The 144,179-nt window shown below is 40.1% G+C and overlaps 4 protein-coding genes across 8 annotated transcripts; 2 read left to right on the plus strand and 2 right to left on the minus strand.

The window, feature by feature from the left end:
- Window positions 1-28,388: 28,388 nt before the first annotated feature.
- LOC121505442 (DENN domain-containing protein 2A-like) lies at window positions 28,389-57,125 on the minus strand. 3 transcript variants are annotated; one of them, XM_041780791.1, is made up of 20 exons: window positions 53,687-53,831; window positions 52,876-52,941; window positions 47,817-48,926; window positions 47,590-47,678; window positions 42,314-42,408; window positions 42,018-42,227; window positions 40,587-40,680; window positions 40,451-40,501; window positions 40,172-40,374; window positions 39,102-39,211; window positions 38,927-38,996; window positions 38,420-38,497; window positions 38,196-38,336; window positions 36,105-36,253; window positions 31,721-31,898; window positions 31,590-31,631; window positions 31,397-31,505; window positions 31,041-31,310; window positions 30,885-30,971; window positions 28,389-30,778 (listed from the first exon to the last, which is right to left on the minus strand). In XM_041780791.1, the coding sequence occupies exons 2-20, from the start codon at window positions 52,929-52,931 to the stop codon at window positions 30,747-30,749; spliced, it is 3,174 nt and encodes a 1,057-aa protein (XP_041636725.1). In that variant the 5' UTR covers window positions 52,932-52,941; window positions 53,687-53,831; the 3' UTR covers window positions 28,389-30,746. The 3 variants fall into 3 exon arrangements, with proteins under 3 accessions (XP_041636725.1, XP_041636723.1, XP_041636724.1); XM_041780789.1 differs by lacking the exon at window positions 53,687-53,831 and adding an exon at window positions 57,058-57,125 and having other exon boundaries at window positions 28,390-30,778; XM_041780790.1 differs by having other exon boundaries at window positions 28,390-30,778; window positions 40,451-40,495; window positions 53,687-53,936.
- Window positions 57,126-57,327: 202 nt separating this feature from the next.
- slc37a3 (solute carrier family 37 member 3) lies at window positions 57,328-73,500 on the plus strand. Of its 2 annotated transcripts, XM_041781172.1 has the most exons (15): window positions 57,343-57,429; window positions 60,831-60,901; window positions 61,431-61,676; window positions 63,573-63,687; window positions 64,219-64,311; window positions 64,543-64,626; window positions 66,072-66,217; window positions 66,607-66,703; window positions 66,785-66,869; window positions 68,311-68,522; window positions 68,628-68,769; window positions 69,308-69,409; window positions 69,556-69,755; window positions 70,146-70,211; window positions 71,795-73,500. In XM_041781172.1, the coding sequence occupies exons 3-15, from the start codon at window positions 61,600-61,602 to the stop codon at window positions 71,885-71,887; spliced, it is 1,512 nt and encodes a 503-aa protein (XP_041637106.1). In that variant the 5' UTR covers window positions 57,343-57,429; window positions 60,831-60,901; window positions 61,431-61,599; the 3' UTR covers window positions 71,888-73,500. The 2 variants fall into 2 exon arrangements, with proteins under 2 accessions (XP_041637107.1, XP_041637106.1); XM_041781173.1 differs by lacking the exon at window positions 60,831-60,901 and having other exon boundaries at window positions 57,328-57,429.
- An 8,027-nt stretch (window positions 73,501-81,527) lies between these two features.
- cdkn1d (cyclin-dependent kinase inhibitor 1D) lies at window positions 81,528-92,486 on the minus strand. 2 transcript variants are annotated; one of them, XM_041780712.1, is made up of 3 exons: window positions 92,350-92,486; window positions 88,109-88,590; window positions 81,528-85,483 (listed from the first exon to the last, which is right to left on the minus strand). In XM_041780712.1, exons 1-3 carry the CDS (start codon window positions 92,358-92,360, stop codon window positions 85,425-85,427), a joined length of 552 nt encoding a protein of 183 aa, XP_041636646.1. In that variant the 5' UTR covers window positions 92,361-92,486; the 3' UTR covers window positions 81,528-85,424. The 2 variants fall into 2 exon arrangements, with proteins under 2 accessions (XP_041636646.1, XP_041636647.1); XM_041780713.1 differs by lacking the exon at window positions 92,350-92,486 and adding an exon at window positions 91,895-92,088.
- A 30,032-nt stretch (window positions 92,487-122,518) lies between these two features.
- sapcd1 (suppressor APC domain containing 1) lies at window positions 122,519-136,861 on the plus strand. The gene is made up of 4 exons (XM_041780283.1): window positions 122,519-122,656; window positions 131,088-131,258; window positions 131,347-131,502; window positions 136,745-136,861. Exons 1-4 carry the CDS (start codon window positions 122,558-122,560, stop codon window positions 136,832-136,834), a joined length of 516 nt encoding a protein of 171 aa, XP_041636217.1. The 5' UTR covers window positions 122,519-122,557; the 3' UTR covers window positions 136,835-136,861.
- Window positions 136,862-144,179: the final 7,318 nt, after the last annotated feature.

Raw genomic sequence — 144,179 nt, forward strand, 5'->3', positions numbered from 1 at the left:
TCATATTAAATATTTGAGCGTTTCTTCCATTAAATGTGAGCTCCTTGTTTCCAGATTAACCAGCGCAGCAGATGACAGTGATTTGAGGCTTTATTACTGTTCATTTTCTGTTGCCTTTGTAATGAGTTGGTTCTGGGCCCAAACCCTTTGGGAGCAGTATAATCACAGTTTAATGAGCTGTATGAGGACCAGAGTTGAAAGCTCAGGGATTTAGGATGCTATGATGAAGCTTTAGGCCCTTCAGTACCTGTAACCCTGAATGTGCCTGTAGCTCAACATCTGGGTTTAATGGCAATAAAAAAAAGCTTGTGTGACTGTTGCATACCGTGCATTCAGAGTGCAGTGCAATGATTTCTGATTTTGTTATGTTGCAGCACTCAGTACCCCAACATGACAAAGTGAAAACAGAATTTTAGAACTGTTTGCACATTAGTTGAAAATTTAAAAACTGAAATATTACATTGGAACAATTATTCAGACTCATTACAACGCTTGATATTTAGCTTAGGCTCCTCCCATTCTCTGGATCTTTGTTGAGATGTTTCTACACCTTAATTGGAGTTCACCTGTGGTCATTTAAACTGACTGGACATGATTAGGAAAGGTACACACCTCTCTATACAAGCCATCACAGCTGACAATGATACAAATACAAGCCATGAGGTCAAAGGATGACCTGCAGAGCTCAGAGACAAGGTAAAGATCAGGGGAAGGCTACAAAAAAAAACTTCTGCTCTGAGGGTTCCCAAAAGCACAGTGGCTGCTAGAAGTTTGGACAAACCAGGACTCCTCAAAGAGCTGGTCACCCAGCCAAACAGAGCAATCAGGGGAGAAGGGCCTTAGTAAGAGAGATGACCAAGAACCTGATGGTCACTTTGAGCTCCAGAGATCCTGTGTGGAGATGGGGCAAAGTTCAAGAAGGACAGCCATCACTAGCTGCATTCCATTACCCGTAGAAATGTGCAAAATCCAAATAGCGTAATAAAACACTGGCAATGGAAACACCTGAATTTCAAAAAGCCTCTCAAATATCACTAAAAAGTTTTTTACGCTCTCATGAGGAGGTTTTTCAGACGTTTCAATATAAAAATATGTCGCAAAAGTGCAATGGAAACACTTTCTCCACATTTACAAGTCACAGGACGTAACATACTGTGTCACATGACCAGTTCACTCTGAGACAACATGGAGTGGTGCGTGTGGACAGAAGAGGAGAAAAAACTTTTCTTAACATCATACTTCTACCCTTAAACATGGCTTTTGCCGCACATGTGGACTTTGCCTCTGAACTATCATCTGTTGCCTTTGTTTTTTGTCCAAAAAAGGCAACCGCTGTAGATGATATCATAGCCATACATTCACACAACAGGTTTGAGGGTCCAGCTTCCTTGCAGCAGAATCTCGCGAGTTGAGATTTTACAAGAACTTCACGGCTCATGCCCCCAACTCCCCTCCACACGCAATTGTACGCAATTGTCGAAATTTAAGAAATATCGCTTTTATTTCGCAAAAGCTGTCATGGAAACGCAGCTTCTGCAGTCCTCCACTGATCTGGGCTTTATGGCAGAGTGGAAGCTTGCAAAAACACGAGAGCCTTCTTGGTGTTTGCTGAAATAACACCTGAACTCTGAGACTGTGAGAAACAAGATTCTCTGGTCTGATGAGAGCAAGATTGAACTGTTTGGCCTCAGTTCTAAACTTTATGTCTGGAGGAAACCAGTCAACACTCATCACCTGCCCAACACCATCCCAGCAGTGAAGCATGGTGGTGGCAGCATCACGCTGTGGGGGTGTTTTTAAGCAGCAGGGACTAGGTACAGAGATATCCTCAATGAAAACTTGTTCCAAAGCACTCAGGGCCTCAGACTGGGCGGAAGGTTCACCTTCAAACATGACAATGACCCTAAGAACACAGGAGCGGCCCCAGCCAGAGCCCTGACTTTTACTTTTTCTGTTTTTTCGACCGAAGCATCAGACTGCAGCATAATGAAACTGAAAACATGAAGGAGGTCTGAATGCTTTCAGAATGGCCTGCATATCGCCTATCAGAGGACATAGATCACAGTAAAATGAGGGTGCACATATAAATGGCTTCATCCATTCATTTGGTGCACTAATAAGATAAGTTTGCATAATTTTTGAGACTTGATTCTTAGTCTTCTGTTTCATTCTAGTGGCTGAGGATCTACTCATGTAAAGCTTAGCCTGGGGTTACTGAGTTTGAGGAAACTTGAGTTTGATGATCTAGTATGTCAAACTGTGGCAGCCTTGTATAATGGATTTGTTCCTTATGATAATGCTGTAGTTGAAGATTGAATCAGAGCATGCCTCTTCCTCCTGGAAAACTAGTAACTGGAAATTTAGGAACAGCAATTTGCCTATTAGAGACCTGTGATTTGACGAGCATGAGAACGGGTAGGACAAGAACTGTGTTCGACCAGAAGAATGTTTTAGTCACATCAATCCTGGAAACTATCCACTTCTTTCGACCATCGGTTTGCCTCTGGGCTCGATAGCCTGCATTTCATGGCTTCCAGTTGGGTCGGCAGCCAGAAATAATTGACTTCTTTTTTCTGTGCAATGGGTTGTTTACAGTTTGACTAGCACCTTGATAAGCTAGCGGGAGTTGGAGCTGAGAGGGGACTCAAAGATCCGATGGTGGTTAACTTAATTTGCATGAAAAAATCTTTTTCTGGATATCATTTGAAGCCAGATGGCCATCAGATGGGCGCCATTAGGATATGAAGCATCGCTGTGGATGCATTCCACCTCTTTTGCTCTCCACAAAAACAGTTTTCCTGCACACAATCAAAGCTCATTGGAATACTGTTGTAAAATTAAACTTGGACTAGACATTGTTAAACACAGACTCTCGTTTCGTTGTGCTCACTAACGCATTTCATGGTTTAAAGACAGCCATGTTGTGAAGCACTAAGGTTAGGTTAGTTCAACTGTTTTCAGTTTTCAACACATTTGACTTAAATCAAACTAATAAGTCTGGCATGTTCCTCTTCATACACCTTCTGAAATGACAAGTCCTCCAGGTTTCCCGCCAGCTCAGGATGTATTTCAGTTCCTTCTGAATGGAAACTGACTGGAAGAGAACCGACCCTGGAGACAACTCTGAGGCACCGACAGCCAGGACGTTAAAAAGGACTGAGTCAATGTTTGTACAAGTGTTTCACAGAAGACCAAACCTGGATTATTTTTCTCCTGCAATAGGACGAAGTGACGGATGATTTTCTGAATCACACTCATCTTTCCGTCAATCATCTTTCAGGTTTTAAGGTTGCTGTTTCATGTTTCAGAGATCCAGCCCCACACACATCCTAAGATTACATCCCACTTGTCTTGCCAGGATGTTTTGTAAGCAGGCATTCTTGCATAAACAGTTGAGGACGAAAGTATTGGCCCCCCTGGAATTTAAAAAAAAATACACCATTTCACCCAGAAATTGTTGCAATTACTAATGTTTTTGGTACATACATGTTCATTTCATTTATGTGCATTGGAACAACACAAAACAAACTGAAAAAAGCCAAAATTGACATCAGTTTACACAAAACTAAAAAATGGGCAGCACAAAATGACTGTCACCCTTTTAAAACTGTGGGTAAATCATTTTATTTCAAGCATGTGATGCTCATTTAAACTCACCTGTGGCAGTAACAGGTGCTGGCAATCTAGAAATCACACCTGAAGCCAGTTAGAATGTCTAAAAGTTGACTCAACCTTTGTGTTGTGTGCCTGTGTGTGTCACATCAAGCATGGAGAAGAGAAAGAAGAGCCCAGAATTGTCTGAGACCTTAAGAAGCAAAATTGTGGAAAAATATGAACAATCTCAAGGTTATAAGACCATCTCCAGAGATCTTGAAAGTCCTTTGTCCACTGTGTGTAATTTAATCAAGAAGTTTATAACCCATGGCACTGTGGCTAATCTCCCTGGACAAACTGACAAAAGAATGCAATGCAGGATAGTTGGAATGGTGGATAAACATCCTCAGTCAACCTTCACACAAATTCAGGCTGTCCTGCAGACTCAGGGTGCAAAAGTGTCAGCTGGGACCATACGTGGTCATCTAAATGAGATGAAGCGCTATGGCAGGAGACCGAGGAGAACCCCACTGCTGACAAAAAGACATAAAAAAGCCAGACTGGAGTTTGCAAAAATGTACCTGAGTAAGCCTCAATCCTTCTGGGAGAACATTTTAAGGACAGATGAGAGTAAGGTAGAGCTTTTTGGAAAAGCACGTCATTCTACTGTTCACAGAAAACAGAATGAGGCCTACAAAGAAAAGAACACAGTACCTACAGTCAAACATGGTGGAGGTTCAAAGATGTTTTGGGGTTGTTTTGCTGCCTCTGGCACTGGGTGCTTTGACTGTGTGCAAGGAATCATGAAATCTGGAGACTATCAAAAGATTTTGGGCTGCAATGTAGGCCCTAGTGTCAGAAAGCTGGGTCTGCGTCAGAGGTCATGGGTGTTCCAGCAGGACAATGACCCCAAACATACCTCAAAAAGCACCAAGAAATGGTTGGAGACAAAGCTGAAGAGTTCTGAGGTGGCCAGCAATGAGTCCAGATCTAAATCCCATTGAACACCTATGGAGAGATCTCAAAACTGCTGTTGCAAGAAGCACCCTTCAAATCTGAGAGACCTGGAGCAGTTTGCTAATGAAGAGTGGTCCAAAAATCCAGCTGAGAGGTGTAAGAAGCTTGTTAATGGTCACAGGAAGAGACTGGTTTCAGTTATTTTTTTCCAAGGGTGTGCAACCAAATATTAAGTTGAGGGTGCCAATAATTTTGTCAGGCCCATTTTTTGAGTTTTGTGTAAGATTATGTCAATTTTGTCATTTTTCTTCTGTTTTTTTTTTTTTTGTGTTGCTCCAACATTACATTAAGGCAATAAACATGCGTATACCAAAAACATTGTAATTGCAACAATTTCTGGGAGAAATGGTGTATTTTCTGGAAAAATTCCAGGGGTGCCAATACTTTTGTCCATGACTGTTGACACAAATAAGTCATGGGCATCTCTGATGGCCCCAGTGAGGCCTAGAGTGTCCAGTCAGAAGAACACAGAAGAGTCCCAGTGGGTCACACTGGTTTGTTCACTGTACAGCGAATTGATCATGCAAGCTTGAATGGGTATGAGTAATCATTCCTTGAGCTGTGTTTCACCATAGTAATGTTCTCTGACAACTACTGTCTGACTAACACAAGTTAATTTGTTCCATAGTTGTTCTTTTGTCAACAATTGTTGATCCCTCTGCAGCACCAAAGTGGAGAGGATAATAAAGAGATGAATTTGTGTGAGAAAAAGAGAGAAGTGATACTCGCCTTGTGGCTCTTGAGACACATGTGGCTCTTTTGTGATGATGTGTGGCTCTTTTATGTCTTCATTTGAAATATTTTCCCCCCACAAAACCTTAAAAAAGGTCAACTTTAACCTCAGACATTATCGATTGCAACTTACATTAATCCGTGTTTTGTTTTTGTTTTTTTTTCACCGCTCTTGGCTTTAATTGTAAATCTTTTTGTTTTTGTCTGTATATTTCCATTGCCCTTATTTGCACCCCCCCCCCCCCCCCCCACACACACACACACACACACTTTTTTCCTTTATTTTTTGCCACTTTTAATCCATTTGTGCTGCTTTTTAAGCCTAAGTTTACCACTTCTTTTTGTCCCTTTTCACCAGTTTTTGCTTCTTTTATCCTGTTTTTTTGTTTGCTATTTGCATTTTTTTTCCATTTTCCACTTTTTCAAATTTTAGTCTCTTTTTTTAATCTCTTTTCACTCATTTTTTGCCAAGTTTTTTTAATTGTTTTTTTTTTTTTTTACCATTTTTGCCAACTGTAACTCATTTTGGCATCCATTTTTAGCACTTCTTCCTTCCCATTTTTGCCATTGTTCTCCCAGTTTTTTGTTAATTTATGCCTATTTTGTCACTTAAAGTTATTTTTAGCCACTTCTTTGCTGCTTTTTGACCATTTTTGCCACTTTGACTTAGTTTAATTGCCACTTTAACCCAGTTTCGGCACTTTTCACCTCTTAGATTGTGGCTCTTGCGAAGGCATTTTTCAACAGTTACGCTCTTTAGAGCAGGGTTGAGTAACACTGCTGTATAGAGTCTGCCATTTCAAATCTCGCGGGGATGTGTGGGAAGTTCCCCATCATGCCCTTAGGCAGACTGAATGTGTTGAGATGTGTTTGGGTGTTTTTGACATGCTTCTGGTGGATTGTTGTTGTTTTTTAACATGAGACAAATTTGCACCCTGAATGAAATTATCAACCGGGTTAGAGTTCTCGCTCATGACTTTAGTTGTTCCTTCAGTGCATAATCTTCGTCAGTATGCAGTGAAAGTTAAGTTTTTCTTTCTAATGAAAACAGTCTAGCATCATGACTAAAATATGCTGGAGATTCCAGATGTGAAACACAAAACACCACATTTAACACGCAGTCCTGCCCTAAAAGGATCCAGTGAATGGACCCTCGCTAAATAGTTTTTGTTTTCATTTTAATGCATGCGTTTGATCTTTGGAAATGCTCTCTTCCTACATTAAAACATAAAAGGCAGGCACAAACACACCTCACATGCCAGGACTTCTTTTTTATGCATAGCTAGTCTTGTAGTTGAGGTCATGTGTTCAATGCAGTTCTTACATTCTGGAGCATAAATACTGTACAAAAGACAGGACCCTTTCTAAAGAGGTGGATTTGTTTTATTTTAAAAATGGATACATTTAGCTCAAGAAATATCAACAGTATGAAAATCTGTTGAAACTTCAGATGATTTAGAGTCCTAACAAGCATCTCTTTGTTGGTGGGAGAACGCTGGAGTGCCTGGAGAGAACATGCAAACTTTGCATAGAAAGGCCTGATTTACCAGTTAAGCCCCCTCTATATCTCCAGTGAAGGCCGATCTTATTGCTTCAGCATACCCATCCATTCTGGACAATACTATGCTTCCAACTGTGTGGCAACAGTTTGGGGAAGGCTCTTTACTATTCTGGCATGACTGTACCTTTGTGCACAAAGAAGGACTAGAAAAACATGATTTGATGAGTTCACAGAGTCCTGACCTCAACCTCATAGAGCGTCTTTGGGATGAGTGGAGATTGAGAGCCAGGCTTTCTCATCCAAGATCAGTGTCTGACCTCATAAATGCTCTACAGCACTGATCATCAACTGGCAGCCCGAGAGCCATATCAGGCCCCCCAAAGCTTCCTATCCGGCCCCCAGAAGATAATTTAATTCAGCAAAAGGAGGAAAAGAAGATGTTGTTTTAAGAGTATCTTTTGGCTTTAAAAGTCTGCAGCTGTTAAATCCACCCAAAAAAAACATTAATATTGAAATAGTTCTAGAATGACTTAACATTTGATCTATTTTTACAAAAATTCACTTGTCTGCCATTATTAGTAAAAAAAAAAAAAAAAAAAAAAAAAAAAAAATGGGTTAAGACTGGAAGAAATGTTGCAAAATGCCAAAATGGGTTGTGGAGTGGAACAAAGGACAAGAATTGACAGGAAAAGTGGTGAAAAGAGGTTGTAATAAGGCAAAATAGGTAAAAGAGAAAAAAAGGGGCAAAAAGTATCAATAATAGGTTAAAGGTGGCAAAAATGATGCTAAAAAAGTAATAAAAAGGGGTTATAAAGTGGCAAAATGGATTTAAGAGTGGCATATAGGGGATAAAACATGCAGAAAAGTGGTAAAAAGAGGTTAAAGGTCACATATTTTGCCCCTTTAAGACAAGTTTATATTGGTCTCAGAAGTCCCCAAAACATGCCTGTGAAGTTTGTTGATGAAAAAACACTCCAGTATTGGGTTTTTGAATGTCTAAAAACTCCTGTTTCAGCCCTGCTCAGAACTAGCTGTTTCTGTGTCTGTAGCTTTAAATGTTGCAGAGGCATCTGACTCCGCCCCCTGACCACGCCGCTACCAGGAGATGGATGTGGCTCTCCTGGAGAGCAAGGCTTTCTTCCAAGCAGGGAGGGCCAACCGAACCTGGGGGCGGGGCTAACTCCCCACATGACATCATGAGGGGAAAATCTGAGAAGCTGTGTTTCAGCACACATTTCCTGAACGGATTTTTCTGATTCTTGGGGGGATCGTTGACAAGCCCGGGGCACATGTTTTTGCTAGAAAAGCCTGAAAAAGTGTATACTGCGTAACATGTGACCTTTAAAATGAGGCAAAAAGGGGTAAAAGAGGGGAAAAAGGCCCAGAAGGTGATAATAATGGGTTAAAGTGGCAAAATGGATATAAGAGTGGCAGGGAAAATGGTCAAAAAAGGGTTAAAGGATAGCTAAAATTGGGTTAAAGAGGATTAAATTGGCAAAAATATAGCAAAAATAGCCTGGCAAAGTTGTGAAAGGGGTTTAGAGAGTGGCATACAGGGGCAATAACTGGAGAAAAGTAGCAAAAGTTGGCTAAAGAGTGGCAAAACAAGTAAGGAGTGGCAAAAAGGGGTTTAAAAGTGGAAAAAAAATGTTCAAAAATAGGTTAAGAGTGGCAACAAATGTTGCAGAAATTGCCGAATGAAGTAGTGAAAAGAGGTTAAAAATGTCAAAAATGAGTTAATATTGGTGGTAAATCACAACTGGGACGGCCCCTTCTCTGGGTTTTCCAAGGGCCCAGCCTATTCTGTGGGCGGACCAGCTGCATTATAATTTAGATCTGCTGCTAATGCCTAAAAATGTTCTGCGTCTTGAAAGAAAGTACAAATACTAATACAATAATATGTTAAAAAGGCCAAAATATTTATCTAATTTCGTTCTTTTTTTTTGAGTGCCGAGCCCTCAGAGTCTGCCCTACAGAATGAAAGGGCATTAATTCCCACACAAACATTCCAAAATTGCGGAAAGCCTTCCAAGAAGAATGGAAGACGTTCCAGCAGCAGAAAGGGGGCCAAAGACAATGCCATTCCAGTCCTATACCACTGAGGTATACAGTTTTCTTTACAGTTACTTAGAAATGTTTTGATGCATCAAAGGAAGCTCCAACAACATGACAACTAAAACTTCTGCAGTTCTGTGTCTTGTTGTTTACCACCATTCTTTCTTCATTTTGGTTTGGAAGAGGAAGCAGAAAGCTATGAGCACTGTGCTCCACCACATTGAGGATCTATACTAATTGATAACATGTGTATAAGGAGGTAATTTGATCCTTAGCCAGTGTACGGCCCAAACACAGGCCACCTGCTGCGGTTTTTCCACAGAACTGGGTTGATCTGCAACCACAGCCGAGGCTTTTCTGATTCACGCGGTTCAAGCGAGGACACCTTGGCGAGAATCCACGAATCAATCAATCAGCTCGTTCAATCCAAGGGTCAAAGTTTACAAGGTTCAGAGAAAGTGAGAATGTTGGCCGTGCAGAGGTAGAACATGGCGACTCCATGACACTGATCCTGGACGAGTTTTTGGACAGCGTCATTAATCACTGTTTCTTCGATAAAGAGAATCTGCATGTTGAAGTGTTTTGTCAATGGAAGCTTTTTAAAGTTTCATTCTGGGCTGTTTGGCCAGGCTGTGTGCACTTTTTTCCCCTAAAGGATATCTCTGTTGGAACAAAATGTGCAAGGCTTATCTCAGCCAAATTGACCCATTTGTCATTTTAAGGATTTCATTAAATCTCTCAGGCCTGGTGTTGTTAAATGTCTTTGGTTTGCTACTCAGCCAAATGTGAGATTAGAAGCTGAGTGCAATTACACTCCACTTTCCTTTACAGCATTTTTTCTCTCCCCAGACAGTTTTGTACATATCGACATATAGTCCCTTGGAACATCCAGGGGAAAAGTTGGCTCAGACTTCTGCGCCGTATCTTGGACTCACTCTGTTGTATAGGGAGACGGGCCCGGAGCGGCTGCCAGCTACAACACACCCAACTGTGCTTGTCACTCCCAGGACGCGGCCCATTCAGTGGCTTGGACAGTACACAGATAAGATAACACAGAGCCCAGACACTTCCCCTTTTCCCACATTTATCAAACCAAGGTCCAGCTACCTCATGTGAACTGTACATTCAGTACAGTATGTCAGACATGATGTTCCATACCATGAATGAGCTACTAGAACATGATAACCACTGGAGAGTCAGGGCACAAATCAATTCTGGAGTTATTTCCATGCTGCTTTAGGTGATTCAAATCAATGATTTACATCAACATTTTGACAAAGTACCATCTGTTGAGGTACTGGGAAAGACTAAAGCAACACTGAATATTCAAACACACTTTCAGATGCATTTATTAAATAAGAAAAGTATTTTTTTTAGAGCCATAAAAGCTTTTGACTCCAGGAATGGAACCAGATAAACAGACCAAAGGTGTATTTAGGCATTCTAGGCCTGAAAAGGTTCCGTTTACATGAAAATTTTGCAAAAACTTGCCTTCTTCTCTCAACCTGCAGAAAAGAACAGAATGGATCCCATCCCTCTCTAGGTACATTAACGTGCAGTAAGAAAAAGTCAAACTATTGTGTTAGCTAAATCCATTTTCTTGACGTCAGACTACTGTACCTTTAATTTCCACATACTCCACCTGCACCACAACCCACTAAGGAAGTGGAATGCAGGGAACATTACCCCCCTTTCCACCCAGTCTTTGCAATTCTATCCCAGAAACTTAACCAAGAGCTTTGTGTATTCAGCAAATGAAGCTCAGTGTTAGATCATGAAGGACACGGTAGTCATACAGCCAGCTGATCTCAGTTATCGCCCCCCAGCTCCCACAGCCAATCACAGCTCTTTCAATCAACACAGCTGTGTATTTAGATGTAACGTACTTCTCACTAATCCCTGCTTGCATCAATGCTGATGCACCACACTGCTGCTGCTGGTGAAGCTTCACCTCCTCCACCCCAGCCTCCTCCTTTATAGCATAAAGCTTGTTTCACCCTGGTATTCAGATTCAGAAATGGGCGATAAGTGTCAAATGGGTTATGGAGTGGTTCAAAGGGACAAGAATTGGCAGGAAAAGTGGTGAAAGAAGTTGGAATTAGGCAACATTGATAAAAGATGAAAAAAGGGGCAAAAAGTATCAATAATGGGTTTAAAGTGGCTAAAATGGTGCAAAAGGGTTATGAAAAGTGGTTAAAAAGGGACCATTCTATGGATTTTCAGGGGCCCACTCTAATGTACTGTAATGTACTTCTCACTAATCCCTGCTTGCATTAATGCTGCTGGACCATGCTGCTGCTGCTGCCGGTGAAGCTTAACCTCCTCCACCCCAGCCTCCTCCTTTATAGCATAAAGCTTGTTGCACCCTGGTATTCAGATTCACGCTACTATGGATGAACTGATTTGAACTACTTTTATTGTATTTAGTACACATTGTCATATATGTATCTATCTATACGGGGGGGTGGGGGGGGGGGGGTCTAGCCTTGTGCTCCCTGGAAAGTCAAAGCAGCTGCTTGACTAAGCATCTTTTGAGCAGAGTCTTCTCCGCCAAATTAAACTGTAGATCCATTTTGCAATAAAATAGTAAAATTATGACGAGAGTGTTCCTGACTGAGATGCATCTACTGAAAAGACCTGGGGAGAACTATAACTGTGTCACAAATCAGGGGTTACATACCTTAGAAGGACCCACATTATGAAGAACCTGGCCTTCATAGCCTGCATAGAGCTCTCAGTCTGATCTGAGATAAGACAATTTGGTCTGCTAAAGATTTCCTGTAAATGCCACCAGCTGTCTCCACCTTTGCCTCCAGTTTCCACATACAGCAGCAGCACAGTGATCCACTCACGATGCACACTGCAGAGCAGATTTCTCCTTCTTGAGCCAATCGGAGCAGTTCTACCAAGCATGCTTCGTTCCCGCTCTGACACCTCCCAGAAGCTACCACTCCACTTCGCTTTGTTGTAGATACACACCAGGTCTAGTTTTTTATATGCCATGTGGAGCTGATCTAAACAGCTGGGAAAATATGCAAATATTTGGTCAACTTCAAAATACAACACCCAAAAGGAACTCATCACTATATCAACATTACACCCCATTCTGTGGCCCAGGCTACTAGTCATCGGGAGGTCAGTGGGTCAGAGAGTGACTACAGCACCATTAATGAGGAAAAGTTCACTTCTTAGGTGGAAAAACACAGAACCCATATGATGGAAGCAATAAAATTATGGAATCATGTTGAAATGAACAGAAAATTCACCACAGAAAAGCAAACTAATCTGCAGTTTGCATGTTTGCTTTTAAAACACTGTACATCTAGATGTGGTGCAGGCAGAGTATGTGGAAATAGGGGGTGATAGTATGGCCTGACTGAGTCCATCCAAACTCATGTGGTGACAGACCAGCATGCTCTACTTCTGTTGCTCCAAAAACTGCTCGCTTTCATGCAGATTTACCGCTCAGCACACCAGGGCATTTGTGTCATGGAGGGATTTCACACATGTGGGGAGAAATTTGTTTGTAAGTGATGATTTTTTAACAGCTTTTCTCCCTCATTATGAAATTATAACGCACCTAGATAACGTGGTTAGAGACTGGTTTACTCTTGCATATAAACACCTCAATATGACCAAATTGCACTAGGCAAGGCATGCACCACTGATTTCACGCTAGTCTTTGGCCCCAACTTTTGATATGAATGCTAGCTATAGCAGAAGTCATGTTGTTGTCTGCCTTCAGATATTACTTAAAGCTAGAGGGATAACGTGCATGGTTCTGTGTCAAACATAAAGATTAGACAATATCCAAAAATAACAGAGCTGTAAATGTTTCCATGTTTTATCATTCCACATACAGTTTACTGCTTGTCGTCCTCTTTGGAAGGTCAGCAGAAATAAGGTCCACAGTGACTAGTTAAAGGGAGCATACTGCCATCTACTGTAGTGGAGGTCAGGACAAGGTCAGCAGCCTAACAGAGCAATTACTGTAGCTGAAATAAGGTAGTGCATGTACTGTAAATGTAGCGACTGTGTTCTTAGCAGAAAGGCTGATCAAGGTTCCGTTGTTTCAGGTTTCTGAGGTTTTTCTTAACACAGAGATCACTGATCATCAACTGGTGGCCCGAGTGCCATATCAGGCCCTCCAAAGCTTCCTATCCAGTCACCAGAAGATCATTGTATTTAGAAAAAGAGGAGAAGAAGATATGGTTGCAAGAGTATCTTTTGGCTTTGAATGTCTGCAGCTGTTAAATCCACCCCAAAAACAGATTAATATTGAAATAGTTTTAGAATGACTTAATATTTGATCTGTTTCAACAAAAATTCACTCGTCAGCCGTTATTAGTTAAAAAAAAGGGTTAAGACTGGTACATATGTTGCAAAAATGGCCAGACAAAGTGTTGAAAATGGGTGATAAGTGTGAAAATGGGTTGTGGAGTGGTCCAAGGGGACAAGAATTGGCAGGGAAAGCGGTGAAAAGAGGTTTGAATTGGGCAAAATTGATAAAAGAGGAAGAAAGAGGCATAAAGTATTAATAATGGGTTTAAAGTGGCAAAAATGATGCAAAAAGGTAATAAAAGTTGTTTAAAGGGGCCATTCTCTGGATTTTCAGGGGCCATTCTCTGGGTTCATCAGGGGCCATTCTCTGGGTTTATCAGGGGCCATTCTCTGGGTTTATCAGGGGCCATTCTCTGGGTTTATCAGGGTCTATAATCTGGGTTTATCAGGGGCCCATTCTCTGGGTTTATCAGGGTCTATAATCTGAGTTTATCAGGGGCCCATTCTCTGGGTTCATCAGGGGCCATTCTCTGGATTTTCAGGGGCCATTCTCTGGGTTTATCAGGGGCCATTCTCTGGGTTTTCAGGGGCCATTCTCTGGGTTTTATTAGGGGCCCATTCTCTGGGTTTATCAGGGGCCATTCTCTGGATTTTCAGGGGCCATTCCCTGGGTTTATCAGGGGCCATTCCCTGGGTTTATCAGGGGCCATTCTCTGGGTTTATCAGGGGCCATTCTCTGGGTTTTCAGGGGCCATTCTCTGGATTCTCAGGGGCCATTCTCTGGGTTTATCGGGACATTCTCTGGATTTTCAGGGGCCATTCTCTGGGTTTATCAGGGGCCATTCTCTGGGTTTTCAGGGGCCATTCTCTGGGTTTTATTAGGGGCCCATTCTCTGGGTTTATCAGGGGCCATTCTCTGGATTTTCAGGGGCCATTCCCTGGGTTTATCAGGGGCCATTCCCTGGGTTTATCAGGGGCCATTCTCTGGGTTTATCAGGGGCCATTCTCTGGGTTTTCAGGGGCCATTCTCTGGATTCTCAGGGGCCATTCTCTGGGTTTATCGGGACATTCTCTGGGTTTATCAGGCGCCCATTCTCTGGGTTCATCAGGGGCCATTCTCTGGGTTTATCAGGGGCCATTCTCTGGGTTTATCAGGGGTCCATTCTCTGGGTCTATCAGGGGCCATTCTCTGGGTTTATCAGGGGCCATTCTCTGGGTTTATCAGGGGCCATTCTCTGGGTTTATCGGGACATTCTCTGGGTTTATCAGGCGCCCATTCTCTGGGTTCATCAGGGGCCATTCTCTGGGTTTATCAGGGGCCATTCTCTGGGTTTATCAGGGGTCCATTCTCTGGGTCTATCAGGGGCCATTCTCTGGGTTTATCAGGGGCCATTCTCTGGGTCTATCAGGGGCCATTCTCTGGGTTTGTCAGGGGCCATTCTCTGGGTTTATCAGGGGCCCACTCTCTGGGTTTATCAGGAGTCCAGCCTATTCTGTGGTCAGGCCTGTATCCTTGTGTTCTGCTGCATTATACATAATAGGGATAGAGCTGCTAATGCCTAAAAATGTTCTGCGTTTTGAAGGAAACTATAAATACTAACTAGACAAGCAATCAGACCTCTGCCATTATCCCTACCTCCCAATAGTGAAGAATCCTTTAAAAAATTCCTGGATCTGTCCCCATGTGCCCCCCACCACAACATCTGCCGATTTCTCCCCCCCCAGTGGGGTGGAAACACGCCGAGGCAAAGCATTGGTTTCGCTGCGGGTGCCAACAGATGCACCTATGGTCTTACTGGACGACTGGATGTCATGGCAGAGGGTAAATATTCCTCTATTCCTCCCAGCATTGTGAGTATTCTCGCTACAGTTCGCTCTTTCTCTCTGTTACGCTCCGACTCGTCTCCTCGACCGGGCGTGCATCTTTCAAACTCTATAAACTCCAAAACTTTAAATAGAAAAACAACCAAAATGCTGCTGGGATTGAAGTTACTCATGTCCGCCATCTCCTGGTGTAAAGTGGTAACAGCGCAGACCTCCGCCATTAGCCCTATCTCCCAATAGTACAGAGTCCTTTAAAAAATATTCCTGGATCCAGACGCTGATCTGGATCACTCCCAAAATCTAATCAGTTCTTCCTTATGCCATTTCTGACATTTCCTGAAAATTTCATCAAAATCCATCCCCAACTTTTTAAATTATGTTGCTAACAAACAAACTAACAAACAACCCCCCCCCCCCCCCATCACATAACCTCCTTGGTGAAGGTAATAAATGATATGTGAATTAGGCCACAGTGTGGATTTCATATTGGTCTGTGTGAAAGTCCGGCATTCAGTCTCTAAGACTAGACTAAATTTGGCCTGTGTGTAAATGTCCTTGATGACCCCTGATATAGGGGGTTCCAGGGAAATTTTAAAGGAGGAATGTGCATAAATGTTACAATCAAAAATAACAATTTACAGCATTGGGTGTAAAATTCTCATCTGGATTGTTTTCTTTGTGCTTATTAGGCCACCAGGGTCTGCGTGACAAAATAACATTTCAAAGTTCTTAACCATGGAGGCTGCCAGGACAATGCATGCATCACGTCTGTGCTAACTAACGTGTGAACATGCTGTCCCATGCAGACACTCAACCTATATGATCACAGTGCCTTTATTTTTTTACAGCACCTTATCTCACACTCTGTCAACACAGAAGGTGTAGCATGAGCTACAGGAACAGCAGCCCCTGTGCTTTATCTGTGTTCACCCCTCAGACACAGTTTTCAGAGTAGGTTTCTGTTTTACAGAGAATTATTCTCCCACTGGAAGTTTGACCCTTTTTAATTTTATAAATCAATCATGGTCCAAGACCAAAGAACTTTCTCCCACTTGACCACAGAGTCTCCTACATGTCTTTTGGTGAACTCTAGTCCAGATTGAATGAGCCGTGACCTGTCAGGAAGCTCCTTGAAGAACTTTTAGGTCTAAATTTGTCAGCTTTTCCAGAACTTTCCAGATGTACAGAATGCCAGTGAACAACCTGTAGAAGCACAAATCACTTCTAAGTCTGGCTGAAGTGAAAAGTAAAAAAAGAACTTAAATAAAAAAACAGGCTTTCCTCCATTGAAGCATGCTCTCCATCCTTGACATTTTTAGTGCAGAGCAACAAGAGTCAACAAATTACGGTAAAGACACAACATTTAGAGCCGATAATGTATTGCACGTCTTGAAAAGTTGATCGTATCTTGGCAGGCTGGATGAGAAAAGTGTGGAAAGTTTCAGGGTTGCATGGACAGCGTGTACAGGAGTGTCTGGCTCCAGATACATGTCATATTTAGCTAAATTGTGACTTTTTCCAAGTTATCTTTATCATTTAAAATCTGATAAGGGGAAATGTACAAAGAAGCCTCCAGAGGTGAAGTGCAGATCATCCTGGGTGCACTCGTACAGCAGCTAAAGCACTCCTGTGACAGCTCAAGGAGGAAATAAGCACGGCCACCAACAGATAAGTATTTCTAATCCTTAGGGGTTAATGCACACGCTGATGAATGGCTGAGTGACAGCTTAAAGACGGAGGTGATTTGTATGGGCGTACTTCCTCATGGCAGCGCATACAGTTGTTCCTCCCAGCGAGTAGCAGCCCTCTCTCACCACTCCTCACATGCTCTGCATAGCTGTGGATTAGTTCTGTTTTTAAAACGCCTTTATTTACTGCTGCTGACATCAGCCTTAAAGATGAAACATGCATGCACTCAGGTATAAGCTTGATGCTAATGTGCAAACCACACTTTATATTCTCCCTCGTCAGTCATAAAACTACAAGGGGCAGATCCACTGAAGAATAGCATGGCTTTTTGAGTGTTATTGTGGCACCAAAAATTGCAAAAAAGATTTCACATCCAAAGGGGAAATCCACGCGAACTGCGCACAAAATGCTGGTAAACTGCTCAGCCAAGCAAACAGCACCCTGTTCTATTTACATGTATGAAAATAAGAGAGAGGAGGAGGAGTATAGAAAAATCTGCTTCATTACAAATAGCACCTAATCCACCAAGGCCAGCGCTGACTGCAACAGGCACTGAAAGTGGTGCAATTTAACACCAAATGACAGCAGGTATTAAATCAGTGTTGCTGATTACTGTTACTTATTCTAAGTGTCACTTTAGAATAAAACATGTTCAAGAAGGAAATCAGACATCAGTGAAATATATATCTAAATTATATCAAGGCCATCAAGCTTGGCCTTGGCTGCTGTGAATGGCACTAACCTTGCAAAGCAGATGGATTTGCCAGACTCTGTCCCTGTCATCAGGCGAATCCATCTTGAAAAGCTTCAATCCACAACATTTGTGCTGAAGTGAACACGTGTCAGCCATGTGTCGATCTTTCAAAACGCAGAACATTTTTAGGCATTAACAGAGAGATCTATCCGTGTTATCTATAATGCAGCAGGCCACAAGGAGACAGGCCTGACCACAGAGTAGGCCTGGCCCCTGAAAACCCAGAGAACCAACCCCTGAAAACCCCAGAGATTGGGCCCCCCTAGTTTAACCTGCCTGCGAAGCAAATTTCCCTCACGGTACAATAAAGTTGAAGTTGAAGATGAAAAACCCAGAGAATGGGCCGTCCCCAGTTGTGATTTAGCACCAATATTAACACATTTTTGTCACTTTTAACCTCTTTTCACTACTTCATTCAACCATCTCTGTAACATTTTTTTGCCCCTCTTAACCCATTTTTGAAAATTTTTGACAATTTTAAACCAAATTTTTGCCCCTTTTTTACTAATTTTCCACTCTTTAGCCCATTTTTTGCCAGCTCCTGCCAATTATTGCCCCTGTGTGCCGCTCTTTAACCCCCTTTCACTACTTTGCCAGGCTATTTATACTACATTTTTGCCACTTTAAACTCATTTTTGATACTTTAAGCCTCTTTAACCCAATTTTTGCCATTCTTTAAACTGATAAAAATCTGCATTTTATGGCTTTTAATTTGCTCAAATGGACGTCTACCTTGAAAAAACTTTTCTTAAAAGGCAGAGCTTATGGCAGTACTACCTCCTCTCAGCACTAAACTGCTCCCTTTCTGTGCGTTTTTTGAAATCCTGAAGTGGGCGGAGTTAGCTTTGAACTGAGGGTTCACTTACACTTCAACCACTTTTGAACCCCTTTTCATACATTTTTGCATCATTTTTGCCACTTTTAACCCATATTTTAAATATTGTTGCCACTTTTAACCCATATTTAAAACATTTTTGCCACTTTTAATACATTTTTAAACATTTTTGCAACTTTTAAACCCGTTTTTGCCACTGCTTGCCCTTTTTACCCACTCTTTAGTCCCTTTTAGCCAGTTTCCTGCCAATAATTGCCCCTGTGTGCCACTCTTTAACCCACTTTTAGTACTTTGCCAGGCTATTTTTACTATAATTTTGACACTTTTAACCCATTTTTGATACTTTAAGCCCCTTTAACCCAATTTTTGCCATCTTTAACCACCTTTATAACCACTTTTCCTGCTAGTTTTATCTCCTATGTGCCACTTCTATCAATTTTTGCCACTTTTTAACACCTCTTTATTACATTTTTGCACTGTTTTGGCCACTTTTAACCCATTTTTAATACTCTTTGCCCCTTTTTTATTTTTTACCTATTTTTGCCACATTTGAATCTTTTTACCACTTTTCCTACCAATTCTTGTCCCTTTGTGCTACTCCACAACCCATTTTGACACTTATTACCCATTTTTGCCACTCTTTAACCCCTTTTCAACACTTTATCTGGCCATTTCTGCAACACATATGCCAATCATTATGTTTTTTAAATATATTTTTAGAAATAATTATTCATAATGGCAGACAAATGAATTTTTGTAAAACAGATAAAGTTTTTAAAACTATTTCAATATTAATTATTTTGAGGATAGATTTAGCAGCTGCAGACATTTAAAGCCAAAAGATGCTCTTAAAACCACAACATCTTCTTTTCCTCCTTTTCTGAATTCAAACATCTTCTGGGGGCCGGATAGGAGGCTTTTGGGGGCCTGATATGGCTCTCGGGCCGCCAGTTGATGATCACTTCCTCAGTTCATCATGTCACCACGTTAAAGAACTCTCTTTCTCGTCTGTATAAATGTTGAATTCATCACTTCCTGCTCTGTTCATGAGTATTAATCTAATGACATAACAAGAGCTCCAGGACACACACAAAGTTAGTTGAGTCCACACATAGAAACCACATGAAGAGAGATGAGTCTACATACCAAAACTTACAGACCAGACCACCCTGTAACTAGTCTGACAAAGAAACCCCTGCAACCTTCTGTCTATGTGTGCATGAGAGTCTGACTGTGTGTGTCCACTCCCCAGGCTCCAGACGGACTCCTCAAACACAGACGCAGAGTCAGACGATGTAAGGTGAGATAATCAAAATTGGAGGTATGGCCCTTTTGGAGCCAGCGAGGAAGAAAGACGGAGGATTTTAACCCGTCATCAGATGCCATGACTAATGGTGCCGTGGATAAACTTGGACACATACAGCAGACCACATGCAGACAGGCTTGACTGATGCACCCTCCAGCATAAAAATCTCTGTGTGTGGCCTGAGTCCCCCACACCCATTCTCCCTCTCTCTCACCCCTTTCTCTTTCTTTCAAAATTTGAGATTAAAGGGTGAGAAACCAAGTGCAAGAAGAAAGGGTCAAACTCGGAAGCCACAATGGTTTTTGCTCTCCTCACACTAACCTTCCTTTTCACGTCAAGCACCCTCCACTGCTCTCCCTCCCTCCTTCTTTTCCCCCCTTACTTCCTCCACTCTTTTTCCTAGCTTCTGCTCAAGGCTTTACTGTAACACAGCTTAGCAGGAGGGAAATGGAAATCCTGCACTTTTCATGTTTTTTTCCTCTTCTTTTCACGCTGCACCACTTCACTTCTTCTGCTCTCGTCAAATTTCACCTCTCCTTTCCACTTTTGCCCTTTTTCCAGCGCTCTCTCTCCCTGCTGTTATGCTCCCCATATGCTTTGATGGCTCCTCCTTAAAAAGGGGAAATGATTCAGTCCCCCTGGCATGCATGGCAGGCCTGCAGCTGGATACTGCACCTGCAGCTCCAAAAAAACAAGCTGACGGGTGCATGTTCAGTAACCTTTGAATGCATGTGTACGTGCATGCGTTTGGCATGTGCACAGTCAGGCAATTTTCTCATCATAAATCAAGTTTCTTCCTACTTTTTTTCTCCTTTACACTCCTGCTCTCACTCAGGCAAATTAAAATCAGTGTGAAATGGTGTATGTAGAGCTCAATCATGCCTTCTAGGCTCCCAAGTTTCCACCCTACACATAATGGGAACATGTAGAATCCATATTTGTGTTATGATGACAAAAATACCCCAGGCACACTTGAAAAATCTGTGCAAAATTACATAAGGCACCCGGGATTTGCAGCCATTCAGCCTTGCCAAAACAGTCGTTTTGATTGAGGGTTGCAGGAGTTGAGGTGTAAAAGAAAAATGATACTGAATGATAGAAAATTACATTACACTTTTTCATTTAGATTTATTGCAAGCTCTGGTTAGTTGCCACAGCCCCCCTGCCCTCATAAATTACACCATAAATCATGTAATTATCAGAGGCAGCCTCCAGAGAGTACAAATGCAAGTTTGCAAGCCTTGAAATGAGGTCAATAAATCTCAGGAGAGCTTTAATAATTGTACTGGAGTTGGTTCTAATGGACCATAATGTTTGTATGATGTCATTTCTGCCTAGAATAACAGGCATAATATGCTGCATGTTCTTTCTTGCAAGATAACATTGTCTATTACCATCATTCTCACTGGGTAGCATCTCTTAAAGGTGAAATCCACTCAGACAAAAGGCTCTTGCAGGTCAGATTTAAGGTGTTAAAGTGGCACCAAATGAAAACTGAAGCATTTGTGTTCACAGTGATGAAAGATATTCCACAACAAAGTCCGCACTGCAGGCCCTGTGGGATACATGGTGCTAGCAGTCTCACAGTTAGTGAAATGAGGATCACTTGAGTGCTTGTAGTATAAAAACACCTGCGTCTGGAAGGTCCAGTCACTGGTTAATCAGTATTCCTGGCCACCATTACACCATGAAGACAAAGGAACACTCCAAGAACTTAGAGAAAGGATTATTGACAAGTTTAAGTCAGGGGATGGATACAAAAATTTTCCAAGGCTCCGAAGGAATATGTCACATGTGTAAATCTGCCTAGATCAGACCGTCCTCACAAACTGAGTGAGCGTGCAAGAAGGAGACTAGTGAGAGTCCACCAAGACACCTATGACTACTCTGAAGGAGCTCCAAGCTTCAGCAGCTGAGATGGGAGAGACTCTGCAGACAACAACTGTTGGCCGAGGTCTTCACCAGTCAGAGCTTTATGGGAGAGTGGCAAAAGAGAAAACTCAGATTAAATCTGGACTAGAGTTCACCTAAAGGCATGTAGTAGACTCCATGGTCAAGTGGGTCTGATGAGACCAAAATGGTGATTTTTTTAGACATCAGAGAAGATGCCAAAGACACCATCCCCAATGTAAGGCATGGTGGTGGCAGCATCATGCTGTGGGGATGCTTCTTGGCCCTGTGGGGATGCTTCTTGGCCCTGTGGGGATGCTTCTTGGCCCTGTGGGGATGCTTCTTGGCCCTGGTTTAAAGACAAGAAGGGGAATGTTCTGGAGTAGCTGAGTCAAAGCCAAGATGTCAATCCAACAGAGATTTTGTGGATTGACTTGAAAAGGGCTGGGAGTCCAGATGTTTGAGCCTGATTGAGACCTGTCCACACAGACTCAGAGCTGTGTGGATAAACTTGACTCTACTAAATACTGACTTACAGAGGGTGATTATTTACTGTATGCAGTCACGTATTCTACATTACATATTTCTATATAATTTAAATAATTTGTAAAAATCTGTTTTCTCGTTTTGCTTTAGAGGTCAACCTCTGCTGTATGGATGAAAGTTTCCATTCCTCTGCACTAATGAGCCCGTTGTCCCAGTCCGTGGTCAGGTGTGAAGCAGGAAACAGTAAGTGACAGTGTAGATTTGGTGTTCAACCACAGGTGCACATGAACAAACCCATTCCACAAATCTGAGTGACTGCATTAACATTTTCAGCAGCTGTCATCTCTTCTCTCACCACATCCATTTATCATCCTATGACGCCTCCTGTCCCACAGCGCCACAGTTTCCTCACCTTAGGAGCCAGTTAGGAAGCTGTGGTATCATTTTTTTCTGCATTCGTCACCGTGTGACAGCCGACTGAGCATGTTTGTTAGAGAACAGTGGTTTTCATCATTTCTTAACAATTTACTTCTTTGAAATGATTTAAAACTAGACTTTGAGATGTTTTTATTGCTGTTAAAGGGGCTATATGTAACTGTTAGAAAAAAATCAGTGTAGTGACACTACAGCAGTACTGTGTTGCTCGTCCACGACGGTGCGCTCCCTGTGCATGAATGAGCCTCCGGTTTATCAGCTGATACACACGCAGACCAAGGTGAGTTACTGGCACCATGAATGCAGAGGAGGTGAGTGAAGTAACAAAATAAAGCGCTAAATAAGCAACGTGACGTTAGTGTTGTTTGGATAGCATCTCTGTTAGCAAGCTAACGTAATTTAGCATACGTTTATAGAACATAACGCTACATTGTATTTCATGGTCTGAAGTCATGCCCTACCTTTTCTACAGAAAGACGGCCATCTCTGGATCGGTGTTTATCCCAGGCACAAAGCAAAGCTCCTTCTGTTTCTCAAATGCTCCAATATTTATCCTGGATTTCCCCCTGCATCGGTCAAGCTCTCGTTTAGCTTCAGCAGATAAAACTATCTTAGTTTTTTTAAGTTTACTCTGACTTTGTGTGGGTGTTTGGGTTGCACTAGCCGGTCGTTTAGTCACAGAAGCAGCCTTCTCCATTGGAGTTTCTTCTTCGAGTTCTTTAAAGGTAAATGACTCAACAGGCTTATACAGGCAAACAAGGAAGAAACAAAGAGCCTCGTTCTTCACATCAGGATAAAGTGTGCACCATTATATACTCAAAAATGAGGAGTGTGAAAGAAGAAAACGTACGTATAGCCCCTTTAATTATTTAAAGGTCATGTTGATATCGGTCTCAGAGGTCCCAAAAACATGCCTGTGAGGTTTGTCGCTGAAAAACACTCCAGTGTTGGATTTTTTTGAATGTCTAAAAACCCCCTCTGTTTCAGCCCTGCTCAGAACGAGCTGCTTCTGTGTCTTACCTTTAAATGTTACAGAACTGTCTGGCTCCGCCCCTTTCAGGAAATCAACCAATCAAATTTATTTATAAAGCACATTTAAAACAGCAAAGCTGAACAAAATGCTCTACACTAGACAGGGAGTCACACAGAAAAGTCAAGATGCACACACGTAAAACTAAACACAGTGAGGATAATTATTACAATGAGGAAACAAACAAAACAAAACAAAACAAAAATGTTAAATAATAATAATAAAAACTAAGATTAAAATTAAAAATAAAATAAAAAGGATATGGCTTAATAGATGTGGCCTTCCTGATCCTCCTCTCAGCTGAAGATCAGGAGAGGAGGGCAGAACTTTCTACCAAGCAGAGAGGGCCAACCCAACCTGGGGGCAGGGCTAACTCCCCACGTGACATCATGAGGGGAAATCTAAGAATGGCTTGTTTCAGCACACATTTTCTGAAAGGTGGAGAAAGGGGGGGGCAGGGATTTTTCTGATTCTTGGGGGGGAGATTGTGGAGAGGCCAGGGGCATATATTTTTGTTGGAAAAGCCTGAAAAAGTGTATTTTGCATAATATGTTTGAAGAATGATGTCCTTTAATCACATAAATACACTGTGAGTAATCATACATTTAAAATTCTTACATTTTCTTGCATTTTAGACTGAGATAAAAATATAAAAAATAAAAACATAGTTTTGTAAATAAATAGAGTCTTGGCCATGCCAGTGATTAGTAGTAAAATTGATTTTGATGCATTAAAATTTTCAGTAGTGCCAATTTCCATGTTTTAGCTCCATCTGTCCTTGTTTGTCCAGAAAACAGACATGTAGAAAGGTGTTAATTAAATTCCAATTTTTTCTTTTATTTTTTATTTTCACTGCCTCAGATCTCTTCAACAACTTCAACCCTGACTACTAAAAAAAATATTAAATGTTACACCCTTTTTATGGCACTTATTGTACACTATGCCTATGACTTGGATTCAGGCTAAACAGATGAGTCCATCTGTGCGTAAAACACGCCAGTTTTACCCTCCTTTTCTCGAGCCTCATTCTCTTTCAAATCATATGCGAGTGAATGCATTTGTTCATGTTAGGTTTATTATTTAAGAATCAGAAGATATATGTAGGATATGAATCACGAACACGCACATTTCTACCTCTAACCAAAATGTGACCACAAATATGCCAACTAAGCGCATATATAACTTTACTGCATATTTGAGATAAGATATATTCTTACCTATTGCATCCTCATGCATGTCCATCCACTTGCTATGAAGTGAGGGCAAAGTTGAAATTGTCCCAATGTCCCTCTTTCTTAGTCCCAGACTGGAGAACTCGGAGGTAACATTTTCGCCTGTTAATACTCTACTTACAGCATGTCTGACTGTGAACACAGACACAGATTCGCACGCGATCACACACGTAGGAGCACACAAACTTTTCCTTACACATGTAACCCACTCTCAGACATCCATATCTAGTGGCACGAATCATTTCATTGAATTCTGATGATGTTTAGTGGGTGAAATAGCGCTTCAAACACTCTGGGTCCATGGAAGGTAAACAATGTCTGCGTTACCAAAGGGGTTAAAATAATAAGCTCGCGTGATCTGCTGGATCACTATGGAACGGTGAAATTTAGATCCCTGGAGATCGAGTTGTTGTTTTAAGTTGTTTTGGTGCACACACAGACACACAGTCAAAAAACGTGTTTTTAATGGAAGTCTATTGTCCAGATTTTGGACAAACAAGGATGGATGGAGCAATTTGGCGTCAGTAGAGTTCTATGGGCAACACTTTTTTTTTTAATATGAAGACAAATAATAACTTTGGCTAAATTTGATGCCTCAACCTATAAAAATGTGACTATCAACTCAAAAAAATATATGATAAAAATGATGAATGTCCTCAAAACAGACATAGTACGATCCGAGGGTTAAGTATATGTGTCACTGGATTTTTAAAAAGTTATAGGACTATAGAGATAAAAGAAAAGTAACTTCATCTCTGACATAACAATGACTAACACTTTTTTTGCACAAACTTGTTTCCACATCCCTTGGGGACCAAAAAGAGAAAAAAAAATATTCTGTTTCAATTTTTAAAAACATTTAGTTCCTGTCTGCAGTGACACAAAAGGCAACATCACAGTCTCTAAGGCTGACTCCACCCGGCAGCCTCCACTCTTCTGGGAAAGCTTTCTACTAGATTGTGGAGTGTTTCTGCCCATTCATTCTGTAGAGCATTGATGAGGTCAGGCACTGCTGCTGGACCAGAAGGCCTGGCTCACAATCTCTGTTCTACTTCACCCCAAAGGTGCTGGATGGGTTGCTGTCAGGGCTCCTTGTGGGGACCAGTTAAGTTCTTCCACAGCAAACTCAGCCCTGTCCCAATCATGTCCTTGCTTTGTGCTCTGGGGTACAGTCATGTTGGAATAGAAAAGGGCCTTCTCTAAACTGTTGCCACAAAGCTGGAAGCATAGCATTGTCCAGAATGTCTCGCTACGATGAAGAATTAAGACTAGCCTTCACTGGAGATAAGAGGCCAGGCCCAGACCCTAAAAAGCAGCCCCGCCATTATCCCTCTTCCACCAAACTTCACAGTCAGACAGTAACGTTTTCCCAGGATCCTCCGAACCCAGCCTCACCCATCTGACTGGCAAACAAAGCAGCGTGATTGGTCACTCCACAGAACACGTTTCCACTGCTCCACCGTCCAGTGCCGGTGTTTTATACCACTCCATCCAACACAGCTGCATAGCCAATAAAACCCATTCATGAAGCTCCTGCTGCACAGTTTCAGTGTTTACATGAATGCCAGTGGAAGTTCTTCAGCGATGGAATCCATCAGGGTACCACGCTTGAAGTCACGGAGCATACAGATCCATTTTGTATCACAAATGTTTGCAGATAGAAACTGCATATCCGCTTTGTAATTCCTTAGCTATCCCTAAAATATAAGGACAGCCCCAAGGCTTGTCATCACCATTTTAGTGTAAATAGTGTTTGTGTTGTCTGAATAACCTTCAGTCTGCTTTCACCATGCATACATCATTTGCCCCAGCTAGAGTGAGTGACAATGTGGCAGGTTAGACGCTGTGCAATGCCCCGAGGCCTTCCACCTGCTCAGCAGGAACAAACTGAGCAGTACACTACTACGCTCTGTTCTGCACCTGTGTTTTGTTTTCATGCTGACAAAGATGTGCTTTCTTCTTCATGGGCTAAAGATCTGCTCTGTTTCCATGAGTCAGAGATTAAAATAGTAAAGCTGCCACTAACTTTGAACCGAGGCTCTTTGTCATAAAAAGGAGGAATCACACACAGACACGGCAGTGGATGGTTAGGAAGTAGGTGGTATGTGGATTACTCACCCAGTAAAACAAGAAAGAGTTGAAAATGCACTATTTAGCTTTAAATTCCCCTTATTGAATATGCAAACTAAAGAGGGAAGAATATATCCAAGCATTAAACATGCAATGAAATGCTTCACTGGGATGTTTTTATTATTCTGACTCAGAACATTTAAGCCTTAAAGCCATGTGTGATTTTCTGGTCATCACTGTCAAAGTCATGATCTGTGAGGGAAAACATACTACTGCCCCCTGGTGGATTCAAGGTGCACAACTATATGACTGAATATTAACTTCAAATTTCCATCAGAGTTTTAAAGTTTAAAAATAATTTAGCAGTTTTATTACTGTTCTCTGTGGTTACAGCACAGTGCTAACACTTTTATATTAGATCATGTTTTTAGAAGTTGCTGCCAACAGACACTCTAAAAATGCTTGGACTTTATAAACATACATGTCAGGTTAAAATCACCGATTATAGCACTTTGGTGAAAACAGTAAGCTTCCTCTTACACACCCCTTTCCCCGACCACTTAGCTCTGCCTGTATGTTTTGCATTCTCTTGTTCTTTGCAGATGATGACAGCAGCTCCTGATGGGGGACAAGTAGGGATTTCTGCATAGAAAAATGCAACTTTTTGGGCTGTGTATGTCAAAGATGAAAATAAAAACATTTTTAATTCTTAAGCTAATGTTGTGTCCTGAATGTAGTGAATTTTTCCAGCAAAAACAAAGTTTAAAAACTCACAGTGGAATTTAAAAGGCCTTGACGAGCGGTGCACACAACACTCATGCATGGTCTGTTTCCACAAAGTGGTTCAGTTTGGTTCAGTAATGGTTGAACTCTGACCTCCCCTGTATTTCCTCAGCTGATGTCCATTGGTCTCACTTGTTCTGAAAATCTGTCTCCTTTTAGAGATCCAGACCATGTGGCTGAGCTCAGTAGAGCTGCTTGTTTGGCTCCTCAAACAGCTCTTCATTTGGTACCAGTTTAGCTCTTTAAAAGTAGAGTAAATAGCTCAGCAAGTAATTTAGCTTAGCACTAGGCTCCCCAAGACTCGTGTCTCCCCTCACCTGGATAAAGGGTGGGCAACTGGCAGCCCAGGGTCCACATGTGGCCCAAGTCATTGATAATTTTTGCAGCTATTTTTAATTTTAGTCTTAATTTTAGTCTTTAAGTGAAATGCATTTTGGTTTTAGTCACATTTTAGTCATTTCTATTCTTTTTAGTTTTAGTCTAGTTTTAGTTGATGAAAACTCAAAACATTTTAGTCTAGTTTTAGTCCATAAAAAGTCCTCACATTTTAGTCTTCACTTTTAGTCCAAGCATTTATTCTCCTGCCTAAATCTGGCACCAAATCATGGTAGTGTGTTCTCTGCACCCTGCCAAACCTGTGGTCCCTGCTTTCTACAGCTGAGAGGCAGAATAGATATGGATGCATTGTTTTTGACAGATTTACCCACAGTGGAGAAATATCACAGATTTTGAATGTCCGTCGAAAACTACTATACATTTTAGTCTAGTTTTAGTCATCTTGATGAAAACTAAACTTAGTTAATGTCAGTTTTAGTCATCACAGATCTATCGTTGTTAGTCTTAGTCCAGTCTTTGTCATTAAAAAAATGGCTGCCAACGAACATTTTTAGTCATAGTTTTAGTTGACGAAATTGATACTGGTTCAAGTAGCAAGAAATTATAAACTTTAAAAAACAGAAAAAATCTGCCACAATAGTCTTTCACATCTGGTGTATGGTCAGCTCCTCTAGTTATTCATTCATTAGGTGAGAAAAACAATATCAAACTTGTTTTTAACTTGTTTTGATTTTTTTTTCATTCTAATGATTTTATTTTATTCATTGTTTTTAAATTACTTCATATAATGTATTCATAGTTTTATAATTTGTTTAAAAAAAGAAATGCATTTATTAACATCCTATTTTTTATTTTATTCAAATTTTTGATTAAGTATTTTTTAGTTCTTTTCTTTTTTTAGTAGATTTTATCGGCTGTACAACTTTTTATGAGCATCACTAAATGCACCAGTTAAAAAAATAAATATGCAACTAATTAAGAGTAACTTTTACATTAAAAAATCAGCTTGAAATTGATTTAAATCTGTACTTCTCATTAAATTTACTATTTCTTTTTGCACCTGAACTCAAAAATATTAATGTTGGCATAATAAATGATCATGAAAGCAACATATTCTTCCTTTCATTGAATTATAATATTCATTGGGTTAAAATTGAGAATATCCAACAATCTGTAACAATTTGGTCCTTTGGCAGTGAAAGCAGAATTAATGTGGTGCTCTTGTAACCAAATCTGCCCATCCCTGATCTGGATAGACAAAGTTAGGAGGTCTGCAGGACTGAGTAAATAGTGATAGCCTCCACACCAGGTAAATCAGTTTAAGTGTGGGAAAAAAATCACTTTTCAGTACTATGTAGAGATTGTACTCAGTGTTTGTAGGAGTTAGCTGATGCTAATAGCAGCATACACTCCCATTTAGAGCTGTACGTCTAACTTTCCTCAGTTCCAATTCAGTTCTTTCGGCTGTTCCCCACTTCCTGACCCCCAGCTGACATTTGCACATCACCAGGATCACGTGACTGCAAATGACCTATAGTGTACAACAGTGATCATCAACTGGTGGCCAGGAGGCCACATCAGGACCACCCACATCTTCACATCCGGCCCCAAGGCCATCATTAAATCCAGACAATAGGCAGAAGAGCAAATAGGAAGTGGTATTTCGGGCGTCATCTTTATGAGCTCCCTACAGCTTTTAAAACCAATTTAAAGAAAAAACTGAGATGAAATCAGTTTAATCAAGAATGACTTTATGTTTTGTTGTTTCATTAATCCACCCATCAGCAGATTCCCACTTGAGAGTTTTTTTTTCACTGCAGAGTGTTTTAGCTTCAAACCCCGGAGATGGACATGCAGCCCCAGAAATCAGGGCTGTCCAATCTTTTTCCATCGGGGGCCACATACAGAAATATATGAGGATGTTAGGGTCACTTTTATATGCCTCATTTTGATATTAAAGTAAGTAACGCCAATCTATTGTAGGATGAGATATGCTGAGTGATTAGGTATGCTTAAATGGCGAGTTGATGGCTGATAAGGCAAATAGCCAATCATTTTTTAAGAATTTTGGCCAGTCATATTTCAGAGGGCCGTGGTTGGCTCTGGCTACCACTGGCTCCGCCCCTGGAACATCAGTTGTGCTCCTGTTTGCTGCTGTAATCCATTAGGATGTTATAAATCAAGATCTTTACTATTTTGCACCAATATGTTTACTATTTATAGTGTCTCAATTTAGTCTTCAAAAACAGCACAAAAACATGTCAAAATGTTTGTTTACAGAGTTAGTTTGGTAGCACTGCCTTGTCCTAATACTAAGAAGAATAAAACAGTCTGGCACAAGCGTCATGCTCTGTTGAGGGCCAGATTTACTGTAATTTAATGAATTTTCAGAGGGCCAATCAAAAACTTTTTAAATTGTTTACCATCAAGGTTTTTTTTTCATATTTTATTACTGTTGAAACACTGTTGACAGTTTCTGGTTAAAAAGGTGACCCTGTTAGGCCCTCAGGTTAGTCCTGAATCCAGCATCCAGCCTCTGCTGTGATTGAGTTTGTCACCTGGTCAACACGACTCATCAAAAAGACATTTTCCAGGGGTACATCTCCCAGAATGCCTTGAGAATCATTGCCAAGACGGCAGCTCAAGCATTAAAGGAGGTGTATAAATGTAAGTAGTGTCTTTGCAACATTACAACAAACATCTGATGCCCAATTCAACGTCGTTTCAGTGCATTATGGTCCTTTTAATTTTGAAATATTTGGTATTTTGTTGCAGGGACAATGATGGCACAAATAAGCATCCCTCAAACTGCCTTGAATCAGCAATCTCCTGTTCTGCTTTCCTTCTGTCCATCAGGTCTTCAGCTCTTCTTCTCTTTTTGGCAGTGAAACTTTTGTTACTTCTTGGAAAGAAATTTCATTCTGTTTCCTAGAGAAGAGAAAAAGAAGAGTGGTTTAGCCAAGACTCCTGCCGACAAGCTTGTTTTTCTGTAACAAACAAATTCGGGCTGTAAATAACCCACTAACAACCTTACCCAAGCCTTTGAGGAACCTGTTGACCCTGCGGTGTTCATTCTCATGGATCGAGTCCAGATACTCCTGCACCCTCACCTCAAACAGGCCTAATAAAAGAGACACTCATGAATCATCTTCATCTCCTCAAAGCTGTAGATATCTGTTTATAGGTTTACCTTTAAGGGCTTGTCCATGGAGCTCTCTCTCCTGGATGAACCAGCCAAACATCTGAGTCTCCATGAAGACCTCCAGAAAGCGGCGTATGGTTTTAGACGGGATTGCTTTACGAAAGCCGTCCCGCTGGAAGAAGCAGGAAGCTGGAGAGGAGGAGGAGGAGGAGTAGCCGTCTTCACGTTCACCGACGATGAAGAGTGGATAGTGGCCGACGAGCTCCACGAAGAAACGAATAAAGGCCTCGGACACGACAGTGCTGATGTGACTTAAGTCTGGAGAGAAGAGGATTCATATGTCAGCATACATGCTGAGTTTATATCAATAATGTTTTTCAGTTTCAGTCATTAGTTTGTCTCACCACTGGGTGTGTCTCCTCCTCTCTCACTAGCTAGCTCTCTTCTCCTCTCCAGAACATTCTCCAGAGCCGACTGGAGCTTAGAAGGCAGGATGGTGTCTTCATCGTCCAGCTGAATGTGACAAACAAGGATAGAAAGCTCATTTATGTGATGGAGATAAAATCTTAGCTGTACTGGACTCAAAGCATGACCTACCTGTCTGAGAAATCGACTGTTTCCAAGATCCACAACCAGTACCTGCACACAGAAACATTTTTACACAATAGTTGATCTGAGACATCGATCCACAGCCGTACAGGAGTCAGCAAAGAGTGGCTCTCACTAACCTCCTCCAGAGGGAGCTCAGTGAGCTGGGGCAGAGAACTGGACAGCAGGCCGACGATGAACGGGGTTGGAGTGCAGACGATGTCAAGCATAGCTGAGGGCAGCACTGGGATGTAGGTGTGCTGCCATACAAAGGGATACAGGAGGGCCACGACGGCGTGGCAGCACTGGGAGAGAGTGCTGAGAGGAAAGACAAAGGTCAGCAATCACAACGCCCAGTGATATTGAAATAGATGGATACTACTGTCAGTAGAGGTATAAACCTATTTATGATTGCATTTATGTGGTTAGGGAGAGACAAGGAAAGAAAGAACACTCAAATCTACAAAAAAAACTAACAAACATCAAATAAGGCAGAGCAAAAAATAAATATTATTATTATTATTAACTTAATAATAGTTTTCATTATAAGTCACAATTTATTATACAGGGTATACAAACCTTAATACATACACCTGTTAGTTATTGAATTCAGGGCTTTCAGTCAGACCCACAGGTGTATAAAATCCTCACCTAGCCATGCAGATTACTGGACAAACATCTGTGATCCTAAACGGGTCGTTCTGAAGAGATCAGTGATTTCAAGGCTGAATCCCAATTCTCCCCTTAACCTTCAATCTTACCCTCAAGCTCAACCCTCAGTCTTAACTCGCCCCTCAGAACCAAGTGTAAGGACCATCTCGTGACTTAGAAATGGGACAACCCTTAATAGCAGTTACGATTTCAGACTGTAGAGGGCAGTAATGTGCCAAAACTGCATAGTCTGTCGATTCAGAGGAAGAAGACTGAGACGGCACGGTTACTGGCTTACGATCTTAAAAATAAAAGTAAGAGTTACGCTACAAAAAGGCAAATAATACATAGAATATCATTAAACTAAGATACTGGAATGGTTTTCATAAGTTTTAGATCTCTATTAACAAAGAAATTTACATTTGTAGCTTGATTTCTTCCCCACATTCGCGCCATCTGTCTTTGCGTCTCAATACCAAGGGAGCCCCAGGAACATCTCAAAAGAGACAAAGCCCTCGAACTCACCCCTCAACTCAGCTTTCTGGGAGAATTGGGACAGCCCTCGCACTTTGCGAGAACGTGCATTTTCAGACTGAGGGTTAAGATTGAGGGTTAAGGGGAGAAATGGGATTCAGCCCAAGCGTGGTACTGTGCAGGATGCCACCTTTGCAATAAGACGGTTGGTGAAATTTCATCGCTGATGGATATTCACCAGTCAAAGAGTCAGTGATATTATTAGAAAGTGGAAGAGTTTAGGAACAACAGCAACTCAGCCACAAAGTGGAAGAAGAAGGGGAAAATCCCAGAGCGAGCTCAACAACTGCTAAGGCTCATGGTGCGTAACAGTCACCAATGCTTGGTGCTGTTCAGTGTGGACGAACTTGACAGAGTGTTGACCAAAAATTAATATGAACCAGTAGATGAATATTATCATAAAAGTGTTTAGTTTCTCATGTTTTTGCTGACCGCTGAGGTTGGCCCTACAGACTGCTCTGTCTGTGTCTGACTGACTGAGTGATCCTACTTTCAGAGTCATAGCACACAGAGTTAAGTTTGGTTGTGCTGACAGCTGTCGGTAATGGCTGCCTCCACTGCTGTAAATACCTCAGCTGTAGCTTTAGCCTTGCATCTGCTCTACTGGAACAGGGCCATGTTTCTGATGAAATACAGAATAAAAACAACCCTATAAGCTTTTCATGCTGGGAAAGATGTTTTCACTCTTCTCTTGACCTGCTTGTGCATGAGCATGTGATAGTTCAGGGGGAAAGGATTACTTGATTGAATGTGGAGTGATTAGCTCTGAATTATCCACAGTGGCACTTTGTCAAAACTGGATATTTCTTTGTCAAAACAAGTGAAGAGAGCAACACTGAAAGCATGAGTGTGTGATAGTTAAGGGGAAAGGGTAAGTTGCTGTAAGGGATTGTACACGAGGCCTAATAGAGGAGTGATTAGCTTAGACTGAGTTGCAGCGTTGTGTGAACTGGACATTGTGACTTAATTCAAACAAGTGCAGAGAGCAACACTGGAAGCTTTCAATGACAGAACAAATGTTCTCGCTCTACTTCCAGGCTGTTTCGGCACGGCTTTCCGATCATGGCAACAGGCTTGTTCAATATTGTCCAGAGTTAGCTGTTAGCTCTAGAACTGTTGCAGTTTGCATGGAACTGAACCACTTTTCTTGTTAAAACCAGAGCATCAATGTGTCAATGTCAGTGCATTTGGTTTCTTTTGCGATTTTTAACCAGTCAGATGCGATAAAAGGAAAGCAGGAGAGGAGGGGGGTGATGTTGCTCAGGGCTCTGTCTCCAGCCACAGAGGGAGAGAGACAGAGAGAGAGGAAAACATGTATTATACCCATTTAAGAAACCACTTAACTTCAACAGGCATCCCAGATGCCGTCAGTCATATGCTAGGTTTTAACCTTGTCTTGTTTACATCTAAAATTAGGGATGCATGATTTTGTCAGCATCAAATGTGATGGTAACCTGACATGTCTCTGTTCTATTGCCTGGGATATATTTCACGTCCATCTTTGCAACACCACTTACACAATGTTTTGGGAGGACAGAAGCTATGAAAAAATTCACAGTGGGTGATAGGACATTCACTATATTGCCAAAAGTATTCACTCACATGCCTTGACTCGCAGATGAACTTAAGTGATATCCCATTCTTAATCCATAGGGTTTAATATGACACCGGTCCACCCTTCGCAGCTATAACAGCTTCAACTCTTCTGGGAAGGCTTTCCACAAGGTTTAGGAGTGTGTTTATGAGAATTTTTGACCATTCTTCCAGAAGACTGTTCCCACAAAGTTGGGAGCATGGAATTATCCAAAATCTCTTGGTATGCTGAAGCATTCAGAGTTCCTTTCACTGGAACTAAGGGGCCAAGCCCAGCTCCTGAGAAACAACCCCACACCATAAACCCCCCTCCACCAAACTTTACACTTGGCACAATGCAGTCAGACAAGTACCGTTCTCCTGGCAACCTCTAAACCCACACTCATCCATCAGATTGCCAGATGGAGAAGCGCGATATGTCACTCCAGAGAACTCGTCTCCACTGCTCTAGAGTCCAGTGGCGGCGTGCTTTACACCACTGCATCTAATGCTTTGCATTGGTGATGTATGGCTTGGATGCCGCCATGGAAACCCATTCCATGAAGCTCTCTACCTCTGTTCTTGAGCTAATCTGAAGGCCACATGAAGTTTGGAGGTCTGTAGCCATTGACTCTGCAGAAAGTTGGCGACCTCTGCGCACTATACACCTCAGTGTCCTCTGACCCCGCTCCGTCATTTTACGTGGCCTACCACTTGGTGGCTGCATTGCTGTCGTTCACAATCGCTTCCACTTTGTCATAATACCTCTGACAGTTGACTGTGGAATATTTAGGAGCCAGGAAATTTACCACTGGACTTGTTGCACAGCTGGTATCCTATCACAGTACCACGCTGGAAATCACTGAGTTCCTGAAAGTGACCTATTCTTTCACAAATGTTTGTAGAAACCGTCTGCATGCCTAGGTGCTTGATTTAATACACCTGTGGCCACAGAAGTGATTGGAACACCTGATTTTAATTATTTGGATGGTTGGGTGAATACTTTTGGCAACATAGTGTATCTACAAGACATGCTGCAATGGGCATGCACAGCTCTGGTACGTAAGATCAACAGGCAGTCACTATCATTGCTCCCTATCGGTGGAGACGGTAGGTGAATCAAACTTTTGCCAAAGCAAGTCAGGAGAAAAGCAAAACTTTTGTTTTTCACCAGAAAAATTTCACTTTAGGTCTTTGCTCTCCTTTTAGTAAAGAAATGTTGTCTGATAACAAAAGCATTACCACTATATCTATATCTGAAAGCAAAGACAGACAAAAAAGTATGTAATTAGCTCATTTCCTCCACAGGAGGGTGCTATGGTTCAAATTAGACCCTGAGTCTGATGTTTTCATATTCCCTGAAGGAACATTTCCCAGTGAGCAGAGCTACAGGCTTCTTACATTTACGTCACTACTTAGCATTCTTGTCCTTTACTAGTGTGACCGTTCTCTCGGACTCCCTCTGGATTTGTTCTACAGAACAAACAAACTGGCAGCACCACAACAACTCAGCGGATGAGGCTCAAAATATCTCTGTGGTATGTGTCTTGACTAAAACTGGGCTGCCTTCAGTTTATCTGAAAATGTGGGTTTGGACCACCCACATGTTTTGGCCTTTTTATAAAAACAACTTTAATACTCACATCTCATTGCTCTGCCAACACTGTGAGCATAGAAACAGCAAAACAGAAAGGATCCTTGGGGCAACTTCGTATTTCAAGAGTCATCCATTAACAGGGAATAAATGATTTTACAGAAGGGACTGACCTGAGTTTGTCAGCAGTGAAGATGACCCTTCGCTCCAGCAGCAGAGAGCCCAGCACCCGAAGGAGCAGCCGCAGACTCAGACAGGAGAACAGACACTCAAAGTCTACATGCTCCAGGCGGGAGTCAGAAGGTCGACAGAGCTCCATCACCTGGGATGAAACACACCATGACGTCTTTAGTTTAGCTTTATAGGGAAATAAAATAACTGTGACCTCTAACTGTACTTATTCATAAGTTTCTGGATCTGTTTAAAGGTTAACCACAAGGGGGCAGTTCCAGTATAAAAGAGCACGGCCTTTAGGGCAAAAGAGTGTAAGAGCCAAAGAGCACACATAAAGGAGAAATCCATGCTAACTGCTCAGTCTAGCAAACAGCGCCCTGTCCCATTTACATGTATGTTAATGATGAGTAGGAGGAGGAATACTCAAAAATTCTTTAAAAAAATTCTCCCCTCAGATGGAAATCCCCCTCACCAAAGCACTGTGCAAAAAGTGCACAAACGCTGAGTAGAGATGCAGTTGATGCAATAGCAAATGATTTTGGTATACACATGTATTTGGAACAACACAAAAAAAACTGAAGAAAAAAGCCAAAAATTGACATAATCTTACACAAAACTCAAAAAAATGGGCCTGACAAAATTGATGGCACCCTCAACTTAATATTTGGTTGCACACCCTTGGGAAAAAATAACTGAAACCAGTCTCTTCCTGTAACCATCAACAAGCTTTTTACACCTCTCAGCTGGATTTTTGGACCACTCTCCTTTAGCAAACTGCTCCAGGTCTCTCAGATTTGAAGGGTTCCTTCTTGCAACAGCAGTTTTGAGATCTCTCCATAGGTGTTCAATGGGATTTAGATCCAGACTCGTTACTGGCCACTTCAGAACTCTCCAGCTTTGTCTCCAACCATTTCTTGGTGCTTTTTGAGGTATGTTTGGGGTCATTGTCCTGCTGGAACACCCATGACCTCTGATGCAGACCCAGCTTTCTGACACTAGGCTCTACATTGCAATCAAAATTTTTTGATACTCTCTAGATTTCATGAAAGTCAAGGCACCCAGTGCCAGAGGCAGCAAAACATCCTTTAAGCTCCACCATGTTTGACTGTAGGTACTGTGTTCTTTTCTTTGTAGGCCTCATTCTGTTTTCTGTGAACAGTAGAATGACGTGCTTTTCCAAAAAGCTCTACCTTAGTCTCATCTGTCCTTAAAATGTTCTCCCAGAAGGATTGAGGCTTACTCAGGTACATTTTTGCAAACTCCAGTCTGGCTTTTTTATGTCTTTTTGTCAGCAGTGGGGTTCTCCTCGGTCTCCTGCCATAGCGCTTCATCTCATTTAGATGACCACGTATGGTCCCAGCTGACACTTTTGCACCCTGAGTCTGCAGGACAGCCTGAATTTGTGTGGAAGTTGACTGAGGATGTTTATCCACCATTCCAACTATCCTGCGTTGCATTCTTTTGTCAGTTTTTCTCTTCCGTCCACGTCCAGGGAGATCAGCCACAGATCCATGGGTTATAAACTTCTTGATTATATTACACACAGTGGACAAAGGGCTTTCAAGATCTCTGGAGATGGTCTTTAACCTTGAGATTGTTCATGTTTTTCCACAATTTTGCTTCTTAAGTCCTCAGATTCTGGGCTCTTCTTTCTCTTCTCCATGCTTGGTGTGACACACACAAGCACACAGCACAAAGGTTGAGTCAACTTTTAGACATTCTAACTGGCTTCAGGAGTGATTTCTAGATTGCCAGCACCTGTTACTGCCACAGGTGAGTTTAAATGAGCATCACATGCTTGAAATAAAAGGATTTACCCACAGTTTTAAAAGAGTGCCAATCATTTTGTCTGGCCTAATTTTGAGTTTTGTGTAAAATTATGTCAATTTTGGCTTTTGCTTTTTTGTGTTGTTCCAAAAAGGAAATAAATACGTGTACACCTAAAACATTTGTAATGGCAAAAATTTCTGGGAGAAATGGTGTGTTTTCTGGAAAAATTCCAGGGGTATGTTCTGTATATTCTCAAAATCTTAATACAGTATCTGAAGCATGTTTTCTTGTTGCTGAGAAGAGCTTGAAGTGTTAGTCACCTCGGTGCCTGAGCCTGGGAGGAACGTCTTAACTGTGATGGTTTTGCCTGGAGCAGGAAACTGAGCCTCCATGATGGCTCTCATAAAAGGCTGAACAAGAGCTGGAGATAAAGCCCTTCGTCTCTCCACTTCATCCAGAACCTGTAGTGGACACAAATACACACCGGCATCACTGCTTAGCTTATTTCATGTATATTATCAGAGGTGAACAATGGGAGAATTACCTTGGAGAAGAGGTTAAAACAGCCGAGGTGACTGACGATACAGTAGACCTCTGGTAGGCGTTTGCCTTTTCCACTGGGCTGCAAAAAGGGAATAAATGTCACAATTGTCATAGATTTTAACTTCAGTTAAAAAAAAGTCTATTGTCCTATCAAGAACTGGTGTTTCAGAGTTCTAGCTTTAAGAAGATGTAACTTTTCTGAGGTTTTTCCCAACATACTGTACGTTTCTAATTCATTATTTACAGAAAAATGCCCCTTATATCAGTATAAAAACAGACATTTTCTTCTATGGAGCTCTGAAGTCAACATAAAAATGCATAGAAATGTATGAAAAGGCACGTGCACATTTTTCCAATCACACACTTCCTCTCTGACTCTGACATGGACAGTTTTCCCACAGGCACGCTGACTATTTTGGCATGATTATTTACTCAGCCGTCACCGTGGTATTTGGCCATTTCCTGTCCAGTAGCAGAGCCCTTATTTATTTGACATATTTCTATTTACCAGTAAACGCCGGCAGTATCCAAACCTCCTGCTCCCATCCTCTCCAGTCAAAACAAAGGAGAACATCTCACTATGAGGGAAGACCCACAACACATACACAAATAAACACCCAAAGATCACATTTCTACTGGATATGCTAAAAATAAACCTTTACTGTTGAGGTTATTCATCAGACCTTGGGTAGTTTTCCACGGGCTCCCAGCTTTTAGCATCAGGGAAACAGAACTGAGGGATGATCCGGAGCTGGTCCTCGGTCTCTCTCATAAACTTGAAGCTTCGCTCCAGCTGAAATAGAACAAAAGAAGAGACTAAATGTGACCTGCTCATTTCCTGTACGTTTCTCCAAAATCAGCAAGTGAAGTTTGAATATTCTGTTCTACAAGCTGGGAGCTATAGGAGATCTGAATTAGGAAAGTTTCACTCTAGGAACGCTGAAATGCAAAGTTCTGAGTCTCACTGGCATTCAAGGTTTTTGGATTTAGAGAATTCAGAGTCAAGACATGTCAATCTGGGCTTAGAGTGCAGGTTTCTTTTTTAGGATTACCAACGGGATTAGGGGTTTTATTGCCACAAAGGTCATGAATTCACAAGCAATACATAAGTTGCAAAAATAGCATCAGCAAAGCTAGAGATACCCAGTCCCTGTAGTCCTGAGTTTTATCCTTAAGTTGTTGGCATCCAGACCCCCCTGCAAAAATGGCTATGTCCCTGAAAGACCCACCAAGTCCCCTCACCCACATATGATTTAATAATACACTATATTGCCAAAAGTATTCACTCACCCATCCAAATAATGTAAATCAGGTGTTCGATCACTTCCATTGCCACAGGTGTATAAAATCAAGCGCCTGCGGACTGTTTCTGCACATTTGGCACATTTGTTACAGAATGGAGCTTTGCAGGATGGGATGCCTGGTGGCACACATTAGAAACGGACGCACTTGCATTCACACTGACCAAATGGAATGGGACTCTGGAGCCAAGCGTACTCCAGAGTTCAGGGCCCGGGTCCCTAATCTGAAACCACCTTTAACCACAAAAGGCCCAATAAGACTGGGCCCCAGATCTTTCCCCCTTCCTTCCCTTACGGGCAGCCTTGGTGACGTTAGGGAATTTAGAGATCTAAAAATATGTTAGGGAACTGTTTTTACAGGCTAAATGAATTTAGTTCAAATAAATGAATATTCTCTTTAGACAAAAACTGAAACAAAAATAACAAGACCACAGAATTCCTTTGCTCCTGACCTTTGGGGGGAACTGCTGTGTAACCTCCGGCAGATAGTGGGAACCACCTTTCGCCTTCTGCAGAGACACGACTAGAAAATACTCAAAGAGCTGACGCTGGCGGAGCTCCTGTTCTCGAACGCTGCTTGTACCGTTGTAGTGAACAGAAGACTGGCTCGGCTTGCTGAGGATGGACTTGACTGAAACGAGCCGTTGGCGATGAGCTGGAAAAGAGGAACGTCGAGTTTTAAGTACAGATGTCAAAGACAGAAAAGCTGGAGGTCTTCCGTGGTACTCTACCTTTTGCTCTCTCTTCGATTTCACTCTCCGAGTCGCTGTTGTCATCTGTTACTGCACACAGGAGACATGCCGCTACATTTACATAGGCAAAGGGAAGTAGAATAAAGCTCAGCCAGTTCAATAACTACATCATCACCTCTTCCTGAGCTCGTCTCAGCGTAGTGATAGATCCTCCGGAGATGTTTCTTTCCAATCCGAGACTCAAAGATGCTGTTGATTCGTAGAACAGCCTGTTGGGAGAAAGCTTTGACTCAGTGGAGAAATGCTACAGTGTGGGACAAAACATTAATACATCATCCAGAATCATTCATCATCATTAAAGATATATACAGGCCCTACAACACAGGTGTCAAGGCCCAGGGGCCAAATCCGGCCCGTGATACAATTACACCCGGCCCACAAGATCATACCCTATTCTTATTATAAATGGCCCCAATATGAGGTCTGCAGATTTCCTCCAGTATAGAAATGTAAAATTAACCTTGATTATATCAAATATCCTAGTAATAAAAAAGTGAAAAAATAAAGAGTAAAAAGAATTAGACAAAAATAAATGTGGAAAAATAATTAGTGTTTTCATTACAAATTTTCAGTTTTGAATTGCACGATTATGACTTCAATCTATTATTTGGACTTTAATAACATATTTTGACCTTTTACATTTATTATTTTGATTTTTTTATCCTCTATTTTGACCAATTTTAATTTATCATTTTGACTTTTTCTCCTCTATTTTGACTATTTTTGATTTATTATTTTGACTTTTTATCTCATATTTTGTCTCTGTCAAATAATTGTTTCACTTTGTATCTCCTATTTTTACTTTTCACTTTATAATTTAACTTTATCTAATAATTTCTGCATTTTTTTATTTTTAATTTTGACTTAATCTCATATTTTGACCTTTTCAATTTTGACTTTTTATCTTGTATTGAGAATTTGTCGATTTATTATTTTGACTTTTTATCTTACATGAGCTTTTCAATTTATCATTTTGACTTTTTATCTTGTATTTTGAGTTTATCGATTTATTATTTTCATTTTCTATCTTATATGAGCTTTTTAATTTATTATTTTGACTTTATCGCATATTTTGACCTTTCCAATTTATAAATCTTACTTTTAATTTTGTATTATGATCTTTTCAATTTATAATTTTGACTTTTATCTTGTATTTTGAGTTTTTTGATTCATTATTTTCACTTCGATCTCATATGAGCTTTTCGATTTATCATATTGACTTTTTATCTCATATTTTGACCTTTTCAATTTACAGTTAGCACCATTTAAAAAAAAACATGACTGTGACTTTCTTTTTTATATTTTTAACATCTAATTTTGTGTTCTGACCTTTTAACTAATTATTTTGATCTTTTAAAATCATTTATTTCATCAGTGCTAGTTTTTTCCCCATAATTCATTATTGGCAAAAATGAGGTTGACAGTTTGGTTAAATGTAGACCCTGTTAGGCCCTCAGGTTAGACCGTACTTCTGTGACTGAGTTTGACCCCCTGAACTACAAGGTTAAATTCATTCATTTTACTGAATCATACACAAAACACCTACTGTTGGAATCCTACGGCAGGTGCGACTGTATGGATCTCCAGGGAGCCAGGAAGTGTTTTCAGGCCCAGAGGGAGTGGAGGAAGGGCAGAGCTCGCGTGGAGACGAAACCCCCCCACTGCTGACGCTGTGGCTGGACTGGTGGGGTTTTCTTAGATCCAGCAGCTTAAAGCTCCTGGCTGAATTCTGCCTGAAGAAGCCGGGCCTCGAGGTCTGTAGACAGAGTGAATATTTTCAGCCTCATTCACATTAAAGTGAAGTTAAAGGGAAGTATTATGCTTGGCTTGTTCAGCAGGAACCTTGGCAGTGTCGGCTCCAGGAGAGGAAGGCAAAGACTGCTGGGAACACTGACTCTCCAGCTCTATGTCCTCATATGGGTTCTCTTTGGAGGAGTCTGCAGGGAGACCAAAGATGGCAATGTTCACATGGGTTCATAAGGATTTTTTTCTCTTTATGATACATATAACACAAGAAATTCAACAGTTTTAACACATTTCAACTTTCATTTAAGTTTGTGCCAATCATCCTTATGGGTTGCAGGGGTGGCCTGGGCCCCACATTTTAGAACTTAAGGAATAGTTTAACAATTAATATTGATAAAGATGAATATTCTCGATCTCATTTTTGCCTGAGGTGCAGAGATCAGTGCTACTCATATGGATATGATGCAACTGTTTGCTATTATTGTGCTTAGCTTAGCAAAAAACTGGAAAATGGTAAAATAGGTAGCCTTGGAGCACCTCGTAGGCTTCCTTATGAAGTTTCCTCAGACCAAGAAACAGTCCAGAGTAAGAGTGGACAGTCTCCAGTTTTTAGTACTGTTACAAAGCAGTATACATTATAACCATCACTTGATTAAAAATCACTTTATATAAGAAGCAGGTTGGACCAAGCATAGCAAAGCATGCACCCTTGCACTCATTTAATTTAATCCTGGAAAAAAAGCCTCTTTAATAGTCTTAAAAACACCATTTCTCTTTTTTGTAACAATGCTTCCTGGCAATAAATCTAATACACCACTTTCCACATTATTAAGCAAATGACATTTTTCTCTTGTTTTCCTAAATATTAATGCAAATGACAGTCAGAGTATTTTTCAAGTCATCAGCCATTAGAGCATAATTCAAATGTTTTGAACAAACTACATAATGATAACCATTATTAAAAAAAACCTCAAAATGCACTGTTCCACATTATTAAGCAGGCAACAGGTTTCAGCAATATGGGAAAGAAAAAGGATCTCTGCTGAAAAGCATCAAATAGTGCAATGCCTTGGACAAGGAATGAAAACATGAGATATTTCACGAAAAATTAATCGTGATCATCGTACTGTGAAGAAATTTGTGGCTGATTCAGAGCACAGCCAGGTTCATGTAGATAAAGGCATGATGAGGAAGGTTTCTGATGAACAAATACATCGGATTAAGAGAGCAGCTGCTAAAATGCCATTACAAAGCAGCAAACAGGTATTGAAGCTGCTGGTGCCCCTGGAGTCCCGCCAGCCTCAAGGTGTAGGATCCTCCAGAGGCTTGCAGTCATGCATAAACCTACTATTCAGCCCCCCCCAACCAGTCAAACAGTCTTGTTGACTGATGAGTGTCGTGCAACCCTGGATGGTCCAGATGGAGGAGTAGTGGATGATTGGTGGATGGCCACCATGTCCCAACAAGGCTGTGATGTCATCAAGGAGGGGGCGGAGTCATGTTTTGGGCTGGAATCATGAGAAGAGAGCTGGTAGGCCCCTTTAGGGTCCCTGAAGGTGTGAAAATGACCTCAGCAAATATATAGAGTTTCTGACTGACCACTTTCTTCCATGGTACAAAAAGAACTGTGCCTTCTGTAGCAAAATTTTCTTCATGCATGACAATGAACCATCTCATGCTGCAAAGAATCCCTCTGTGTCATTGGCTGCTATGGGCATAAAAGGAGAGAAACTCATGGTGTGGCCCCTATCCTCTCCTGACCTCAACCCTACTGAGAACCTTTGGAGCATCTTCAAGCTAAAGATCTATGAGGGTGGGAGGCAGTTCACATCAAAACAGCAGCTCTGGGAGGATATTCTGACAACCTGCAAAGAAATTCAATCAGAAACTCTCCAAAAACTCACAAGTTCAATGGATGCAAGAATAGTGAAGGTGATATCAAAGAAGGGCTCCTATGTTAACTAGGAAATTGGCCTGTTCAGATGTTTTTGATTGAAATAGCTTTGATTTCAGTAAATATGACCTCCTCATGCTGCAAATTCAAGAATGAGTGTTTTCAGTTCTTTACAACCTAGAAAATCTTTCAAAACTCTGTTTTACATAATAATGTGGAACAGTGCATTTTGAGGTTTTTATTTGAAAAAAAAAAAATAATAATAACAGTTATCATTATGAAGTTTGTCCAAAAACATTTGAATTATGCTCTAACAGCTGATGACTTCAAAAATACTCTGACTGTCATTTGCATTAATATTTAGGAAAACAAGAGCAAAATGTAATTTGCTTAATAATGTGGAAAGTGGTGTAGTGAACACTGGACGGTCTCATTTGCACATTTGTGGGTTAGGAAAGAAGAATTAAATTGCTTTTAAACCGTATTACCATAGATTGCATCACTACAAGGTTTAAATGTTAACTTTGCAGAGCAGATGGATTCTCCAGTAGTAGTGGCTGCCACCAGTGTAGTGATCAGCTTGGATGTAGCTATAGTAAAGAAGCAGCTTCACCAGAATTAGGCCGTATTTCTTTATTAATACAAGAGAAAGAGCCACACTGAAAGCTCCTCTTACAGAGGAAGATGGTTTTGCCCTTCTCCCCACCAGCCTGAGTTTTAACCACATCAAGCTACGGCAGTGTTAGCCAGTCAAGCACAGGTTTGTACAGAAGCTGCACATGTGTACAACCTCATGCAGTCTTGTTTCTCTGATTGGTCCATGATGAACGTTTTCCAGATGACTGTGAAATACAGTCATGCAATACATATATGAAACAGTCTTAATTTATAGGTTACAGTTGCTATTTTACGTACCACACAATATCACACTACCATATTAAAGCCAAACCTTAGCCCAGACCATCAGATACTTTATAACACAGAAACTCATTTTTACCTTTACTTTCCTTTTTCTGATTATGGAACAAAAAGATTAAAAAAATGGACAACTTAATTTGAATTTCAGAGATGCATCAAGAGGTTTCATTGTATATTTTGAATGCATCTGTCCCTCTGGTTTCCAGTCTTTAATGTAAGGCTAAGCTAACTAGCAGCTGGTGATGTTTTTAAATGTGCTATTCCACTGCGTGGTAGACTCCTCTCGATTCTACACATACCTTGTATGATTTTTGGTATCACTTCTGGCAAGGTTCAAGCTAACTGAATTAATACAAACTTGATGTCAGGATCTCAGAGTACACTATATGGACAAAAGTATGTAGACACACCTGTTTGTTATCCTAAATGGGCTGTTCTAAAGAGCTCAGTGACTTCATGCATGGCACTGTAATAGATGCCACCTTTGCAATAAGACAGTTGGTGAAATGTTATCCCTGCTGGATATTCTAGTGTCCACCATAAGTAATGTTATTAGAAAGTGGAAGTGTTTAGGAACAACAGCAACTCTGCTGAAAAGTGGAGGACCATGTAAAATCACAGAGCGGGGTCAACGGCTGCTAACATGCACGGTGCATTAAAGTCACCAGTATTCTGCTGATTCCATAGCTGAAGAGTTCTGGCATTAATGTCAGCACAAATACTGTGCCATGGGAGCTTCATAGAATGAGTTTCCATTACTGAGCAGCTGCATGCAAGCCTCGCATCACCAAGTCCAATGCCAAGTGCCACATGGAGTGATGTAAAGCACACCAATGCTGGACTATGGAGCACTGGAAACGTGCTCTGTGGAGTGACCAATCATGCTTCTCTGTTTGGCAGTCAGCTGGGTGAGTCTGGGTTTGGAGGATGCTGGGAGAACGTTACCTGCCTGACTATGAAGTTTAGTGGAGGAGGGATAAAGGTATGGGGCTGGGCTAGACCAGTGATACTCAACGTGTGGCTCTGGAGCCACATGCGGCTCTTTAGTGATGATTTGTGGCTCTTTAATGTCTTTATTTGAAATATTATTCCCCTAGAAAACCTCAGAAAAGGAAAGGAAAGGAAAGGAAAACTTAAACCTAAAAAATAATCACAGTAGTTTCTCTCTCAGACTTACACAGAAGGCTTTAATTGTCAAACTTAATCGTCCCATTTATCATATTTTTGCGCTTTTTCACCATTTTTACCATTTTAATCCATTTAAGCTACACTTGCTATTAAATATCACTTTTTTCCTACTTTTTTGCCCATTCTTGCCACTTCTTTTTGACACTTTTATCCCATTTTCCACCACTTTTGGCCCATTTAAGCTACCTGCCATTAAATACCACTTGCATCCAAAATTTTTTTTTTGCCCTTTTTTGTAACTTCTTTTATCCACTTTTATTCCATTTTTGCCCCTTTTCACAATTTTTTTGCCTATTTAAGCTACCATTTACCAATCAATACCACTTGTTTCCTATTTTTTGCCCTATTTTGCTACTCTTGACTATTTTTGCCCATTTTAGTCACTTTTCTCTTAGTTTTTTGGCACTTCTTTGCCAATTTTGAACCATTTTTGCCCCCTTTTCACCATTTTTTCACAATTTTTTGCCCATTTAAGCTCCCATTTGCCATTAAATACCACTTGTTTTCTATTTTTGCCCTATTTTGCAACTCTTGACTGCTTTTTGCCCATTTTAGTCACTTTTCTCTCATTTTTTTCGCTACATTTTTGCCATTTTTGGACCGTTTTTGCCACCTTTACTTATTTTCATTGCTACTTCAAGCCATTTTCTTTTTTTTTTTTTTACCACTTTTCACCACTTAGTTTGTGGCTCTTGTGAAGGTATTTTTCAACAATTTGGCTCTTTGGTTGAGAAGGGTTGAGTAACACTGGTCTAGACCCTTCATCTCCAGTGAAGGCCAATCTTAATGCTTCATCATACCAATTCATTTTGGACAATGCTCTGCTTCCAACTGTGTTGCAACAATTTGGAGAATGACTGACATGACTGTGCCCCTGTGCCCCAAACACCCATGGTTTGATGAGCTGGGTGCAGACGGCCAACACAGAGCCCTGATCTCAACCACATCAAGCACCTTTGGGATAAACTGGAACAGAGATTTTGAGCCAGGGCTTCTCATTCAACATCAGTGCTTAACCTCTCAAATGCTCTGCAGAATGAATGGGCACAAATTCCCACAGGAACACTCAAAAACCTTGTGGAAAACCTTCTAAGAAGAGTGGAGCAGTAAAAGGGGCAACTCCATATTTAAGCACATGTATTTGAATACAATGTCATTGCAGTCCTTGTTGGTGGAATGGTCAGACGACCAAACTTCACAGACTGAGGTTGTTGTTGGGTTCGAGCTGAGACCAGATCTAGAAAAGCACCGAGAGTTTTGCCTCCCAAACTGGATTGTAATCCTTCCATGCCATAACTGAAGCAACCCAATTATTGATCTATTTCTTTAAGAATCAGCGGTGGATAAACGGTTTATCTGGAAGGTCTCTCACCTATGTCTTCATAATGATGTTCCTGAGACAGTGAGCGACACAAAGGCGGGCTGGTTGACCCTGTAAGGTCTTCGAACTCAAAGGGTTTCCTGTCAGGACAAAAAGAAAGATGCTAAATAATCATCAAGCACAGCATAGGCTTTATTATCTGTTTTGATTTTTGTCCATGCATCCAGATTGTGCAGCATAAAAATAACATTTAGTGCTTTACTTTAAACCTCTTATACCTGTTGATGTGGTCTCTGACTCTCTCAGCCCTGGGTCTCCCGTACACACCAGAAGGAGGCTTTGAGGTACTTTTCATGGAGTTAGATGGCAATGGAGGGAGATTCCTCTGCCCTCTTCCCTGCCTTGGAGTCTTCCCATTGGAGGCAATCGCTGGATGCTGAAAGGTCCGTCTGGGTTTGGGGACCGGGTTGATAGGTAGTGTGCCTGGCTCTGTGTAGACATTTTCCTGGTCCTGCTTCCCTCCTGATGACTTCACAGCATTAAACTGACCCTTAGCTTCGCATGCTTTCTTCTTAGCGTCCACCTGTTTGTCCTTGCTCGGTGGGCTGAAGTAGTTTCCGAGCTCCGGAGGAGTTTTCCCATAGTTGTCCCCCATAGCCTCCAGCTTTTTGAACAGAGTGAACACAGCCCTCTTCTCTTGGCTGCTTTGTTCCCCTTTTGTCCTTTCATTGCTCTTCCTCAAAGTTCCCACCTGCTGCTGTGCTGCAACCGTAGTCGAGCAAGGCCTTGAGTCTCCAAGCTTTTCTTCATTCTCGCTCTTATGCTCCTCCTTTTCCAGTGAGATAGCTCGACTACAGTCCTCGGCTTTCTGGTTCTCACTGGGCTTGCTGCTCTTCAGCGTGCCTCTTTGCTGTCTCCCACTTTCTAAACTCACACAAGATCTTAAATCTTCAAGTTTTCCTAAATTCTCTTTGCTGTGATTTTCCTTTTCCTCCTGTTCTGCTCTCCTGCAGCTCTCTGCACACTGATCATCAGAGCTTTGACTGCTGTTTTTTGTCAGAGATTCTGTCCTTCTTACGTTAACACACTGGACCAAAGAACTGGAGGCAGTGGTTGAGTGAGCAGGCTCCTTCCCCTCCCACAGAGAAATCTTGTCCTTGATGTTGCATCCATTGGATCTGGGGAGCTTTTTACCAACCAAGAGAGTTTTCTCAGTGCTTTGAGGGTCAAGCGTCCTCCTGTGCGCCATTGTGGGGGGTTTTTCCTGATTGTCCAGGTTCTCTAATGGAGTGAAGGGGCGCTTTGGTTCCCGCTCTTTTTTCTGCTCAGCTGACTTTGCTGAGGTGATCTCGGATCGTCTGGTCTCAATAAAACAGCTCTTCTTCAACCTTAAAACACAACAAAATACAGTTTACATTAATAACACATTAACAAATGAAGGGAAAATATGATTTAACTAAAATTAGACTTTTTATTTTATTTCTACATTGTTAATTTGCAGAGCTCAGAGACAGGATGGTTGACAGGCACAGATCTGGGGAAGGCTGCAAAAACATTTCTAGTGCACTGAAGGTTCCCAAGAGCAGGGGTTCTCAAACTTTTCTACAAAGCCCCAGACATGACGTGGTCAATAAAAAAATAAATTGTGGCCAAAGTATAGCTATAACGTGTGCAAGAAATACTAAATCATGGCCACAAAACACTAATTCATGGTCACGAAATACTAAATTGTGGCCACAAAATACTAATTCATGGCCATGAAATACTAAATTGTGGCCACAAAATAAAAGTTTGTGGCCACAAAATACTAATACGTGGCCACGAAATACTAAATTGTGGCCACAAAATAAAAGTTTGTGGCCACAAAATACTAATTCATGGCCACAAAATACTAAGTTGTGGCCACAAAATTATAATTCGTGACCACGAAATACTAAATTGTGGCCACAAAATATTAATTCGTGGCCACGAAATACTAAATGGTGGCCACAAAATATTAATTCGTGGCCACGAAATACCAAATTGTGGCCACAAAATACTAATTTGTGGCCACGAAATACTAAATCATGGCCACAAAATACAAATTTGTGGCCACGAAACACTAAATCATGGCCACAAAATAAGTATTATGAGCTTAGTATTTTGTGCACACATTAAATGTACCTTGTGGCCACAAATTAGTATTTTGTGGCCATGAATTAGTATTTCTTGTGCACGTTATAGCTATATTGTGGCCATAATTTAAATTTTTTTGACCATGTCATGTCTGGGGCTCGGTACTTTTCAGCCAGTGACCCCCAAAATAAAGCTGCTGAGACCGGGGACCCCTCCTGTTCCTGAAGGTGGTTGAACACAGCCATGCACAAAGAAGTACAGTCATGAGCAGACAAGGCTGCCCATGAGGGGGGATAAAGGGAACGCTTTCTGGGGCCCAGCCAAATGGGGGGCAACTATGTCCCCCCACTTGTATCCAGGGGCATACAGACATTGCAGCGGTAGGCAAAGACACCGCAGGCGGATCCTCATCTGTAGAGTCCCCACCCACCACCGCCAAGCCAGCATACCTACACCACCCTGCCACTGAGGAGAAGTATCAACCAAAGAGGTGAAAGGCAGATATTGTCCTCAAAGCAAAACGCACATTAACACACCTTCACAGATGATCATGATGTTGCATGAAAATGATCAGATGCAGCAACAAATCACAAAAAAATTTTGATCATATCTATTGATCTTTCCCAAGACGAACTTGTTCTTGAAGTAGCTCCATGTAGCCTAGCCACTGAGAGCTCCATAACAGCAACATCAAGGTAAATATTTAGCCAGTGAGATTTTGAGAGAGAATGGTGGTTTCCACCGTGTGGCCAGCATTTTTGGTGCTGCTGTTAGGCCAGCAAGTAATAAACGGTTTTTAGAGAGAGGTATATTTAACATTGACAAGTCATTCAGGAGCAAGACAGTGGGGGTACATGGCACTACATAATCCAAGATTTCTGTAAGCAAAGAGCTGACCAATTTCCAAAAGTGAGAAACATCTTTGCATGTCCAAAACATATGTATGAAAGATCCAACAGGTCCATCAGAACACAAGGTACATTTTGGTGATGATGTAAGTTTCATTAATTATGAAATTATGAAATCATTATGAAATAAATGACAATTTATTTTATTTATTTATCTTATTTTATTTTTTAAATTTGAGTCGTGATTTCTCTTAAGGAGGGGAGGCACAGCGGCGCAGGGGTTAGCGCTGTTGCCTCACAGCATGGGTGTGGGTTCTCTCCGGGTACTCCGGCTTCCTCCCACCACCAAAAACATGCTCATTAGGTTAACTGGTAACTCTAAATTGGCCATAGGTGAGAATGTGAGTGTGCCTGGTTGTTTGTCTCTATGTGTCAGCCCTGCAGTTGACCAGTCCAGGATGGACCCTCTTAAGGAGGAGGTGGTAGGTCCTGATGCCTGACCGGTTGAGAACCACTGGTATAGGGGGTTTACAGTTGCAAAAAAAAAAAAAAAAAAAAAAGTGGCAAAAATGGTTAATAGGGTGAAAAGAGGTTAGGAAATAAGCAAAATGGGTCAAAGTGGCAAAAATGTGATTAATGAATAGTGAAATGAGATTTAAACTGGCAAAAGTGAACATAATAAGTGGTGAAAAATGGTGGCAAAAATGGTTAACAGAGGCTGAAAGATAGGCTGAAAGCAGCAAAAATTGGTGAAAAAGGGCAAAACAGGCAGAAAAAGAGAGGCAAGGGGATTTTATAGTGGCAAAAGCGTGCTGAAAAAAGTGATGGAAGGGGTTTAAGAAGTGGAAAAATGGCTGAAAAGTGTCAATATGGGGCAGAAAAAGGGATGAAAATGGATTGAAATGCGGCCTAATCACCTGAAACCGTGAAGAGGCAAAAATGGGCAGGAAAAAAGTGATGGAAAAAGTGAGGAGGCTAGCAGTAATACTACTGATCCATACACATTCATTCATAATGTCAGTAAATCATGACTGGGCCAATTCTCTGGGTTTATCAGGGCCCATTCTCTGGGTTTATCAGGGGCCATTCTCTGGGTTTATCAGGGCCCATTCTCTGAGTTTATCAGGGGCCATTCTCTGAGTTTATCAGGGGCCATTATCTGGGTTTATCAGGGGCCCATTCTCTGAGTTTATCAGGGGCCATTCTCTGAGTTTATCAGGGGCCATTATCTGGGTTTATCAGGGGCCCATTCTCTGAGTTTATCAGGGGCCATTCTCTGGGTTTATCAGGGCCCATTCTCTGGGTTTATCAGGGGCCATTCTCTGGGTTTATCAGGGGCCATTCTCTTGGTTTATCAGGGGCCCATTCTCTGGGTTTATCAGGGGCCATTCTCTGGGTTTATCAGGGGCCCATTCTCTGAGTTTATCAGGGGCCATTATCTGGGTTTATCAGGGCCCATTCTCTGAGTTTATCAGGGGCCATTATCTGGGTTTATCAGGGGCCCATTCTCTGAGTTTATCAGGGGCCATTATCTGGGTTTATCAGGGCCCATTCTCTGAGTTTATCAGGGGCCATTCTCTGGGTTTATCAGGGCCCATTCTCTGAGTTTATCAGGGGCCATTATCTGGGTTTATCAGGGGCCCCTGGGCCCAGGGTTTTCTTCACACTAATTATAAAATGTTGTAATCTCTTAGAATGCAGCTTAGCTGAAACAAACCTCACTTAAAATAATAAACTGTAATTTTACCTAAAAGGAATTAAAATAAGCTTTGAAAAGCTCCAAACCTTTATCCAAAATTCTGAATTTTTAAACTGTTAAAAATTATTTTTCCCCAAGTATAAGGATGCCACCTCAAAAAGTTGAAATGTTCAAGAGTATCTGTGTTTTTTAAGTCAGTAAATTAAGCTTGAAATAAACAGTTAGGGAGGGTTTTTATCAGTGTATCTGGTAGACTATGGGACTAGGTGATAAAATTAGTTAGGAATCCTAACGTTAGAGAATTTCCTTGTAAAACATTATCACATTTCTCTGGACAGTTGAGTAAATCCTCTGTAACTGCTGGTTATGGGACTCTTTCTGGCAACATGTGGGAAAATTCAGCCTGTGAGTAAATGCCAGAGGACAACCCTATGACCGAGAATCTTCTCCTGATTGGCTCACTAAATAAACACAAACTTGGACCACAGCCCATTTCATATAACCGTTATGTTTTAATAAATAAACCAGAGGAAATGGGAAACCATAAGCTGACAGACCTTTTCTGACTTTTCTTCTTAATGGAGGCGATGAGGAAAGAGAAACCTAAACACTGCTGCTATACTCTCAAACTCAGGAGGAATTAGTGAGAAAAAATATCTATTTAAAGCTACAAACCTGTGGACAGTGGAGCAGATGACGTCTGGCCTGGTCATTCTCTCAGCGGCCGCCATGTCTGTACACCTGAAACAAAAGAACCAAAACTATTTTAAAAATGTATTTTTGTTTTCATGTCTTTGCACTGAGACGTTTGTAGCTAAGTTATTCGCTTCCTGGCATTTTCAGTGACACTTAAGCAGCCAGGCAGACCCGAAGAAAACATGACAGCAAAGGGACCCGGGGCAACTCCCTCAAGCAGTTCATCACACAAACCAACATTTCATCGGTCAGCAGGGAGCTCTTCCACGATTGAATCCTTGTTTCTTTTCTGTTGGTGGTGGCTTACATGCTTCTCATTCTGCTGCCTTCTCCTCACAGGGGGGCCAACCTTTGTCCCTCACAAATGCTCTCTTCCTCTTGACTCTCATACTTTCACATCTCTAAGGCCGGCGTTTCAAAGTTCATTGGCCTCTGAGATAGCGCTTGGTCATTTCCCAGCTTTGTTGTCATCTTTTGTTTAGCTGACATGTCGTCAACATGACAGTGTGCATGAGCCTAAACCCTAAAAAGACGCTGCTGATGAGCTGGGAAACATTTAGAATCAAAGTTTATGGCTGATAAGGATGAGCGTGCTGAGGCATTTTCTTTACACGTATGCTAATTAAAAAAGAAAACATAAACCTGAATAGGACTTATTTTTGCCATTTTAAGCAAGAAAAATCTCTGATCTAAAGTCTGTAAGTCAACAGGGAATATAAGTCCAATTCAAATCCCACTTAACACATACAATTTTATGTTACAAAGATTAAAAATTCCAACTTTTTCTTACCCCCATGTGCCACATAGTTTCGCTGCGTTCCCATGTGATACAGGACCATAATGCCACCAGTGCTGCTTTAACAGAATCCATGGGTGAAAGCTCCAAACCTCGTTGGTGTGCAATAATTCCAGACTGAAGAAGCATCTATTGTTTATCTAACTAGTCTTAAGCCTTGAAGTGAGCCATCTTTAGTTTGATTAAAAGAGAAGTGTCACTACTGTACTCCTCTCCCTTCCCTGACTCTTCTCTGTCCTCTACTTTCATTCACTCTCTCTCCCCATGCACCCCGGATGTGACTTCCTCTCTCTCTCTCCATTAGCTACTTCTCTCCCACACCAGTGACATTATTAGGAGGCTGTAAAGGACAAATAAAAGACTCTTAATAAGAACTGAAACTGATTTATTTTTGCTGAGCGCTGCAGGGATATTACTAACATGTGGGGAAAATGTAAGTATGTGACAGTATTGCCCTCCAAATCTAAGATTCAGTGGAATTCAAATCACAACTGTAGCTGAGCTATTCCTAGCTACCATTACACCACCAAGACAAAAGAACACTCCAAGAAACTCTGAGAAATGGTTATTGTGAAGTAGAAGTCAGGGGATGGATACAAAAAGTATTCCAAGGCACTGAACATCCCTCGTAGTTCAGTTAAATCCATCATCAAGAAATAGAAGGAATATGGCGCATGTGTAAATCTGCTGAGATCACGCAGCCCTGGAGGGCTTGTGAAGGTAAAACAGGGGTCATCAAGTACTTTTGCACAAGGGCCAGATGTAGTCTTGACAAAGATTCTTGGGGATGGACTTTCCTATATACAGAAATAAAAAAATCAATATTCTGGCCTAATAAATATATATTTGTGTCGTATTTGGATTTCCTTTCAAATCCCAGAGAATGGACTGCAACCATTTTTGCAACTCAACCACTTTTCACCCATTTCGCCACTCATTAACCTCTTTTAGCCACTTTTCTCCCAATTCTTGCCCCTGTGTGCCACTTTTTAACACCTTTTCACTACTTTGCCAGGCTATTTTTTTCTATAATTTTGTCACTTTTAACTCATTTTTACCCTTTTTCCCCCTCTCACCCAATTTCTCCCATTCTTTAATCCCTTTTAACCAATTTTCTCCATGTTTTATCTCCTTTGTGCCACTACTTTTGCCACTTTTTATCTATTTTTGCACTTTTTAACCTCTTTTCATTTCTGTTTTTGCACCGTTTGCCCATTTAACCCATTTTGATACTTGTTGCCCCTTTTCCCCTCTTTTACCAATTTTTTGCCACATCTTAACCTATTTTTACCAGTTAATCTGGCCATTGCAACATTTAATATATATTTAATATATATTTTAATATTTACTAATAATAGCTGACGAGTGAATTTTAGTAAAAACTGATCAAATGTTAAGTTGTTCTAAAACTATGTCAGTATGAATGGTTTTAGGGGTTGATTTAACAGCTACAGCCAAAGATACCCATAAAACCACATCTTCTTTTCCTCCTTTTCTGAATTTAATGATCTTCTGGGGGCCAGAATTGAAGCTTTGGGGGTCCTGATACGGCCCACGGGCCACCAGTTGATGATCAGTGAGGTAGAGCGTAACATGAATGCAGCAAAATATAAGAAAATCCTGAGGTACAGTCTATTTCAGTCTGCAGGAGAACCACAGCATGAGAGATTTATTTTCCAGCAGGACAATGAGCCGAAGCAGACAGAGAAAGCTACACAGAAATGGTTTTAATGACAACGAGGTGAACGTTCTGGACCCAAGACCCAAGACCTAAACCCATTAGAGGATTTGTGGCTGGATTTGAAAAGGCCTGATCCTCGTGCAACCTGACAGAGCTTGAGCAGTTTTGCAGAGAGAAACGGAATTAATCCTCTTTGCAAAACTGAAGAATCATCGCATAGGGGCACTTTAAAGAGGAATAAATATAAGTTTGTATTTTTAGAGGCCACTTAAGAGGGCTCTTTGTCAAATTTTGTCCACTGAGAGAGTACAAAGCCCATTTTTTTTCCACTTATAAGGCAATAAGACAAATTTTGTTTACATAGACAGCACTTGAATGGGCACTTTGACAAGTTTTGTATATTAAGAGGACACTTAAGAGGGCACTTTGGATTTTTTTTGTCCACTTAGAACGGGGGTGTCAAACTCAATCACAGCAGGGGCCGAAATCTGAATTTAGGTCTAACCTGAGGGGCTAACAGGGTCAAGACTTAACTGAAAACTGTCAACTGTGTTTTCACAGGTAATGAATTGTAGGGGAAGTTAAACAGTGATGGTAAAGGATGTTAAGATTTCTAAAAATAAATAAAAACAAGTCAAAATGATTAAATATCACAGCGTCAGTGTTACTGTGTGTCCAGGTCAAATAAATGCAAAATAATTAAATAAATGAGTTAAAAGGCTCAAAATCTGAGATAAAAGTCAACATTGTAAGTCCTAAAGGTCAAAATACAAAATTAAAAGTCAAAATAAGGTTTTTAAAAGGGCAAATATATGAGATAGAGAGTTCAAATGTGAGTTTAAAGGTCAAAATAGAAGATAAAATTCAAAATTGTGACTCTAAAGGTCAAAATATGAGATAAACTCTCATTAAGGAGTTGAAAAAGTGAAAATATGGGATTAAAAGTCAAAGTTGGGAGTTTAAAAAGTCAAGATATGATTTAAAAATGAAAAATTGTGAATCTAAAAGGTCACAATGTGAGAGAAAAGGTCAAAATTATAAATTTAAAAGGTTAACATATGAAATAAAAATTCAAAATGCTATGTTTAAGTCATAATTTTGAGATGCAAAATAAAAATGTGAAATGAAAACACAAATTAATTTCTTTCCCTCATTCCTGATTTTTTATCTAGTTATTTCTACTCTCTTCTTTTTCAGATTTGTATAACTTTTTAAAAATACTTCAAGGTTAAATTTACATTTTTATACTTGAGGAAATCAGTGGACCTCATTCAGTTCTAATTTAGTTATGATATATCTTGTCGGCCTGTTTAAACTGCACCATGGGCCGCATTTGGCCCCTGGGCCTTGAGTTTGACACCCGTGACTTAGAGAGTACTACACCAATTTTGTCCACTTAGAAGGCAGTAAAGACGGCATTTAACTGTGTTTATCTATGATACAGAAATAAAAGAGGGCACCTTTGCTTTGAATTTCAAACATTAGGGCTCCAAGGGGAGTGATCACCCTCCTGACCTTCTCTGAGTCCACCAGTATTGCTTATAATAGCTCACATCTTTACTGTTTGACTAATGTAGGCTAATGAAACAGCAACAAAAGTTTAGAGCAATGCCTTAACATATACAATCAGCAGAAAAGCCAAAAGAAGAACCAGTCTCTCTGTATAATATTGTCTAAGACTCACCAGGATGTTAGTGTTGACAGAGCTCCTGGATCCTTTTTTGAATGTCAGGCAGTGAAGTGTTTATTTAAAGCTCTTTTGGCGGGGCAGATTTTAAACTATGTAGATATCCTCCTGCAGCCAATGACTGGCTTTACCCAACAGGTGGTGGTGCAGTGACAGGTGAGAGCTGAGCAGCTGTCTCTCAAAGGCAACTGTCCCCATGTGCTGAAGAAAGGCGCCTGTAGTTCCACCCCCGTCCTGCTGGTGGCAGCAGTGCGCCAGCGGGCTCTTGTTGAGGGCAGCGACGTTCGTTCGTGACACAGGAATCCACAGTAAACACAGATTGCCTGCCACACTGAGAGCAAACAAGTTATCGACTATATGAGCAGGAAGGTAAGACGGCGCTGTGGTTTTATGAATTTCTGTTGTATTTACGTGGATATTTCAGTCTAATGGACACGGAAGTGAAGGTGTAGATAAAGGCTCTGACACCGAGGAGCGTTATGAGCCGTGTCACTCAGAGAAGGGCAGAAACTGTGGAGTAGAAGAGGCGAATATCTCAACAAAACACTCACTATTCTCCTAACAAAAGACTGCGTATCTATGGTAGTGATTTGTATTGGTAATAAAACACGAGTCGGCCATCTACTATCAAGCTAAATAATCAATATTGACGCATTAAGAGCAGTGTAAACACGAGAAACAGAGCAGATCACGTCTGTGCTTCAGTCTACAGAATTATTGATAGTTTCCCATGACCCGGTTATCATGCTTACGTTTTCCTTTCATTGTGTTGTTCTGTTTGTAGTTTACAGTGCAACAGTCCCACCTGTCTGTTTCTGTATCTGCAGGGCTCAGAAAATAGGCAGGTGGAAGCAGCACCTGTTTTAACGCAGTGCTGAGCAAAAATATGACGAAATATCGCGAGAAAAATAACAGTATGCAACTAATGTGTCTAATTAAGTTGCTATAATGTTCTTTTTGTATAAAATTCATATTTTTTCAATATAGTTGATCACTAAATGATGTTTTTGAAAGGAAATTTACCACTGTAACATTTGAAAACTATCTAACAGTTCAGAAGTTCTTTAGGCTGTCCTCTAATGCATTGCTCTCATTGCAGTTTATTTTGAACTACATTAAAAAGAGCAAGCAAGCAAACAGGTACATAAACAATGTTGCTTGACTGGAAACTAGGATGCCCTGGATGGAGAGGCAGTCATGTGAGGCATATGAGAAAGTGGTAATGAAATAACCTGACAAGGAAGTGAAAGTGATGCTGCTGATGTTCATATCAGTATTTTAGTAGACTGGTTCCCAATTAAAGTGCAAACATAAACATGGAAGCCTCTATTTTAAATTAAATCATGTACACTGTTACAGTCTGCCCTGTCTTACTTTAAAAACATCGACTACAGGACTTTATCATAATAAAAAAACATAACCCTTCCATGCTCAGAAGCTAAAATCTGGCCCTTACAAATGGGAGAAATTTGCCAGAACTCAAGATTCAATGAGCTAGTGAAAACAGATGTTATTAAATTAACAAGAGAAGTATTTTAATGCGAAATGCAAACCTAAATTAGCCTTTATTCTTTAGGGCAGTTTCACTCATTGTGTGGCTCTTTCATGTCTTAACATTATTCCCCCAGACAACCTCAAAAAAGGCAAACTCTTACCTCAGAAATTATCCAATGCCAGTCATATTAATGAGTTTGTTTCCTACACCTGTGCAGTTGTCTTTATATGTCAACTTTATGGTTTTTGTCTGTGTATTTCCGTTGTCCTTATTTGCAATTTTTTTTACCTTTTTTTCCATTTTTTGAAACTGTAACTCGGTTTTTACAGCTACAAGCCCATTTTTGCCACTTTTTGCCCGTTTTTGCCACTTTTATCCCATTTTTGTCCCTTTTCACTAGTTTTTTCCTCTTTTATCCTGTTTTTTGCTATTTACAATTTTTTACCTTTTTTTTGCCACTTTCCACACATTTAAGCAGCCTTTTGCCATTGAATGCCACTTTTTTATTCGCATTTTTGCAACTCTCTGACCATTTTCTGCACCTGTAACTAATTTTTTTGTCATTTCTCCCCATTTTTGCGACTTTCTGCCCTTTTTGACACTTTTTCTCCCCATTTTGCCATTTCATTTGCCCCTTTTCACCCATTTTTGCCACCTTTAACTTATTTTTTTTACTTCTTTAACCTGTTTTAACCACTTTTCACCACTTAGATTATGGCTCTTGCAAGGGTATTTTTCAACAGTGTGGCTCTTTGGTTGAGCAGGGTTGAGTAACACTGCTTTAGGGCCTCTGTATTTGAAAAGCTAAGCCCCCTCAGACCCACTTAGAAAACTTAAACATCAAATATGATTGTTATCATTGAAAATATCCCAACATAATAAGCCTACACACACTTGTTTTTGCATAAAAGTCTACATCAGCTAGCCATTATTATAAGGGTTTATTAGGCCCACTCTAAAACATAATTAGGAGCTCTTCGTTTTTGAGAAAAAAAATCTGAATTTTTACTTTAAAAGTCCTCAGTTTACATGAACCAAAACTTAGGATTTTTTTGATTGGAAAGTCAAAAATAGCTGACTGTGTAGAAGAGAGTCACACCAGATGAAGCTGTCTGAGAGCCCAATCAAATGATACTTTTTACTGTGACTGATCAGTGAGGAAATACTTGTGATTTTAGCCCAGAATCATCCTGTTACCATAAACATCAGGATTTAGAAAGGACATGTCTGTAAACTGGGCTTATCCAACCACTGGTTCCAGTCTGGTTTGTCATAATGTTTTAACTTAAAATATCATAAATATTTGGCTTTAAACTTTATTTTTAAATTTCAGAAAATTAGATTTTATTCTTTAGATGTTTGACTCTATCAAACTCTGAAATTCTGAGTTTGGTTTCCTGTAAATAGAAAACTTTATAATCTAAAAAATGATTTCTTTTTCGAAAAAATTAAGGGATCTCTTTTTATTTTTGATGATCAAAAATGGCTTGGAAAGATGGTGAAAAGCGGTTAAAAAGTGGCAAAATTGAGTTATAGAGAGTAAAATATGCAAAAGTGGCAAAAAAGTGGCTAAATTAGGCATCCGAAGTACTAAAGAGGGGTTAAAAGTAGCAAAAATGGGTTAAAATCTGCTGTAATTGGTAAGAAGAAGAGAAAATTGGTTAAAAGTTGAACAAATGGGTGGAGTCAGTGATTTAAAGGTGTCTTTAAAGTGGCATGAATAAGTACATCAGAACCTAATGATAGCTTGATCCACTTTTCAGCACCAAAATGAAGTAACTGTTAGCATCAATGATCCAGCACACATGCACTGATATCAATAAATCATAACTGGGGAGGGTCCATTCTCTGGGTTTTTTAAGGGGGCCATATCTTTATAGATTGTTGTGCACTTATTTTGTAAAGCTGTGTGAAAATAAAAACTTTCTGCTGCTTATGACATCACTGGTCTCCTTTACATTTTTATCATAGTGATTAACTTTGCCTGTTTGCCCTCCAACAAAAACGCTCATATGTTTAAAAGGAAGACATACGACAGCCCTGTGGGGAACACAGATTTTAAATTGAGTGAGAAAAAGGCATAAAGTTGTTCCTTAAACTTGCATCCTTAGTTTCTACTCTGTTAAAGTTTACAACATGGCTACAGCTGACCAGGCTGTCGGGGGAGGTGTAACAGTTCCAGTCACACACTGGGCCCATTGATACCTGTAGGGGCCAGACAACACCCAACATTCAGACCGAATGTCTCTATTTATACTCCTTTTTTTACCCAAAGGGGATGGATACTTTGAGCAAGAAGCTGCCTGTAGCAGTACAGGTATCATCCAGGACTGGTTTCAGGGACAGGTAATGTGATAATCAGCATGTGATCACGGGGGTGTCAGTATTATCAATACTTTTAAATACCATCGGTTTTAAAATACACTTATTTCAATGGTGAATGGTATCTCAAACTACCAAAGCTTTAAGGAGGCATAAATCTTCAGTTATATTTTTAAGCAAAAGTTGCCACAAGTGTAAGAAAATGTCTAAATTTCACAGCACCATTCCCTCACTTCCCATCTATGTTGAATCAACACATTTACTGAAGTTGGCCTGCTTTTTTTGCTATTAAAAACATGATTTTACCGAATATTGGGTGGTTAGGACTGTATTTACTAGAATCATTCTGTGATTTTTGGGTCATGACAGCCTGAGTGACACTAAAAGATGGTTTCTTCCAGGTCTAAGGTGTGTGGTGGTGGTAAATGTATTTTAATGCACTCTTTCTTAAACATAAATAGTATAGTTTTAGAAATATATTCCTTTTTAGTTAGCTGCAGCATCAACCAGCATTTAAACATTAAATAACTCATTTTAATCCCTTTTTTTCCAGGTTTCTTTGTTTCTGCCATGGTTATGTGCTTGTCCCATCTGGCGTAACAGGAGACCTTAGCTGAACCCCTCCCTGTCCTGTTGCTGTTCCCCTCGAAGACCTCCAAACCACCTTCTTCCTCGTCCTCCACCTCCTCCTCCTCCTCCTCCTCCCTCCAGCCACCCCTGTGATGCCTCCCTCATGCTGTGGCTACCTGTCACAGTACACCCATCATCACCTGGTTGCCTTCCTCCTCACCTTCTTTAGGTAATCTAGCACCTAACCTGCCTCAGAGATCTCCCCAAAGACCTCCTGAATTACTTTGATCTGAGTTTTCTGTTGTGTTTTTACACTTTTTAAAAGATTATTCCTAAGAAGCTTTATGGAATAATGACCAGGGAAAGTCCCAGGGAAGATTAGAAAACAGAGTATTCAAACATATTTGGCAGCAGATATGAAACAAAAACCTCCTTACAGACTATTTATAGCCTACTGAGTCACAAGAACACGCCTTGAGTAAAAATTAGCTTGCACAAAAGTGAAACCTAGCCAGTTCATAAATGCTCTTAGTCAGAGTTGTTGAAAAGGCCTGGGAAAAGGACTTTAGAGCAGGGTGAAGTGAGGTAAAGATAGCTTAAACCAGTGGTTCTCAACCCTTTCAGCCTGGGACCCCAAAGTAAAGGTGCCAGAGACTGATCCCCACTGTACCTGAAGGTGGTTGAACACAGCCATGCCCTTAAAGAATAGTCATACGGCGACAAGGCTGACCATAAGGAGGGATAAAGAGGGAGGTTTCTTGGACCCAGCCAAACTGGGGGCCAGCAAAACCATGGTCCATTGTGAAGTTAAGCTGTGAAAATTATATTATATATTTGACCTAAATAATAACCACTCTTATCGAAGAAACAATGTCTCTTTCTATTCATTTGTGTAATAAATAGCCTTCTTAAAATTGAAAAACTTTTGTTAAAAACATGTTTAAGATGGGTGAAAAATTGCTTAAATAAGTGAATAATTGCAAAACAATGGTGGAAAATGTGTTGAAATTGGATTTTTAAAGAAGATAAATGGGTTACAAGTGGCAAAAATGAGATAGAAGTGGCAAAAAAATAACCAAAAATTGATTAAATTGGCATAATGGGCACAAAAAGTGGTAAAAGTGATTTAAAAAGTGGCTGAAATGGCTCTAAAGTGCAAAATTGAGGAAAATTAGGTTGACTGGGATGAAAAATTGATATAAAGTGGCAAAAATGGGATAACTGTGGTTAAAATGGGCAAAAAGGGGTGTAAAAGTGGTTGAAAGGGTTAATAATGAGGTAACATTAGGCAGAAAGTGGCAAGAATCGGATTAGAGGTGAAAAAAACAGGCAGAAGAATGTGGTTGAAAGGGTATAAAATTGACACAAATGGGTTTTAAGTTGCAAAAATGTGCTAAAATTGGCAAATTTGGTGTTAAAAAGTGTTGAAAAAGGTTAAAATTTGGAAAAATTTGTGTAAAGTGGCAACAGTGTAATTTAGAAAATATTATTCGTTTTTTGTCAGGCATCTGGTGACCCCCTCTCAAGTGTCTCGTGACCCCCAATGGGGTCCCGACCCCAAGGTTGAGAAACCCTGGCTTAAACAATAAGAAGTGATGACAGGGTCTTAGAAGGCGAAACGAACTGTAAAATTTATTCTAGCGATAGAACTCCACAGAAGTGTGAAGGAAAGCAGGAGTATAAAACATTTTATCACCACCTGCTGAATCCCAGGCTGTGCGTTTATTCCGGTCAGATCTGTTAATCTTTAATTACAGTAGATTTGTTGTCACACGTCTGCGGCCTCACTGTGACCCTCTTATCAAGAGCACAGCAAAGGGCCGTCTGCAGGAGGAAGTGTGCACACTGCACACGGCTGCTCAGCAAAAAAAAAAGCAGGTTTTGCATTTGTGAATTCTTTCATTGTAATTTAACATTCAGCCTGTCTCACATGGACTTTAAGATCACTACCAAGAAGTTCTAACTGTCCAGGATTTTCCTTAATTGTGTTTTTGTCATGCTGACAATAAGAACTTAAATGGGCCATATCAGACACAGAACTCGAGATATTTTTAAGTATGATGAACAGCAGTAGCATTTCCTTCATCTCAAAGAAGCTTGTTCATTCTGATTTTTGTTTCTCCAGTTATGTTTTGCTGCATGCATCCAGGAAAACCTTCAGCAATGTGAAAGTGAGCATCACAGCCCAGTGGACGCCGTCCCTCCAGAATGGCACCGCACCCTCTTACTCCCCTGGAGAGGTACAAGCACCATCATCAGGACAGATCAGAATTAGGAGTCTTTTTCATTCCATAGAAACTTCATTTCAGTTTCTGTTACTGACATAAAGCAGGTTCAGTGAACTTCTCTCAGTATTTTTCTACATCTCCACCTCCACATTCAAAGAAAAAGGAACAACATGACAGGAAACAGCACGGCTTGCAGCTGCACTTTCTGAAACATCACTGTCGTTTCCAGCAGAGTCATGATTGCCAAAGAGTGTCTAGATGCAAAACACATGGAAGCATGCTTGGCTTCATGTAGCATCAGGCTGCAGTGTAACAAAACTGAAAAAGGGATGGGGGTCTGAATCCTTTCTGGAACATACTGCATGTTAAGGCAACAAATGGTCAATCCAGTGTTGCAGCACCTTTATATGTCTTGCCTCTTGAAAACTAAAACAATGCTTGAGACATACCAGGTTTTAGAGGGTTGTGACACTGCATATTTACATGTAAACCATTCTTTTAGAGTTCAGAGTGCTAACCTGTGGTTCTTCTGTTTTGTCTCAGACATGGGAGGACAATCGTCTGTTTGCAGATGAAAATCAGGCCACTCTGTTCTTGGGAGCTCTGGACTCCATCTTCCTCTTCTCATATGCAGTGGTAAGTAGTAAAATAAAATGTAGGTTTACAATCTTCAGAGTGTCATGGCAGAAATTGCAGCAGCTGATGGCCACATTCACTCACATTAAGCTGAGTAGAAACTTGATGTTTCTTCACAGATGTGGATTAAAACCTCTAAATTAACAGCTGCATTAAGATTTTAAAAGAAAGAGAGTTGTAGAACTCCTGTTCCCAGTATGTTCTACATATTTTTGTGTTGTGTGGTCATAGGGTCTGTACCTGAGTGGTGTGATTGGGGACAGAGTGAACCTACGCTATGTGCTCTGTGTCGGCCTGTGTGGCTCTGCTGCTGTGGTGAGTACAAACACTTTGTCCTTTTCGGGATTCTTCACTATCTATTATAAATCAATCATGGTCAAAATAATTTGGCTTAATTGACGTAAAAACCTCTTCATTGTCAAAATGAAAACAGATTTCTATAAATTAATGTTAGCTAACTAAAAAACATCATGTGAATTAAGTGACTGCATAAATATTCTCCCCTTCAAGTCAGTATTTAGTAGATTCACCTTTGTGTGGGTAGTTCTCAGTCAGGCTCAGAAATCTGGACTCTGCAATTTTATTCCATTCTTCTTTGCTAAAATGCTCAAGCGCGGGGGGGGGGTGTCAAAGGGACAGCAGCCAAAACGAAGCGTTTCAGACGGAGGTGAAAGTAAGGGTTTTTCAGGACGCCAGTGTGAGAGACATGAGGAGTTTTTTGAGCTTGTAAACCATGTGAAGCTACTATGTGGGTATCAGAGAGATGGTGTAAAGCTTTGAAAAAAGGCATGATAGCCCCACTTTAAGAAAACATAAGCACTAACTAAAGGTGTCCACTGGGGGGCAGTAAATGCCAATAGACCTCATACAGTGATCATAATATAGAGTCTCAGCTCCTGAAGCTTGGAACTCCTTCACAGTAGTTGTAGGTGCCTTGTGAGCGCAGCTTGGCTTGGCACGGCTAAAGCCATAGTGGAAAAGCCCCATTCAATTCAATCAAGACTGAATCTGAGTTTTCTTCAACAGTGGCTTTGTCTTTGCCACTCTCCCATAAAGCTCTGACTGGTGAAGAACCCGGCCAACAGTTGTTGTCTGCAGAGTCTCTCCCATCTCAGCTGCTGAAGCTTGGAACTCCTTCAGAGTAGTCATAGGTGTCTTGGAGGCCTCTCTCGCTAGTCTCCTTCTTGCACGCTCACTCAGTTTGTGAGGACGGTCTGATCTAGGCAGATTTACACACATGCCATATTCCTTCCATGACTTGATGATGGATTTAACTGAACTCTGGGGGATGTTCATGACCTTGGTATTGTTTTGTATCCATTCCCTGATTTATACTTTTCAATAACCTTTTCCCTGAGTTGCTTGGAATGTTCCTTTGTCTTCATGGTGTAATGGTAGCCAGGAATACTGATTAACCAGTGGCTGGACCTTCCAGACAGGGTCCACACTGTCTCACAACAATCACTGAGACTCATTTTATTTATGCAATCACTTATCTTACATTACATGGTTTTATTTTATTGACATTACTTTGTAGAAATCTGTTTTCTCTTTAATATTAAAGAAGTTTTTTGTGTTTATTTTGGCCATAAAAGCCAAATTCTTTTGACCATGATTGATTTATAAAATCAATAAAAGGGTAAAACCTCCTAGAGGGTGAATATTTTTTGTAGGCACTGTATACTTGTTACTATATACTGTATACTTGATACTGCATTTGTATAAAATCCTTGATTACAGCAGTATGTCTGTGATTGCAGGAGTTTGTGTTTGGCACTCTCACTGAATGGCTCAAAATCTACAACGTCTACCTGTACTGTGGCCTTTGGGTGCTGAACGGCCTCCTGCAGTCAGCTGTCTGGCCCTGTGTGGTAGCTGTCATGGGGAACTGGTTCGGGAAGACCGGGTAGGTGTCATTTTTCTGTTTACAAAACGTACATTTGCACAACACTACTCCTCTTTTACTCTAGATGTGTTTGGATCAAAAGTGCAACGCAGCCTAGGAATATTTAGCCAAGTTGTCGCCTGTCAAGTTTAGAAAGGGAAACTCTCAGACTCTACTCTCACAATAGCAACCATTCATCATTGCTACAGACAAACACAGAGGCCATTTAGAACCAGTTTTACTCAGTGACTGGACTTCTTTAAAGTCACTGAGCTGTCTGAAAAGTATTTGTAGTGTTGTGTTTGAGCGATATCTGGCATCTGCAGAAAAAAATATTCTATTTTTCTATCTTTTTATAACTGAACTCAATGTTTTTATTACACTTCTTTTTTCTTTTTTTTTTTTTTTAGTCGTGGCTTTGTTTTTGGCCTGTGGAGTGCCTGTGCATCTGTAGGCAACATCCTGGGGGCGTTCCTGGCTTCAAGTGTACTCAAGTATGGATATGAGGTATGAAACACATACATTTATGTACTTAGCATAAGATTTTATACTCTTAAAAGCTAATATGATTTGTGTCGCTGTGTGCAGTATGCCTTCCTGGTGACCTCAGTGGTGCAGTTTGCTGGCGGGGTGGTGGTGTTCTTTGGCCTCCTTACATCCCCAAAAGAAGTCGGTAAGGATTGTTTACACCACGTTCTAAATGGTTATGCAAATTGGATTCAGTGTCATAAACAATCAATTTTTTGTTTTTCAGTGAAATCAAATAGGGCAATGCCTTGGACATGGTATGAAAACATTAGATATTTCAGGAAAACTTAAGCGTGATCATCGTACTGTGAAGAAATTTGAGGCTGATTCAGAGGATAGACAGGTTCATGCAGATAAAGGCATAATGAGGAAGGTTTCTGCCAGACAAATACATCTGAGTAAGAGAGCAGCTGCTAAAATTTCATTACAAAGCAGCAAACTGGTATTTGAAGCTGCTGGTTCCTCTGGAGTCCCACCAACCTCAAGGTGTAGGATCCTCCAGAGGCTTGCAGTCATGCATAAACCTACTATTCAGCCCCCCCTAACCAATGCTCACAAGCAGAAACGGTTGCAGTGGGCCCAGAAATACATGAAGACTCATTTTCAAACAGTCTTGTTGACTGATGAGAGCCGTGCGACCCTGGATGGTCCAGATGGAGGAGTAGTGGATGGTTGGTGGATGGCCACCATGTCCCAACAAGGCTGTGACATCAGCAAGGAGGGGGCGGAGTCATGTTATGTGACAGAATCATGGGGAGAGAGAGCTGGCAGGCCCCTTTAGGGTCCCTGAAGTTATAAAAATGAGTATATAGAGTTTCTGACAGACTACTTCCTTCCATGGTACAAAAAGAAGAACCATGTCTTCCATAGCAAAATGATCTTCATGCGTGACAATGCACCAACTCATGCTGCAAAGAATACCTCTGTGTCATTGGCTGTTATGGGCTTAAAAGGAGAGAAACTCATGGTGTGCTCCAGAGGCTTGCAGCTGTGCATAAACCTACAACTAGTGCCACGTTAGAAGAAAACATTTGGTGGAAAGCTCAAATAAATTAGGCTTGCTGTAAACCGGTTAAAATTCAACAGTCTTAAAAGAGCATCATGGAGAGGCCAGGTCTTCATGCAGTCCAAATGAGCAAAGTGAAAGACTGCAGAGAGCTGCATTTAAGAAAATTGTAAAGGAATTTGGAGATTTCCTTCTTAATGTCTTTTAAGAGTCTAAGTGTCAGACTAAATCTCTGCATACAGGCCACAGACCAGTACTGGATTATGTTGTTTGGTCTTTTTAAAACATTGCGTTAAAAACAAACACAATTCAGTAGTGCAAATTATCAAATTCCTTCTGTAAGTAAATTTTACACAACATCCTAACTTTTCAGGAAATGGGTTTAAAGTCCTAATGACCCTCATGTTGCTGCTTTTTTCCAACTAGACCTCATAAAGTCTGTGTAAACTTGAAGTTGACCTTATTCCCATGAGGCCATTTTCAACCTGTGTCACACACAACAGTTTAGTGTCTGATTTCCTTAATTGTAATTGAATTAGGCTCCATAACTCAAATTTACATTTGTCTGTGTCTGTGTCAGGTTTAAGTATGGAGTCAGAGACAGGGCTCAGACCTGTGGAGACAGACACAGACAGCCACAGGCCTCTAATGAGCGACGAGGAGGAGGACGAGGTGGAGGTGGAGGTGTACGGCAGACGATTTAACTCAGTAACGCACCCAGATGAACCTCTGGACGAGCCGCCTCAGGCCATCGGGTTCTTCCAGGCATTCTGTCTTCCTGGAGTTCTTCCTGTGAGTCCAGCAGTCAAAGAAACATTTTTATAAAAGGTTTCAAACAGAAACTATCAAAGGAAATGTTAGACATAAAACATTATTAACTCCCTGTTTGTATTGCAGTACTCCCTGGCGTATGCGTGTCTGAAACTGGTCAACTACTCCTTCTTCTTCTGGCTTCCTTTCTACCTGAGCAACAACTACCACTGGAAGGAGGCCGAGGCTGACCGTCTGTCTGTGTGGTATGATGTTGGAGGAATCATTGGTAGGTCTGAATCTAATGAGTAACATCCTAATTGTCGAAATTAGATTTTCACAAAGTAACTAAAATCATGATGAAACACTTAATAGTGACTATAATAGCAGATAGTTTATATCAGTGGTTCTAAAAGTGGGTCGTGGGCCCCCTGGGGGGCCCGGGATCATGACAGTGGGGTGGGGCAAGGCTAAGTAACACCATCTGATGAAGAGGAGCAATTCGTTGAAGTCACCACAGATTCAACAATGTTACTGAACTCCTTCAGATCCAAGATCTTTCCTGAAGGAGTTCAGTATCCACTGTGAGGCTTGAGAGCCTTGGCTACACTCTTTTGCTACATCCTACCAGTGTGATGTTTTTCTGCTGTTGCCTCAATTAAGACAAAAACAAATCAAAGCTGGACATTGAAAATGAGCAGAGATAGGCTGTCTCACAGCTAGACCTAGGACTATAAAAGTCCTATTAAATATGTAAACCCATGAAGAGATGGGATGTAAATGCACCTTACTGACTGTGTCTTTATTTCTGTGTTTCTCTGTCTCAGGTGGGACAGTTCAGGGTTTGATTTCTGACTTCATGGGAAAGAGAGCTCCAGTGTTAGTTGTCAGTCTGTTGCTGGCAATGGGAGCCTTGGTGGGATACAGCCGTGAGTTTGTTGCTGAAATTAAAACCTCCATATACTCCCCCTTTTAATTCCTGCCTCCCTAAAGAGTAACTCATTGCTTTACATTAACAGACCCTGCTGTGAGCACAGCATCATAGTTCTACTTCCTGTCTCTGTGTTCTTCTCAGGCTCGCCTAATGACCAAGCCATTAACGCCGTGCTGCTGGCCACTACTGGATTCTTCATCGGCGGTCCTTCTAATATGATCAGCTCAGCCATCTCAGCCGACCTGGGGAGGCAGGAGGCTCTGAGGGGGAGTCAGGAGGCGCTCGCTACTGTCACTGGCATCGTGGATGGAACAGGAAGTATAGGAGCTGCTGGAGGACAGGTACGTAGAAATACAGCTTAGGTCACTGCTCTACACTGAAAGCAGAACATTTGAGATCAGGTTTTTGCACTGAGGAGTCTGTTGGTGTAAAGAACAGCATTTTTTTTTACATATTTTAAAGTTATATATGTAATTAGTTGAGTTTTATCACATAATATTGTTATGAATTGTATTTTACTAGATTTGGTTATATTTTACATTTTACTTTAATTCTGAGGGCACTGCAGCTCTTCAACTAAAATCATTAAAATGTACATTATTGAAGCATATCTGGATTTATTTATGATTAGTCATAATCACTTTCAAAGTATCAAAGAGCAGTTTAATCTAGCTCTTCATAAAGTAGCTAAACACCTAAAGTTTTATTTTTAACTCTGCTTTTTCCTCTAGTATCTGGTGTCCCTCCTAGAGAGCAAGCTGGGCTGGATGTGCGTCTTCTACTTCTTTGTTGTCATGGTAAGACGACCTCCTAAATTCACAGCTGACCTTTTAAACTCCATTTTCACTTGTTGCAAAAGAAAATGTAGAACAAGCGTTAACTCATGCTTGCTCACTAACTCGCATGCAAAATCCTTACAGAATTTTAAGAAAATCAAACACTAATATTTTTAAACATATCAGCTTTAATTGTAGCTGAAAGTAAGCATAATTCATGTAAATAATCAGTAGGTGGTGCTAATTCTTCAATGCATTTATAGCAATTTGAAGAAGAGGCCCTGAGCCAAACATTCCTGTCAAACCTGAAACTTAAGTATGGTGTAAAATAGATATGATTATTAATAAGAATATAAATCTTTAGTAAAATAAGATTCTCCTTCTCCTCCTCTTCTTAGATGGTTGTTTTTATAGCTGTGGCATTTAGTGTTCCTTCACTTTAAACTTTAAAGCAGTAGTTGAGCTTCAGGACCCACCACCTCTTAGATGAGTGGTCACAACCCAAATATGTCGGTGCAAGTTCTCATTTATCCAGGGAAACTGGACTTAATCAAGGTTCTTTAGAAACTCAGTCAAGTCCAGTTGCCCTCTTTAATTTCAAGTGAAAACAGATGTAATGTAAAATAAATGACCGCAGAAATATTCACCCCCTTTAAAGTGACTGATCTAATTCAACAGAGGTCCAGACAATTAGTGCTGGTAGTCTCACAGTTAGTGACATTGGGATCACCTGAGTGCAGTGAATGTGTCTCAGTGGATGTAGTATAAAGACACCTGTGTCTGGAAGGTCCAGTGGCTGGTTAATCAGTATTCCTGGCTACCATTACACCATGGAGAAAAAAGAACACTCCAGAGTATTAGTCAGGGGATGGATACACAAAATTTGAAAAGCACTGAACATCCCCCAGAGTATAGTTAGATCATCAAGGAATGGAAGGAATCTGGAACATGTGTAAATCTGCCTAGATCAGACCGTCCTCACAAACTGAGTGAGCGTGCAAGAGGGAGTCTAGTAAGAGAGGCCACAGAGACACCTATGACTACTCTGAAGGAGTTCCAAGCTTCAGCAGCTGAGATGGGAGAGACTCTGCAGACAACAACTGTTGGCCAGGTTCTTCACCAGTCAAAGCTTTATGGGAGAGTGGCAAAGAGAAAGACACTGTTGGTGAAAACTCAGATTAAATCTGGACTAGAGTTCAACAGGAAGCTATCGTTGGCACATCACCACAAACACATCATCCCCACTGTGAAGCACGGTGGTGGCAGCATCATGCTGTGGGGATGCTTCTCGGCAGCTGGCACTGGAAGGCTTGTAAAGGTAGAGGGTAAAATGAGCACAGCAAAATTAGGAAAATCCTGGAGGACAATCTTATCCAGTCTGCTAGAGAAAGGGGGTGAATTTGTATACAGTCACTTATTTTAAATTACATATTTTTATTTAATTGACATTACTTTTTAGAAATCTGTTTTCACTTTGACATTGAAGATATGTGTTTTTTATTTTTTTTATAAAAAAGCTAAATTATATTGACCATGATTGATTTATAAAAAAGTCTTCTTTTATTCCATCAGCTTAACTTTGTTCTTGTGTTCTTACTTCACAGACAGGTGGCAGCGTCATGTTCATCAGTCCTCTGCTCTTCAAAGAGCTCAGAGCCATGTGGAGGGACAGACATAATCTACGCCGCGAGCTGTGAAAACACCAGCATCCGTCGTGTAATATTTCTACTGTTTTAAGTACCAGTAACAGGGCAGCTCAGAGATGACTCCTCTTGGGTGAGTGTAGGGAGGTGGTAAGATTTGGTGGATGATGTTTCTTCTTGCTTTACTGGTTAAGGGTTGGAGAGTCACCTGAAAGGACTCCCACAAACACAGAGAGTCTCATCCACCAAGTCTGACATGTACACTTTATTAGTGCCTGACTTAAACAGGCGTATAAAGGGACCTGGCTGTCAACCAGTCTGTGACTTCAGGCCTTTTAAGGCCTTCACAGAATGTGCTACTGTAAATATTTTAAGATTTTAAAGGGTTTAAAAGCTTTTTAAAGTGTTGATGCTTTTCGGAGGCTGGGATGTCCTAAAAAAAAAGTGACTAACTATCTTCATGTAGAAAGTCATTGTCAGCCATTTAAGCATTTGTAAATATGTGTAATATGGTCGAGGTAATGTTGCACTGTAGAATAATAGTAATTTATGTTGATCAGGCAGAGTTTGAGGATTTTAATTAACCACTGAAATCTTTTAACAACCACTTAATTTCTCGCATGTACATGTTTACATCTATACTGTAAGGAACTTTATTATTGTACTTTATTTTTGTTTTTCACTAAAATGAACTTAAATGCCCTCCATTCCCCTTTCACTTCCTGTTCACAGGAATGTTTACACCTCCAGTTTTACTGTCTTAACTTTAAAGATCCCTCACACTGACAGAAAGACAATCTCTCGTTGTCTTCATAAACCTTTAGTTAACATTTTAACATGCCTAAAACGCACTAAAGCAGTGGTTCTCAACTGGTGGGTCGGGACCCAAAAGTGGGTCACGTAGCAGTTTTCAGTGGGTCATGACCAGGTGTAAAAAAGAAAAAAAAGTGGCAAAAGCCCTTAAGTATTGGGAATGCATCAATACCTTTAATTTTTCCCTATTTTACTGTGAAATTGGGCAAATTTAAGTGTTTGATCATTATTTCAACTCATCTGTTTCCTCTTCCTGCAATAAATTGCTACTCTCCCCATGATAATGAAGTAATTTCATAAGTTATCTGGAAAACTGGCAAAAATGAACATAATGATGGGGAAAGAGGGTAAATAATTGTCATTTTGTCCCTTTTCTTTTTTACACCAGGTGTTTTGGTCCAATCATCCTCCAAACTGCGACATTCAATTAACTAAACATGTGTTACTTAAATTTTTAAACTAAATTTAAACTTGGGTCGTGATCAGTGTTAATATCATCGACTAAAACTATGACTAAATATGTTCGTTGACAGCTTTTTTTCCATGACAAAATTTAGACTAAGACTAAAAAATACAGATCTGTGATGACTAAAACTGATAAAAAATAAGTTTAGTTTTTGTCAAGATGACTAAAACTAGACAAAAATGTAATTTTGTTTTCATCAGACATTCAAAATCTGATATTTCTCCACTGGTGGCAGCTATATCTCTTTTGTCTCTTAGCTGTGGAAAGCAGAGACCCCAGGTTTGGCAGGGTGCAAAGAACACACTACCATGACTTAGTATAAGATTTAGGCAAGAAAATAAATGCTTGGACTAAAACTAAAGACTAAAATGTGAGGACTTTTTATGGACTAAAACTAGACTAAAATTAAAAGACATTTTGTCTAAAGACTAAGCCTGAAATTAAAAATAAAAAAATTAACACTGTTGTAAGACAGACTTTTGGGTCCTGAGGCCGGACTAGTTGAGAACCACTGCATTAAAGCGTACACTGACATTGCAGATGAGAAGAGTTTTTGCCTGTCTCTCTCAGATTTGCACATGTGCTTGTTTGGCCAACTTGAACCATGTGTATCAACAGTGTCTTATTCTTAAAATGCCAACAGGAGAAAAATACACCTTGATAATGTTTATAATCAGGATTGTGAATCATTCAGCAGCAGCTGTATGTCGGTAACTCAAGTCCTTTGCTATTCTCAACCATCAAATCACTCTGGGGAAGAATATTTGAATATTTGAAAAGGACAAAATTTGTGAAATTTCCAAACTCAGTGACAAAAATCACAACAGAAATTTTGCTCTGATGTATGTACAAGAAAAATGCAACAGAATGTAAATTAAATTATGCAGAATGTTTAAACTCCCTGTGGTCATTTCTATTTGCTTTATTAAGCTTAGCGCAAAAGTAAATAAAATAGTGTTTGGTAGATTATTTCTTTGTCGTCACAATGTTTCTTGGTGATAAATCTTATACTGTTGAGAAGCCTGTTCACTTCACTTTTAAATGGAGCCACATTTGTAAGGATCATGCATTTGTGGGATGAGCAGCAGAGCTGAGTATGTGAGTTGGTCCATGAAAAATTTGCAAAATCTTCTCTGCTAATGCCAAACATTTTATTCTGCCATTGACTGTTGTTTGGTGGATTGGATGATCGAACGCTGAAGAAACAAGACATATTGGCAATTTAACAATTAATCAAGGAGCCTCAGTAGCGTGTGGTAGAACCAGACACAGCCACAACAGCCTGGTACCTCCTCATGCTGGTCACCAGCCTGGTCACGCACTGCTGTGGGATGGCAACCCATTCTTCAACCAGAATTTGTCACTCTGGCACGAACAGCACGCCCAAGCTGATCCCACAAGTCTTCATTGGGGTTGAGGTCAGGACTGCTGGCAGGCCATTCCATCCTCTCCACTCCCAAATTCTGGAGGTAGTCTCTGGTGAACCCCACTCTGTGGGGGCGAGCGTTGTCATCTTAGAGGATAGAGTTCGGTCCCAGACTGTGGAGATATGGGATTGCCACTGGTTGCAGAATCTCATCTCCATATCTCTCTGCAGTTGAGATTGCCTCTGATGATTGCCTCGTTTTTCCAGTAAGGGGGATGCTTCCCCACACCATGGCGCTGACTCCACCAAAAGATGTTACTCTATTGACTGCTTTCAGTCTGTTCAGCGTTGTCTGGGCATATTGTCTGACTGTAAATCTGTAGAAGATGAGCTGACAGGTTGAGGAAATGGTCTTCTTGGCATCACGGCCTGTCTCTGACATCCCCCAATATATAGAACTTAACCTTCAGTTTGGAGATGGTACGAGGGCTCACTCCAAATAATGCTGTAACTTGGTTTTGTAGAATACCAGCTTGAAGTTGCCCTATCACATGAGCCCTATCCAGATCAGTCAAATGCAGCATGCTGATTCTTGGAGCAGACACCAACTGACCACTGTAGCGGGACCATACTCACATAGGGGTACCAGAGGCTCAAAACAAGAGCCTGGTGGAATTTTGAATCCACCATCCTCTCAGTAGCATGTAGCTAAAAAAGTTCATTTCCAATCTTTGTGTGTACTGTTTTAACCAATGTAAAATGTGTTTTTAAATAAATGCAAATTAAATTTAGCAAACATAGAAACCCTTTTTGTGAAACTTCCTTATTCTTTATTTTATATCTTATTACTAAATAACTTCTTAAAATAATTTCACATCTGGCAATAACCTGTCCTAGTGGTTAGGTTGCACCCCATATACAGAAGTTGTGGGCAGCCTGGGCATCCGCCCTTTCCCATATTATTCCCCTCTCTCTTCCTGATTTCCTACTCTATCCACTGTCCATCAAATAAGGGCACAAAATACCAAAAATAGTCAACATAATCATAACTGGTTATGGCAAATGTAGATTTAAAAGTCAGCTTCTGAAATAACAACTTGCTACTTTATAACAGCCACCAGGGGGTGCTGTTGGATTAAAAGAAACTTTAGATTTCAACGTGTGCCTCCAAGTTATATAAACCCAAATTCCCCAAAAGTTGGGACATTGTGTAACATGAGTAAAACAGAAGTGAGTGATTTGCAAATCCTCTCAACGTATATTCAACTGAATACAGCACAAAAGCAAGATCGTGTTCAAACTTGTTTTTTTTTAAAATTCCTTTTAAAATTCTGAATAAGCTCCATGGAACATGTTCCAAAAAAGTTGGAACAATGCAAAAAAAAAAAATGGAAAAAGACACTTGATAGCAGGTGACAGTACTATGATTGGGTTTAAAAAGAGAACTCCTTAAGATTTGATCATTCACAATCAAAAATGGTGCAAGGCTCTGCGTAGCGTGAGGGACTGGGTGGGCAAGTAGTTAAACAGCTTATGGATAATGTTGATCAGAGTGCAATTGCAAGACATTTAAGAGCTTTCACCATCAGAAACCTGCATGAAAGGGGTAAGGCTGAAAACCATCATTGACCAATCAGCATATCTTTAACAGTGGCGTCATTCTTTGATGGATTTTATGTGGACTCTGGAACACCTCAGAAAAACCTGTTAGTTTACACAGTTTGATGCTGCATCAACAAATCCAAAATACTACCATGCAAAGCAAAAGTGTTACATCAAAAACACAGAGACATGCCAAACAACTTCTGTGGGTCAGAGCTCATCTGAGATGGACTTACCTAAAAGTGGACAGTGGTCTGATAAGTCTACATTTCAAATTGTGTTTTGAAATAATATCTGTTCTCTGGGCTAAAGATAAGGACCGTCCAGACTGTTATCAAGGCAAAGTCCAAAAGCCAGCATCATTGACGGTATGGGGGTGTATTAGTGCCCATAGAATGGGTAACTTACACATCTATGAAGACAGCCTTTATACTAGGAAGTGCATGCAGGTTTTGGAGCAACATGTGCCTCCATCCAGACATCTGTTATAAGTGACTTCCCTGCAAGCCACATTGTGAACAAGTTACAGCAGCATGGCTTCACAGGAAAGAGCGCGAGTACTAGACCTTCCGATCAACCTCTCCTCCGTTTATCCAAACCTAGTCATGGTCATTTTCCACATCTTCCTTGGGGATTCCAAGGCATTTCCAGACCAGATGAGATATACAGTCACTAGAAAAAGTATGTGAACCCTTTGAGATTTCTTGGATTTCTGCATAAATTGGTCATCAAATGTGTTCCGATCTTCAGCTAATTCAAAACAATAGACAAACACAGTCTGCTTAAACTAATACTGCACAAAAAATGATATGTTTTCATGTTTTTATTGAACAAAACATGTAAACATTCACAGTGCAGGGTGGAAAAAGTATGTGAACCCCTAGGCTAATGACTGGTTGATCCTCTGTTGGCAGCAATAACCTCAACAAAACGTTTCCTGTAGTTGCAGATCAGACCTGCACAAAGGTCAGGAGGAATTTTGGACCATTCCTCTTTACAAAACTCTTTCAGTTCAGCAATATTATTCGGATGTCTGGTGTGCATCGCTGTCTTGAGGTCATGCCACAGCATCTCAATTGAGTTGAGGTCAGGACTCTGACTGGACCACTCCAGAAGGCGTATTTTGTTCTGCTGAAGCCATTCTATTGTTGATTTACTTCTATGCTTTGGGTCGTTATCCTGTTGCATCACCCATCCTCTGTTGAGCTTCAGTTGGCAGACAGATGGTCTTAAGTTTTCCTGTAAAATGTAATGATAAAATTGGGAATTAATTTTTCTGTCCAGGCCCTGAGGCAGCAAAGCAGCCCCAAACCATGATGGCCCCTCCACCATATTTCACAGTTGGGATGAGGTTTTGATGTTGGTGTGCTGTGGCTTTTTTTCTCCACACATAGCGTTGTGTGTTCCTTCCAAACAACTCAATTTTGGTTTCATCTATGGACAGAATATTTTGCCAGTAGTGCTGTGGAACATCCAGGTGCTCTTTTGTAAACTTCAGACGTGCAGCAATGTTTTTTTCGGACAGCAGTGGCTTCCTCCACGGTGTCCTCCCATGAACTCCATTCTTATTTAATGTTTTACTTATTGTAGATTTGTCAACACAAATGTTGGCATGTGCCAGAGATTTCTGTAAATCTTTAGCTGACACTCTAGGATTCTTCCTCACCTCACTGAGCATTCTGCGCTGTGTTCTTGCAGTCATCTTTACAGGACGACCACGCCTAGGGAGAGTAGCAACAGTGCCGAACCTTCTTCATTTGTAGACAGTCTGTCTTACCGTGGACACATGAACATCAAGACTTTTAGAGATTGTGCCAGGCATGGTTAACATCAGGCAATGCTTCTTGAGAACAGCAAATTCAACACTGGTGTGTGTTTTTTATAGGGCAGGGCAGCTTTAACCAACACATCCAATCTCATCACATTGATTGGACTCCAGGCTCCAATTAGCTCTTGGAGAAGTCATTAGCCTAGGGGTTCACATACTTTTTCCACCCTACACTGTGAATGTTTACATGTTTTGTTCAATAAAAACATAAAAACATATCATTTTTTGTGCAGTATTAGTTTAAGCAGACTGTGTTTGTCTGTTGTTGTGAATTAGCTGAAGATCAGAACACATTTGATGACCAGTTTATGCAGAAATCCAAGAAATCTCAAAGGGTTCACATACTTTTTCTAGCGACTGTATAATCCCTCCACCTAGTCTTGGGCCTACCTGGGGTGTCCTTCCAGTTGTCCACGCCTGGACACCTCCACTGGTAGTCAATAGTTTACAGATTGAGCTCCCTCCGGATGTCAGCGCACCTCACCTTGTCTCTAAGGCTGAGCCCAGATACCCGCCTGAGGACTCTCAGTTTGACTACTTGAACCTTTGATCTTATTCTTTCAGTCGTTACACAAAGCTCATGACCATAGGTGAGGTTTGGAACATAGCAGGTAAATTGCTCCCTCTTCACCATGCAGGTACAGTACAGTGCCTGCAATACTGCACCAATCCACCTGTCGGTCTCGCGGTCCACGCTACCCTCACTCATGTAAAAGACCCTGATAACTGAACTCCTTCACATGGGCCACCCTCCCCAACTGGAGAGAGCTATCCACTGTTTTCCAGCAGAGAACAATGGCCTTGGACTTGGAGGTGCTGGCCCTCATCCCGACTGCTTCGCACTCAGCTACTTAACCGCCCTGGAGCTCCTGGCTGAAGAAGCCACCAGAATAACATCACCTGTGAAAACCAGGGTACTAGACCTGTCTCCTGTTTAGAATGCATGTTGCATTGTGAAGCTCAAGCCCTAACCTGACATGCTAGATGGATGTGTTTCACACATCCATCTGGTAAGCTTCTCATAGACAACGTTTGGGAAAGGGCAGAGCCTTTGAAAAAAAAAACTCGGAGGGTGATTGGATGAATGTTTTGTCACATCTTTACAGGCCAATCAGAGCAACAAAACACTCCAATAGACAACTGCATAACACCAACCATGGCGAATGTAGACCTGTCAGTACAGGAAAAGAAAACAACTCACTGCTGTTCCTTTTTTCTTCTTTTAATGAAGAAATGTCATCAAGTTCTGATAAAACTGGCGCTTTAGCAGCATCCATGCTAATCTCTTCCACCATAATTGCACCTGCCTCTTCTTGCTGCTTGCATATGTCACAACTCTGCCACGCCTGAAAGTACTGCCCCTGGTCACTGATTGGTCATGTCACTTTCTAATCGGGCCCAAACTGTTCAGACGGGAGCTTTGCAAGATGGATTCGCCAGTGAGAAACACAGACACGTGCTTTGCAAGGTTAACTTTTCCCTATTTTTTTGGCCCAATTTGGCACTTTTTAATCCATTTGCACCCCTTTTTGCTCTTTTTTACCTCTAATAGTCATTTTTCAACTTTAAATACCTTTTTTGCCACTTAAACCCATTTTTGTGACTTTCAGAATTCAACTGCACCACCATGTTTCCTCATTTTTTGCTACTTTTGCCACATTTTGATTCTGTTTTAAGAAAAGAGATTTTCATTTTTTTAAGAATGTTATGTACTAAAGCAAAAATAAAGTATTTGCTGCTTTGACAAGAGTGGTTATTCAGGTTGAAAAATATGGGTGTCACAGCTTTACTTTACAATGTACCATCATATTGCTGACTCTCATGGCCCCCCATTTGGCTGGGCCCCAGAAAGCTCTCCCCTTTATCCCCCCTTATGGGCAGCCTTTCTTTATCCTCCAAGATGTTCCTGTATTTCTGCATTCATTTTACCCTCTACCTTTACAGGCCTGGACTGGCTGCCGAGAAGCATCCCCACAGCATGATGCTGCCACCACCGTGCTTCACACTGGAGACAGTTTGTGGTGATATGCAGTGTTCAAGCATCTTGTCTGATGGCCAAAAAGCTCCATTTTGGCCTCAACAGATCAAAGAAATTTCTTCCACTCGACCATGGAGTCTCCCATATGCCTTTTGGGGAACTCTAGTCGACGCGTGCCATATTCCTTCAGGCGTATCCATCTGCTTTGCAAGGTTACTCAAGCCCTGCAGTCGTGCAACTTGATGTACATCAAACAAGAGTGAAAAAGAATTCCACTTCCAGTACGTAGACGGTTAGTGCGTTCAGCCCCCAGATGCTTAGTGTTGTTGGAGAAGTAGCAGTGGTAAACAAAAATGATACAAATTGCAGGCATCATATTGATAAAGAGTGTTGATTTCAATTTAAAAAGTTGATCGGTTTGATCATCTAATGTCTCGTCTTCAGGCTGTATTTAATTGATTATAGCAGGGGTGCCCAACTCAATCACGGCAGGGGCTGGATTCAGGATTCAGGTCTAACCTGAGGGCCGAACAGAGTCAACATTTAACCTTAAACTGTCAATCTCATTTTCACCAGTATTAAAATGTGAAAAAAACAACACTGATGATAAATCCTTTGAAAATTCGAAAAAAAAGTTAAAATAAGTTAAAAGGCCCAAATCTGAGCCCCTAAAAATCCCAATTTATTAGTTCAAAAGATCAGAACATGATATTAAAAATAGAAAAATAATGTTTTTAAAGAGCAAATATACAAGGAGAAAGTTGAAATCACAAGTTTGTGAGGTGAAAATATCAGATCAATTTTGAAATCATGCGTTTAAGAGTCTAAATATGACTAAATATGACTAAAAATTTTAAATTGTGAGTGATAGGTCAAAATATGGGATTAAAAAGACAAAAATTAGGAGTTAGAAATGTCAAAGTATAAGTTAGAATTCAAAATGATGGCTTAAAAAGTTAAAAATATAACTTTAAAAAGAAATTGGGAGTCTGAAAGGTCAAAATATTATATAAAAAGTAAAAATTTGTCATTTAAAATGTCAAAAAAAATGAGAAAAAATTGAAATCATGTGTTTGAAAGTCAAAATATGGGATTAATAAGCAAAGTTTGGAGTTGAAAATGTCAATATATGACTTAAATTTAAAATTGGGCATGTGAAAGATAAAAATGTGATATATTAAGTCCAAATAATGAGTTGAAAAGGTCAAAGCATGAAATGAAGAGTCAAAATCATAAGTCTGTGTCATAATCTTGAGATGCAAAATTGAAAATATGAAATAAAACACAAATTAAATTGTCCCAATATTCTTGATTTTTTATGAAATCTTTTGTACTCTATTTTTTCAGATTTTTATGGCATTACAAGGATCTTTCAAATAATGAAGTTGAAGTTTACATAATTATACAGGAGAAAATCTGCAGACCTCATACTGGTGGGCCAGTTAGAATACAAATATGATATGATCTTGCGGGCCTGATTTGGCCCCCGGGCCTTAAGTTTGACACCCGTGGATTATAGAGTTTGCTTATCACTGTTGTTTTTTTGACATATTGTCCCAACTTTTGTGGAATTTTATGTGTGTATATCCATGTTTACAACTCCTATAAAACAACAGTAGAAAAAAAAACGGCAGGCAAGTATTTAGGGGTTTATATCAGTGTTATGAACATTTATTATTTTGAGCACACTATGAAATCAACAACATAAAAGGCAACAGTGCACCAACAACCCAGAAATACATCTTTCATACAAATCTTATCAAAAAAGGATATGATTCTGATCCAATAAAAACACACTCCTTACATGTTACAAGGATACTCAAGCCAGCTTTAAATTACAACTCAATTATAACAAATGGTGTACACGAGATTATCATACATTCATGCATATACAAAGTTTAAAAAAGAAAAAAACGCTACACTTTGATATAGCTGCGACAGGTGAGTTAGGAAGCCAAGTTTGCTTGGGCACAGTGAGACACAAACTGGACAAACTTCACATTTATCATCATTGTTTTATTTCCTCTAAACAGCCTAGAGGAAGATTAAAAATGTTGACAAATCTAGTTGGCTGTGGAAAAAGCATATTTAATGTTCAGAAATGTCCAGTCTGTGTCTCTGTCTGTGTACAAAAGTAGGTCTCTTGTCAACAATGTTTTAGGTAGTGCAAAGATATAGTTTTGGAAATAACACAATTAGTAATAGCAAAAAGGAGATTTCTAATTATTTCCCCTTCATAGAAAAAATGATACAAACTCAAAATAAGTTAATATAGACTTTTAAAGTTTCCTCTCAACAGGCTGGAAAGATAGGCACACAAACACAGTCATAACACGCACGCACATAGATAAGATGACGAACAATTACCAACAGCCATGATTGCTATTTCTACATCAGTGAAAGTGACCCATGTCGAGCCATTATGCTAATGTGATTATGAACGACAGCTTTATTCGCCAAGGCAGAGGCGGTTCGTCTGTGAAAGAGAGGCTGAGAGACACTTAAGGAGGCAGACAAAAGCCCGTCTGAGGAGAAATCCTTTGATCCGGACGGGGTCTTAGACGTTTTCTCTTGAATGTTTGCTAATAAAAGTTTTCCTCGTCCTCCCCCTCTTCCTCTGCTCTGCCTGTTTCTGGGAAAACCAAATGAGGCCCCTTTCTCTCTGAGCGGGATAAACAACAACCCCCCACCCCTACACCAGGGACGGGAGTTTCCTCCGCTCTGACACACTGACTCTTTTACCTGATGTGAAACTCCACTGAGAGAGCTGAACCCCCATAGCTTTCTGCCTCTCTTTCACCACAAACAACCTCAGCTTCGACACTTTTTTAGTGTAGGTTTGTTTTGCTTGATGAGGTAGTTAGAATGGATTAACATAGATTATGGCTTTAATCCATATTAAAGTAGGGATGTCCTATTAGAGTTACCATACTGTTTTTCAGTTACAGCAAGTCCTCTTTGGTTCAACTGCTGCAACTTTAACAAAAAAAACCAAACACCAAACCATCCCATTCATACACAAACACTTATATGCATATGTACACAATGCAAACACTTGTAGGACTGCACAGCGACAGGGAAGTGTGAAGCAGCTCCACTCTTCATATAAACAACAATGATCAAAAGTGAAACTAAAAGGCTGGTTCCTCTGAGCTGCAGCAAAGTGAAAACACTAGATTCCCTTCATAGAGGAAAGCACAGAACCCTGAAGGGACATGGGATTAAAAATAAGACCAGAAACCGTCCCATGAAGTACACTTGAGGAATCCCCAGCTTTAAGAGATCACACAGGATGTTTAATTCATCCTATGAGACAGAATGGCTGTTCCTGTCTTGAAGTTATTGAGAGAAACTGATGGGTTCTTTGCAGTCACGTGAATTTGCTGGGGGGCAAGAAGACGGGGCATCCATTAAGAATGAATGGGAGCAGAGGACAGTTAGTACTTTACAGTTCTGCAGTGTAAGCTGCAGATATCATGAGAAAATCTTTACCTATACTGAGAACGATCCCTACACTTTACAAAAAAAAGTTATATTTTTTTCCACAGTTTACCCATGGCAGGGAGACCATGGACTTTAATGTGAGCCACTGTAGCTTAAGTGGTCAGTATTTAATCCAGTGGTTAACAACCTGGGGTCTGGTCAAAAATTTACAAGAAACCAAACTAAAAAATTGGTTGGTTTTTGACTTTATAACCTCAAAACTCCAGTGTTGGTTCACGCACATTTACAACTTTTTTTCTCATAAATCAACGACTTTTTAAACTTGAGAATTTTGAGTTGGTGTCTTGAAAATAAACAGTTCTAATACGCTGTCCTAGTTAGTTTGTACACACATCTTTTTTCAAGAGCAAGTGTCTGTGGGCCCTTTATATTGGGATTTTGTCAATGAAAACAATTAGAAGTGTACTTTTCCCATTGGGTCCTTGGGTTGTTTAGCTTTTCTTACCTTCAAGGAGGGGTCCCTTAGGGGGAAAAAGTTAGGAGCCACTGGTTTAATCTACATTTAGAAAGCTGAACTGATATCAAATTGAAAGTGGTTAGAGAGCCAAGCAACCAGCTAAACTGAGCTGAGCCAAATGATTTGGATCTATAAAAAGAGACGGATTCCCCATAACAAAGCTTGAGAAAACACTGGTAAGTTCAGAGCTTGTGGATGATCCCAGCGTCACACAATATCCACTACTTTCAGGACACAAAAGCAGCGTAAGGATTTGCATACTCAAAACATGGCCTTTTTGGTTAGCATCTTTCTATGCATAAATCCCCACTTGCCCCCCAGCAGGAGTTCTCCTCTACAGCATGGCATCGTCTGCAAAGAACCTATACGCACACACATTTTATGTGTTGTGAGCAGCAGTAACTATCTTGAGAATTTGTAATGCCCTTCTTGAGCACAGAAAACTCACAGAGAGTTTCTAGTGTTATTTTTTCTTCTACCCATGTCCCCTTAGGTGCCTTGTAGAAAAACAAACAAAAAAACCCAAAGAGTTGAAAATGCTACATTATTACAAGCATAAAGCTGGCAAACACAGTTATATAAGGTATGTTCATGTCTGTTGCCAAAAAAACATCTAGATTTTTTACAACCCCATTATGCAATAATACAAAGCAAAAAAAAAAGGAATTAAGTTGGTATATATTTTGCTATGTTTTGATGGTGGTAATAATTACGGTCATTATTTTTGAGTGGCAACGGTGGAGCGTAAAAGAGCCATAATGACTTACAGTCTAACGCATTATTTAGGGGCAACGGCACAGGTTTCCACAAACACCTCATCTTACCTCGTTTAATGCACTGCTGGTCTATGTTTTTAATTTTTATTCTTTTCATTTTTCGATGATCTAGCATCTTGAATAATAAATAAATAGTCACATATGAAACATCATTATTATTACTAAGAATTTAAGTCACTATCAAACAGGCATAACCTCATCGCTCATCCTCCACCGTTGACGTTTATCCTGGTGTTAATCACAGTCGCACTGCCAAACTGAGCCCTGGGTGAGTTTTCGACCCCCAGCTCTACTCATGCTTTTAGAGCCTTTGGGTGAGACTAAAGGCTGAGTGAAAAGTGAGGCCAGGAATAGTATCTCTTCTAATCAAAAGCCTCTTGTGACTTTTAGCAAGAGGGGGAGAAAGGTCAAGGACTGAGGTCAAATACTATCCTAGGCCCGTTCAGGAGAAAATTAACCTCTCAAACTGGAGCCTGTTTCCTGTTATAAGAGTGCATTCAGAATAATTTCACAGTATAAAGCTGAAGAAAACGTATAAAGTATTTATAGAATATATATTTCGCTTTAATAAAAACCGTTTCTGAATTTTGAGCATGATTTACTAGGACTATGGTAGCTTCCTTGCGCTGAGAACAAAGGTATATGACGTCGGAAGATATTTTTAAGCCCATGCTGCATGAGCTTGTTGACAGTCAGTTAGAAAATGCTACATATATACATTTGATATGAGACATATCTATTTGAGGTGTAGACAGGATGTTGATCACTAAGTGATCATCTGCTGGTTTTAGTTGAACTTCTCTACTGCCGAGAGGGTTCCTTATGATGCAGCAGCCTCCTCTTCTTCACCTTGAAGAAATCTACAGAAGGATAAAAGACAAAAGTATTAAAATTAAACCATACAGTCTACATAGCTTTCTACTAGATAACATTAGTAAATGAGTAACTAACAAGTAGTTAACATTTATAAATGAGTAACTAACTAGTAGTTAACATTATAAATGAGTAACTAACCAGTATTTAACATTAACAAATGAGTAACTAACTAGTACTTAACATTTATAAATGAGTAACTAACTAGTACTTAACATTCACAAATGAGTAACTAACTAGTACTTAACATTAATAAATGAGTAACTAACTAGTAGTTAGAATAAATAAATGAGTAACTAACTAGTACTTAACATTTATAAATGAGTAACTAACTAGTACTTAACATTCACAAATGAGTAACTAACTAGTACTTAACATTTATAAATGAGTAACTAACTAGTACTTAACATTCACAAATGAGTAACTAACCAGTACTTAACATTCACAAATGAGTAACTAACTAGTACTTAACATTTATAAATGAGTAACTAACTAGTACTTAACATTCACAAATGAGTAACTAACTAGTACTTAACATTAATAAATGAGTAACTAACTAGTAGTTAGAATAAATAAATGAGTAACTAACTAGTACTTAACATTCACAAATGAGTAACTAACTAGTACTTAACATTAATAAATGAGTAACTAACTAGTAGTTAGAATAAATAAATGAGTAACTAACTAGTACTTAACATTAATAAATGAGTAACTAACCAGTACTTAACATTAACAAATGAGTAACTAACTAGTACTTAACATTAATAAATGAGTAACTAACTAGTACTTAACATTAATAAATGAGTAACTAACTAGTAGTTAACATTTATAAATGAGTAACTGACCAGTACTTAACATTCACAAATGAGTAACTTACTAGTACTTAACATTAATAAATGAGTAACTAACTAGTACTTAACATTAATAAATGAGTAACTAACTAGTAGTTAACATTTATAAATGAGTAACTGACCAGTACTTAACATTAACAAATGAGTAACTTACTAGTACTTAACATTAATAAATGAGTAACAAACTAGTACTTAACATTAATAAATGAGTAACTAACCAGTACTTAACATTAACAAATGAGTAACTAACTAGTACTTAACATTAATAAATGAGTAACTAGTGGTTAACATTAATAAATGAGAAACCAGTACTAAACATTAATAAATGAGTAACTAGTAGTTAACATTAATAAATGAGGAACCAGTACTCAACATTAATAAATGAGTAACTAACTAGTAAACATTAATAAATGAGTAACTAGCCAGTAGTTAACATTAAGAAATGGGTAACTAACCACTAGTTTTCCATTATATACAAGGTACCAATGACTAATTCACATAGATAAATGAGTTACTTCAAGTTAAATATAAATAAATAATCAACTTACATCTATTTAACAATAATGAATGGGTAAATAACTACTAGTTTCCATTAGATTTAAGGTACCAGTGACTCGTTCACATAGATAAATGGGATACTTCCAGTTAAATATATCAACAAATAACTACTAGTAAACATTTATACATGAGTCACTACATACTAGTTACTATTATATAGTAGTTACTAACTATTAGTTAACATAAATAAATGAGTGACCTTCAGTTAACGATAAATAAATAATTTACTTACTAGTAGTTAACATTCAAACATGAGTTACTAATTTCTAGTTACTAATACATATTAGTAACCACTACTAATTAATATATAAAATGAGTTACTACTAGTTAACAATATATAAATAATCTACTAACAACTAGTTAACAATAATGAATTGGTAATTTATTACTAGTTGATATTAATACATGAGCCACTAACAACTAGTTACCATTATCTCTGTTACCAGCAACTAGTTTACATGAATAAATGAGTCACTATTAGTTAACTATAATTTACTACCATTTATTAGTAATGAAATTAGTAATGAATATTAATATTAATGTAATTAAGGATTACTAGTTATTTAGTAGTTAGTTATTTTGTTACCTTTAAATTATGCAAAATTTGTGAATTTTATCTTTTTGTTTAATCCATGGTTAGGTAATGCTTAACTAGTAGTTAGTTTGTTAATGTTAACTGGTAGTAATTACCTAAAGGTTAACGGTTCATTACAACATGGTCATACATTTGTTATGTACTTAAAATGCAAAATTTGTGAACCTCATCTGTCAAGTTGTTGTCAACTTATGATTAACTTGTAGTTAGTTACTCATTAATTACCTATTTACTATCTAAATTTTACTGTGTGTACCTTCTTTTAAAGTGTTACGAAATTCACTAGTTTTCTAATTTCATCCTGTTTTTGTAGGCTTAATAAAAAAAATGAGTAAACTTTTCATTGTAGTTTACTGTGCTTTAATTTGTGCAATGCTAAGCTAACTGCTAACTTGCAATACCTTTCTTCACAGGCCTCATAAAGACATACAAAAGCAGAAAATCTTTCACAACAATTAGGTTCAGTGTTTTGATGCTTTTATTTATGTGGTGTTGAGCTAACGACTAACACCTTATTTTTGTATATATCATAATTTTATACAATTCTCTCTAGGAAACAAACAAGCCGACAATGTGGAACTATTCCTTTAAATCTTGCATGTACTAACCTGTGATGGATGACTGTCTGCGTTTGCCTTGCAATTTGATTCGGTAGTACCCTCGGGTGGTCACCTCCAGGTACTCATCTCCAGACCCTGAGGAGCTGCTGGACCCTGGCGATCCCTCACGTGACGACCACGGTGATCGTCTTTTCCCCAGAGGATGTGGCGCAGGTTTAACCGTGCAGCTGCGATAAAACGCCGGAACATCCTGGCACCTCAGCTCTTCCCATTCCACACTGGAGCCCCTGCCTGGCTTTTCAGTCTGGAAGTCGAAGTTCCAGCGCTTGTTGGCGACCTCCACGCTCATGCAGAGCAGCCTCTGGAAGTCCCTCTGCAGCTGCTGGTGGTCCACAGGTCCAAAGAGGTTCCTACGCACAGGCCCGACTTTCAACTTCAAGGCCTCAATGCCCCCCAGGCGTGAAAGCTCTGCATTACTCTCTGTAAGTTGTCCTGTCGTTGATGTTGATGGAGAAGCCATCTCTACATCCCTGTTGGAGAACAAGCACAATGTGAGAATGGTGGAGGTGAGTCGGCTCTGCTGGGCCTGCAAAGTTTCAATGAGGTGTGATGTGGATTTTACAGGTGTGGATTACAGGCGAACATACAAGCTATTAAGTGCCCAACCCCCTTTACATTTACCAGCAGAATCTGCCCTGCTGAGGCCTTTATGTTTTATGTGATCGGAGACATATGTGCCCTCACCAGCTGAGTAATTACTGCAGCAACAGGTAACTGAACCAGCACCAAATAAATCTCCTGCAAACTTCACACACATCATGTCAAAGTGAACATGACTCTCCACCTGCTCTGGTGTCTGCATGTCAAAGGTTAAGGTCAAAAGGTCACATAGAGAGAAGGACTGCTTACCACCCACTCCAGCTGCAATGTGCCAAATTTAATTAGAGCAGTACTGTTGAATTCTGGGGCTGATAAACGAACCTGCGCTCTCAGCTTTATCTAATCACAAACTGCACCGTGTCTGGGGTTAAATTTAGCATGTCACAGGATAATAACCGCACCCTTTGCTGACTGTAAGCCTCTGTTTGACTCCTACTAAAACTGACTGCTCTGTGCTTTATCAGCTGTGTGAAGGCTGTAAAAGATGGTGATAGGCGTTGGGATGGGCTGGAACCACAGCTGAGTGATAAATGTCTGTACTACTGATGCTAATACTACACTGTACAGAGTCTAGACCAGCCTTCACTTTACTGCAGCCCAACATTCAAGTCTCATTTTAAGATAACATAAAAAACCTACTTTTCTTATTTTCATACACTTTATTAATCAAAATGAGAATAATATAAACATGATCAGTCTTTTAGAGAGCAGTTTATTTCAAATTTGTAATATGAGTCAAAATAATCACAATTAGATTATTTTCCCGAATCATTCAGCCCTAGACAACCACCACTTAATTTTATAATAGGCCTAATTTAACCATAAGACTGAAAACATGTAGCATAAATGTGCAGGGTGAGTTAGAAGTAAGGCTGAGCGATTTGCAAAAATAATCTAATTGCAGTTTTTTTTGTTTTTAACAAAAACTGCAGTTGCATTTAATATGCAATTTTGCTTGGGTTAATCTTATGTATTTTTTGACAAATTCAAGCAATAAACAATTCCATAAATAAGCCAATGTTTTGAAAACAATCAAAATTTTTCAAAGCAATTAATCCATAGTAGCAGGAATCTGAATATAGGGGTGCAACAAGCTTTAAGCTATAAAGGAGGCGGCTGGGGTGGAGGAGGTGAGGCTGGCTACCAGCTGATCACAGCCGGGGTTTGACTTTTGTGCAGTAACTCTAGGCCTTATCAGTTTTTACGGAGCCCCAGACATGACATGGTGAAAAAAAATAATAATTGGATTGTGGCCACAATAAAGCTATAACGTGCGCACGAAATACTAATTCATGGCCACAAAATACTAATTCGTGGCCACAAAATACCAGTTTGTGGCCACAAAATAAGTACAACGTGAGCAGGAAATACTAATTTGTGGCCACAAAGTAAGTATAATGTGCGCACGAAATACTAATTAATTAACCTGACACGCCAGATGGATTTGTTTGAGACATCCATCTGGGAAAGCTTCAATAAGAAACGTTTGAGAAAAGGCAGAGGCTTTGAAAAAACTCAAAGTTTGACCGGATGAATGTTTTGTCTTTCACATCTCTACAGGCCAATCAGAGCAACAAAACACGTGCCGTGGCTGCTATCGAGCTGCACGTGTGCAGCTACCGAGGAATAACACGAAACATGGCAACTGTAGACATGTAAGTACTCTACGTTTGTCCTTTTAGAAAACAACTCACTGCTGTTCTTTGTTCTTCTTTTAATGAAGTTCTGAAAAATCTGATGCTTTAGCAACATCCACATTAATCTCTTCCTCCATAACTGCACCAGCTCTTGCTGCAGCTTGTTTACGTCATGACTCTGCTGCGCCTGAAAGTACTGCCCCTCGTCGCTGATTGGTCCTGGCACTTTCTAACCGGGCCAAAACGGTTCCGATGGGAGCTTGCTCTACCTTTGACCTTAGAGAAGGTGCGCTCGATTTGCTTACCCAGCTGTCCAGGAATGATAGTAATATTATTAATTAGTAACCTTACAAAGCAGATGGATACACCCTTTTCCTTGTTTTCGACTGGCAAATCCATCTTGCTGCAAAGAATCAATTTATTAAACTAGTATTTTGAGTCATTTTAAGTTAAAAAAAAAAAAAAAAAAAACATTGCAACTTCTGCGATTTGTAAATTGGCCATATTGCGATTTAATCTCACTTGCAATTAATTGCCCAGCCCTATTTAGAAGAGACCTGCCTCCATACGCCTAAAGACAGAAGACTTTAGAAACACACAAAAAAAGAAAAAAAATCTGAGGGGGGGGTACGTTGCGCAACTATTTTGACAACTACAAAATAAATGGCTAGGTAGAGCACTTTTACAAGTCAAATAGCCTTTAATTTACGTGTTCGTGTTGCCCACTCGTGTAAACTGTTAACCATCTGTCTGAAACCGCAACAGGCGTAAAAATGATCATTTTATCATTTTCCTAAGTGCGCACTTTGCTCCAAACACTTTCAATAACTTATCTAACCCTCACAACTTCTAATTCCTCGAACCCGGCTCTCCTTAAAAGCTGGATGAGAATCAAAAAAACTTGACAGAACTAGTCAAAACCAAAGTTGCCTTATTTTTTCACCGGGAGAAAGTTGTTTGTGTCGAAAATGAAGTGGGCGCGGTATGCAGATCAGATTTCTACTCCGCTTTCCCCTCTCGCAGGAAAAAAAAAAGCACCAAGGAAACCCTTCATTTCCTAACCCCAAATCTACAAAAAATTACTTCTGCCAAAACTGCAAAAGCACTATCTCTGCAACCAAAATCGTATTTCTTGCACTGGTGAGTAAGTCAACACTAAAAATGTCACTTTTAAGCGCAGAAAAATGACCGCAGAGTGGGAGAAAAAGTTTGTGACGCAGTCAGATTCAGCTTCGCTGCTGCGGATGTGGGTTAATGAGATGCGACACAGAAACAGTCCGCATCTTAAATCACACTCACTGAAAACACACACTATAACCATTAAACGTTATTCTGATTATGACACACTATGACCATCACATTTACTTTTAACTGCTGCTAAAACAGTTGAACAACTAGAAAAATTGAACTGCTCCACAACTGCGTCGTAGTTTTCTCCCTCAGTTGCCTTCATCCAAACATCTAGGACTTTAGACTTAACCATACAGAATAAAGTCTAGATACACGACATGACATGTTAGTGACATCTGCTTCTTACCATCGGCGTCAAATTCTTAAAAACAGTCAAAAGTGTCAGACAGTTTATCCGGTCAGAGAAGAGTGGACGTTTCTCCGGACAGTCCCGAGGATAGAAATAATGTCACGTTGAAAAAGTCTGAGCAGACATCACTCACTGAAGGCTTGTTCTTGACCCCTTATCTACGACTTGTTTGTTAAGGACTTAAGACGGGGGCCGTCCAACCATAGGAGCCAGTCACGTGGTTCCCATCAAAACAGTCATTGTTGGAGCGTAGCCAAAATGTAAACAACCTAATCATAAACTCCTACGACTGTTAACGCATTGCAAACTTCGGCTGCACTGCACGGCTGCAGCGGTGTGCAGGAAAGTGTCCGAAATGCATGGAAAAAACAAAACGTCAAAATAAAGCTCCGAATGCCGTTTTAATCTAAGTTGATAAAAGCGTTATTAACGTTAATAAAAAAGTTTCTTACCCCGTTATCATGTCGTTAAAAATCCCCGTTTCAGCTCATGCGCTCCGGCTCTAACCTGTTGCTTCTGCACTCCGTGGCGCCCTTGTGCCTCACTTCTCCTTCAGAGGCTCTAGAAGTAGGTCAAATATCTTGGCAATGGCGGCCATTTCCCTTCTCCCGCAAATGTGACACACATTCTCGTGTTGTACTTGCATGACGTTTTGTTTTGGCCCCTAGCCCACACCCTCCTGTCACGTTGAACTGCAACGTGACTTCGACTGGCACAAACTGCCCCTTTTGACCTCAGGTCCTGATGATTTTTATCTTATCCCCTTTTGTAAACGTGTATATGTAGTTCTATGAATTATGAAGCACTTAGATGCATATTAATGCCACGTCCACGTGTGGTTATAGAAGAATGAATGGGATAAGATTTGATCTAGTGAGCTTCTTATGCTTCATTGTTAAAAACAAGGGTAGAAAGTATTTGAATTTACTCTAATTACTTTAATTGAGTACCTTTTTTCTTTACTTGTACTTTCTAAATTCATTTTAAAATCAGTCATTTTACTTTTGTATATTTAGGGGGAAGTTTGTTACTTCACTACATTTAAAAAACATCCATTACTGAGTAAATAAAAACTGAAAGTAAAAAGAAGTTTGTCCAAGCTTTGTGCAAACGGCATTAAACAGTCAGTTTATAGTTAAAGTGGGGGTATTATGCCTTTTTTCAAGGCCTTACACCATCTCTCTGATACCCACGTAGTAGCTTTACATGGTTTACAGCTCAAAAAAATCCTCATGTTTCTCACACTGGCGTCTTGAAAAACCCTTATTTTAACCTCTGTCTGAAACGCTTCATTTTCGCTGCTGTCTCTTTAACACCTCCGGCTCCACGGACCTGCTTTCCTCCAATTGCCCGATTTTCTGGAGGCTGGCCAGCGGCAGGACTCAATGTTTTGCGCCCGCTCCCTCCAATGTGGCTAATGTTGTTATGCTAGTAGTTGAAAATTTTGAATGAACCGGTCCGACTGAGTAAAATTCGGCGAATTTTGATATACGTCCGTACGGGTTAGACCAGGATTCTGATCCTGATAGTTTGGAGAGAGGGGGAAGAAAACCAGCAGCAGCAGCGAAGGATAGAGCAGGACATATCTGTTTGGTAAGTGTTTAATTACTGTGTTACTAAATGGCTAAAAGGCCCTGTGGGGGCGGTCTGTTCTACTCCCCGGCAGCACGGACGAACCACAAACCGGTCAGGAGATCCTATTGCGATGACCTCATCAGTTTGCTCCATCGACATCTCGTCTCGGGAAGATCTCTGAGAGATTTTCAACGAACTGTTTTCATCATTTTACATGCTAATTCCAAGATTTCTGCCACATATGTTAATCTTGCGATTTGAAAATTTGCATACGTGGAGTATGGATGCCCAACATTATGACTTTATATTTATGTTTTAAAAACCATAAAAGTATAATACCCCCTCTTAAATGATTCCACTCAACATGCAAAAATAACGCTTTATAGTAAGGGTGGGCCTTTGCCTACACCAGGTTTCCACAAGCTTTTCAGCCCGCGCCCCCAAAATAAAGGTGTCAGAGACCGGGGACCCCCTCTAAACCTGAAGGTGGCTGAACACAGCCATGCACATTCAAGAAAAGTCATGTGGAGACAAGGCCACTCATTAGGGGGAAAAATGGGAGAGCTTCTGGGGCCCAACCAGACTGGGGGCCAGCAAAATCATGGTCCATCGTAAAGTTAGGCTGTGGAATTTTATATTTTACCTGAATAATAACCACTCTTATCAAAGAAAAAAAATATAATTCATTTGTTTAGTAAGTAGCCCTCTTAAAATTTATATATTTTTATTAAAGACAGAATTAAAATATGTTAAAATAGCCAAAAAGGGGTTAATAATGGCAAAAAAATGGTGGGAAAGGTGGTGAAATTGGAGTTTAAAGGTAGCAGAAAGGGTTAGAAGTGCCAAAAATTGGACAGAAGTGGCAAAAAATAACCAACAAATGGGTTAAAGTGGCAAAAATGGGCAGATTAAGTGGTAAAAGGGGATTAAAAAGTGGCTAAAATGGCGTCAAAGTGGAAATAAAAGGTAGATATTTGGTGAAATGGGATGAAAATTGATATTAACTGGCAAAAAGGGTTAGCTGAGGCAGAAATAGTCAGAAATACAAGGTTCAGTCCTGGGCCCACTTTTATTCAGTCTTTACGCACTTCCCTTGGTTCCATAATCCAAAAACAAGTCTACTACCACTCATACTGTATGCTGATGATACTCAACTATATGTCTCATAGTCCCCTGATAGTCTTATTCCCATGATGCAATTGCATTGATGAAATAAACCACGGGATGCCCCCTAACTTCATTCAACTTGACAAAGACAAAACAGAAATCCTGATTGTAGGTTCAAAAAACAGAGACAAGAATTCCCATCCATTTCATTTTCACTTCTTTTTAAGCCCAGTGAGCATGTCAGAAATCTCGGTGTTATCACTGACACAAATCTAAACTTTCAGGATCATCTTACCACTGTTACCAAACAGGCTTTTACCACCTAAAAACATTTCCAAACTCGAGTCATTCATTTGAATTGAATTGCTCCAGAGCAGGACCATTCTGGGCGTGGCTTGGCGTAGCCTAGAAAGGCCAAACTGGTGATTTAAAAGTAAATCGGCATGGCTTGATTTGGATCGGCATGGCTAAAAGTCATAGTGGAAAAGGCCCATAATTTCACATCTACTCTTCAATGTCTCATTTCACTGTAAAAACTCAGAGAAAGCTCAGTAGAGAAGTCTGCACCTTGTGCCATTAAAAATGTACCTTTTTTATGTGGCCTTATTTCTTTTTCCATCCATGACAAAATCTTTTTTCTGTGGTTAAGTTTTTAATCTTTGATTTACTGTATGTATAAAAGCAAACAGGAAGTCAGCTACTCTTAGTTCAGTCAGTCATTTCCGGTTTATAATTACAGGTGGATGCTGGGGTGGAGGTGGGTTGACACGAGAGCACAGTGCTGATCCAGGGCAGCAGGCAACTGAGAGCAGAGGAAGAGACCGGAAATCTTGCAGCTCTTGCATTTCTCATTTCTTTGCAGATTTATCACACTTACGTAAGTGTTTTGGATCATCAAACGAATTTTAATATCTCATAAAGACAACCCAAGTAGCCCCAGACCATCACACTGCCACCACCATGTTTGACTGTTGGCATGATGTTCTTTTTATCAAATGCTGTGTTATTTTTACTCCAGATATAACGGGCCGCACACCTTCCAGAAAGTTCAGCTTTTGTCTGGTCAGTCCACCGAATATTTCTCCGACAGTCATGGGGATCATCAGGATGTTTCTTGGCAAATGTGAGACAAGCCTTTGTGTTCTTTCTTGTCAGCAGTGGTTTTGGCCTTGGAACTCTGCCATGATGCCGTTGTTGCCCAGTGTCTTTCTTATGGTTGAGTCATGAACTCTGACCTTAACTGAGGCCAGTGAGGCCTGCAGGTCTTTGGATGTCATTCTGGGTTCTTTTGTGACCTCCTGGATGTGTCGCTGTTGCACTCTCAGAGTGATTTTGGTTGGCCGACCACTCCTGGGAAGGTTCATCACTGTTCCCAGTTTTCTCCATTTGTGGATAATGGCTCTGACCGTGGTTCTCTGGAGTCCCAAAGCCTTGGAAATGTCTTTGTAACCTTTTCCAGACTGATAGATTTCAATCACTTTGTTTCTCATCTGTTCTTGAATTTCTTTGGATGGTGGCATGATGCGTTTCTTTCTGAGATCTTGTAGCCGACTTCACTTTGTCTGACAGCTTCTATTTAAGGGATTTCTACATTCAACAAATCTGGCGGTAATCAGGCCTGGGTGTGGCCAATGAAACTGAACTCAACTTTCCAAGAACTGTGGTTAATCACAGTTAACTCATGATTTAACAAGGGAGGGATTTACTTTTTCACACAGGGCCAGATAGGTTTGGATTTTTTCCCTTGATAAATAAAATCATCATTAAGAAACTGCATTTTGAATTTACTTGGGTTGTCTTTGTGAGATATTAAAAATTAGTTTGATGATCCAAAACATTTAAGTGTGATACAAAAACTTTTGTACATACAGTGTATTGTTTCAAGAAAGGCGTTATTTCTACTGTCAGTTGGTTTCATCACCAGCTTTTTCAAAATTTCTGACAGGCACCTTTTTCATCAAAAGTTCATTTATTAAAGTTGAAAACTGATGTACTTTATGTCATAGAAAGGCCTTAAAATTAATGACATTATCTCAAAGAGTGAAAATCACGCCTTTTTTCTTAAAAAACACTGATTAATTGCATGCTTTTGTGATATTTCCAGTGCTTAAATGACAGCTCATTAGCTTCTCTTTATTACATAATAACACCTCACTTACCTGCTATGACATTTCATTCTCTCCTGCACTATTATGAAACACCTGGCCTCTTCTTTCCAGTAAGTTCTCCTCTTTCTCATTATCACCCAGGCTCTCTGCTACAAACATGCATTATCGGCTCCAGCCCTTTTTCCTGAATACCTTTTCCCTGACACGTTGTTGAAGTCATCTGAGAGGCCCGCTGGCCTGACCAACGCCCCTCACTCACAGGGTCATTCCAGGTCTTGCCTTCACACACAATGGCTATTTTTACACATCAGTCAGCGCCTGGGAAGACTCACATGAGGAATGTGTTTCCCGCTCAAACTCTGCAAACAAAGCCCGTGTGTTAGCTGGTTCATGAGAGCAGGGCTTTAATGTTAGCATCACAGGTAGCAGCAGTTGTGTGGTGGTTGTTGTCCGTGCGCTCGGCGTGGGACAGCTCTGTCCTCGACGGCCTTACGTCACCACTCAGGAATGTTTCTTGGGGAGTAAAAGCTGTTTTCACATGGATGGGCTGGTAAAAGGTTACTTCAGGTTACTTCATCCAAGAGCAGGGGTGTCAACGTCAATCACAGAGGGGGGGCCGGATTCTGAATTAAGGTCTAACCTGAGGGCCTAACAGGGTCCACATTTAACCAAACCATCAACCTCATTTTCACCAGTAATACATTATGGGGAAGAAGCACTGATGATAAAAGATTTCAAGATCTAAAAAGTCAAAATGATAAGTTGAAAGGCTCAAAATCTAAGACAAAAAGTCAAACTTACTATTGCAAAAGGTCAAAACACAAATTAGATGTTAAGATAAAAGTCACAACCATGTTTTTAGGGCCAAAATATGACTAGAGATATGAAATTGTTACTCTAAAAGGTCAAAATATGAGATAAAAAGTCAATTAGAAATAGAAATAGCCAAAATAGTAGACAAAAGTAAAAATAATACATTAATAAAGTCAAAATATGAGATAAGAAATCAAAACAAAAAAATAGAAAAAGCCTAAATATTAGCTAAAAAGTCAAATAATAAATGTGAAAGGTCAAAATATAAGATAAACGTCCAAATAATAGATAGAAGTCAGAATTGTGCTATGCAAAATCGAAAATATGAAATGAAAACAAATGAATTTCCCACATTTCTTTTTATCTAATTATTTGTACTCTTTATGTTTTTACAGCTTTATGACTTCAGGATATTCTGTATCATCATGGTTAAGTTTACATTTTTATACTGGAGGAAATCTGCAGACCTTATATTTTAGGGCCAGTTATAATAAGAGTAGGATATGATCTTACAGGCCGGATTTGGTCCCTTCAGTTTGACACCCTTGTCCAAGAGTATTCACATGTTTATGACAAGAAAAAAAAAATGATACTTTAGATTTTTTTAGAGAGAGATTCTGCTAAAAGCAACCTCTTCATATTTAACCACCAAATCTGTAGTTAATCATCTTAAACAACCCAGATTCATCCAATCCACTTTATTTATAAAGCAAATCAGAAATCACATTTCTCAAAGGGCTGCACAGCGACTGAAACATAAACAAAGGCACAAATTGGGCATAGAATTAGTGTAAACATGCAAGGGAAGCCTGGTTTAATCCAATATAAGGTGCACTGCAGAGGTCAGATTGTGTAAAATAAAAGCATAAATCACTCCCTCAAAGTTGTTAAAAGATAAAACCAATGTAACCCGAATAAAAGCTTCAAACTTGATTTAATGACAGAATCAATCTGTTGATCCATTTTTTACCCCTGTCCATTTTCATACCAAGATTTGACACCGTAGGTCAAACATAACCCTCTCGGGCACTGATAATCAACTGGCGGCCTGAGGGCCACATCAGGCCCCCCTAAGCTTCCCATGTGGCCTCCAGAAGATCATTTCATTCAGAGAAGAGGAAAAGAAGATGTTGTAGTTTTTAACAGTATCTTTTGGCTGTCTGCAGCTGTTAAATCCACCCAAAAAGTTAACATTGAAATAGTGTTAGAATGACTTAACATTTGATCTGCTCTTACAAAAATTCACTCGTCAGCCATTATTAGTCAATAAGGGTTAAGATATGATATAAGATATAAGCGAGAAGAGGGAAGCGGGGCAAGCGAGCCGGGCTGCAGGCTAAGCTAATAGTAGCCCCCCACAAACCTGCTGACCGAGCATCTTTCTCACAAATGCACGCTTCCTCATCAACAACATAAGGCTGCAGATTTCTAACCACCACTTGGACGACTGTGTCTTGATGACAGCAGAGACCTGGTTGCACGAAAACATTTCAACCTAGCCGTGGAGCTAGTAGGCCACACCATATACAGAGCCGACCGGAGACCCGACTCCGATATGACTAGAGGGGGTTGTTGGCGCTACCTTCGTCGTCTCCACAAGTGGGCCTCCAGGATCCTAATGGACCCCTTGCACCCTGGACACCAGCATTACCCACACAAACTTGCTGTTCCCGTGCATCTTTCTTACCGGTGACAACGTGGGGATTTCTAACCACTGGTTGAACGACTGTTTGCTGCTACAAATGAGACCGCCAAACAAAATGACATTATATTTTTACAGTGCAACAACAGTAAACTATCTAAACATTTTATCCAAAACAAACCCTGATTGTGGTTATTTTAGGCCTCTCTCATTCTTACACATAATAGTCAATTATTGCTGTGCCCCAGTTCCCTAATGCCTTCCTAATCTGTGTGTAAAGTGGGCTCTAAACACGCTCGTATCTGAGGGTTCAGCTGCAGACAAAGAGGCTTCAGCAGCATGATCCCTGTGTGTTTGCTCAGCTCTCTGACCTGTATTTACTGTCAGCTTATTGTTCAACATGAAATTCCTAATCCTCTTCTTGTTGTTTAGAGTGCTGTGTGTGTTTTGGTGCGCCCCCCCCCACACACCCACCACCACCCCTTTGCCCACCCTTAATCCTGTGTTGTATCTTACAGTTGTCTATGCAGTCATTAAGCCCTTTGTCTTCCCTCCACGGTCAGTGCCCTTTGAATACATTAGTGTGCACGTAAAACAACAGTCACAAAGCACAATGTGTGACTTGGGTCAGACGATGAGATGGGGTACTCTCTCAGCGGGGCGTGTGTTAAATTAAAAAAATCAATTCACTTATTTAAAATGAAGTGTTAGTGATTAACTGAGGCGTAAAACTTACAATAGACACTACAGGGAGGCTATAGAAGCTGTCAGCAGTGTTTTACAAATGCATGCAGTTTGAGACTTAATCAGAAAGAAATTAGGCAAGACAGAAAGTTTTTAAGGAAGTCTTAACATCTTTAATGAGAGGGAATAACACATTTATGGATTGGCAACGCCTTATTGGAGGAAACTGAAAAATAAGTTGTTCACTAATTAATTTTGATGATGTGTTTCTGCAGGGAAACTTCAAAAAGGAAAGCATCCGAAGCACAATGAAACTGACTGAAAACTGATTTAAAGCTCCTGTGTGGAGCTCCTGTGTGTGAAACGGACTGAAACTACTATCAGTGTTTCTAAAAACCTACAAAGGCAAGCAGGAGCATCAGCAGGAAGGCTGTTTATTCCTTTATTGCAGGGGTCATCAAGTACTTCTGCACAAGGGCCAGATTTAGTCTTGACAGGGATTCTTGGGGTTGGACTTTCCTGTAAACAGAAATCAAAAATAAATATTTTGGCCTTATTAACATATTCTTGTATTTGTATTTCCTGTCAAATCCCAAAGAATTGACCCCTGAAAACCCAGAGAATGGACCCTCCCCAATTCTGATTTAGCACAATATCAACTGATTTCTAACACTTTTTAACCGCTTTTCACTGCTTCATTTGGCCATTACTGCAGTCTTTTTTTTCCACTCAACCAATTTTGATCATTTTTGCCACTAATCACCCATTTTATCCACTTTTCTGCCAATTATTGCCCCTGTGTGCCACTTTTTAACCCCCTTTCACTACTTTGCCAGGCTATTTTTGTTATAATTTTGCCACTTTAACTCATTTTTTAAACTTTTTTCCCCTTTTTGCTCCTCTAACCCAATTTTCCCCATTCTTTGATCCCTTTCTACCAATTTTCTTTCATGTTTTATCTCCTTTGTACCACTACTTATGCCACTTTTCATCTATTTTGCCACTTTTCAACCCCTTTTATTACTGTTTTTTTTTTTGCACCATTTTTGCCCCTTTAACCCATTTTTGATACTTCTCGTCCTCTTTTCCCTCTTTTACCAATTTTTTTGCCACATTTTTACCCCTTTTCACCACTTTATCTGGCCATTTTTGCAACATTTCCACCAGTCTTTACCTATGCTTTAAAGTACACAGTACTGTGCAGAAGTTTTAGGCATGTTGAGTGCTAACGGTTCTTCACAGGTCCTGATGTTCCACAACCCACAACAGAGAGGAGGGAGGGCAGCCAGAGTCAGTGTCGACACATTTGACATGTACGTGTGTCGCTCAGCAGCCAAGGGCGAGCTTAAAAGCATTTCTTTTTTGCGGGCCGTTGCACCCCAGTAATATGCAACCACCAACAGTTTTCAGGTGCTTAGAACGACAACCAGGGGGTTGTGGCAACCCTCCTACCCGCCCTAACAGTACCCTAGGCTATGTTTAAGCGCCAGATCTACCCATAACTCCCCCCTAAAGCTGTGGTTTTTGTTTTGTTTTCATCAGATTATTTTCCCATGCCCTTGTTAATGTACAAAGACATCCAGAGCATGACCTGGGTTGTGTCAATCCTCCTTCCTGCCCGATCGGGCCCTCAGGTGGGTGTACTCACCATTACACGCCTTACTTCAGCCTCAAATTTTGGTCCAAACATGCCTAAAACTTCTACACAGTACTGTGTGTCTTCTAAATATTTACTAATCAAGCTGACAAGTGAATTTTTGTGAAACAGAACAAATGTTAAGTCGTTTAACTATTTCAGTATTAATGGTTTTAGGGGTTGATTTAACAGCTGCAGCTAAAAGATACCCATAAAACCACATCTTCTTTTCCTCCTTTTCTGAATTTAATGATCTTCAGGGGGCCAGATTGGAAGCTTTGGGGGGCCTGATGTGGCCCACGGGCCGCCAGTTGATGATCAGTGCTACATGGGTATTTTAAATGAGTGTGTCAGAGAAGCCAGTTAGCAGCACCTGCCAATGCAGCCTTTGTTTACATTTTCCACAACAGACTCAAAATGATTGACTGTTAAAGGACAGCGAGTTGTTTTTTTAACTCGACAGAGAACACCTTTAACATGTGCACAAGGCAAAACAGCATAAATGTACTGTTTAAGCCACAGGGGGCGCCAAAAATCAACCCACCCAAAAGTTACACACAGGAGCTTTAATTTTAGTACAAATTCATGTATTTAATACCTGGTTGTTAACTGATACTTCCAATTACAACTGCAATTCCAAAAAAGTTGGGACACTGTGTAAAATGCAAATAAAAACAGAAGTCAGTAACCTATATTTTATTCATAGTAGGACATAAACAACATGTCAGATGTTGAAACTGAGACATTTTAGCATCTCATGAAAAATATCACCTCATTGAATTTAATGGCAGCAACATATCACATCAGCATGGCCTCACAATAGAAGAGTCAGACAAGAATGGGACAACATTCCTCTCCCAAAACGCCATCAACTGGTCTCCTTAGTTCCCAGATGTTTACAGCGCCCCAACTATTTTGGAATAGGGGTTGCATGCAAATACTCATCCTCACATATACACAGAATAATATTTTTAGATTAATGTTGACATTTCAGTGTGAAAACTCTACGTATTGCACCTTTAAACACCATGTAACAGCTCAGCTTGACATTTTGGAGTGAACTGTTTCATCTTTTCATTGAGGGTTGAGATGACTGATTCCTTTCTCAGGCTTGCGGTCTAAATGTGAGCCAGGCGCTTGGAGACCGCTTAGCTAAGTACATCTCCAAAACCTGAAGAGTGCTGAGAGGATAAGCAGCACTTTACCATATATGACAGTTTTTGTTTGAGCAGGAAGTCTGTGGTGAGAGGAAGCTGTGATAGAGCGAACAGGATGATAAGTATTGGAGAGGAAGTTGTTGGTTCACAGGTGCAGTGTGGGGGTTTCCACATCCTTTTGGCCTTTAGGAAGCACACCGAGAAAAGAGACGCTACACAGACAGAAGACGTCAATCATGATTCACTGACGTGCCACAGAATGATTACGAGAAAAAGAGCTTCAGATAAAAATGTGGTGAGGCGGAAAAAAAGAGAGCATAAAGGCGGGAAAGAGTTTGCATCAGTCAAGCAGGTATTCAGAGCTGTCAGCTAACTGCTGATTGAACATAAATATGAACGCACTTTCGCTGATATACCTCTAAACTTGATCACCTCCCAGCAGCTCATCCATCATGGTGTCATAAGCACGTATGCACACGTACCTGCAAACAGAAAGGCAGCAGATAGAGATCTGATCCATAACAGGGAGTGCATGTCAGTAGTGAAGGATTGCTGCAGGCTTCAAACAGATAGACAGTGTATATTTTGAAATGAATAGGTCAGCATGCACTGATGATTCATAGATAGGTTGGCGGAGTCAGTAACTTTACTCATGGTGCAAAAGTGTCTAACGCTCAACGGCATTCTAGGAAAACTCTGCACATGAAGGGATGATTGTCAACTATTAATCTGGGTCACGAGATATGCAAATGACAAAAGCCTTGCCCCTGAAAAAGTTGGAACACCATCAGGTAGTTGAAGATCTCCATTTAAAGGCGTTATTGACGGAGTTTCCTCCAGTGTTGAAGTTCATGGTTGAAGCAGAAAGTTCAGGGTGTAAACGTGGTTGACAGCCCCAGAATGTTTAAAAGGAGTGAAGGACAGACCCCTGCAAGGCTCTCGGTGTTGGAGGTTTGGGCATACTGGGTAGGAATATATCCTGTTTGTTAATTTCCTTTATCATAGCGGGGTGCATTAGAAAGTCATTCCAGCTGTTGTCATGGTAATTTAGGACGCTTTCTGACAGTTTACAAAAGAAAAAACTCCCCCAAAGTTGTATATTCTGCTCACCTTTCTGCTCTGACTTTGGAAGTGTCAGGAGTCGTACAACCAGAATATCAAACATGTCCGAAATCCATCCAACCAGTCAGGAGCAGCTCATCGGGCCATGTTCGGCCGTCGTATGCCCCTGTACACAGTACAACAAACGATGCCCAATCCGACTGGAAGTCAGCCTGACTTCAGAATGAGTCATGCAATCTAAATTCGTGGCTGAATTGGAAGAAAACCGCACAGTGTACACCTGGCTTAGGGAAAACCCAAAGAGGGTTAGGGTTTGGCAACCAAACCCTACAGCACTGGTCATCAACTGGCAGCTGGGGGCCCATATCAGGCCCCTCTATGCTTTCTGTCCGGCCCCCAGAAGATCTAACTTGACACGCCAGATGGATGTGTTTCACACATCAAGTGCTAAAGATTAGGGTTAGAATAAGGGGGATGTAATTAGAAATAACACATGCACCAAATTAAGGAAAACCCAAACAGGGTTAGGATAGGCACCCACTCCCAAAAGGTTAGGGTAAGGGGGATAAAATTAAAAGTAACACAACACAAACTAAGGAAAAACTCAACAAAGGTTGGTACCTCACCTCCCACCCCAGGGTCACCCCACCACAGAGGTCTGCAGCCAGATGTCTCTAGACTTCTGCTGTGTTTGACATCATCCTTAGCAAACTAAACTGGTTGCATGTCATGAAAAAATGTTACAGCTCCATACATCCTGTCTGTGCTCTACACTTTAGTTTTTGCAAAAATGCAGTATGCACTATTCCTCCATCCACCAGCATCCAGTGACAAAACTTTGGAGGATGTGCAGAGCGCCTAGTCCAGTCAAGTCTGATCCAGGTGAATGCTGCAAAATGCATGAGTGCATGAGGAAATCAGACTCCAAACACATAATTTGAGCAAGTTAGTGCAAATGTAATAAATTCAGTATGCTTTCACCTGGACTAAAATGTGAGCATGCATTTAAAAAGTCCAGTTCTGTCAGACTAGTGCAATAATTCTTCCACTTCTTACAAAGCTGCATAAACTGCAGACACTTGATAAGGATCTCTGGAATATGTTCTGCAGAATTACCTTTCAAGAGGGTCTTCTAGTGAGCAGCAGAACTTTAATGCATAACAAAATATTCATTGCAAACTTTTCAAGAGAAGGGAATGCAATGGAGTCAGTGCAAATCATTGAATCATTACCAACTGGGTTACAAATTTGGAAGAGGGAGTGACTATCTATTTAGGTCATTTCCCACAATGCAACTTCTTATCTCAGAATAAAGTAATCTGTGGGCTGGGAACCAGATTTGGTCGATTGTGCTCACTTAATGTTGAAGGGGGATGCAGAGGATTGAAAGAGGCAGTGAACCTAAAAAATGGAGTCAAACACAGAGCAAGGATTCCATATGTAAGAGGGAGGAGTTTCCATGGGAGTGTTCGCCCAGCTGTGGAGGCCACAGGTGGGGCTGAAGAGGGAGGGAGGAGGAGTAAGCTGTGCTCTGGTTTCACATGTGTGTGCGTGAAAGAGGAAGTGTGTGTGCCTCTTTGGAAAATGGGGAGAAATGGGGGATGCAGGGAGGGGGAGGCCGCTCGCTGGCAGCTGGATATTGTCAGAGGTTCACCGGGGGAGCTAACGTGTCAGGGTGAACGGGTTTACGCCGAAATGTGCCTAAGGAGACCCTGACTCAGAGTGTTTGTTTTGAGGGGTCCTGGCCTGGGGGGGTGGCGGTGTCACATACAGACTGGGGTCCCAGATTTATTTTTCTTTGAGCAGTGGTGGCCTGCGTGTGCGCATGTCGGCTTCGTGCATTTATCTGAAAATGTTAAGAGCATCTTGTTCGTTCTAAAAGCAGCCGAGGATTTTCGCGGGAAAACATGGAGGTCTTGAAAAATTGTTTTTGCAGAGAGTGTTTGTGGGCGTGGGAAGAAGGAGGAGGAGGAGGAGGATGGGGATTCAAGGCGGGACAGGCTGGGTGTAAATTGATCCTTTGTTTTTGTCCTTGCATATGTGGAGCTTCTTGTCCCACTGAGGTGACCTTGAGACGAGGTCAATGCCAAACGCATTTATAACAACAAAATAAACAAAAAATGAAATATTAATGTAAAAGAAAGTGCTATGAAAACATATTTGCCCCCTTCCTTTCAGAGTGGGAAATATGAATCCCTCACCAGCTAAATACAGGTTCCATTGAGCTGTATGTTTGGAATTTCGGGGGAAATTTCCTTAAAAAATGTTCTTGAATTTCCATGAAGATTTTAAGAACTTTGTTTGGATGTTTGAGGGAATTTGTTTGGACATTTTCCATAACTTTTCATTGGAATTTTGGGGAATTTATTTGTAAATTTTCCGGAATATGATTGGAAATCATTGGTGTAATTGCTTTTACGTTTGGGGAACTTGTTTGAAAACCTTTAGGAATTTCTGTTGATTTTGGGGGGGATTTGTTCAGATGATTGGGAGAATTTGTTTGGGCATTTTCTATAATTTTCCATGGAAATTTGGGGGCTTTATTTGAAAAATCTTGTCGATATATTTGGATGTTTGGGGAAATTTGTTTAGAAATTTATGATAATACTGTGGAATTTTTGGGGAATATACTTATAAATATTTGGCGATATGACTGGAAATTTTGGGTAGAATTAGCTCTTACATTTTGGAGAACTTGCTTGAAAACTTTCAGGAATTTTCGGGGGCCTTTTTAGGAATTTGTTAAAATGTTTGGGGAAATTTGTGTGGACATTTTGGATCATTTTCAATGTCATTTTGTGGGATTTTATTTGTTTATTTTTTGAATACAGTTGGAAATTTCGGGTTGAATTTGCTTGTTTGAAAACTTTTGGGAATTTTCATTGAATTTTTGGAGAATTTGTTCAGATGATTGGACAAATTTGTGTGGGCATTTTCCATAATTTTCCATTAGAATTTCAAGGGATTTATTTAAAATTTTTTGGAATGTGTTTGGGGCAATTTGTTCAGAAATTTATCATAATTTCCATTGAAATTTTGGTGAAAACTACTTCCTGTTTTAAAACAGGGCTAGTCAGTTGCCACTAATCCCAAATAATTAGGAGGAACTAAAAATGTATTCCAAACAAAAGCAGGAGGTTAAACTGCCATGAATGATGGAAAACCCTCCAACGTCGATGAATTTAAACAACTCCTTAAAGAAGAGTACCCAAAATCCCTCCACACTGATATGAAATGCTCATTGCTTGCTTGCCGTTGTTGCCACCAAGAGTGCAACAACCTGTTATTGGGTTTAGGGGATGATGACTTTTTCACACAGAGCCGGGTAGGTGTGGATGGGTTTATTCCCTTAAGAAATAAAACCATCATTTTAAAACTGCTTTATATTTACGTACAGCTCAGTAGCTACCCAGTACTTTAACTTTAAATTACTCTTACTTGAGTAGGTTTATTTGCCAGTAACTTTACCTCTACTTGAGTTAATCATAACCAGCATAGCTGTACTTTAACCTGAGTGCAGTATTCTTGTACTCTTACCATTCATGACTCCTTCCTCTGTTTCTGCCGCTAAGGTAAAAAGGTGCTCTGCTTCAGCTGATGTCCTTATCTGCAGCTGGCTGAACATCTGGTTTACATCTGGACCTGGCCTCAGTGTGTCAGCCTGACAAATATTTTTGTGTGTGTGCTTGAAAGAGAAAAGGAGGAAAGGCTTATTATTTGAAAGTGTGCATATTTGTGCGTGACTAGATGGATGAGCGGATAAATGAATGAAGGAGGGAAAGAATAGATGAGCGTGTTCATCATGCTACCAGTTATTGATGGGTGCATGTCATAACTTGCAGGAATGTTGAGCAGAAATTTTTATATGTGTGATTAAAATCTGATATTTTGGGTGATCTGTGACTATCAAAAGGGAGATTTGCATGCATGACTAAACATTTGTCCTTATCTGTAGTGGCTAAAACCTTCATAGTAGAGATTTACTGGACTAATGAGTTGATTTAAAGCTCATATGTCTTTTCTAGATTTTTACTGCTGTGTTTTGCAAAAGTTGAGGCTTGGATAAACGGGATTGTGTGATACCAAAGGATTATGGGTCCAAATAAGATGACCTCAGTCTTAGGGGAGATTTTGTAACAGTAAAAAAATTGTGTTTCTTTTGAGTAATGTGGCTTAAGGGAAGAAACTAGATGGAGAAGAGGGGAGGATCAAGTATGGCTTCTTGAGGGACGCCACAAGAAAAGCGACAGAGGAAGAAGAGGACTAACTGATAGAAATGCTGAAGGTTCCGAAGTGATTAAACAGCCTTTTATTGGCATTTTACGTTGCAAACATCAGCCTGACAAGCCAGATCGACTGTTACAAATATCGACAGCATGGATATATTTCACATTCATCTGGGAAAACTCCCTCAGAGAGCATTTGGGAATGACGGGACTTTTTAAAAACATACATCATGCATACACCAGCCAATCTCTACCCATAACTCATGCCCAAGCAGACCGGGAGAAGAGCATAAACATCTTTTCTGTCTTGAAAAGCCTTCAGTGTGGCTCTTTGCTCTGAACCTCGCAAAGCAGATGGATACACCCATTGCAGGTAATAAAGAAGCCCAAGTAGAAAGCTGTGCAGCACAAACACCAATGCAGCGACTGGAACAAGGACTGTCCTGGGCTGAGCAGCGGGTTGTAGTGGACTCTGATGAGTGGGTAAATCTACCTTATCCATCTAAAGGCATGGATATAGAGCACCAGCTCACTTCTCTGTAGCAGGGCATCCATACCCAGGGCATCCTGGCTAAGCAGCAGCAGTAAAGTAGGAAGAGTCATCAATAAGAGGAGGACTGGACTGAACTACCTACAGTGGATGCTTGTCTCTTTCTTCAGGACTATTGCAAATAAACCACAATGGCTGGATTTACTGTTTTAGAGGTTACAGTTGAGATCATCAGTCTATGAGTACTCATGGGGCAATTCACATTAAGACTTATTAGGTGGTGTCTGGTTAGTTTATTGGGATTATCTGGTGTTGTCAGTGGAGGATGGTATTTGGCTGTTGTTAGCTACTAAGTTACGGTAGAAGCTAATTGAAGCTAACGGTGCTAATGTGAAGCTAAGTGCTGTTGTGTTATTTATGTGTTAAATGTAGGCGTAGCCAACTATTAAGACATGAAGATGGGTAGCAAGAGCTGGGACATCTCTGGGGTTGTCAAGTTGGAACCTCCATTTACTGGTCCAATTGTTCCCACAACTTCTCAGGTAGCTGCGGATTGAGCTCAGAGCCATCTCCTCTATGCTGGCCCTCACTGCAAACCACCAACCAAGAGAGAACCTCTATTACACCTATCCACAGACAAAACAACATTGCTTCCCTCAACAGACCCAAGCTCTGTGCATGCAATCTCCAGGTGCTAAAGGCGCCAACACCCTGCCTTTTGCAGAAGCAATCAGGCAGAAAAGCCTTCATCCATGTGTGATCATGAAGATTCCAGGTGTACATCAACTAAAAGCAAAATTTATTTGCCAAATTCTTTCTGTGAGTATTGAAGCCTGATTGGGTGAATGTTGAGGAGGAAGGAAAGGGGAGGTTCTGTTGATTCACAGAGCTGATATTTGGAGTCTCTGTGCTGGGGGCCTGAGGTATTACCGGTAAGTAGGGCAGCTGCAGGGCTTAGGAACCCCTATCCAAGGTATGCACCGTGTCTGCTTTGAATCTAACTGCATGAAACTGTCAAGGGAAAAAAGAAAACGGGCTTGTAAGGAGGGGAAAGGATCTGTAAGATGTAGGTCACTGGGCTTCCAATATTTTTATTTTGAAACTTTAATGTGGACATGCAAAACTGTTACCAACCAAGGCGCAAAGTGGAAAACAATCCTCACAGTTTCCACCAGTCACGTGGCATCTTTAAGCTGCACCCAGCATGTGAATGTGAGCCAGAAGTGAAGGAGACTACAGGAAGTTTCCTCGTTGAACACTGGTGAGGTCATCCTTGTCTTGATGGAGTTGTCAGGACGCCAATTTTTCTTTTTACATGGGAAGTCCAGTTCATTTTCCAGCCGGCCAGAAAAGCTTTATAATGATTTGTGCTGCTTTAGAGAAAGACCAAATAACACTGGGCTGGTTTTAGGACTTTAGGAGTGCTCAGCAGAGAAACTGTGAAATATTAGAAATGTTCAGTTCTTTCTCTAAATCACTCATTTCACTGTAAAGGAGAATTTAGTAAACAAAATTATACTTGTTGGAAATTGTTGCAACAGTATTCAGTTCAGACAGTATGATTCTGGTATAGACTGGCTAAATGGCTCTTTGAACTACCGCCTGACAATTAAATGACTCTGTGATGTCTAGAATTGCCAGATGTTCAAATAATAGCAGTGGGGAAAACAATGTGGGGATTTACTTGGAAGTGTGATTTGGAGAAACTGAACAACGGAGGAGTATAAAGCCAAATGACCTTTGACCTTGACAGCCAAAATCTAATCTGTCCATCCTTGGGTCAGAGTGGACATTCATGCAAAATTCAAAGAAGATACTCAAAAGCATCTTGAGATATAACACTACCAAGGGATAAATGGGAGGCACATGACATTGACCTTTGACCTTCAAATCAGTTTATCCTCTTGTCAGAGTGGACATTTTTGCAAAGTCTCATAAAACATTCCTAAGATATTACATTCACAAGTAAGATGGATGGATGGATGGATGGATGGATGGATGGGTGCATGGATGGATGGATGGATGGATGAATGGATGGATGGATGGATGGATGGATGGATGGATGGATGGATGGATGGATGGATGGATGGATGGATGGGTGCATGGATGGATGGATGGATGGATGAATGGATGGATGGATGGATGGATGGATGAATGGATGGATGGATGGATGGATGGATGGATGGATGGATGGATGGGTGAATGGATGGATGGAAGGATGGATGAATGGATGGATGGATGGATGGATGGATGGATGGATGGGTGCATGGGTGGATGGATGGATGGATGGATGAATGGATGGATGGATGGATGGATGGATGGATGGATGGATGAATGGATGGATGGGTGCATGGATGGATGGATGGATGGATGGATGAATGGATGGATGGATGGATGGATGGATGGATGGATGGATGGATGGATGGATGGATGGATGGATGGATGGATGGATGGATGGATGGATGGGTGAATGGATGGATGGAAGGATGGATGAATGGATGGATGGATGGATGGATGGATGGATGGATGGATGGATGGGTGCATGGATGGATGGATGGATGGATGGATGAATGGATGGATGGATGGATGGATGGATGGATGGGTGAATGGATGGATGGAAGGATGGATGGATGGATGGATGGATGGGTGAATGGATGGATGGAAGGATGGATGAATGGATGGATGGATGGATGGATGGATGGATGGATGGATGGATGGATGGATGGGTGAATGGATGGATGGAAGGATGGATGAATGGATGGACGGTTGGAGGGATGGATGGATGGCTGCATGCACTGATGAATGGATGGATGGATGGATGGATGGATGGATGGATGGATGGATGGATGAATGAATGGATGGATGGCTTTCCTCTCAGATCAAAGGTACTTTAACCTCCAAAGGTGTAAACATTTTCTAATTTAATTCTGAAAAAAAGAAAAGAAAATAGACTTATCTTCACTGAAACCTTCAGATTGAGTTGACTGGGTTGGAAACTGCTGTGTAGTTTGAATCTACAGACATGTTTTACACATTTAAAAGAACTGTATCAGAGGGTATCCCTTCAAGTCTTCCACATATTTTTGATAAGAAAAACAACTACTTTATAAATCTCTTCTAGGATCTGTATTTATGGCTTCAGTCCCTCAGTGGGTTTCTTATTTGGCTTTTTCAGGACAAAGAGATGACTGCCAGTCTAAATTCCAGCAGTGAACAAATACTGTTTGTCTCTGATTGTGCATATGGAGGTTTTATATGTGGGTGACATTCCTCGGAGCTATGATCTGGAACAGCGAGCCCGGAGTAGCCAGTGCTGGAGTGGGCTGAAGAGTCGAAGGGAACGCCCGGCCTCTGTGACCCAGGATAGTCTTAAATCTGCCTCTCTTACTCCTTTTTTACTTTTCTGATAGGAGTTGTGCTTAAACTGTATATTTTCACCGCTTCTGCTGTTTGTGTACGTGTGTCTTCACCTAATTTTCTTTCTTTTTTTTTTTTTTTTTTTTTAAACTCATGTGAAAGATGCCGGGACAGTGGGAGCGCAAAATAGCCATGTGTGTGAAAGTGTGTGTGTGTTTTAAGGGAGGGAGACAGGAAGCTGCCAGAGGCCCACTCTAAGCCACAAAGTAGTAGAGTCGTAACTGAAAGGAGACACTTTGTCAGAATGTGGGTTACTTCAATGTATGCACTCTGTGTTTGTGTACAAACCTATGTGAATCACCTTAAAGGGGGCCCTGCATATTAAAACATGCCAACCTTATTAGGTTAACATTAATGCCTTTCATTTATATGGTTACATATTGTATTATTACAATTGTCAAAGAACTTAGCCATACTCACTAGTCTCCTTCTTGCACGCTCACTCAGTTTGTGAGGAAGGTCTGATCTAGGCAGATTTACACATGTGCCATATTCCTTCATTTCTCTATGATGGATTCAACTGAATTCTGGGGATGTTCAGAGACTTGAAAATGTTTTTGTCTTCATCCCATTACTTATATTTTTCAATAACCCTTTCTTTTAGTTTCTTGAAGTGTTCCTTTCTCTTCATGGTGTAACGGTAGCAATAAATACTAGTTAACTAGTGGGTGGACCTTCCAGACAAAGGTGTCTTTCTACTGTTGAATTAGGTCAGTCACTTTAAATGCGATCACTCATTCTACATTACATAATCGTATTTAACTGGCATTACTTTGAAGAAAATCTTTTTTCACTTTGACATTTATGAGACCTTTTTCCTTGCTGCCCACTCCTCTAAAACTGCAATTAGGTTGAAAATAAGATTGGAAAAGGTGCATGAAGACCAATGCAAGTGTTTGAGATCATGACCCAAGATGCATTGCACGATGCCAGCCTTGCATAGTGATCATATATTAGATACACTAATGTTAGTTTCATAAAGTCAATATTTCTGCAGGAAAAAGAGCACGGATGTAAAAAAAACTAAAGTGTGATATACATTGATTTCAATGTGATATAAGTGTGATATACATCTGTATGAATATTTTAACACTTTCTGTGTGACAATATCAACTTCCTCTTCAGGGGGCCCACAGCAGAGACTCACATGTTGAATTTCTGTGGTCATAACATAACGGCCTCTGACCTTTTCTTTCTCTAAAGTTAAAGCTGCAAAGGTGTACACATTAAAACAGCGTATGCTCCTTTTTGAAACCTTTTTTTTTATTATTACCTCTGTATTACTCCCCAGAAAACATCCCCCTGTATAGGCTAAAAGCATGTGAAAAACATCACGTTAGCGGTCATTGTGTCATGTTGTTGTGCTTATGATCATGTGTGCAATGATGTAACGAAGGGTCACGACTCTGGAGCACAAGAGGAGAAACTCCTGGAGCATCTTAATCCTTTGTTTTAATCCAACAGTTTGTGAGCTGAAAATCCTGCAGAGAAGCAGCTCTTGTTTGCATCAGATGTCTTTACGTTACGAATGAATGCATTGTGTAAAAGTGACTTCTTAGAAATGTTAGAGTAGTTCTGAAAATATTGCATTGATTTCAATGGATTGCACGTGGTGGAAAAACTTTTTCTCTTTCACAGGCAGCACAAAAAGTACATCACAGCAAAGGGTTAAAAGTGGGTTAAAAATAGTTGACACACTTTTGGGGAAGTCAGAATGTTTCTGCAGCTTTATTGCACTGCGCCATCTGGTGTTTTATCACAGCTACAGCCTCTGAAAATAAAAAATATCATAAAGAGTTACAAAATGTCAGCTCTGTTTATGAGTCTCAGATCCCGAAGATGCTGTGGGCCTATAGCTCCCTCTGGTGGTCATTTAGCAAAAAAAAGTTCCTCTCTCAAAGTAGGGAAAAACACAAGTAAATACAGATTTAAAGGCTTTTAAATCACACAGGTTAAAGTCATGAGAGATACAAGTCTAACCTTTTCAGTTTCTACGTTTTAACTAATCAACAATATTATCATTATTTATGGGGTGGCGCCATCAGGAAAGCTATCTGTCGTCATGTTTAACAACATTAAAAAGCAATGGTTCCTGTTAAAGCAGGGCTGAAAGGTCAGAATTGATTTCTAAAGTTCTGACTCTATAGCATTGATCATTTACTGGATAAAAAGAGGCCTGAATTAGCAGAAATCAATAGTCCTGCTGGTGCAGCCAGGGGTGGTTTTAGTCATTTGGAGATTCTTACCAAAGAGGCCTTTCCTATTAGGCTGAAAGCAATCACAGCAAGAGAGCAATATATTTTGAAGCATGTACAGAGCGACAAGATCTTTGCCTTCCTTTCAGTTATGATGATTCACCATCAACCGAGGAAACCTTGTAGGGTGAGAGACAGAGTAATGATGTGCTGTTCACCGACGAGCCTGTTCTACTAAATGGCTCTTTAGAGCCAGTTTCCATTCCTCCATCCTTTGCCGTGATTTAACCCACATTTAAAAAACACAAACTGGCGCTAGGAAGCCAAACAGCCAGCTCTACTGAGCCGAGCCAAATAATCTGGATCTCTACAAGGGGACGGATTTCCCGTCCCCCCATCAGCTGAGGAAACACGGGCAAGATCTAAACCCTTGGCTCCTAACCTGGGGGCCCGGAACATTTTTAACCACAACTTCCTGGGAATTTCAGTTTTAAAGATACCAATGGGTTGGGAAACACTGATCTAAACTCTGCTAAACCATGGCAAAACCGTACTGAACTAAACCAGACCAGGCTCAACCAAGTGATACTCGACGCGTGGCTCTTCTGTGAGGATTTGTGGCTCTTTTATGTCTCAATTTGAAATATCATTCCCCAGAAAAAACTTAAAAAAAGGAAACTTTGACCTCAGAAATTATTAGTTGCAAGTCACATTAATCAGTTTATGTAGTTAGCTGTAATTGTCAACCTGTATTTTTTGTCTGTTTATTTCAACTGCCCTTATTTGCAATTTCTTTGTCACTTTAAATCTATATTCACTCCTTTAACCTCTGCTTTTGCCAATTTTTGCCCATTTTTGCCACTTTTATCCCGTATTTGCTTATTTTTCACCATTTTTTTGTCTCTTTCACCTTGCTTTTTGCTAAAAGCCACTTTTATCTCTCTTTTTTGCCACGTTCTGCCCATGAAGCTGCTTATTGCCATTAAAACCACTCTTTTCCCCATTGTTGCCCCTCTCTGCTGCTGTTTGACATTTTTTTTGTTCCTATCTTTTTGCTCATTTAGTCACTTTTACATTCATTTTTGCTTGTTTTATCCCGTATTTGCCACTTTTTCAACATTTTTCTTTTTTTGCCTCTTTCACCTCTTTTACCTTACCTTACCTGTTTTTTTACCATTTTTGCCACCTGTAACTTATTTTTGGTAACTTTTCAGGCATACCTAACCCCTTGTCACCCATTTTTGTCCATTTTTTGCTGTTTTTTAACCATTTTTTGCCACCTGTAACTCATTTTAATGCCACTCAAACCAGTTTTTGCCACTTTCACCACTTACTATGCAGCATTTTTCAAGAGTTTAGCTCTTTGGTTGAGCAGGGTTGAGTAACGCTGCTTTAGACAGTGTTTTTCATTCGTACCTGAATATTTCCCTACTTTAAGGACACAAATGTAGTAACCAATTAGTAGTAAGAATTCAGAATTTTTTTTTCACTTTAAAAGCTTGGCACGGTTGTAAACAGCACCAAATATGGTTCTTTTTCATAGCGCTTCTCTACGCAGGAATCACTTCTTCTCTGCTGCTGCAGTGAACCTAAACAGACCAAAAATTCCATCTAGATATTTTTCTGCTGAAAGGTGAGTTTCACCTACTAAGTTGCCAACAAATTCATTCAGTTTAGACGATGTGCAGTGTTTTGTTGGTGAGTCAGGAACAGGAGGCAACAAACACTTTTGAAACTTTAGACAACAAACAAATGTCACACCAGTAGTGAGCATGCACATAGTTTCCCTCCTGGACTAGAGACGTAATTAAAACAGTGTGCTTGACTTCTGATGCTCTTCTGACAGCTGATGGAGTAGTGTTGGATATTTGTGTAGATATTTCCATTGCTGAGATAAAGGTACGTTCTGAGCCTCTTTAACTTAAAACTCATTAAGTCAGTGGGAGTGGATGTGGATGTTTTTTCTGCAATTTCTGATCATTTAAAACTATGAATAGCAAATTAAAATTTAACATCCATTAACACTTAGTTCTTTTAACACAGCTGCTATTTGCTTAGAGCTCATTTGTGTTGTGTACAGCTTTTTCTTGACCATCATTGTGGGGGCCAGACATTGAAATAAAACCATATTTCTGTCTCATTCACATATTCTTGAAAAAACATCACATCCTTTCAAAGAATTGAGCTTTAAGCTTTTCACGAGAGAAGTCCCTTTCATCTATACTGCAGCCAGCCACAAGGGGGCAATTGAGATACTTTTTGATGCTTGATGCTGTGTCTTGATTGGCCAGAAACACATGCAGGAAACAGATCTTCTGTAAAGGTTTGGGGGAATATTGCACTCTCAAAGAGCCTTGTGTGAAAAACTGATGTGACAAAACTGCAACTTCAATGAAGATAACAATAATAAGTCTGTGTTTACCATGCTGAATTACAGAAATGCTAGTGTGCTTTTGGTCTGCTAAGCCAGGTTGAAGGCATGGAGGAATTTTCTGAATTTGATACTCATTTGGGGGCCAGATGGGAAGTATGGGGGGCCTGATGTGGCTCCCAGGCCTCCAGTTGAATATTGTTGGTGTATAGGCTATAAAATCATACAATTCATTAATCTGATTCGTAAACATGGATGATGGTTTGCACAGTTTCTGCCCTGTTGTGTTGAATATCTGGTTCTGCTAGCTTACCTGTCATCTCCACCTCCCTCTCTTGATTATCACTATCGTCTTAAACTTCTTAATAGTAACCCAGCTTAGGTTTAACTGAAGATAATGTCTCTAAAACTATGGTTGTTTGAATGTTTTTGTTTTATCTGTCTTACGTTTAGGTCAGTTTACCCAAATCTTTATTCATGCATACATGCTTTTGTTTTGAAGGTGTGACGACAAAACTTATGGAGATTGTAGGAGAATCGAAGACGAAGTTTCCCCCAGAACAGTCAGAACGTCACTAAACGTGTTTAGTGCATGAGCAGACACAAAGCATCGCTTCTGAAGAATAATAATCCATTGGAAAATCCGTTCTTAGCAATGTAAAAGGGGCAGGTCACTGCAGGTGTATTACTGATGAGTTTAGTTTGTCAGCTCTTGGGGGCCCCCCAGTGGCCTGGAGCCCCAAGCAGCTCTTCTGGCTGTTTACACATTGAGTGCCAATCAGTCAGATTCTTACACAACCTTTTCAACAAATTAAGCTGCTGCTCTTGTACAGCCCCAAAAATGTTGAGACGCTGTGTAAATGAAAACCAAATGCAATGATGATTATATCATTGATATACAGGGCCCACATAAAACTCAGAATGCCAGAAAACAACAAAGAAGAAACTGAGGCAACTTTTAAGGACCAAATAAACACAACAGGGAGGTAAATGTAAGCCAGGAGGCTAGCACCAGTGCTGCTGATATTGATACTAATAAATCACATCTTAGTAGTGGCTAGAATAAGTGAAATAAAGACCAGCTATGCTTTCGATGTTTTATACAGACTCAACTTCCTTAAAAGTCTTTTTCAAGCTTTTTTTTTGTATTGGTACTTTTATGTTGAACCAGGATCAGAATAGTCCGTTCACTAATGCTGTAGAGCAGGGGTGTCAAACTCAATCACAGCAGGGGCCGGATTCTGGATTCAGGACTAACCCGAGGGCCTAACAGGGTCACATTTTTAGCCAGAAACTCATTTCACCAGGAATAAAATGTGAAAAAAAAAAAACTTTGCACCAATGATAAATAATTTTGAGGTTAAAAAAGTAAAAAAGATAAGCTTAAAGGCTCACAGTCTGAGAAAAGTAAACGTATTAGTTCACAAAGGTCAAAATGTGAAATTGAAAAATAATGTTTTTAAAGGCAAATATCTTAGAAAGAAAGTCAAAATCATGAGTTTAAAAGGTCAAAATATAAAATAAAAACTGTAATCATGAATTTAAAAGTCAAATTCAAAATGTTTAATTGTGAATCTAAAAAGTCAAACTATGGGGTTGTTAAGTCAAGGTGAAGAGATGAAAATATAGATAAAATACAAAATAGTTGGTTAAAAATGTCAAAACATGACTTAAAATTTTACATTTTGAATGTAAAATCTCAAAATGTTATACAAGAAGTCAAAATTATGAGTGAAAATGCTCAAAGTGTGAAATTAAAAGCCAAAATCTCAAGTGTGAGTTCTTATTGTTGGATACAAAATTGAAAATATGAAATTAAAACACAAATCATTTTATTTTCCCACATTCCAGACTTCTTATCTCTATATTTTTACTCCTTACATTTTCAGATTTTGTGATTAACGAGGATATCTTAAATCATCAGGATAAGTTGACATTTTTATACTTGAGGAAATCTGCAGACCTCAGACTGATGGGACAGTTATAGCAGAAATATTAGATCATCTTGGGGGCCGGATTTAACTGTTTACTGGCCAGATTTGGCCCCCAGGCCTTGAGTTTGGCACCCCTGCTGTAGAGTGTATGGTCATTTTGTTCATGTTTTCCAGCTGTTACATTTGCATGTCGGTTATTTTTCTGTTAATTAAATAAAAAATTAAACAAATACTAAATAACTTTTGCAGCTTAATGTTTTCCTTTGTCTCTCGTGAATCCCAGCACTCTAAAGTCTACCGCTCTGTTAAAGTGGGTTTCAATCTATCCACTTGCTGTAAGTGCCAGTTTGTCCTGAGGCTGTGGTATAAAACATGCACCACTGATTCTCTGCATTGACATCGATCCTCTGAACTACTGAGCCCTGATGGTCATGATGCTACTGTCAGTGCAGGAATCCATGCAGCGCTCCACCCTCTGTCCTTCCTCCCCTGAACTCAAAGCTGTCTGCTCTGCTTGTTTGTCTTAACTGCTTCTCTCAGTTGCTATAATACCTTTTGGCACGCACTCCACACCTCTGCACTCGCATGGCTCGTCCCCAGGTTCTGTCACATTCCAGGGAACATGTTGGGACAGGGAGTTCGCCTGAAACGAAAGGGAGAACATAATCACGAGTGCTGTTTTCTCTCTGCAGAGCCAAAAGAAGAATGTCAGGTTTCCTGTCAGAATGCAGGATGACATGGTTTCTGGGAAATTCTGCCAACCCTTTCAGCAGAAACTATTTGAGATTGTGAAAGCACGATTGTTTGAAACTCCTGGCCATCTTGTAAAGGAAATACTGCCTGTTAACACTTCTATCTCCCATCTACAGCTCAGTTTTCATATTTCCTGCCGTATTTGTAGATGTTTTCTAAGTACAGATGGCCAACAGTGACTCTGGTTGATCGCTGGTGAAATTTCATCCCTGCTGGATATTCCACAGTCAACTGTTAGTGATTTTATTAGAAAGTGGAAGCATTTAGAAATAAAAGCCACTCAACCAGGAGGCAGAGGACCATGTAAAATCACAGAACCGGGTCCACGACTGCTAAGGCCCATGGTGTCGCCAACGCTCTACTGATTCCACAGCTGAAGAGTTCTGAACTTCCACCATCATTAATGTAAGCCAGGGGTGGCCAAACGTTTTCCACAGAGGCCCACACGCAGAAATATATTAGGATGGTGGGGCCACCTCGCCATGAGGATTTTAAAGTTAGTAAGACTAATCCAATGTAATTAATACATGCTTGGTGATTGAGTATGCCTAAATGGCTAGTTAATGGCTGACAGGGCAAATAGTAATTTTCGGGATTTTGGGGGGCCAATCAGATTTCAGTTGGCCCTGTTTAGCCCTGACAGCATACCAAGACATTCTGGACAATGCTATGCTTCCAAGTGTGTAGCAGCAGGTTAGGGAAGGTCCTTTTCTATCCCTACACGACTGTTCCTCAGTGCACAAAGCAAGGACTGATGAGTTTGGTGTGGGAGGACTTGACTGGTCCCCACTCTGAGCTTTCAGATGGACACAGCTCTGTTCTGGAGTATCAGAACCTCGTTCACTCCAGTTTAAGCAGAACCAAAGTGGAAAGAGGTTACTCCACGGTAAGTTCGGCATATAACTAGCTCCTCCTTGTATTACTCTTCAGCTTCACCTGGAATTGTGGATGCTGAAATCACAACCAAACATTTTGTCTCCTCAGCAGACTTTTCTCTATTTTCCATTCGTCCTCACAGCCTAAAATATGACACGCCCACTGATGATGTCACAGTTGGCGAAGGAGAACCAGCTCATTTTTGATTCCAGATGAGAAACGTTTTGAGCACCTTTGGGATGAACGGAAACGGTGACTGCGAGCCAGGCCTCCTGGTCCAAAATCAGTGCCTGGCAATACGAATGCTCTACAGCAGCGATACTCAACCAAAGAGCCACAATGTTAAAAAATGCCTTTGTAAGAGCCACAGTCTAAATGGTGAAAAGTGGCAAAAATGGATAGAGGTGGCAATGACAATAAGTGAAAGGTGGCAAAAATGGTCAAAAAGCGGCAAAAAAGTGGTAAGAAATGGATGAAAAGGGGGAAAAATAGGCATCCAATGGACAAAACTGGGTGAAAAGCATAGACTGTAGAAAGAATTGGACAAACCCTGTGTGACGTCAGTCATCTGCTTACAATAGGGGGAACCAAACGGCGTTTGAAGCCAATCCACGGAGGCTTCCATATTGAAATTGCGGTCTCAACCGAATTTGGTAGCTAGCACTCTGGTTGACAGAAACGGAGCCTCTGCCTGCCGAGCTATCTGTCAATCAAACAAGACGTGCCAATCAGCTTTCATCCTAAATATAATCCAAACGATCGTGGTACAAAAAAATTCAACACTGTACAGTAGGAGCACAATAAGACACTAGCTAATGAGACCTGCTTGGTGTTTTGAACCAGGCTGTAAACCAGTTTATTTCTAGTGTCAAAACCTGCTGTTTAACGTGTGAAGACAGGACTTTCAGTGTTCCTGCAGCCAGCCTAAAGTGGACACTCGCAGCATAGCAATTTTTTGCACATTGGCTTCATTTTTCAGGACTAGAGGTTGCCACTTGGTGAAAAGAGGAAAAATGGGTGCAAAGTTACAAAAAATTGAGTTACATGTTGTCAAAAAGCTGCAAAAAAATGAGTGAAAAGTGACTAAAATGGGCAAAAAGCTGTCAAAAGGTCAGAAAATGGGGGAACAGTGGCATTAAATGGCAAAAGGAAGCTTAAATGTGCAAAAATTTGAAAAACTAAAAGCTGGATGAAAGTGGCTAAAACTGATGAAAACAGGCAAAAATGGGATAAAAGTGGCCAAAATGGGTTGAAGGGGCAATGAAAAAAGTGAAAGGTGGCAAAAATGGTCAAAAAGCAGAAAAAAGTGGTGAAAAATGGTTGGAAAAAAGAGGCAAAATAGGCATACAATGGACAAAATGGGTGCAAAGTCACAAAAAAGTTGAGTTACAGGTGATCCAAAGGCAGTAAAAATACGTCAAAAGATGAGTAAAAAGTGACTAAAATGAGCTTAAAGCTGTTAAAAGGAGGGAAAATTGGGGAAAGTGGCATTAAATGGCATAAAGGAAGCTTAAATGTGTAAAAAATTGCAAAAAAAAAGCTGGATAAAAGTGACTTAAACTGATGAAAATGGGCAAAAAAAGACTAAATTTTTAAGAATTGGCTAAAAGCAGCAGAAATGAATTAAAAGTGGCAACAAGAATTAAATTTTATTTTATTCTAAGATGCCTTATAACATCTGGCAAAGGGACTACCAATGAAAATTAGCCTCTTGGCTATCTCAGGCACATTTGCATTTGTTTAAATGTTGGTTAATGTGCGCTGTCCCTTCTCAAATAAATAAGTAAATAAAATAAAAAAGTGAAAAAATTGCAAATAAGGGCAATGGAAATATACAGAGAAAAAATAAAGGTTGACAGTTAAGTTTGACTATTAAATCCTACTCTATAAGTGGGGGGAACAAACTGATTATGATATGCAATGGATCATTTCTGAAGTCAAAATGTCCCCTGTTTAAGGTTTTCTGGGGAATTTCAAATTAAGACATAAAAGAGCCACAAATCATCACAAAAGAGCCACATGTGGCTCAAATTCCCACAGAAACACTCCAAACTCTCCTGCCAAGAAGAGAAGAGGCTGTTTGAGCGGTCATCCAAATCACTGATTTTACCTGGACAGAGACTCACATTCTCATGTTGAAGCTACAGTACATTTGAACTAAAGTAACTGTTCTTTATTTGAGTGCAGTCGTCTTGTAATCCACCTTTTCATATCATACCCTCTGTTGTGATTTGGTGCTTCATGAGCAGAAACACTGATATATTCTTCCTTTTAGACCTTTGATTTGATGAATTGATTTAACAGTTTATAATCTTTCTATCTGATCCTGTACTGCCAGTTCCACTCTTTCTCTTTTTGTTGTCTTTGTCACTGGATGTCGATTAACCAGTCATGGCAGTGACATGTGGAATTTTTCATTACCTCGCCCCGGGGCACCCTGCTGCCTGTGCCTGTGTATCGTGCTGCTTTTTTCCACCCCTGCCTTTACTCTCTCTCTCTCTCTCTCTCTCTCTGGTATTATTGTGAGTCAGCCCTGCCGTGTGGAGCTGTGCTTGTTGTTTGCTGTCCGGCCAGCTGTATGGGGCAGTGGTAGCTGTCAGATGATCTCCTCTCCATGGCCGGTCGCTCCTCTGGCTCTGGCTCCTACACCGTGGTTATCATTCCCCTCAGGACCAGCTTGTACAGCCTGGACGCTCTGCGCTTCTACCTATGGGTGAGGGATAAGGAGTGTTTGAGTGTGTGAAGGCAGACTGGGCTTGATCTTATCTGATACCTGTGAGTGGATGTAGTGTTTCTCTTTGGGGGGGGATTCTTGTCAGCTCCATACTCAGATGAACAGCAGAACAGCAGAGGGTATGAGCGAGACCTAGCTGTAGCTGTCTCTCCAGTATTAAACACCTTCTTCAGCTCACGGTACATTTAGACCACCTTATCTGGACTTTTAAATACTTCATAAGGGATTTAAGTCTCTATATGTTCTCATTTAATAGAAGGAGCGATACACGTTCAAATAATTTATTTTCTTTTGATTTAACTTTCAAAAAGAAACAGAATTAAACCCATTTTTAACATTCAGAGGATGTTTTTGGTCTTTGTATTTGTAGTTCTGACATAGATCATAAAGAAATTAAAACAGGTATTTTATCTTTGTTAAAAAATTCAAATAGTATACTTTTTGGGTCAAAAATGTCCATTTCTATCTCATGAGATCAGATTTTGTCATTCAAAAGGCCAAAACGAGCACAAAAAGGAATTGGGGACTTTCAAAATAAAAGCCCTATTCTTGATTCAGCACAGTGGCACAGCCAGACTTTTACATACAAGAACTTAAAATGTTTCTTCAGTTTTTCTGATTTCACTTCACATTTCTACAACCTCAGTTCTAAAAAAGATGGGACACTTTGTAAAATGTGAATAAAAATAGATCAGGGGATTCAGCTGCTCTGCTGGTCTTCTTCTTCCTGATGCTCCAAATGTTCCCTGCTGGTGAAAGGTCTGGACTGCAGGCAGGTCTGTGAAGCCATGCTGTCGTGATGGATGTGGTATGTGGATTAGCACTGTCTTTGCTGATGTAGTCAAGGCCTTCCCTGAAGGAGACGTTGTCTGGATGGGAGCAGATGTTGCTCTAAAACCTCTCTCCACTTTAAATCATTCATACTGCTTTTCCAGATGTGTAAGCTGCCCACGCCTAGATAGCTTCAACCCATCTGGGTTGCCCAAACGATGCCGGTCCCGTCCACTTTCTGGGTGAAAATGTTCCATCATAATGATCATCATTCACGATTTAAAAGCTTAAAACACAAAACCATATGCTTAAACAGTTATTCAGAGTCTAAATACAATAGTTAGTGTGTTATAAATAAAAAATATGGCATTTCAGAGAAAGGACTGGCATCGAAAGGTGTAGACGAGTCTGTTCAGAATCTACCAGTCAAACTGGACAAACTTCCCCCTACTGTGACCTCATGTATGCATGTATTTTAACCCTGAGTTGATTCTTTTCTTTCTTTTTTTTTACTTTAAAAATGCAATATATATTCTTTTGAATGTGTGAACATTTGTTTATAGATAAGCAGTACAGCTCCTTCGTTACAGAGCAATCGCTAGCTTGAAGTCAGTAGAAACACAGTAACAGTCCAACATTTTGGCGTCTAAAGTTTTGGCCCGTAGACACGGCGCTCTTCTTTTACTCTCCTTCTCCAATCAAGGATAAAAAACGTGGTAAATCATGGCTTTTTAGTTATCTGATGCTGAAACGCAGCACAATACTGTGTAATTGCTTTGCTGCCAGTGTTTCCCAGGCTACCATTAAAACACAGAGCTTGCTTTCACCCAGTTGGGGTCATGGTCACTCTGGGGAGCAGGACTCAGTAGGCACTGGATGGTCCCTTTCATCTTTAGTCTGGATGATACTGGTCTCTGTGGTTTCTAAAAAGAATTTAAAATTTGGATCCATCTGGCCACAGAACAGTTTTCTGTTTCGCCTCAATCCATCTTAAATAAGCTTTGGCCCAGAGAAGACGGCAGTGCTTCTTCTGTCCCTCGCTCACAGAGATTTCTCCAGATTCCCTGAATCTTTTCAGGATGTACTGTAGATAGAGGAAAATCACGAGTCTGAGATTTCAAAATGAGCTAATATTTTTCATAAAAAGGTAAAATGTCTCAGTTTCAACGTCTGATATGTTATATGTTTTCAGGCTTTTCCCCCCGCCGGTCCACAATCCTCCCAAGAATCAGAACCCAACCCCTTTCTCCACCTTTCAGAAGATGTGTGCTGAAATAAGCTGTTCTCAGATTTTCCCCTCATGATGTCATGTGGGGAGTTAGCCCCGCCCCCATGCATTGGGAAATGGGAAAGCCACAGACACAGAAACAGCTGGTTGTGAGCAGGGCTGAAACAGAAGGGGTTTTAGACAAGCAAAAATCCAGTACTGGAGTGTTCACAGGCATGTTTTGGGGACCTCTGAGAACAATATAAACTTGATCTTAAAGGAGTAAAGTATGTGACCTTTAAGCTGAGGTCAGACTACATGATAATTGTCTTATTACGATGGTCACTGTTTCAGATTAGACGATCATAGACCCATAAAATCATGCTGGGATTGACCGACAGACATGACAGGCTTCATGGACAACATCACTGCGACTGATGCGACTTTGATGCATCTGTTTGTCTTTACAAATATGACGAATAACATGCTGGCGTGATGCTAATGTAAACGTTAGTTTTCTCCGGGCTGCTAAGGTGTGTCAGGAATGTTGCTGTCAGAGCTCGACCAACTTTACCTCATTGTGACCTCTCACAGCAACAGCTCCATCACTCTTCTGTTTGCCATTTGGTTTGTTTACATTTGTGACTGCATGCATACAGAGCACGCCATGTGTCATTGGCCACCATGGCTGATATCACAGAACACATTTTGGAGGGCAGGATTAGAATAAGACATGCTAGACTTTCTGTCAGGAGGTCCTGAGGCGTCTCAGACGTGTTCTTGATTGTCATTCACTGACACAAATACACCAGATGAAACTCCATGACTGTCAACAGTAGTGCTGCTGAAAACATATAGCCCTGGCTTCAAGTTTTATAAAGTAAAGCAGTGATTTTCAAACATTTTTTGCACAAGGCACACCTGAGATAAAGCCAAAATCTCCAGGCACACCATCGTAATCTCCATGCAAAATCGCCTCTTTAAATGTTCTTAAAGTATCTAAAGTTGACGTATAGTTTAAGTAAGAATGCATGGTTGTTCAAACTGACAATGCAGGCCCATTTTGGAACAACTTAATTTCACAAATACATGTTAGAATTTATATTCTTGTGGCGTATTTTTCAGCCCTATCAGTTTAATTAACAGTTGTTATAAAGGCAATCTATTCTGCACCAAACTTTTTGTACCTCTTTAAGTCATTTTTACACACAAATTATTTTTAAAAAGTGCATATGCAACAAAGGTGCAAAAAGAAAATACCAGAAACACTACTGAAAATGTTCATTTTCTAAGAGCTTGACCATTTTTTTAATGCTTTTGTAATCATAGTAATCAGGCATGGTGGTACAAATTGCCACGGCACACCTAGACTAGCCTCAAGGCACACCAGTGCACCATGCCACACCATTTGAGAACCACTGCATTAAAGGATCAAGAGATATGAGCTATAACTTTCATTATTTACATTAAGCACCTTGTTTTTTGCTAAATCAAAGTTTCCTATCCACAGACAGTAAGACTTTCTTTTTGTCTGTGACAGCATATGTTTTACAGTAAGTGGGGTTTGCTAGTTTCCATTATGAGGCATTTCTTAGCTCTGCATTCGTTTCCTTTGTCATTATTAGAGCACCTGATTTTGCCACCGGTGTAGAATGCGAGGAGGAAATCTTTATAAAGTATGACAAGTGCATTTCAGTTTGTCAATGATTGTTAACTCTTTAAATTTACACCCAAGGTGTAAGGAAATAACCCATGATTGTGTGACTAAAAATCAACACTTTGGGTGTTTACAATGAACACTACAGGAGAGTTAAAACATGGATTCTTTCCAAAGAGTCAAATTAACTCAGACCCTTTAAGAATTATATCAACTCAGAAAAAGTGTTTAAATTAACCCTTTAGGTGCCACAGTTTTTCAAGAAAATATTCAATTTTGTGTCAAGATTTCAAAAGGCTGTAAACTTGAAAGTGGTTAGAGATAAAGGCATACTGTAAATGAGAAAAATCTTCAGTGTGACCCAAATTTTTCATCTAACTTGCATATACTGAAATCACCAGGCGGCCTCCACCGCCAATGGCTGTGCGTTTTCTCCTACAACTTCTAGCACGTCCACCCTACCTCCGCTGTGTTTTTCTTTTCCGCTACCTCATCACTATTCGTGGTGTTTTGACCCCCCTGCTATCCCCACCACGTCGCCTCCTCGATTACTCCAACCCCGGCCACAGTGAGGCGAAGCGTCGGCTTCAGCATGTGCTGCTTGTGGACTGTCATGGTCGCCCGGACTCTCTGTTGCTGCTCACAAATGCACCGTGAGTCTCACCCATGGTCTCACCGGATGACTGAATGTCATCATCAGAGGGTGAATATTCTTTTATGTCCCCTGGCATTGTGAATATTCTCACTACAATTCGCTCTCTTTCTCTCCGTTACGCTCTGACTACAACCACTACTACCGCTTCCTCATCTCCTCGACCGGGGTTGCGTCTTTCAAAACTCTCTCTCTCCTAAACTTTGAATAGAAACACACCAACAAGTGCTGCTCTGGTTAAAGTTACTCAAGTCCGCCATCTCCTGGTGTAAAGAAGTAACAACATTAGGCACCATATTTGCAGCTGGAGCCTGTTTAATTCAGCAGTGCTGCTTGTTGCAATTTTGCGACTTCGGCTCTTAGAGTTAAGACTATGGGAGCTGAATTAAAACTGAGGATTTTACTGCTTTTGTTCAATAAACCTCAATAAATACTTGGGTAGGAAGGTTAGGAAAGATAAAAAGCCTGAGTTTTCCGCTTCGAAGAGAGATACGTGACAACTTCCTGTCTCCGAAAATAACATTTAAAAAATACTAATTATTCATCTCTATATTCATGTTATTTTTCTAATCTTTTTTAAAGTGTAAAATGTAAATGAAACCATTTTTCAGCCTTTCACCAATCCAAAGACCAAAGTAAACACAGACTCTTAACTTTTCAGTGAAAGCTTTCCTTTTTATGCCATTTCAAATAAGGGTAGTCCATATTAGATGTTTAGGATTAAGTAGTGCATGACTGTAGCACTGCTCTGTCAACATGACAACAGCACAGAACAACACTGTCACAGCAGGAAACAGGAAGTGAGACTGCACACTCTCTGGGTCAGTGCCACTCAGGCCTTAGTGCTGATTGGCTGGCAGTTATGGCATCAAGCCAGTCAGATCATGTGAGGGGGTTATGGCGGCGCTTGTCCGACTACCGGTATGAAGTGGAGGTCCTTGACTGCATCCAGGTCCGTCTCAAGAATTTGTCTTATGCTCCATTATTACAAAGAAATATTGTCAAAGGTTGTAGACATGAATTTCGTCCTTTTACTGCTCCACTATGCCAACAAAATTGATTTCTAGTTATGATTAACAGGGTTCTGTTATTTTTAACTTATCCAGTCTCCAGTGGAATAATTTTTGAACATTTTATTCACAAAATTGATATTTAAATTCTTTTCTTGCTGACTATAAAGTGAGACCAATTTTAGTCACCACCTTTCCGTCTCTGTTTGGGTTTGGGGAATTATTTTGGACGTTGCAGGCCTTAGTCATCCCAGTGACACATTCCCACATGTCAAGTTTGCTCCTCACAGCTTCCTGTTAAAGTCTTAATATAGCAAAGTTTTCCATTAAGAGTTGATCTATGATTTTACTGGAGTGTGAAAACAACAGCCACAAATGTACAGGTAATTATGCAGGCCTACATAAAGAACAGGAGATGAAATTGTTCCTTTAAACATGTTTATCTATTGTGGATAAAAATAGCTGTATTACAGAGGTGTCATGAGTTATAACGTCCTCCTGATTCATGTGATTGAGGTGGGTTTATGTTCCAGAGTAACTATGTCCTGATCTCATGATACCAAAGGTGGATCATCCCCTCCGTGTATTATGATTCTGTGGTCATAGCAGCGCTGTTAGCTCTGTGTGAGCCCATTATAAGAGCATGTCACCCAGCTGAGTGTAGACAATAGAACTAAAGGCATCCTGCTGCTCTGTAGATCGGCTCTGCTCATGTAAACAAAGCCTTGGGGCCTCTGGAAGACAACAGGCAGCGCTGTAACCATCGCTGCTTTACACTGAGCTGTATGCCGGGGTTTGCTGTGAGTCAGGCCTCTGGTGTCAATGACATTTACATACAAGCACAAAAACCCACCGAAACCTGCCTAACCTTATTTATAGAAACAGCACCCATGAGGCAGTTTCTCACATTTTTCCACTTGTACGATGATGACCCACTCATTTCACAGTTTCCTCAAACGCCTTTTAATGACACTTTATCTTAAAACCCCAAACTCAAAAAAAGTCTGTCAGATCTCATAAACCCATATTTTATTCACAATTGAAAGTAAAGAGCATATCAGATGTTTAAAGTGGGACATTTTACCATTTCAGGAAAAAAACATTCACTCATTTTGAATTTGATGGCAGCAACACATCTCAAAAAAGTCAGGACAAGGCAGTGAAAGGCTAGAAAAGTAAGTGGAACTAATGAAAAAGAGCTGGAGGAGCATTTCGCAATCAGTGCGGTTAAAAGGCAACAGGTCAGTCACATGACTGGGTATTAAAGGAGCATTTTAGAAAGGCTGAGTCCCTCAAAATAAAAATGGGCAGAGGTTCATCAATCTACAGAAAAACTGCACCTAAAATAGTGGAACAATGTCAGAAAAATGTTCCTCAACATAAAATTGTAAAGATGCTGAATCTTCCACCATCTGCAGCCTGTACTATCATTTTATACAGTGTCCCAACTATTTTGGAATTGGGGTTGTATATTAACCTTGATAGTAAACCCTGAACACCATTAAATTAAATTTTCTCCACCAAAAGAGCACCTCTGAGGGCATTAATCTGGGTCATTGAGCACCGTATGACATTTTATCATATTGTCTCCAATCAAACAGCGACCTAGAGCAGCGGTTCTGACGGTGTGGCGAGGTAAAGGCAAGTCTAGGTGTGCGCTGGGAATCTGTGCAACCGTTCATTATTACTACAACTTTGTACTGTAACCAGCCCTGCCCACAGATCTGACTGGGCCACAGGGATTGGGCCCTCGCCAGTTGTGATTTATTGGATCTTATCAGTGCATGCTGGATTCGTAGCATTGGTGTTAGCATCCTGGCTAGCAGTTATCTCATTTAGAGATGGAAGTGTGGCGGGCTGTTATTGGTATCGAGTGTTAAAATGATTTATTCATTCTACTTTTCACCAAGTTAATCACTTTTCTACCCAGTTTTGCAGCTTCTTTTGGCATCATTGAGCCATTGTGCTGTTTTGTGGCATTTTTGCCACTTTTTTGGAACTTTTTGTCACATTTAACCATTTTTGCCTCTTTTTGACCACTTTTGCTATGGGCTTTATTTCGTCAATTAATTTTTTCATCACTTTTGACTCCATTTTGCCACCTTTTAACAACCTTGAACCCTTTTATGCCACCTGTAACCCAGTTCTGCTACCTTTTTGACACTTTCAGTCCATTTTTGGTACTTTTAACCCATTTTTGCCATTGTTTGGCCACTTTTTGCAAAAAAATTTTTCATCAACCTATGTCAGGGGTGTCCAAGCTATGGCCCTGAGGCCAAATATTGGCCCTCAGCAAATTCTAAACATTAAATGAAATATGGCCCACATTTAAGCATGAAGCTTGATTGTATCATACTTCTTTGTTTCAGCACAAGGCAGTGCTAACATACTATTTCTGTAAACAAACATTTTGACAAGAAGAATTTATTGATTTGAGTTTTTTGTGAATAAATGATGACAACGCTGTAAATGGAAAACACATTGGCAACCAACATAATAACAACATTTTGATTTATAATGCCCTGATGATTACAACGGCTTTTAGGAGTACCGATGGTGTTTAAGGGGCAGAGCCAGTAGTAGCCAGGGTCGACCAGGGCCCCCTGAAATCTGACTGGCCTCCCCCAAACCCTTAAGAGGACTTGCTATTTGCCTTGTCAGCCATTAACTAGCCATTTAAGCATAGCAAATAACTAAGCATATCTTAACCATCATAAGATTGGTTTTACTAACTTAACCATCCTCAGGATGAGGCATATGAAAGCGGCTACATCATCCAGTTTATCAGGTTTTTACCATTTGAAAAGAAGCCTAGCAGGTACTCTATCATGTTTGCTCCTCTAAAGCTGCACCATGAAAGGCCCTTTATTATATTTATCCACTGCAAGTAAAATCTGTTTATCCTACTCCTTCCTAAGGACACCATAAAGGGCATTTTAGCCCAACTTCTCTACTAGAACAGCAACCTACAGGGGATATCTTAGCACACTTTTCCTTTAAAGAGATAGGAAAGAGTGCAAAGTTCCTGAAATTATAGGTAGAAGGGAAGTTAAGGGGATAACCAACATGAATGTTGATGTGAACCTGACCCTTCTATGTCCATCTGCTCTCAGATTAAGCGTATGAAGGATCTAGAGCGGGAAAAGGATGCACTCTTCTCTGGGCTGGAGATTCTAGAGAAGGCCCGCTTTTGGTACCTGCAGCGTCTGGAGGAGAACAGAGCGAGGCAGGACAACATTGAGACCAAGAGCTGGTTCGGGCCCCCCCAGGAGGGCACAGCAGAGGTACAGATCCGGGCTGAGTAAAGGGACCAGATCAGAGCCCCTTACAGTGATGTGGTCTCCTAAGAACTCCCTCTCTGTCTCTCCTCAGGCTCGCTCTTGCCTCCTCAGGTCTTGTATTCAGCGGGTAAACGGCTCTCTGGGGACCGTGATGAGTGAGCCCAATGTCACCAGCAGCAGCAACCCCTCTCTGCCTGAAGCAGTGGCAGACAGCGACCTCAGGTGGCACAACACGGTACTGACTCAGGTAAGGGCTCAGTGGTTTTTAGTGCAGTGGTGTCATAATAGCGCTGTGTTTACAGATAAAAATGGCTTTAAAATTATTTATGTTTTTACTCAGACCGTTTTCTACTGGAGCTTAACAGATAAAGATTTTTAGGCCAAATATTGAGTTAATTCCTGAAGAAACTACGAAAATGTCCCTCTTTCATGGGGAAATGGAGTACTGATGTTCTACTGAACATGCTTGCTCTGTTCTGTCTTTGTTTTCTTTTGTTCTGTCTGAGGTCAAAACTGATATTTAAGTGGTTGAAATGTTTTTAAGAACGTAGAAGATGAAAGTGATGAGAATTCTCATCAAAAGCATATCTTTACTGGTTTACCGCAAGAGCCACCAACAGTTATATGCAAAAAGACCACAAGGTTAGCTTGTTTGTTTATGCTAAGTGAGGAGTCAGGAAATTTTTTGTGGTGGAATTTTCTTTGTTGTAACAATGCTTCTTGGCAATAACTCTTATATCGTTGGAGAGCCTGTTTAGCTCCCTTGAAATGGTGCCACATTTTTAAGGAACATGCATTTGTGGGATGAGCAGCAGAGCTGAGTATATGGGTTGTGCCCATGAAAAATTTGCCCAATGTCCTCTGCTAATGCCAAACAGCTTATTTTACTGTTTCTATTGACTCTTGTTTAAATGATGCTTAAAATCAGGTGCCTGATTGGCACCTGTTGTGTTCAGTGATGAGTCCAGATTGTGCTTACAGCAGTTGGATCACAGGGCCAAAGGGTAGAGAAGACGCAGAGAACACTATGTTGGTTGTTGCACTGATGGAGTACAGTGGTGTCAAAAAGTATTTGCCCCCTTTCTGATTTCCTGAGTTTTTTGCTGATTTTTCACACTTAAATTTTTAGGATCAACAAACCAATTTTTATATCTCACAAAGACAACCCAAGTAAATAGAAAATGCAGTGTTTGAATGATTATCTAATTTTTTTTGGGGGGGGGGGGGGGGTCTAAACCTATCTGACCCTGTGTGAAAAAGTAATTGCCCCCTGAACCTAATAACTTGTTGTTCCACCCTTGGCAGCAATAACTGAAATCCAGTGTTTGCGATAACGGGTGATGATTGTTTCTCATCACTGTGGAGAAATTTTGACCCACTCTTCTTCACAGAATTGCTTTAACTCAGCCATAGTGGAGGGTTCTCCAGCATGAACTGCTGTTTAAGGTCACACCACAGCATCTCAGTTGGATTTAGGTCCGGACCCTGGCTGGGCCACTCCCAGTTCTTTTGTGACCTACTGGATGTGTGGTCGTTGCACTCTCAGAGTCATTTTGATTGGCTGACCACTCCTGGGAAGGTTCCCCACTGTTCCCTGTTTTCTCCATTTGTGGATAATGGCTCTGACTGTGGTTCTCTGGAGTCCCAAAGCCTTGGAAATGTCTTTGTAACCTTTTCCAGACTGATAGATTTCAATCACTTTGATTCTCATTTGTTCTTGAATTTCTTTGGATGGTGGCATGATGTGTTTCTTTCTGAGATCTTGTAGCCGACTTCACTTTGTCTGACAGCTTCTATTTAAGGGATTTCTACATTCAACAAATCTGGAGGTAATCAGGCCTGGGTGTGGCCAGTGAAACTGAACTCAGCTTTCCAAAAACAGTGATAAATCACAGTTAACTCATGATTTAACAAAGGGGAAATTACTTTTTCACACAGGGCCAGATAGGTTTGGATTCCTCCCCCCCTTAAAAAATTAAGAATCTTTCAAACACTGCATTTTCCATTTACTTGGGTTGCCTTTTGAAATATAAAAATTGGTTTGATGGTCCGAAACATTTAAGTGTGACAAATCAGCAAAAAACTCAGGAATCAGAAAGGGGGCAAATACTTTTTCACACTACTGTAACTGTTTTTGGTGGAGGCAGTGTGATGGTGTGGGGCGGCATCTCCCTCACCACAAAAACGAGGCTTGTCATCATTGGAGGCAATCTCTCAAATGCTGGTTGAAGAATGGGATGCCATCCCACAGCAGTGTGTGACCAGGCTGGTGACCAGCATGAGGAGGAGGAGCCAGGCTGTTGTGGCTGTGTCTGGTGCTTCTACACGCTACTGAGGCTCCTGTTTGTTAAATGAATAAATCGTTAAATTGCCAAACTGTCTTGTTTCTTCCAACCGTCCAATCCACCAAACAACACCAAACCAAGAGTCAATGGCAAAATAAGCTGTTTGGCATTGGCAGAGGAGAACCCACATCCTTAGCTCTGCTGCTCATCCCACAAATGTATGCTCCTTACAAATGTGGCACCATTTACAAGGGAAATAAACAGGCTTTTCACAGTAAGATTTATTACCAGGAAGCATTGTTACAACAAAGAAATGATCTAACAAATTCAAATGTCCTTCATATATTTTATTTTATTTAAGGAGTATCTATGTTATTAATAAAACCATTTTATGCCAGGATAACAAAAATAGAAGTCCTAGATGCCAGTATTGTCAAATCTGTTGTTTTCCATGATCAAAAAATTACAAACTAATAACTAATTAATACATTGCAGCATTGGGACAATAGGTGGAACCCTCGCTCCATGCCAGTTCCATCTACTTTTCTAATGTTGCCAGGGCATGTGTGCAATATAGCCACTGCTTTCTCTTTGTTTTTGTTGAAAATGTGTCAGAAGATCATGAAATTCCTGCGTTTCTGCATACGGTTGATTATTAGAATAATAGAGCTTTTATCAGTTTTAATGCATGATATCTAAGAGTGTAGAAAACAACTCAAGTAGTTGCACCAACTCATGAAGTTGAGCCCCCAGAAAATGTTGGCTCAGCTTAACCCTTTAAAGCCAGTTGTATCATGTTTGCACGATTTTGTGAGACCTCTGTCTAATCAACATGGTCAGTAATAATAGAAGAACCTTTTGTATAAATTCTGATTAATGATTAAAAAATGCCCCCAGCTGCCAAAAACACCCCTAATGTATCATATGATACAAAAATTACACATGTGAAATTGTATGGTAATTGTTCTTGTTTTGGATTTTGTTAGAAGGTTAATGAAACATCTCAGTACCAAAAAATAAGAATTTTCCAGCTATTTTTTGAGTTATCAGGCTTCAGAGGGTTACATCTACACCACTTTCCACTTTATTAAGCAAATTACATTTTTCTCTTATTTTCCTAAATATCAATGCAAATGACAGTCAGAGTATTTTTCAAGTCATCAACCGTTAGAGTATAATTCAAATGTTTTTGGACAAACTTCATAATGATAACCATTATTTTTTTTAAAAATAAAAACCTCAAAATGCACTGTTCCACATATTCCACATCATTAAGCAGGCCACAGGTTTCAGCAATATGGGAAAGAAAAAGGATCTCTGCTGCCGAAAAGCATCAAATAGTGCAATGCCTTGGACAAAGAATGAAAACATTCAATATTTCATGAAAAATTAATCGTGATCATCGTACTGTGAAGGAATTTGTTGCTGATTCAGAGCACAGACGCGTTCGTGCAGATAAAGGCATAATGAGGAAGGTTTCTGCCAGACAAATTCATCAGATTAAGAGAGCAGATGCTAAAATGCCATTACAAAGCAGCAAACAGGTATTTGAAGCTGCTGGTTCCTCTGGAGTCCCACCAACCTCAAGGTGTAGGATCCTCCAGAGGCTTGCAGTCGTGCATAAACCTACTATTCAGCCCCCCCTAACCAATGCTCACAAGCAGAAATGTTTGCAGTGGGCCCAGAAATACCATGAAGACTCATTTTCAAACAGTCTTGTTGACTGATGAGTGTCGTGCAGCCCTGGATGGTCCAGATGGAGGAGTAGTGGATGGTTGATGGATGGCCACCATGTCCCAACAAGGCTGTGACATCAGCAAGGAGGGGGCGGAGTCATGAGGAGAGAGCTGGTAGGTGTGATAATGACCTCGGCAAATCTTACAGAGTTTCTGACTGACCAATTTCTTCCATGGTACAAAAAGAAGAACTGTGCCTTCTGTAGCAAAATGATCTTCATGCATGACAATGCACCAACTCATGCTGCAAAGAATCCCTCTGTGTCATTGGCTGCTATGGGCATAAAGGGAGAGAAACTTATGGTGTGGCCCCCATCCTCCCCTGACCTTTAACCCTACTGAGAACCTTTGGAGCATCCTCAAGCTAAAGATCTGTGAGGGTGGGAGGCAGTTCACATCAAAACAGCAGCTCTGGGAGGATATTCTGACATCCTGCAAAGAAATTCAAGCAGAAACTCTCCAAAAACTCACAAGTTCAATGGATGCAAGAATAGTGAAGGTGATATCAAAGAAGGGCTCCTATGTTAACATGGAACTTGGCCTGTTCAGATGTTTTTGATTGAAAAAGCTTTGATTTCAGTAAATATGACCTCCTAATGCTGCAAATTCAAAAACTGAGTATTTCCAGTTCTTTAAAACCCTTTAAATGTTCTGAAACTCTGTTTTGCAGAATAATGTGGAACAGTGCATTTTGAGGTTTTTATTTTTTTTTTTTAAATAATGGTTATCATTATGAGGTTTGTTCAAAAACATTTGAATTATGCTCTAACAGCTGATGACTTGACTGTCATTTGCATGAATATTTAGGAAAATAAGAAAAAAATGTCATTTGCTGAATAATGTGGAAAGTGGTGTATAATTTCACTTGGTATGTATTTTACATAATCTAAAAAAATCCATATGAAAGGGTTAATGCCTCTGAGCTCTTCTCATAGCCTGAGCCGTCAGACATGCAGAGGGGGATATTTGAGGGTATCTGTTTTGATTTTTGTTTTGGATGTTTTGTTGATTTTCAGGAATTTTACCACTGAATTTTGGGATAATTATTTATTGAATTTTATAGAATTTGTTGGGAAATCTTGGGTGAAATTTCTTTTGATGTTTTGGGGAATTTCCATGAAAAGTTGAGGATTTTTGGGGGGGACAATGTTTGAATCTTAAGGCTTTTTGGGATTACTAAATGAAACTTGGGAGTTTTTTTATGGGATTTAAAAAATTTTTAAGAATTTTCACTATTTTTGGGGGGGTGGGGGATTACCACAATATTTCAAGGAATTACTTGATAATAAATGCATTATTACTAGATAAATACTTAATACTACCATGCTGGTAAAATGCCAAGTTTACAAGGTAATTACCACCTTCTTCATGAGAAATGAGTAGATAACTGCTAGGACCCACTAAAATAAAGTCTTACAGTGCTTTTACAGTGAGGCGATGATAATGTTTTCATGGTTTCTTTTCACAGGAAGTGAGCAACAAGAATCGACAGATCTCCTTGTTGGAGCTGGAAAAAGACGCTCTGCTTGAACAGCTCGATGAACTAAAGGCACATTGATAACTTTTTTTTTCAGGTACAGGTGGGCACATGGGCTCTACTTGTTTGACTAAACTGTAAATATTTATTTAGATAAATAAAGTACTATGAAACATGAATCATGTGCTTCTGTGTGGTTTGTTCATGTTCATAACTATTAGAAATCTTCAGCTGTTCATATGACAGCTTCACTGAATAGTTCCTCTTATAATCCTCACATAAATGTGGACCAGCTTTGGTTCTGATGTACAGCAGAAGAAGATCAGCTTCAAAAATAATGTATATATCTGTGGTTGACAGCTGGGAAAAGATTCTAGCTGTGGCAAAAGAAAGTATGTGGGGATTTCATTTTTGTTCTTTCCTTGAGTATTTTTGCTTTTTATTGCTTTATAAATATAATGTTGTTCACAGGAGTTCCTGACGGCCATCTCCTACCACGGTATAAAAAGGAGAACCATGCCTTCTGGAATAAAATCATTTTTATGGAAGATGGCGCACCATCCCATTCTGTAAAAAAAATCCACTGAGGCCTTGGCTGCTCAGGGCATAAAGGGAGTAAAATTCCCAGTGTGGCCACCATCATCCCCTGACCTTTAACCCTAGGAGAACCTGTGGAGCATCCTTAAAAGGACGCTCTAGGGTTAACAGAGGGCAGTTTACCTCCAAAAAGCAGCTCTAGAGACAATTCTGACATCTTCAGAGGAAATACAGGCAGAAACTCTACGTGGATTTACAACGTCAGTGGATGTTTGAGAGATAAGGTGAGATCAGAGAAGAGCTCCTAATATGGAGATGGATCTGTAAAGATGCTTTTGATTGAAATAGCTTTGACTTAAGGAAAAAAACTCTTAATGCAGGGCTGTCAAACCCATATTGAGTCTGGGGCCAGATTTGCACCATTGAGACGTCCTGAGGGCCGGACTATTTAGGCCAGGAATTTCAAAGTCAATCACAGACTCTGAATTTAGGCCTAAGAGCCAAACAAGGTCATCTCATTTTCACTATTAGTAAAATATGATAAAAATAAAACTGATAATAAATCATTCTGAGATGAAAAAAAGTCAAATAGACAAGTTCAAAGGCTCAAAAAGTCAAACTTTTTAGTTCAAAAGGGAAAACATGAAATTTAAAGGCAAAATAATGTTTTTAAAATGCAATTATATGAGATAAAAAGTCAAAATTACAGGTTTAAAGGGTAAAAATATGACTTAGAATTTTAAATTGTGAATTTTGAAGGTTAAATTATGATATAAAAAGGTCAAAACAAGAAAGAAGTCAAAATTATAAGTCTAAGTCAGAACTGTGAGATGCAAAATTGAAAATATGAAATGACAACATTAACTTATTTTCTGACCTTCCTGACTTTCTGTCTAAGTATTTTTACTCTTTACTTTTTTCAAATTTTTATAATTTAACAAGGATATTTTAAATCATCGAGGTTAAGTTTACATTTTTATTCTGGAGGAAATCTGCAGAACCCATACCAGTGGGCCAGTTATAATAGCAAGATCGTATGGTCTTGCAGGCCAGATACAACTGTACCACGGGCCGGATTTGGCCCCCGGGCCTTAAGTTTGACACCCCTGTCTTAATGCAAAAAAATCACAACAGTTTTCTGTTTTCTATCCTTTAGAAACTATTGGGCATAAACTCTGTCTATAATAATAATAATAATAATTTGGAACTCTGCATTTTAAGTTATTTTGCAAAAAAAAAAAAAAGAAAGGCCATCGTCATCATTGGTGATTTTGTTTAATAAAATCCAGATTACACTATAACTGTTCAGAATTAAAATCCTATTGACTGCCCTTTAAATAGACCATTTAGGAAAATGAACAAAAACAGTTATGCATAATAATTTGGTACCCAGTGTTTATGTCAAACCTTCTGATTGGCTGGCTGATTGATACGTTTAATAATACTTAAATAGTACTTAAGTATTTTCTTTGAACAGGAAGGATTTTTTCCAAAAATCCCCAGAAGGCCCTGTTTCTGCAGAAAATACTGGATCAGTTTTAAAGCAGATGTTTTGTCGTGTCGGCCAGTTGGTCAGTTGTTGGTTGTACAGTCAGTCATTGAGAGACGCATGGCGGGGTCATTTTTCATCTGATTTTGTTATTTCACTGAGAGTTCTGAGTTTCTTTGAAAATTTTCCTTTTCAAACTCAACAAAAAATCCTGACAATTAAAAGAAATTGCTGACATTTCTGTGAATTTTTCAATGAAATTTTTAAAGTGACCCATACAAATTCCCAGAAGACTCCACCTATTTTCCTGAATTTGTTCAAGCAAATTCTCCCAAATTTCAAAGTAAATATTCTATAATATTTCTTATAAAATGCCGTAAAATTACAAATACCGTAATTTCCAAATTTTAATGAAAAATCCCTCAAAATTTCCTAACAAATTTCACTTAACATCCTTAATTCCAATGAAAATGCCTGCATTTTTCTAAGTTACTTCCCCCCCCAAAAAAAACTTCCAGTGAAACTCTTCAAAATATACAAGCATATCTCCAATATTACATTGAAAATTTCCAAGCAAATTTCTCGAAATATGCAAAAATTCCCCTAAAATCTTCATAGTAATTCCACAGAATTTCTTAGAAATTTCCCAACATAACAAGCTACTTAAATGGACACTGGATGATTATCTCTAAAATGTAATGTCCAGATAAGTGCAGGGTATTGGGAGGATATGGCATCTAAAAGCAATGCAACATGTCCAGCATTTACATGAAAAAGTCCATAAATCCCTTATTTTGAGTATACTGATGAACATTAGCATGCTCTAGATTAGCTTAAAAGTTAAATCAGACTCTCAAAGTGCCACAGAAGGAAAGCCAAATCAGTGTTTTAGAAGATGTGCATCTACATGTAGCCTGCAGTGTGCAGGGACACTCCTGCATCATTGTGCAGCCTGCTACAAACAGTTGTTCCGTTTCCGTCTGAGAATGAGGGCTTTCTCTGTTCTGACACGTCCCATCAGCCTCACCTGGTGGTCCCACACTGATCTGACTTTAGCTGATAAACTTTATCTAACTGAGTCATCATGCATGTTTGCAGGAAATATTTGTTTCCTATCTCGCACAAATCTGCAGCCTTACACAGAGAGCAACATTAGCAGCATTAGTACGGATAAAATCTCCACCACAAAGAAAAATAATCTTTATGAAGCTTCTGCAGATATTTGCTTATCATTTAGCTTACATTTTCTATCTCAACTTTAAAACAGAGTTTTTGAAAGTTTTGAATCTGGTGCAAGTCCAGAGATAAATCCCATCCCTGCGTCAGCAACAGCTTTTCCAGTAAACTGGAGGAATTCCAGCAGGAATGAGATAAGAATCAGCCTGTGTGCATCAGGAAAGAAAACATCCATTATGGCGGATGCTTTCCTTTAAGTAGCTTCATGTTGTCTATCTTCAGAGAGCCGCTGAACCATCAAGCCCCGGGTACCAGCACTTGGCTAATTATCGTCTCTAATTCACAAACTGCACATCCAAACACCTTCTGTTATGGGTCTGTCATGCCTTTGTGGCTGTCAATGCCATTCTTCCATACCTGCATGGTTCACTGACGCTACGCCCTGCTGGTCTCTCCACCACCCTTTGCTTGTATACACTATCATGTTTTCCTCTTCAAACTGTGGTTTTGGTGTGACTTAATATCAGGAATGGCTGTTTCCGTGCAGGTCAGCAGAGGTGGGAGGTAGAAACACAGACAGGGTGAGAAAGAGGAGTATTTCAGGGAGTTCCTGTTGAGAGGCTGAGGGCTCCCTGATAAATGCATTCCTTAAGCTATTAAGAGGAAAAACTTCCTGGGGACCCTGAGATGGCACCACCAGTAGGTGGTCTTTGAAGAGCTTCCAGAGAAATAATCATGGAGACTGTGAGCAGAAGGCAGACTTTTAGTTTCAGGAGTCATTTCTGTATTTCTAAAACCACGTATACAGCTATGCTAGTGTGCTAGTCTGAACGCCACAAAAATAAATTAGCCGATCAAAGTCACAGGCTACTGGTTGATCATATGTTATACTATAAACAGTCATCAATGAAAGTATTGGCACCCCTAGAAATTGTTGCACATTTTTATTTCCTTTATGTGCTTTGGAACAACACAAAAAAACAGAAGAAAAAAGACAAAATTGACATAATTTTACACAAAACCCCAAAAATGGGCTGGACTAAATTATTGGCGCCCTCAACTTGACATTTGGTTGCACACCCTTGTGAAAAAATAACTGAAACCAATCACTTCCTATAACCATCAACAAGCTTCTTACACCTCTCAACTGGAATTTTGGACCACTCTCCTTTAGCAAACTGCTCCAGGTCTCTCAGATTTGAAGGGTGCTTCTTGCAACAGCAGTTTTGAGATCTCTCCATAGGTGTTCAATGGGATTTAGATCTGGACTCATTGCTGGCCACTTCAGAACTCTCCAGCTTTGTCTCCAACCATTTCTTGGTGCTTTTTGAGGTATGTTTGGGGTCATTGTCCTGCTGGAACACCCATGACCTCTGACACAGACCCAGCTTTCTGACACTAGGCCCTACATTGCGGCCCAAAATCTTTTGATAGTCTCCAGATTTCATGATTCCTTGCACACAGTCGAGGCACCCAGTGCCAGAGGCAGCAAAACATCCTTGAACCTCCACCATGTTTGACTGTAGGTACTGTGTTCTTTTCTTTGTAGGCCTCATTCTGTTTTCTGTAAACAGTAGAATCTTAGTCTCATCTGTCCACAAAATGTTCTCCCAGAAGGATTGAGGCTTACTCAGGTACATTTTTGCAAACTCCAACGACATATGGTCCCAGCTGACACTTTTGCACCCTGAGTCTGCAGGACAGCCTGAATATGTGTGGAAGTTGACTGAGGATGTTTATCCACCATTCCAACTATCCTGTGTTGCATTCTTTTGTCAGTTTTTCTCTTCCATCCACGTCCAGGGAGATTAGCCACAGTTCCATGGTTATAAACTTCTTGATTATATTACACACAGTAGACAAAGGACTTTCAAGATCTCTGGAGATGGTCTTTAACCTTGAGATTGTTCATATTTTTCCACAAGTTTGCTTCTTAAGTCCTCAGACAATTCTCGGCCCTTCTTTCTTTCTCTTCTCCATGCTTGGTGTGACACACACAGGCACACAATACAAAGGTTGAGTCAACTTTTAGACATCCTAACTGACTTCAGGTGTGATTTCTAGATTGCCAGCACCTGTTACTGGCACATCAAATATATATATATATATATACAGTGCTTAAACAATTTATTAGACCACCTGTCATATTTGTCTCAGAGACCATCCAGCATCATGAAGTGCTTTAATGCAGATGCTTTCATTTTCAGTCAGCTCTCCACGTTTTACCGTTTTGAACAGGAATGAGGGATTTCAAACTGAATTCACCCAAATTTGAGCCGGCTCACTGGGCTTCTCTGAGAAGTCAGAAATGAATCAAGCATAAAATTCAACCACTAAAACTCATTTTTCTGTTCAGGAATGCAAGTAAACAACTATAATTTGACATATTAATCAAGACATAATAATGTGCTTTAGTATATTTTCAGTTTTTTTGTAAATCAGTAAATTTGAAAATTCATGGATAACAATAATAATTATATTTTAGCATTAAAAATATCATTTCGGTTAAACAGCTTCTACACATTGGTTTATTAACCATTGCAGAAACATATTCATTATTATTTAAGATTTAATTACACAATTTAACATTAAAAAATCCTAAAAATTACAGTTAAGACTGTATTTCCAAAGTAAGTAAATTGAAATGTAAATGTCTGTTTTATTGTTATAATGTCAAACACTGAACACAGTGAAGATGAAAATCAAAATGAAAACTGAATAATTAAATATTCACTTTATTAGGAGTCAAAAAGTGCACACATATTTTGAAAATTAAAAAGCATTTGTTATTGCCTTTTTTCAAATTAGACTTTTCATTGAAATAATGAGAGATTGTCAAACATTTTCCATATTGAATGTGAAAATTATTTGAATATAACTGAATATTCTTTTCGTTTTTGAATTTAAAAAATGCACAATCATTGTAAAAATGAAAAAGCATTTCTAATAATGTGTTTACTATTTTAGTTATAAGAGCGGATCCTTCTCTGAAAATCTAGAAATAAAACGTCCGTTTCTTTTTCAATTGAATTATATCAGGAAAATTGCATGTATGGAAATGAAAATTTAAATGAACATTTAATAACTGAATTTTAACTTTATTTAGGAGTCAAAAATGCATCAATATTTGGATAATTAAAAAGCATTTCTGTTATTGTATTTTCATTTTCATTTTCATTTTGAGCACTATAATCAGATTCTAATGCTGAGGTCATTTTAACACCTTTGGGCACCTGAAAGGGGGCCACCAACTCACTTCCTATGATTCCGGCCCAAAACGTGACTCCGCCCCCTGCTTGCTGGCGTTGCAGTTTTGTTGGGACATCTGGACCATCCAGTGTTGCCCCGCATCCATCAGTGAATAAAACTGAAAATGAGTCTTCATGTATTTCTGAGACCACTGTAATGGTTTCTCTTTGTGGGCATTGGCTGAAATACAGTTTTAAACACATCAGTGAGCTTCTAGAGGATCCTGCATCCAGAGGTTCTTGGGGCTTCAGAGGAACCAACAGCTGCACTTTTAATACGATAAATTCCCCTTTCAGAAACTCTCATTAATACGCCTTTAAATGAACAATCTTTTATTTCCACCATACTGCTTAAAACCTCTTTCAAATTTAATGTTTGTTTAATTGGAATCATATTTGCATAATAATTTAAACACAGTGTATACAAGGATATCCGACTTTATCTTAGAATCATTTGCTTCATACATTTACAATTTCATCAGTAAAAATTCTAAACTGCATTAGAATCAACCAGAGTTTATTTTATTGAAGGAGAGATGATTCACTTTTATCAACATGAGCACTTTTTACAGTGATAAATGCCAAATTGGCAAAAAAAAAAACAAGGACAGACAAAAAATGCTCTGAAGCACATGAGACGAGACGAACATGATGACACCAGACTATGATACCGTTTACTATTCCAGGACTGCTTTAATGCACTGAAGGCAGAGACAGCATGCAGAGCTGCTCCTCAGTAATGTGGCTAAACTCTGTAAGATATTAAAGAGGGAACGCTGACCGCCCAAAGGTACTTGTTTGCTCTCTTTTATATTAGTGTGGACTCAACAGGAACTAAATGCTCACAAATGTTAAATGTAACACAAAAATCTGGCTCTACAAATCTGCCGTGATGCTCAACTTCTCCTCTTCCCCGCAATTTTATTTTTTCTATCTTTGCTGTTTTTGTGTCTTCAATTTTTAAAGTTTCAATTAT

The sequence above is a fragment of the Cheilinus undulatus genome, linkage group 23, assembly GCF_018320785.1.
Source record: "Cheilinus undulatus linkage group 23, ASM1832078v1, whole genome shotgun sequence".
In the NCBI taxonomy this organism is placed as follows: domain Eukaryota; kingdom Metazoa; phylum Chordata; class Actinopteri; order Labriformes; family Labridae; genus Cheilinus; species Cheilinus undulatus.

Coding starts and splice junctions, on each gene's coding strand:
- LOC121505442 (XM_041780791.1), bottom strand. CDS start 52,931: ATGGCGGCCGCTGAGAGAATGACCAGGCCAGACGTCATCTGCTCCACT. Junction 47,679..47,816: donor GTCAGAGACCACATCAACAG/GTATAAGAGGTT, acceptor TTGTCCTGACAG/GAAACCCTTTGAGTTCGAAG. Junction 30,972..31,040: donor CCATGGACAAGCCCTTAAAG/GTAAACCTATAA, acceptor CTCTTTTATTAG/GCCTGTTTGAGGTGAGGGTG.
- slc37a3 (XM_041781173.1), top strand. CDS start 61,600: ATGCCTCCCTCATGCTGTGGCTACCTGTCACAGTACACCCATCATCAC. Junction 64,312..64,542: donor TCCTCTTCTCATATGCAGTG/GTAAGTAGTAAA, acceptor GTGTGGTCATAG/GGTCTGTACCTGAGTGGTGT. Junction 69,410..69,555: donor AGCCTTGGTGGGATACAGCC/GTGAGTTTGTTG, acceptor TGTTCTTCTCAG/GCTCGCCTAATGACCAAGCC.
- cdkn1d (XM_041780712.1), bottom strand. Junction 85,484..88,108: donor CAGACAGTCATCCATCACAG/GTTAGTACATGC, acceptor ATCCTTCTGTAG/ATTTCTTCAAGGTGAAGAAG.
- sapcd1 (XM_041780283.1), top strand. CDS start 122,558: ATGGCCGGTCGCTCCTCTGGCTCTGGCTCCTACACCGTGGTTATCATT. Junction 122,657..131,087: donor CTCTGCGCTTCTACCTATGG/GTGAGGGATAAG, acceptor ATCTGCTCTCAG/ATTAAGCGTATGAAGGATCT. Junction 131,259..131,346: donor CCCAGGAGGGCACAGCAGAG/GTACAGATCCGG, acceptor GTCTCTCCTCAG/GCTCGCTCTTGCCTCCTCAG.